The 121896-nt window shown below is 58.1% G+C and overlaps 2 protein-coding genes across 5 annotated transcripts; one reads left to right on the top strand and one right to left on the bottom strand.

Annotated features, from left to right (window-relative positions):
• The first annotated feature begins 498 nt into the window (after positions 1-498).
• LOC145713293 (uncharacterized) lies at positions 499-41038 on the top strand. 3 transcript variants are annotated; one of them, XM_081791665.1, is made up of 4 exons: positions 499-704; positions 1460-1605; positions 35609-35692; positions 36438-41038. In XM_081791665.1, exons 1-4 carry the CDS (start codon positions 594-596, stop codon positions 36616-36618), a joined length of 522 nt encoding a protein of 173 aa, XP_081647791.1. In that variant the 5' UTR covers positions 499-593; the 3' UTR covers positions 36619-41038. The 3 variants fall into 3 exon arrangements, 2 of the variants coding, with proteins under 2 accessions (XP_081647791.1, XP_081647792.1); XM_081791666.1 differs by having other exon boundaries at positions 36407-41038; XR_014136326.1 differs by lacking the exon at positions 499-704 and having other exon boundaries at positions 1305-1605; positions 36438-37260; positions 38810-41038.
• ELFN1 (extracellular leucine rich repeat and fibronectin type III domain containing 1) lies at positions 30520-97038 on the bottom strand. Of its 2 annotated transcripts, none has more exons than XM_081791663.1 (3): positions 94829-97038; positions 56925-57078; positions 30520-33402 (listed from the first exon to the last, which is right to left on the bottom strand). In XM_081791663.1, exon 3 carries the CDS (start codon positions 33105-33107, stop codon positions 30636-30638), a length of 2472 nt encoding a protein of 823 aa, XP_081647789.1. In that variant the 5' UTR covers positions 33108-33402; positions 56925-57078; positions 94829-97038; the 3' UTR covers positions 30520-30635. The 2 variants fall into 2 exon arrangements, with proteins under 2 accessions (XP_081647789.1, XP_081647790.1); XM_081791664.1 differs by lacking the exon at positions 94829-97038 and adding an exon at positions 71503-71805.
• Between the last annotated feature and the right edge of the window lie 24858 nt (positions 97039-121896).

Genomic DNA, 121896 nt, shown 5'->3' with positions numbered 1-121896 from the left:
GCCTGGAGCCTGCTTCGGATTCTGTGTCTCCCTCTCTCTCTGCCCCTCCCCTGCTGGTACTCTCTCAAAAATAAAGAAAACATAAAAAATATAGTAAAATAAAACAGAAAGCACCTGCGAAGCTTCCCGGCCACGGCCGCAGGCGGGTCACAGGTAGACCCTTCTCCACCGTGAGGCCGGCCATCCTATCCCCGCTCCGGAGCGTTTTCACTGAAGCATGAAAACATGAAAAAAGATGCACAAATCCCAGCGCAGCTCGGTGACCCCTCCAGGCGCTCAGCCCCCAACATGGAACATTGTCTGAACACCAGACACTATGGCCTCCTTCCGACCCTGACAGGCCCTGCCGGTGACCTCTCGCCCCCGGAGAGGCCCGGCCCACTTGTGGACTTTACACGAACAAAATCAGACAGGAAACAAACACACACCCCTGCCCTCGAATTAATATTTCACTACGTTTGCCCCATCCCACGTCTGTGCACGTCTCCACGTCTCCGGAGGGGTCAGGCCACCTCCGATCCACAGACAGCGAGCGTCCTGGTGACCACGTCCCCAGGGACGCGTGGCGTCTGCCCTCCTTCCCAGCAGCCCTCATGAGCGCTATCCCAGCCGGCTTTAATTTGGGCTTCCCCGGCCAGACGCTGCCGCCCTGCGCGGTGCCCGCCGCTCCTGCCGGAAGGAAGGCCCGCCCCGCGGCCGGCCGGGTGGGCTCCAGCTAACTGGCCGCTCCTGGGCGAGCCTGCCGCGGCCTGTTTCCCACGGGCCCCGCCCTCCACCCGCAGACCCGTGGGCCCCGCCCTCCACCCGCGGGCCCTTCCCTCCACCCACAGAACCCATGGGCCCTTCCCTCCACCTGCAGAACCCGTGGGCCTTTCCCTCCACCTGCGGGCCCCGCCCTCCACCCGCAGGCCCCCGTGGGCCCCGCCCTCCACCCGCGGGCCCTTCCCTCCACCCACAGACCCGTGGGCCCCGCCCTCCACCCACAGAACGCGTGGGCCCTTCCCTACACCCGCGGGCCCCGCCCTCCACCCGCAGAACCCGTGGGCCTTTCCCTCCAGCCGCGGGCCCCGCCCTCCACCCGCAGACCCGTGGGCCCCGCCCTCCACCCACAGAACGCGTGGGCCCTTCCCTCCACCCGCGGGCCCCGCCCTCCACCCGCAGACCCCGCGGGCCCCGCCCTCCACCCACAGAACGCGCGGGCCCTTCCCTCCACCCGCGGGCCCCGCCCTCCATCCGCAGAACCCGTGGGCCCCGCCCTCCACCTGCAGACCCCGCGGGCCCCGCCCTCCACCGCAGACCCGTGGGCCCCGCCCTCCACCCGCAGACCCCGCGGGCCCCGCCCTCCACCCACAGAACCCATGGGCCCTTCCCTCCACCTGCAGAACCCGTGGGCCCTTCCCTCCACCCACAGACCCGTGGGCCTTTCCCTCCACCTGCGGGCCCCGCCCTCCACCCGCAGAATCCGTGGGCCCCGCCCTCCATCCGCAAAACCCCACGGGGACACGAGGCTCTCACGGGCGTGCGGCCCCCAGGGCGGGGCCCCCCCTGGCCTCTCCACGCCGCCCACCCCCCCCCGCGCGCTGAGGACCTGCCCGGGGCGCCCCGGTGAGTTGTGCTCGTCCGTCTCCCGAGGGGGCCTTGGTCTCCCCCGGAAGCTCGCTTCCCTGCGGGATCTGAGAGCTGCCGGCCTCCGGTTCGCTCAGCTTTGCGGCTGCGGGGGGGACGGGGTGGGCCTCGGAGCCCCTTGCGCGCGGCCAGGCGTGGGAAGCGGGGCTTGGCCTGTTGCCCCCCTCGCTGACTGGTAAGAGCCCCTGCTGCACTGCGGGCGCGAAGCTTCTGCCGCTAGCCGTCCCGGCCGTCGGCGCTCCGGCCGCAGGCCTCCCTCTGGTCGTGCTCCTTCCCGCGCCCACAAGTGCCTCGTTCCCTGCAGCGCTTAGCGCTTCGCGAGGGATCCGAGAAGCCTTGCGCGCCCAGCTCTGAGCACCTTCTAGCTTCTTCCCGGAGACCGCGCGTTAGCTTTCGCGCGGAGAGCCGGGCCCACCCCAAATTGAGGTCACGTGTGGGCGAGGGGAAGGCTCCTTGTTCCCTCCGTGGGATCCAGTGGCTCCTCGACCACTGGCCGATGGGGAAGGTGGTCCCGTGACACTGCCCGCGACGTGTCACGGGGCGGAGGGGGAGGCCCGGTTCTGGGCCCGCGGATTCCGCCCTCTAACACCTCAGCTTTACCTTGGGGCTCGGAGGTGGCACTTAGGTTTGCTGAATTTGTTATTCCAACGGCTTGTAGATTCTTCTGGATTCACTGTGCTCGCAAGTCGTGTCCGCAAATCAAGACGGCGCTTCTCCTCCCTTCGTTCACGGCTGGGACCCGCCGCACGTGTGACCCGGGGGGAGGGGAGGGGGAGGCGGTGTCCCCCTGCTGTTTGCAAGAGGAGGGAGCTGGCCTGTCCTCACCCGCGATGGTCCCGGTTGTTCTGAACCCCGAGTCTGACTCACCTTCCCCTCAGTCCGTAATTTGCAGCTTCTGTTATGAACATTTGTGCTTTCTCTGCACCTGGGGAGCTAATCCGGGGGTTTTTCTACTTGGTGGACATGGCCAATTACGTCGCTGTTGTTGTTGTTGTTGTTGTTTTTAACGTTGAACCAACCTTTTTATTCCTGGAATAAACCCCACCCCGTCCCGATAGACCGTCCTTTCTAGACGTTTCCGGATTCTGTTTGCTACTTTTTAAAGAAGGTTTTGGGTCTGTGTGAACTGCAATTTCCATCTCTCTGTAGCCTCTTTGCCTGATTTGGCATCAGTCACGCTGGCCTCACAAGCTGAGCGCCGCCTGTCCCGAGCTTCCGAGGCTGCCGGTGTCCCGTCTTCCTTAAATACCCGGTGTCATGCACCGGGGCGGCCATCGGGCCTGGAGGCTCGGTTCTTTACTCCGTGTCCGACCGTCCAGCCTGTCTCTGCACCTGCTGCGTGAGCGCCGGGGGCCGGGCCCCACGAGGAACGTGGAATGTGTGAGCACGAGGCTGTCTGTGACCCCTAGACGGCCCCTTGTCTCATTTATGACGTTGGTAATGTATCATTTCCCCCTCCTCCTCGGGCTGAGGATGTATTGATGTTATTGACCTTTCAAAGATCCGGGTTTTGGTTTCACGACTTCTCTGTTGTCCTTCCCTGCACCTCATACGTTCTCCGTCCTGCGACTTGCTGTGGGGCCCACTTGGTCTCATTTTTCAAGTTGTGATCTGGGTCCAGTCAGAGAGAAATCACACGGCATTTTAAGGGGGGGGGGGGGGGCGGGCGGGGAAGTGTGCAGGGAGGGCAGAGGGGTGCTCCCCCGGGACGCGGGGCACCGGGAGGGGGCCGCGAACACGCTGGGGGACACGGTCGGGGTGGGGGCGGGAGAGGCTCAGGGGGCAGCAGCCCAGTGCACCCCCACCCCCGTGTGGCCTCCTCTCTGGACGCCCCCCAGGCCCTCTCGGCTGCCCCCGCCTGTGCGGCGATCTGGAAACTTCCGGGCACTGAGCTGGGGACACAGCAGGACTCACTCGAGGAGGCAAAGGTAAGAAAACGTAGGGGAACCTGAGCGCGGTAGTTATCAGGATTTACTCAAGAGACACATACATGCCAATTACTTTTCATTCAAGCAGAGAACTCGCCCGATGTGACGTTTAGAAAGATTGGCAATATATCGAAACACACACACAAATCGATGCTTACGATGCCAGATCCCGACACCGAAGCGTGGCTTGTAATTAATACGCATTTTATGATTAGACTTTTATTTTTTTAAACGTCTGTTTTTTTAAGTTTTATTCATTTTGAGAGAGAGCAGGAGAGGGGGAGAGAGAGAGAGCATGAGCAGGGGACGGACAGAAAGAGGGAGAGAGAATCCCAAGCAGGCTCCCTGCTGTCAGCACAGAGCTCGACACGGGGCTTGAGCTCACGACCTGAGCCAAAACCGAGAATCAGACGCTTCACCGACTGAGCCCCCCGGGCGCCCCCTCATTTTAGGATTAGACTTGTAAAGTAGTCTCCTACACAAGTTTTGAGCCAAAGAGGAAGTGAGAAACCACACTGAAACTCTGTACGGCCGGAGACAATGCGACACGTTTATACACTTCGGGATTCAGCTGAGACCGCCAGAAGGAGCGCAGGACCGGACGTTCCCGTTGTTTAACAAGAAATAATAAAGGCGAGAATGTACACATCAGACACACCCAAAAGGATCATAGGAAGAAGGAATAAATGGAAGACAGAACTTAAAGACCACGTAATCAGTGAGCCGCGTGGACTGGAGAGCTGGCTCCGTGGCACCAAGAGTGATGCGGACGGCGAGCAGAGCGTCTGTCTCCACGAGCCACCCAGATGGTCCTCGCGCCCAAGTTCGCATGTCACCCCTGAGGCAGGGGCGTGGGCCTCATGCGGAACCACGGATTTGGCGGTCCCCATGTGCGTGACCGGGTGCTCACCCACCTCTGGGGTGGCCCCCGGCCCCCCAGCACCCGCCACACCGCGGGCCACCCCGGGAGATACTGACGAGAGCCAGAATGTGAGAGGTGCTGGACCGAACACCCTGGGGCCACCCCCCTGCCAGAGGACGGCCCGCAGACCCTGCCCAGGAGGGCCGAGCCTGAGTCTTGGGTACAAAGTCCAATGGGAGTCCAGGAGGTGGGGGGGGGGGGCGGGGGCGGTACTGAACTTGTGTCCCCCAGGGCGACAGGCGGTCTGTTGTGCCCAGAGGGGCCCAGGTAGGGGTGGGGCAGAGACCCCCAGCCTGACAGCGGGACTCAGGACGGGCCTCACCCTCCGTGAGTCACTGAAGCAGAAAACGTTCCCATCCTTCTCTAGGAAACTGTCTCAACTTCAGTCCTGGAAAAATTGGTGTTTTCTTAAAATCCCTGGGGAATTCGTGGCACTGGTCAGCCCTGGGGAGGGTTTGCGGCCTGAATTTTAGACTCTCTGTGTGACCCCGAGAATGGCAAGGTCAGAATTCTAATTTAACATGAGCCCATCGGGCGCCACGGGTCTGCCTGAGGCAAACGGGTTTCTCTGAAGGAGCACATCTCAGCCCAGGCCTCAGAGAGCTCCAAGGTCAAGGTCAAACCTAGTTATTTAGGGATTTGTATGAAACACATACACATCAGAAATGTTTTTCAAATCTCAGAAGCTCTAAGAGGGGCGCCTGGGGGCCTTGGTCGGTTGAGCATCCGACTTTGGCTCAGGTCACGATTTCGGGGTTCACGGATTCGAGCCCCGCGTCGGGCTCTGTGCGGACAGCTCAGACCCTGGAGCCTGCTTCGGATTCTGTGTCTCCCTCTCTCTCTGCCCCTCCCCGGCTCACACTGTCTCTCGCTCTCTCAAAAATAAATGTTTTTTAAAAATTAAAATAAAAACACCTACAAGAGTCGGGCAACATGCTGACGAGGCGGACACGACACTAGAAACTAGGTCTGTCCAGACTCCGGATGTGACTTAGCAGAAGCAGGGGGTAAGACAAACGTGTTTAAAGACACAAAATAGGGGCACGAAAGCATAACGCAGGAGAATGGAAAGACTGGACAAGAAAGGCACAAACTAGGACGGATACGAGCAGGAACAAACCTTGAAATCCTTGGAAAGACTGAATGAACCGCAGGTAGACGCAGCTGAACGGGAAGTGAGAAAGCTGGGGGAGGAGACAGGCCTGAGGAAGGCGCCCAGCGGGCAGAGCAGGGGCGGGGCGGGCTGGGCAGGCGGCTGCAGGGGAAGCCGGTCCGAGGCTGGAGGAGGCTGCACGGAGGCGCAGGCAGGAAGCCCGGCCGTGGCCGTGGCCGTGGCCGAGTAAGCAGGAAGGCCCGGAGGGCGTCGGGTCAGGGCGGTGGACAGAAGCTGTGTGAGGCTCTGTGCTGACGGCAGGGAGCTTGCTCGGGATTTTCTCTCTCTCTCCTTCTCTTCTCTCTGCCCCTCCTCTGCGCGCGCGCGCTCTCTCTCTCTCTCTCTCTCTCTCTCATAATAAATAAACTTAAAATCATTAAAAAAAACTGTAGATAAAAACAACAAGGTAATTCCCAAGAAAACGGGGGAAACGGACACCTAGGTGGCTCAGTCGGTTAAAGACCCGACTCTTAATTTCGGCTCAGGTCGTGATCTGAGGTCATGACCTCACAGTTCGTGAGATCGAGCCCTGCATCAGGCTCTGTGCTGGTGATGCAGAGCTCGCTTGGGATTCTCTCTCGCCTTCTCTCTCTACCCCTCCCCTGCTCATGCTCGCTTGCTCGCTCTCAAAAAAAATAAGCTAAATCGGGGCGCCTGGGTGGCTCAGTCGGTTGAGCATCCGACTTCAGCTCAGGTCACGATCTCGCGGTCCGTGAGTTCGAGCCCCGCGTCGGGCTCTGGGCTGACGGCTCAGAGCCTGGAGCCGGTTTCGGATTCTGTGTCTCCCTCTCTGTCTGACCCTCCCCTGTTCATGCTCTGTCTCTCTCTGTCCCAAGAATAAATAAATGTTAAAAAAAATTAAAAAAAAAATAAGCTAAAAAAGAAAGAGAGAAATGGAGGGGAAACGACGAAATGGGAATGTATGAAGTGGAAAATGAAGGTACAGGAGAGGAAGGACAAAAATAAGGCTGGTTTGGGGGGAAGACTAATGTAGTTCACAAGCCTCTGGCAAGACCGATGGATTAAAATCATCATTGGAATAAAAGAGCTAGGACTGGAACAGAGGACACAGCTTCAGATGGCAGGACAGAGTCGAAGTTAACGAGGCAGGATCGCGAATATCTTTTTGCCCACAAGTTCGAAAATGCAGATGAAACCGGTTCCCGGGAAAACGCAAGAGCCACAACCTGAATGGTGTGATAACAACAGCAAAACTCTCCTGTGTTTTAGAAACCTTCCCACCATGTGAAAACTAGCCTCAGCCTTTTTTACGGGAAGGCTCTAGCTAAACGTATTCAAGGCACAGGTGATGCCAATCTTATTCAAAGTCTTTCGGAAAAGAGAACAAAAAAGAACATTCCCTAGCCGTTTCTGTGAGGGTTAAAAAATCTTCATGCCCGTCGACAAGGACGGCAAGAAAAAGCACACTTAGCTGCAACCCCCGATGAATATACATGCAAAATCCTAAAAATACGTATTTAGCAAACCGTCTGAGCAGCACTAAAAACCTGTGTCGCACACTATCACCCCATTTGGTTTAACCCCGGATTGAAAGCCTGCTTTACCATGGATGTATTTATGCATTTCTCCATGGTTACAGGATAAAGGATTAAAAAAAAATCTTTGGTCATCTCGACAGGTGAAGGAAAAGCATTTAAGGGAAAAAGTAGCATCCGTCCTTAACACAAATGCCCAGAAAACTGAATTGTCCTCGAGCCTCAGCAACGCTACCGGGCGGTGACTCACTAGCCGTGCCCACAGGATTTTCGTGGGACTGGACACGCTGACCCCAGAACTCGCATGAAGACCGAAGGGCCCGGAACGGCCGAAGCAGTTCTTGAAGTACTGGACGGGGGGGACTTGGCCTCCCCGCGAACAGGACACGGGGCAAGCCGCTAGTCGGGTACTGGAATAGGACAGACACCGTTCTGGATGACCAGAGCAGGACCGTGAGCGGAGCAGACGTGACCTGTGTAAAGGCGGTTCTATCCGAGAGCCCGGGACCTGAGCCACCACCCAAACCCCAGACCGATCCCCCCACGGCACCCGAGCCAGGTAGACCCCACCGATGCAGGGAAGGCTCTGGAAACTGAGCAGATTTTGGAACCGCCACCCACAGAAGGAGCCAGAACCTGCGGTCTGGACCTAACCAGGTTGACCACAGCCACGTTCTCTAGAACATTAGGTGGGATTGAGAGTCTCAAAATGTCCAGGATGTGGTCCAGAATTACCAGACTCAGAAGAGACACGAGAGGGGCGCCTGGGCGGCTCAGTTGGATAAGTGTTCGACTCTTGATTTCAGGTCACGTCGTGATCTCACGATTCGGGGGATCGAGCCCTGAGTTGGGCTCTACGCTGCCAGCCTAGAGCCTGCTTGGGATCCTCTCTCTCCCCACCACCCCCCGCCTCTGCCCCTCCTCCGCTGGTTCCTGCTCACTAAATAAATAAATACATACATACATACATACATACATACATACATACATACATAAATATTAAAAAGAGAGAGGAAAGAAAAGAAACGAAAATCTGACCAGTACACAGGGAAGAAGATAGCCAGCAGACCCCAATCCCGAGACTGTCTAGCCGTTGCGATCGTCTGATGACAATGAAAAAAAGGGTTTTTTAAATATTTATTTTTGAGACAGAGAGCACAAGCAGGGGAGGGGCAGAGAGACAGGGAGACACAGAATCCGAAACAGGCTCCAGGCTCTGAGCTGTCAGCACAGAGCCCGACACGGGGCTTGAACTCACGGACCGCGAGATCGTGACCTGAGCCGAAGTCGGCCGCCTAACCGACTGAGCCACCCAGGCGCCCCAAAGCTGTGATTATTTTGAATGGGTTCTTTTCCCACGTGGTTCTGGTGGTTATTGCTAATACACCGAAGCAGGATTTGTCTTGGAAGATATCTTTTCCTTTTCAAGCTTATGTTTTAGCTCACATGCAGTAAAATTCACTTTTTCTGGCATAGGATTGTACGAATTTGGCAAATGCACGGAGTCACGTCGCCACGCCCAAAGTCAACCTGCTAACCCCCGGGCGTCAGCCCTTTGTACCGAGGCTTCCTCTGCCCTGCACCCCGGCACCCGCCTGGCTCCCCATTCCCAGAGGCAGCCACCCGGCATCATTCCATCGCGGGGCCCCGCGTGCAGCCTGGAGGTCCGGCTTTTCTCAGTGCAACGCCTTTGAGAGCGACTCTGGGAGCGGGTTTGTGGGGGGGGGGGGGTGTCCTCCCTGTGACCGGGCAGGCTCCCTGGAGCGGGTGTACCACATCGGTTCACCTGCTCGCCAGCTGAAGGACGTTTGGGTTTTCTGGGTTTGGGGAATGGAGAGTAAAGCCACGATAAGCTTTCAGGTACAGATTTTTGTGTCATTTTTATTTGTGTAATTAGTGTGTAATTGCATAACTTTTCGGCTTTCTCGGGTCGGTGCCCACGGTAGGATCACCGTCTTCCGGGGCCGTTGCGCGTTTCTGACATGCTGACGCTGCGGTTGGGAGTGGAGGCGCCGTTTTGCACCAACGGTCACCTTGACTGCGTCTCCCAAAGGGCTGATGCGCTCGTTTGCCCCCCGCCCAGCCTCTTTGCAAACACGCGTGTTGAGAGATTTCCCACGGCCGGGCCTTGAGCGCTCTTTGTTCGGGACCCAAGTTGGCTGTGTCTGCGAGTGGCCCGTCCCCTCCCAGACTGTGGGCTCCTGTCCTTCCCCTGACAGTTTCATCCCCAGGGTTCATCCGAGTCACCAGCCCTTTCCCGTGTGGACTGTGCTTTTGCACGTAATTCTGAGCTCCCAAAGACCCTCTGGTGTGTTTTCTTCTCAAAGTCTTTGCTCTTGGTTTGACATCCGGGTCTGCGATTTCGATTTACGATGGGAGGACAGATCCAGGCTCTGTGAACTTACGTTTTTCTCCAGATTTGAGGAGTTTGGGGTGTGGTTTCTTCAAGCATTATTTCCTGTGCTGCTTTCTCCTCACCGTTTGGGGACCCCGCCCACAGAACGCCACACTCTGGCGTCGCCTCTCAAGTGCTGGAGACCCCGTCGTGGTTCCCGTCTGTGTTCCGTCCGCCCTTCGGAGCCTGGGATTGCTCTGGATCCTTCTTCCGGTTTCCCGGCCCTGCCCCTCTCATCCCCGCGCTGCTCCTGAGACCATCCCGTGAGTGCGTGGTTTCATTTGGGTATTTTCTGGCTTCTCTTTCTCTGCAGAGAAATAATATCCTCCTGTCCAATTCAAGACTCTTCATATTAAGCTCAGGAAGGATGATCAGAAAAGCTGCATTAAAATCGTCATCGGGGGGCACCCGGGTGGCTCAGCCGGTTAAGTGTCCGACTTTGGCTCAGGCCGTGATCTTACGGTTGGTGGGTTCGAGCCCCACGTTGGGCTCTGTGCTCATGCCTCAGAGCCTGGAGCCTGCTTCGGATTCTGTGTCTCCCCCTCTCTCTGCCCCTTCCCCACTCACGCACTGTCTCTCTCTCTCAAAAATAGGCATTTTAAAAAATGACAAAATAATAACGGCACAAAATTAGAAATGCGTAAGATCTCAGGGGAAAAAATTATAGAACTCCAGAGTCAGTGTTCATGAGGGCTTGTGGGCCTCTCGTTGGAGGTAACAGGGTCCCAGCTGAAGTGACGTGGGGAAGCCAGGGGACCGGCTTGCGCACGGCCGGGTCCCACTGGGGGCAGATCCTCCCTGCCCGGCTCCTCTTGCCCCGGGTGACCCATTCACTCTCTCCGGGAAGCAGCAGGAGAAGGCTGGAGCCACGGCCCCAGCCACGGGGGTGGACAGACCCACCCACCGCTAGACACACCCGGGGAAGCTCCCCCCACGGACGTCGCTCGTCCGTGCAGCAGTCACTGTGGCTGGGACGTGGTGGCCCACCAGGGGCAGCACCAGGATGTCTGGGGGGAGGTGAGATCTGCTGAGGATTTAAAATCCATGATAAAGTTCATAAGCAGTCCCCGTGGTTCTTAATCCCCCAGCCCCTCCATTTCTTCCCAGGGCCCCCGGCACACATCCTTCCCAGGAAACGTCCTTCCAGCGGTCAGTGTTACTGTTGTACTGAGACGTGTGTGTTATGGGTTGAATCGTGCCCACCCCAACGAAGGATGTTGGAGCCCTAACCCCCGGTGTCTGTGAAGGTGGCCTGGTTTAGGACGGAACCAGGTCAAGGCGAGGTTGTTGGGGAGGCCCTGACCCTGTCTGACCGGTGTCCTTACAAGAGGAGGACAGACGCACAGGGGGACGCCGTGGGAGGGTGACGGCAGAGACTGGAGTGTCTAACGGCCCAGGAGCCCCGAAGACTGCCCACAAACCACCTGCAGCCGGAGGGGAGGCAGCCTGGAGCGGGGTCTCCCCAGAACCTCCAGGAGCGAACCCGCGCCCTGGGCTCTTCCTGCATCTGGAGAGCCCCCCGCCCTCGGGCCCCGGCTGGGCGCCAGCCTCCACCCTCAGAGCAGCAACAAGGGGGAGCCTCCGTCGCCATCTGACCCGCTTCCGTGGCCAGGTTCTCTGGCCGCAGCAGGAGGCCGTCCCGCTTTTAAGGATCTGCGTGGCCACACTGAGCCCACCTGGGTCATCCAGAACGCTCTCCCCAGCTCACATCTGCAGAGTCCCCTTTGCCACCGAGGGCGCCTCACCGCGGACAGTCTAGCGCCGTGCCTTGCTAAAGAGCAGATCTGAGTTCCTCGACGAAATATTTTCCTGACTCTGATTTTTGAAAATTGAAATTACTCCTTTTTTGTTGCCCGTTTCTGTTTTAAAACTGAAGAACAGAAGATGTGGTCTGTACATACAACGGAATACTCCTCGGCAATGAGGAAGAGCGAAATCGTGCCATTTGCGGCAACGTGGACGCTGAGTGAAGCCAGTCAGTCAGAGAAGGACGGATATGATATGTGTTCACTCATGTGGATCTTGAGAAACTTCACCGAAGACCTTGGGGGAGGGGAAGGGGAGAAAATAGTTACAAATGGAGAGGGTGGCAGGCAAACCAGAAGAGACCCTTAAACAGAGAACGCACTGAGGGCGGATGGGGGCGGGGGAGAGGGGAAAGCGGGTGACGGGCACTGAGGAGGGCACCTGTTGGGATGAGCACTGGGTGTTGTATGTGAGCGAAGAATCACGGGAATCGACCCCAAAACCAAGAGCACGCTGTATACGCTGTTAGTTAACTGGACGCTCAATTATATCAAAAAATAAAAACTGAAAAGCACATCAAGAAAATGTAGAAGTCACCTAAATTGTACGTCTTTTTTTTTTTTTTTTTTTTTTTTAACGTTTTGTTTATTTTTTGGGAGCGAGAGACAGAGTGTGAGCGGGGAAGGGGCAGAGAGAGAGGGAGACACAGAATCCGAAGCAGGCTCCACGCTCCGAGCTGTCAGCACAGAGCCGGACGTGGGGCTCGAACCCACAAACCGTGAGATCCTGACCTCAGCCAAAGTCGGACACTCAACTGACGAGCCACCCAGGCGCCCCTAAATTGCACATCTTGATGATACCTTGGTTGTCGGAAATATGGAATTCAATAAAACAATTTTCTCAGCCGTATTTCATAGAAGAGATGACAGAAATGACCCTCGTGGGTGTCCCATGCTGGACGCAGCACCACCGGCAGAATGGAATGTTCTGGCCGGCCAAGCCCGGTCACTGGCCCACCTGAAACACAAGGAGAGTTTCACGCGGGGTGGAGGGGGGTGGTGCGGGACGGGAAGGTGAACCTCATCGGTCCCCTCCCTGGGGCCGCGGGCACCGCCTTGTCACTCAGCCTCAGGCCGCCACCCGGACCCCCGCGGGATGAATCGCTGTCTCCAGCCCGAGCAGAAGCTGGGAGGCCGGGTGGGCAGAGCATCCAGGCCAGGAGAGCCAGCTTCCCCTCCCCCAAGGCCGAGAGCACCCGAGAGCTCCAGGCTCTGTGCCCAAGGGACGTGTCCCGCTGGTGACGAGGGACAGTCCCCCCAACTTCCTGCACGGAATGAGGGTGGCTGTCTTCCCGGCTGGGCGTGGGGCTCACTGCACCCCCCACCACCCCTTGGGGTGTCCTTCCTGACATCTCACTCCCAGACCACTTTCCGGATTGAGAAGGGGATCCGGGCCCCGCCCCTGGCCCGCCGTGTGACCCAGGACAAGGTCTAAACCCCTCTGTGGCTGTGCTCGTTGCCTCGTATGCGGAGTGGGAGGGGTGGTGGGGCCTGCCTTCAGAGCGGAAATGCAGGCTGCACACGCCAGTGTGGGTGTGAACGTCGGGGTCCGACAGGGGCTGAGCGTCGGACGATCGTGGGGCGTGCCGGAGTGCGTTCTGGAGAATTGGGGGAACCGCGCCCGGCACGCGGAAAGTGCTCAAGAAACGGTGGTCCTTTGCCGTTTAGTTTCTCAGACTCCACAGGCCCAACCCCTCTTTCCGGTGGGGGGTGACCCCGGAGAAGAGGAAGCCCTTTCTTTCCTGGAATCCACGCGTGAAGTCTCACGAGGGACCCGCGGATCTTGTCTGAGCCGTGAGGCCATCACTGGCAGGGGACTGGATTCGTCCACGGCCTCACCCCTTTGGTGGGGATCGTACCCCTGGGAACGTCTCTCTCCCCGGAAGAGGGGCTCCAGCAGGAAGGGGTGCCGGGCCCGTCGCACACGCTCGCACACGTGCACCTTCCACCCCAGGGCAGAGAGAAGCCTTCGAATGGAAGGGGAGGGCCGTGTGTCGCTGCGTCGGAGGGCCTGATACTGTAAAGACGCACTTGTCCCCCGAGTTAGTCTGTAGATTTAAAGCCATCCCCTACAAGTCCCGGCCGGCCCTCTGGAGTAGGAGCAGCGATTCTAACGTTCATCGAAAAATACAGGTGTGAGCACCACCAAGGAAAAATTGAAAATATAAAGGAATAACGAAGGGGGCTTACCCAGCAGATCCTAAACCGCATCACCGTCTAAGCTAACGAACACAGCACGAGTTTGGGGAGGGACAGACAGGCCGCTGAACGAAGGACTCGGGACCCAGAGGCCGCTGCGGGCGCAGATCAGGGTTTCGGGCTGGCGGGACGGCGTGTCGAGTCTGCGGACGCAGGATGGATTGCTCCGGAATGCTGTTGAACATCTGGTCCGCCACCGGGAAGGAATGTTCCAGGGTCCCTACTTTACGCGCCCGAGCAGCAGAAGTTCCGGAGTATTAAAACTGTAACATGAACGTTCGAAGCTGACGGGAAACTCGTGGCAGGGGCGAGCGACACCCGGAGCTGGTCCGGGTCGGCGGCCCGGGCTCCCTTGCGGCTGGCAGCCGCCGTGCACTGCCGTGGGGCTCGCGCCTCCCCAGCCATGGACAGTGTCCAGTGTTCCAGAAGATTCACAGGACCGTCCAGTGGGTCCACTTTGGGTTGTCGTGAGTAATCTTGTAATAATAATAGACTCTTCAGGGGCGCCTGGGGGGCTCAGTCGATCGAGCATCCGACTTCGGCTCAGGGCACGATCTCACGGTTCGTGGGTTCGAGCCCCACGTCGGGCTCTGTGCCGACAGCTCAGAGCCTGGATCCTGCTTGCGATTCTGGGTCTCCCTCTCTTCCTGCCCCTCCCCCGCTCATGCTCTGTCTCTCTTAAAAACAAATAAACGTTAAAAAAAAATAGAATCTATAAAGAAAAAGGACTGCTGTATTTTGCTAAATAAGCATTCAAAGACTTCTAAGTCAAACCCATGCCCTGGGTCATGGAAGTTGGTGCAGCGGGCACACGGGCGGGCGGGGCAGGCGCTCTAGGAGCCCGTTCGGACCCCTTGGGTCCTGTCTGCCCACAGCTGCAGGTCACCGTGCCAAGGGTCACACCTGCCACCCTCTTCGCAGCCCACCCACCCCCCCCCCCCCGCCGCCCGGGGCAGTCGGGGCTGACGCTCAGCCTCCCGGCGCCCTCACCACCGGGCCGGACGGCTCCCGTGACGTTTGTGAGGCAGAGCTCCCCCTCCCCCCCCAACAACCAGGCAGGGACTGCCCTTTGGGGGAAACCACGCCCTCACTTAACGTCAGGCTCCTCCCGGGAGCACCCCCTATGCGGCTGGCCAGGGATTCCTGCCGCGGACTCTGTGTGGAGAGAGCCCAGACCACATCACCTCGTGGTAGATGGTGGCGGGGGGCGGTGGGGGCGGTGGGGGGGGGCCCTGCTGACTCTCAGGACCAGACGCTGAACTCAGGTCCGGCAGGCGGCAGGCAGGAGCCCTCCCTGGGAGCAAGTGGGGCGGCAGGGCGTCCACAAGGCTGCGCAAGTGCAGCCCAGGGGGCAGAGGGAGGAGGCGGCCGGGCCGGGCACTCGTCCGGTGTTGGAGAAGCACAGTGGTCTGTGGACGGGGCCAGAGGGCCAGCTGTGGCGGGGCGGTGGGGGGGGGTTGGGGGTCAGGCAAGGGGCGGGAGGGCACTGTGGTGCCAGACGAGAAGGTCTTCCGTCCGCAGCCCTGTCCGGCCTCCGACACAAAAGTCAGGGTCGAGGCCCGGGGCAGGGACGTCTAGTGGATGGACTGGGGAACTTTGAACCTCCAGGTTCCCTGGGAGCCTCGCTGTCGGTGGGGGGTGGGGGGGAGCAGCCCCTCGCTCGGAGACCACACAGAAGTCCCGAGAGAAGCAGGCTTCTCGTGGGACGGTGCCTGTCCCCCGGCTCTGCCCCCGCCTCACCCCGCCCAGGATCGAGGGGCAGGGGCAGGCCTGGCCTGTCCGGGACAGGGCTGGGTCTGCCCACGTGAGGGGGGTGCCTCACACCGCAGGAGCCACAGGAACGGCCTGCGGGATGGCCCTCGGGATGATTTCCGCTGCCTGTCGTGGAGGTGCTTGAAGATCGTGCCCCGTCTCCACGGGGCAGCCCGTGGCCAAGGCCGAGTGTCACAGGGTCACGAACGCTCGCTCCCTTGTCACAAGACAGGACAAACGCTATGCGGCCTTTCTCAGCCAAAGGTGCGGGAAAGAATGAAATCCCACAGAAGGTGATTTGCGTGGCTGTTTTCTCAAGTCTCTGAAGGACGGTTCACACTGCACGGGACGTGCGGGGTCCCCGGGGCACCGGAGAGGAGAGAATCCCTCATCACACACGGTACAAATCTGCGGGCTGACGGTCCAAAGGGTGCACGGACTGTATTGGTTTAAGAAGGAAAGCCACCGGGTGACTTCCTTGTTCAGAAATTTCGTCCCCGGAGAGGAAGATCCACAGAGACCTTGGGCTCAGGGACACCAGGCGCTGATGAGGGCTGGACACAGAGCACCAGAGCTGGAAAGCGGCAGTCGCACTCCGGCCTCTCCTCTCCCTTGGCTCCCAGATGTGGGCGCTCGGCACGTTACGGGATAACTTTTGGAGAAACCGGCCCAAGATGAAAGATCTATGTGTCGTCGGTTGGGGTCTCCCAACAAAATGCCCTTCCAGCTCACCCTCCTTGCTGCCCGGATTAGCAAACTCTGTCCAGGTGCGAAAGAGCGTCAGGAGCTTGTTAAACTGTCACTCTGAACTACAAAGAGTGCTGAGACCCACCAGAAATCTGAGCCGTGTGTCTGATGGCAAAAACCAAGGTAAACAGGAAAAAGGACCCATTTATAGTTAAAATTCTAGTTCGAGGCTCCTGGGTGACTCAGTCAGGTTAGCGTCCAACTCTTGATTTCGGCTCAGGTCATGAGCTCACGGTTCGTGAGTTGAATCCCCGTGTCGGGCTCTGTGGTGACAGTGTGGAGCCTGCTTGGGATCCTCTGTCTCCCTCTCTCTCTGCCCCACATGTGCACGCTCTCTCTCTCCCTCTCCAAAATAAATAAACTTAAGAAAATAATTTAAAAAGGGGCGCCTGGGTGGCTCTGTCGGTTAAGTGTCCAATTTCGGCTGAGGTCATGACCTCACAGTTCATGGGTTTGAGCCGTGCACCAGGCTCTGTGCTTCAGATTCTGTGTCTCCCTATCTCTCTGCCCCTCCCCTACTCTCATTCTGTCTCGGTTTCTCAAAAATAAGATAACATTAAAACATTTTTTAATAATGAAAAAATAAAATTATAGCTCATTTTTTCAGAGAGTTCAGGAAGATATTTTTCTAGTGCTGCTCATTAGGCTATATGAACTCTTGTGGACAGGCTGGTTGTATATAGTCCTTATCCATGCTGGCTTTTTGTTTTGTTTTGTTTTTTTGTTTTTTTACCATTGGTGGGTTCTATGTGTATTCCGGTCACGAAGGAGTCTGAACATCACTGCTCTTTCTATGCTTAAAAACAAAGAGAGAAACTTTTAAAGAGCAACAATGGTGCGCGCACAATAAAACCCACTCATCATCCCCAGAACCAGAACAACCATAAAGAATGTTTCAACAAGTAATTACAAACACTCTTGAAACATATGAAAAAGAAAGATATAAAAAGATATAAAAAATAAAATGGAAATTATAGAACTGAAAAATTCAAGCATCAAAACTAAAAATTTACTGGACAAATTGAATAGTCATTTGGAGACAACAGAAAAAAATCCATAAACTTGAAGACCTATTATAGAAATGTCCCTATCTGAACAACAGAGAGAAAACAGACTGGAAATAAATGAAAAGACTTCTGGGAATCTGTGAACAACAACAAAAGATCTAACACTTGTGCCAGAAGAGGAGAAGGAAGAATGTAGACTGAAAATATTTTTTTTAAACTGAGATGTAATTGACATATATTAGTCTCAGATGTGGCACATGATGGTTCAGTATTTGTAGATCGTCTGTGAGACGATTCCCTCTGTAAGTCTAGTTAACATCCATCACAACACATAGTTACAAAAATTGTTTCTGGTGATGAGGACTTTTAAGATCAGCTGTCTGAGCAACTTCCAAATATGTTACATGGTATATTAACTATAGTCATCACACATGTTACATGGTGCATATTACATCCCAGGACTTACTTATTTTATAATTGAAAGTTTGTATGTTTTGACCCCCTGCACCCATTTTGGCCACCCCCAACCCCCACCTCTGGCAACCACCAATCTTTTCTCTGTATGAGCATATGGTTTTGTTTTCTTTTTTGATTCCACATAGAAATGAGAGCATACACTGTCTGTTTTTCTCTTATTTCGTGTAGCATCATGCCCTTGAGGCCCAGCTATGTTGTCACAAATGGCAAGATTTCCTTTTTTGAGGCTGATATTCTGGAGTGTGTCTATGCCACGTTTTCTGCTTCCTGTATCCACTCATCCATTTATGGAAACTTGACTACTTCTGTGTTTTGTCCCTTGTAAATAATGTCGCAGTGAACATGGGGGTGCAGATATGTCTTCAAGTTAGTGTTTTTCTTTCCTTTGGGTAAATATCCAGAAGTGAAATTGCTGAACATAGGGTAATTCTATGTCTAATTTTGTGAGGACCCTCCATACTGTCTTCCAGAGTGGCTGTACCAGTCTGCATTCCCACCAACAGTGCACAGGGGTTCCTTTTTCTCCACATCCTCGCCAACATCTCTTATTTCTTTGTCGTTGGTTTAGCCATTCTGTCAGGCGTGAGGTGGCCTCTCACTGTGGTCCTGATTGGCATTTCCCTGATGATCGATAACTGCTGTTGAGCACCTTTTTCTGTACCTGTTTGCCACCTGGATGTCTTCTTTGAAAATACCTGCTCTGCGTCTTCTACTCGTTTTTAAATGGGATTGTTGGTTTTTGTTTTTGTTTTTGTTTTTGTTTTGCTGTTGAGTTGTAGGAGTTCTTTATATATTTTGGACATTAGCCCCCTCTCAGAGATCTGATTTGAAAATATTTTCTCCCATTCCAACGGGTTGTCTTTTCATTTTGTGGATGGTTTTCTGTGCCGGGCAGAAGCTTTGCAGGTGGATGCTGTCCCACTGCTTTGTTTTTGCTTGTATTGCCTTTGCTTCTGACGTTTAAAAAAAAAAAACACAGCAGCAGGACTGATGTCAAGAAGCTTACCGCCTGTGTTTTCTTCTAGGAGTTTTATGGTTTCAAGTCTTAACATTCAAGTCTTCAGTCCATTTTGCATTGATCTGTGTGTGTGTGGTGGGAGAAAGTGGACCCGTTTCTTTTGCGTGTGACTTGTTTTCCCATCACCATTTATTGAAGAGACTGCCCCTCTCCTATCATATGTTCTTGGCTCCTTTATTGTAAATTAATTGACCCTATATGCATGGGTTTATTTCTGGCTTTTCTAATCTGTTCCACTGATCTATGTGTCTGGTTTTTTTGTGCCGGTACCATACCGTTTTGATTCCTGTAACTTTATAATATAGTTTGAAATCAGGGGACGTGATGCCTCCAGCTTTGTTCTTCTTTCTGGAGATTGATTTGTTTGGTATTTGAGATCTTTTGTGGTTCCATACAAATTTTAGGATTGCTTGTTCTATTTCCGTGAAAAAATGGAATTCTGTGGAATGTCTTTAGGGATTGCATTGAATCTGTAGGTTGCTTTGTGTAGTATGGACATTTTGAGCACATTGGTTCCTCCAGTCCATGAGCACGGACCGTCTTCCCGTCTGTGTGTCTTGTTTCTTCCTTCGATGTCGTAGTGTTCAGTGTACAGGTCTTTCACCACCCTGGTTAAATTTATTCCTAGGTATTTTATTCCTTTTCATGCAGTTGTAAAGGGGACTGTCTTCTTAATTTCTCTTTCTAAGAGTTTATTGTTGGCGTATAGAAATGCAGCCGATTTTGTACTTTAATTTTGTATGCTGTGAGTTTACTGAAGTAACTGATCGGTTCTGATGGTTTTTTGGTGGCGTCTTCATGGTTTTCTCTACATAATATCGTGTCGTCTACACACAGTGACACTTCTTTCTTTCTGATTTGGGCACATTTTCTTTTCCTTGCCTAACTGCCGTGGCTAGGACTTCCCACACTGTGTTGAATAAAAGTGGTGACAGCAGACATCCTTGTCTTGTTCCTGATCTTAGAGGAAGAGCTTTCAGCTTTTAACCATTGAGTGTGACGCTAGATGTGGGCTTCTCATCTACAGTCTTTATTATGTCAAGAAAGGTCCCCTCTATTTGCACTTTGTTGAAAGTTTTTTTTTTTTTTTTGAATCATAGATGGTGACTTTTGTCAAATGCTTTTTCATTGAGATGATCAAAATATTTTTATCCTTCCTTGTTAATGTGCATCACGTTGACCGATGTGGATGTTGAACCATCCTTGCACCCCTGGAATAAATCCCCCATGACAATGGTGTATGATCCTTCTAATGTATTGTCGAATTCGTTCTGCCAGCAGTTTTTTGAGGAGTTTTGCATGCATGTCCGTCAGGGATATTGGCCTGTAGTTCTCTTTTCTTGTGGTGTCCTTGTCTGGTTTTGGCATCAGAGTTGTATACTGGTCTCGTACAATGAGTTTGGAAGTGTTCTCCCCTCTTATGTTTTTTTTTTTTTTTTTTTTTTTGAAGAGTGTGAGAAGAATTGGTATTAATTTTTTTTTACCATTTCATAGAATTGACCAGTGAGGCCATATGGTCCTGGACTTTTGCTTGTTGGAAAGCTTTGGATTACGGATTCTACCTCCTTACTAGTAGTAATCAGTCTGTTCAGATTTTCTATTTCTCCATGATTTAGTCTTGGTAGGTTGTACATTTCTAGGAGTTTATCCATTTCTTCTAGGTTGTGTAATGTGTTGGCATATAATTTTTCTTAGTAGTGTCTTATGAGCCTTTGTATTTGTGTATAAGGTGTAACATCTTTTATTTCTGATTTTATTTATTTGAGTCCTCTCTTTTTTTCTTGGTGAGTTTAGCTAAAGGTTTGACACTTTTGTTTACCTTTTAACAAAACAGCTGTTAGTTTCACTGACCTTTTCTATTGTCTTTTTAGTCTCTATTTCATTTATTTCCCCTCTGATTATGATTATTTCCTCCCTTTTACTAACTTGGGGTTTTGTTTGTTCTTCTTTTCTAGTTCTTTGAGGTGCAGAGTTAGGTTGTTTATTTGAGTTTTTTCATTTCTTGAAGTCAGCATTTATCACCGGAATTTCTTAGATCTGCTTTTGCTGCATCCTGTAAATTCTGGGATGTTCTATTTCCATTTTCATTCATCTCAACGCATTTTTCATTTCTTGTTTGATCTCTTCTTTGACCCATTCACTGTTCAGTAAAATGTTGTCTAATCTCCATGGATTTGTGAATTTTCCAGTTTTCTTATAATTGATTTCTAGTTTCCTACCACTATGGTCAGAAGCTTCTTGATTTGATTTAAGTTTTCTTCAACTTATTAAGACTTGTTTTGTGGCCCAACAGGTGATTTATCTTGGAAAATGTTGCATGTGTGCTTGAGAAGAATGTGTATTCCATAGCTTTCGGGTAGAATGTTCTGTACGTATCTATCAAGTCCATCTGGTCTAACATGTCAGCCCAACATTTCCTGGCCAGTGTTTCTCTATTGATTTTTCTGTCTGGATGATCTAGCCATTGATGTAAGTGTATTAAAGTCCCCTACTATTATTGTATTCTATCTATTTCTCTCTTTTGATCTGTTAGTACTTCTTTTATATACTTCTGTGCTCCTCCTATGTTGGGTGCATAACATTTACAATTGTTACATCCTCTTGTTGGATTGACCTTTTTATCATTATGTAGTGCCCTTCTTTGTCTTTTATTACAGTCTTTTTTTTAATGTTTATTTTTGAGAGAGAGAGAGAGAGAGAGAGAGAGAGAGAGAGATAAAGAGTATGAGCAGGGGAGGGGCAGAGAGAGAGAAGGAGGCACAGGATCTGAAGCAGGCTCCAGTCTCCGAGCTGTCAGCACAGAGCCCAATGCAGGGCTCGAACTCACGAGCTGTGAGATCATGACATGAGCCAGTCAGCCACCCAAGTGACTGAGCTACTCAGGCACCCCTACAGTCTTTGTTTTAAAGTCTATTTGTCTGATATGAGTTGTAGCTACCCCAGCTTTCTTTTTGTTTCCATTGCATGGAATATCTTTTTCCATTCCTTCACTTTTAGTCTCTATGTGTCCTTACATCTGAAGTGAGTCTTCTGTAGGCAGTGCGTAGATGGGTCCTGTTGTTGTTGTTGTTGTTGTTGTTGTTGTTGTTGTTAAATCCATTCAGCTACTCTGTGACTTTTTATTGGAAAATTTAGTCCATTGACATTTAAAGTAAGTACTGATAGGTGTGTACTTATTGGTATTTTGTTAATTGTTTTCTGGCTGTTTTGTAGTTCCTCTGTTCCTATCTTCTCTTGCTCTCTCCCTTTGTGATCTGATGATTTTTTGTAGTTTCATGCTTACATCCCTTTTTCTTTTCCTTTTGTGAATCTACTATAGGTTTTTGCTCTGTGGTTACCATGAGGAATACATAAAATGACATATTTATAGCAGTCTATTTTAAGTCGATAACAACGTAAGTGTGAATGCATTCTACAGCCCTACATTTTTACTTGCCCCAATATTTTTATGTGTTTGATATCACAATTTACATCTTTTTATATTGTGTATCCCTTAATAAATTATTGTGTGTATCCTTTACTTTTGTCTTTTACCCTTCATACCAGTTTTATAAGTGATTAACCCACTACCTTTGCAAAATTAGATTAATTCTGGGGCACCTGGGTGGCTCAGTCAGTTAAGCATCTGACTTTAGCTCAGGTCATGATCTCGCAGTTCATGAGTTCGAGCCCCACGTTGGGCTCTGTGCTGACAGCTCCGAGCCTGGAGCCTGCTTCGGATGCTGTGTCTCCCTCTCTCTGCCCCTCCCCTGCTCATGCTCTTAGTCTCTCTCTCAAAAGAAAATAAACATTAAAAAAAATTTTTTTTAATTAGATTAATTCTGAATTTTGAGATTTGTACTTTCATGTTTTCCTGTTAGTAATTAACACTCTCTTGTTTCAGTTTTTAAAAGCCCCTCAACATTTCTTGTAAGACTGGTCTGCTGGTGATGAATTCTTTTAGCTTTTGCTTGCCTGGAAAACTCTTTTTCTCCTTCAATTCTGAATGACAACTTTGCTGAATAGAATATTCTTGGGTAGAGGCTTTTTTCGTTTCAGTACTTTGAATATATGATGCCACTCCCTTCTGGCCTGAAGAGTTTCTGCTGAAGACTCCTTCCTACATAGAAGTTGTCTTTCTGTTGCGGCTTTAAAGATTCTCTCCTTGTTTTTAACTTCTGACACCTTGACTATATAATGTGTCTTGATGTGGGCCTCTTTGGTCCATCTTGTTTTAAACTTTTTCAGACTCTTCAATCTGATGTCTGTTTCCTTACCTGGCTTAGGATGTTTTCAGCCATTATTTCTGCCCCCTTTTTCTCTCTCTTCTCCGTCTGGGAGCACCCTAATGGGAATGTGGGACCACTTGCTGTTGCAGAGAAATAATACTTGGAATAACAGCAGATTTCTCATCTAAAACCAGGAAGGCCAGAAGGTAGCATTTTTCCAATGTTGAAAGAAAGTGTGCCACCTCTGAATTCCATGTCCAGCAAAAATGTCTTTCAGGAATTCAGAGGAAATAAAGACATTCTCAGATGAAGGAACACCAGGATAATTTGTCACTAGCAGACTTACCTTTGAGTAGCTGCTAAGGAAGTTCTCCAAACAGAAAGGAATTTATAACAGAAGGAGGCTTGAAACTTCAGGAAGTTAGAAAAAATAATACAGTGATACAGTGCTTAATGTTTGTAGAGGAAATACCTAAGACAATTATACTTTAAAAGAAGAGGGTAGATAAAGGGCCTAGATGAAAGTAAGTTTTCTACACTTCACTGGAAGTGATAGGATATTGTTACCAGGAGACTGTGGTAAGTTACATCAGTGTATTGTAATATGGAGAGTTAGAGTGTTAGCTACCACTGAAAGAACTATATAGTGAGATACACTCAAAAACACTATAGGTTGAAAAAATAAAATTATAAAGGTTAAAGTAACCCACAGGTGGGCGAGACACAGGAAACAGGAAAAAAAAACAAAAAAATAAAGAATAATCAGAAGATAAATAATAAAATGTCAGCCTTAAGCCCTAACACATCTATAATTACTTTAAAGGTAAATGGATTTAATAAATCAATTGAAAGATAGAGATTGAAAGAGTGGATTAAAACACACACACACACACACACACACACACACACACACACACTACTCAACTACCTAACTACCCAACTATATGCTACCTACAGGAAACCCACTTCAAACGTAGCTATACGGATACGTTGAAAGTGAAAGAATGATAAAAGATATACCATGCACCCATTAACTTTCAACATGAAGGCATGGGTATATTAATACTATATAATGTAGGCTTTAGAGAAAAGAAAAATTATCAGACCCCAAAAGAGACAATACTGAAAGTTGAAGTCAGCAAAGTTGCAATGAACAAGGTGAACACAAAAATCAATCACATCACTACATAGCGATGAACGCGTGGAAGCTGAAATTTAAAACACAGCACCATTCATAATTTCTAAAAAGGTATACATCCAACAATACGTGTGCAGAATCTGTATGCTGAAAATTACAAAATAATGATAAAAAAAAAACAAAAAACTAAAGGGTATTCAAAGAATTGGAACGGCATACCATGTTCATGAATTGGGAGAGTCAACATAAGAGTGATGTCCATTCTCCCTGAATTTATAGGTTTCTCTCAATTTCTATTAAAATCCCAGTAAGATTTTTTATAGATTTAAATAAGCTTATTCGAAAATTTATATGGAAAGGCAAAGAAATTAGAAGAGCTAAAACAATTTTGGAAAAGGGAGTGAAGTGGGAGGAGTCACTGTATTCAGTGTCAAGATTTACTATACACCTGCAGCAATTGAGACAGGGTGGTGCCGGTGGAGGGATAAACACGTTCATCAACAGGATAGAATGGAGAACCCACAAAGAGACCTACACAGTACACCTGCGTAATTTTTATTAAGGGGCCAAAGCCATCTGAAGGAAGCATGATGGTCTTTCCAACAAATAGCATGAGAGCACTTGGACGTCCATAGACAAAAAAGCAACAACAAAGTATCTTATGTAACTTAATTCAAAATAGGCTGTGGGTTTAAATGTAAAAAGTGAAACTATAAATCCTCTAAAAGAAAACGTAGAGAACATTTTCAGGACTAGGGCCAGGCAAGAATTCTTAAATATGACATAAAAAAAAAGATTAATAAATGACACTTCAACGAATTTAAAATTTTTGCATTATGGAAGACCTTGTTAAGGAAAACACTCACTATAGATGGGGAGAAAATGTTTGCAAACCACATATTTGACAAAGGTCTTGTATCTAGAAAGTGTAAAGAACTCTCCAAATTCGACAGTCAAAATAAAAAATTCATAAAACGGGTAGAAGTTGAAGTATTTCTTCAAAGAAGAGATACTGCTGGCAAACAAGTATGTGAGAAGATGTTTATAAATAAAAACTACAGTGAGATCTCACTATACACTGTTACAACAACCAAAATAAAAAATTGGCAATAACACTAACTGTTGGCGAGGATGTGGAGAAATTGTATCTTGGGCATCTAAAAGGGGAATGTAAAATGGTACAGCCACTCTGGAAACAGGTGAGCAGTTCCTTACAGGAACCATGCACGTGACCACACACAGCCTGGCAATTGCACTCCCGAGCATTTATGCCAGAGAAATGAAAATTTCACTTCACACCAAAACCCGTGTGCAGATTTTCACAGCAGCTTTATTTGTAGCAGCCTCAAATTGGAAACAACCCAAATGTCCTTCAGTAGGTGAATGGTCAAACAAATGTTGCAGATCATCTATACAGTGGAATACTACTCAGCAATAAAAAGGAACATAACAAATACATACATGAGCCAGGACGGATCTCAAAAGCCTTCGCTCAGTGAAAGAACCAATATCCAAAGGTTACATAGTGCATGATCCCACTTACATAACATTCTAAAAGTGACAGAGGTGAACAGATTAGCGTTTCCAGGGGACAGGGACAGAGTTGGAGGCACGGGAGACAGCTGCAGGAGTCGTTCTGTATCTTGACTGTGGTGGTGAGAACACAGATCCACACCCATGGGATACATTTACAGACCACACCCGCGCACGAGGGCATGTGAAAGCTGGTGGGGGGCTGAACGAGGTCTGTAGCCCTGTGACCATACCTGGACCCATGGACACAACATCTTCCTGGTCTCGATGCTGTACTACAGTCAGGTCTTAGCACCGAGTGGGTGGCTTGGGGAGCTGGGCAGCTACGTACTATTTCCTGTGACCCTATAATTATTTCAAATTTTAAAAATTGGAAATCAAAAAACCTCCCGAAGAGTAGAACGAATAGGCAGTGCCGTGGGGTGAGAAGAGGTGCTGAGAAGGGTGTGGTGATCAAGGAGAACTCCCTCGAGCCCCCCACCCCCAGTCCCGTATTTTGCCTCTGTACCTGCCTCATTCCCAGACGCTGTCCTCTCTCCCTGGCAGGTGGGTGAACTGTCCGTTGTACTAGCGAAAACCGTCCGCCCCCTCAAGCAACAAACCTTAACCCTTCTTCCCCGACCATGTTCTGGCGACCCCCCTCTCCCTCCCATGCATCATCAGTCTTCTCCACTGGATCCCACAAACAGTCTGTCATGGCTCCCATCTCTATGCATCACATCCTTTACCCCCGCAGGGAGAACAGAGGCTCCAGAGGGAGGTACGTTGCTACAGAAAACAAGGAGATTCTTTGCACAATTGACGATAGCCTATAAGCCCCGAGCCTGCTGCGTTTGTAGAGAAGAGGGACTAGAAAGGCAGATACCAAAATGTTAACCATGGCTTTTCCTGGGGTGGTGAGATGGAATGATGGCTCTTTTCTTCTTTACGATGAACTGTTTTCTAAAGTTTATGTAACGAAAGGATTACTTTCGAGATAAGAAAAGGATCAACACAGGTTGTTATTCTATCAAATGCCACCAACGGTCCCCCACTGCCCACAGCCTGACTCTAATCGCTTTAAGGCCGTAAGGTGGGTCACCAGAGCCTGGCTTAGCTGACCTCATTGGTCCCTCATTGGTCCCGGCAGCCCCCAGCCCCACACTGCCCCAGCTTCTGACCTCCAGCTGCACCTACGTGCCCCTCGGGGCGGGGTCCCTTTCCTCCCACCTTCTGTTTGTCCTTGCAGGTTTTGACCTTCCTGAGAAGTCTCCCCCATCGCGAGGGCAGTGATAGTCCCCTTCCCTGTGCTCCCCTGGCGTCTTATCACTGCACACTGGACTGCGTCTGGACTGGTGGGTCAGTGGCCACCTCTCCCTTGGCCCCCCTCCTTCCCCACGTCTCTGCTATACTCTCCTTTCCCTGCTCCCTCCATGGGCTGACGTGTATGGACTTTGTCCCTGGGCTCTCTGCATCGGGTTTTCTGGCCATTCAGCCGAGGAGGAGCCCCGCAGGGGAAGGGAGGAGTGTGGGGTCGGCACACGTGCCCCAGCTCCCTCCTATGGAGTCACCTCAGGCTGGAGGTCCCTCCACTGGAGGCCCCTCTCCAGACCCTGGCGGGTGTCTGTACAGCCCCTCCTCATCCCAGGGGCCACCATGTGTTGCCAGCTTTGCTGTCCCTTGTGGGTCCTTACACCCTCTCTTGGAAATGGCCCCTTTGTAGGCACGCCCCTTGGATTACTCTATTTTGGGGCGTCGCCTCTTCCCTGTTGGGACTGCGAATGACTCATTCTCCAAGGAGGGGACACGTCTCGATGTCTCTGGCGTGTCGGTACACAGTAGGTGCTCCGTAATTGCATACTGAAGGGAAGAATGAATGAAGCCTCAGGATCACCTGTCCTGGACGGGCTGCTCTCTGTGCCGCGTGGCCGTGCACTTGGCCTCTATTCTCAGATGGGCCTAATTCTTCACGCCTCCCCGTGTCCATATCACCTGCCACCCTGTCCCCACCAGCCACCCCCAGACGCGCGGGTGGGCTGACCGGGATCGGCAGAGCCACCTTGCCGGCCACCCAGGTGTGTGAGCAATAGCGCGACGTGGCCGTTGGCGATGCAGCGTTATCGTGCCAATGGCGCGATGGCCCCACGTGCCATTTGACCTTCCCGGTGACCCAGTGTCGGCACCCCACTGAGACACAGAGAGGTCACCTACTTGCTGTGGTCACAGGGTCGTGAGGGGCAGAAGCTGGGTGTGAGCCGACGCTCTTGGCCTTCGCGCCCCATCACCCGATGGGCACTGCCCTTCGAGGCCGCCTCCGGGAGCCTGAGCACTGACCCTGGCCACGGGGCAGGGCTTACCTTGCACGTCTTCATCCCGGGCTCGGAGCTCAGTCCTGAGCCCACGAGGATGCTGACCTCTTGACTTCGGAGCCTCCACCCCCTCCTCACTGTGGTTCCCTTATCCAGGCCAAAATCACCCCTTCCAGGCAGCCTTCCAGGTTCTTCCCATGCGGGGTCCCCATCCTCCCTTGGGCCTCCTGGGCTGGGCTGGGCCACCTGCCTCCAAGTCGGGTGCCCTGACGGCCGTGAGCTCCTCAAGGGTGGGGGCAGTGTTGGATCTGTCTCTGGGCTCCGATGGTGCGAGAGTGCCGCCCGCACACGTTAGGTGCCTAATCAGTGTGTCTTCTCCTGTGCTGTCTACCCTCGTCAACTCCGCTATGACCTCTTTCAAGCGAGGGCATGGTGACCCACGCACCTGCGTTTTGGGACTGGCCTGGCGTCGGGCACGGAGCCACCTCTGTCCAGCCCTGGCTGTTCCTGGGAGGGTCGGGGCTTCTGGAACATTCTTGGCTGCACGGGATGCCCCGCCCCCCTCCACCATTGTGTGTTCCTCTCCAGGTCCCTCCCCTCCCCTTGGACCCCTGCTTTGGTGGCAGCGCCCCTGGCGGTGACGCGTCCCTCTCACACACCCGGCCTGCCTACCCAGGGCAGGCGCCTCTGTCCTGTGTCTGTTGTCCTCTGATTTCCTATAAATAGCCAATTTTATCTCCTCAGTGACAGGGAGCAGCGGGCTGAGGAGCCTGGCCCCACTTCTGTCCCCTGGCCAGGACTGCCCTGTGTTACTGTGTCCCCTCTCTGGGTACCCCCCCTTCCTGCCCCTGCTGCCTCTCTCGCCGGTCACCAGGCTTCCCCCGTGCTGTCCTCCCAGGACCCCACGGCAGACAGCAAGGAGATGACCGACTTGGGAGGGGCTCAGTCGGGGGAGGGCAGTCAAAGCCCACCCAGGTTGCCCCATGCGGAGCCTCCTACCCAGAACCTTCATGTAGTCGGGGGAGCACAGAGGTGAGGCCTGGTGGGGGGGGGGGGGCACAGAGGTGAGGACTAGTTGGGGGCAGACCGGCCCTGTGCACAGCGCTGCGAGGCTGCCGGGGCCTGGGAGTCAGCTGGGCCCTGGGGGCCGGCACTGGCTTCCCCGCCGTCTCAGGGAGGTGCCTAAAGCTGGAAACAGCTCCTGAGGAAGGGGTGAGCTCCCTGTCACTGGAGGTGCTCAAGCAGAGGCTACTGGTCTTAGGGCTGTGCCCAGCCCTGAGCCCTTTCCTGCTGACCTACCGGATCCCGAAAACCTGCCTCCGTCACTCTGCTCTCTGGGATCCAGTCCCAGCACCTCCCCCGCCCCCGCCAGTGTCTTACTGGGTCTTTGTCAGAAATACAGACGGGGAACAGGTTTGCCCCGGGCGTCGGGTGTGGGCCATAGGGAGGAGGGCCTGGGGTGGCAGGCCAGCGGTGGTGGGGACACGTGCGTGCGTGTGCAGGAGGACCGGCCCCGGGGCTGTGAGAGGGAGGGAGGGGCCAGAGCAAGACGCCCCTTCCCCGCAGCGCCCCGGGCCCCCCCGGTTCCCCTGGGAGAAGGTGGCTTTGCTGGACCCCGGCTGGTGCTGGGCGCAAGGGCCCAGATGTGGCAAGGGGGAGCCTGCGACCTTGTGGTAAGGATACTTGCACCAGCCACGGGGAGGGGCTTTCTGGGGGCGGGGCGTCAGGATCCAGTCTTCTCTGGAGAGTGCGAACCGCGCGGTTCACACACGCAAAGTGCTCCCTGGCTCCGAATGTGGGAGCACAGCAGGGTGAGCAAGGTACCCGTCCGTGCGTCCGGCTGCGGGGCTCCGAGGCTGGCTCGCCTCGACTCCGACTCACCCGCAAACCCACACAGGCCCCTGTCCCTGGCTGCCCACTCACACCCACGCGGCTTGCGGCCTGTGCGCACTTGGGTGCACGCACCGGACACAAGCCACCGTTCACCCGCCTCTGCACGTCCTCCAGCCCGGGGTGGACTGCTCACCTCTCCCAGGGTTCTTGTGAGCCCCCCCACCCATGCTCACGACAGCCCGCTCCTGCTGTCCTGGGAAGAGGGCTCCGTGGTGACCCTACCTGTAAATAACCCCAGCCCCAACCCAACCCGATAAAACCACCCTAAATAGCACATTAAAAAACCCCCAGATCCCTCCCTAAGTCCCATAGTAAAAACCCAGTACAAGTATTTGGGTTTTCCCTTTGTAGAATTTTTTTTTTTTTTTTTTAGTAGATATAGTCTCTTTCTCGATTTACAGCAAACATTGCAAATATAGAAGTATTTTTCTGAACAACGGGATGACAGCATACAGGGGGGACGGGCCACGCCCCTTCCAGCCACCCCCGACAGCCGTCCCCCGGACAAGGCCCTCCCCACAGCCTCCCCTGCAGGGCTCCGGGCGGGGGTCCTGGAGGCCACCCGGCCGCCTGCGTTGGCTCTGCCTCTCTCTGGTGGCCTCCGGAGTCAGCAGCCAAGAGACAGGCCGAGGAGAGAATGCACAGCAAACCACAGACAGAGGCAATCGTGGGGGGGGAGCCGGGAGGCCACGCCGGCCACACCCCCACGTCTGGTGTTTTAGGTCTTTTTAAGAGAACTTTACTTTTATTATCTTTTCTTAAAAAAGGAAGAAAATAAAGACAGAGAGGAAGATCGAGGCGGCAGAGAAGAATCCAAGAGGAAAGATAATGAAAAAAGATTCCCCTCCCCCACCCCCACGCCCAGACACAGTTTTCGGAAGTCCCTCGTGTGCGTGCCTCTGTGTGTGTGTGTGTGTGTGTGCGCGCGCGCGTGTGTGGCGTTTCGTGGCAGTCTCTGAGTTACAAGTGGCTGCGGTGGGTCCTGGGTCCTTTTTGGTCCCCTGGGCGTCGCGCGTTCCGGGGCGGGGGCGGGGCGGGGCGGCCGCGGGCTCAGGACTTGTGCTGGGCCGACACGCCCTTCCAGTAGTCCAAGATGTCGTGCAGATCCTCGTCTTTGGCGAACTGAACCTTCTTGCGCAGGGCGTGGCCGGCCGCCACGAACTCCTCGTGGTCCTTGTGGCGCCGGCGGCTGAGTCTGAAGCGCTCCCAGATGCTCTGGGAGGCCCTGCAGGCGTACTCGGGGCTGGAGGAGTAGCTCAGGTTGTGGTACTGCGGGGACAGCTGCGAGTAGGCCAGGTCGCGGGGCCGCGGCCGGGTCAGCGGCTCCAGGATGGACGCCTTGCGGCCGCCCAGGCTCTCGTGCGGCGGGGGCGCGGGGGGCGCGGGCGGCTCGGCGGGGTGGGAGCCGGGGTACGAGTGCCGGTGCTCGCCGTAGTGGCGGCCCTTCTCGGCCTCGGCCCGCAGCACGGCGGCCCCGGGCGTCACAGTGAGGATGGTGTCGGGCGCGGGGGCGCTCTTCTCGATGTACTTGGCCTCGGCGGCCGCGGCCTTGTGCCCGCCGGGGGCCTCGGCGCGGAAGGCCCGCGGGCTGCGCGCGGGGCCGCCGGACGAGGGCCCGGCGCGCGGGGGCCCGGGGGCCGCCTCCACGCTGTGGTGCCGCTGCAGGCCGTGGCCGAAGGCGTCCTTGTAGACGGGGGACAGGAAGCCGTGCTTGGCGGCCAGGGGCTCGGACAGCAGCATCAGCTGCGGCTCGGCGGCCGGCGTGGCCCCGGACTTGCCGCCCTGGAAGGAGGTGGCCTCGGACTTGAGCGCGTCGATGCAGTTGTTGATGATCTGGTTGACCTTGTCCACCTCCTTGGCGATGGTGGAGATCTCGGCCACGGAGCTCTGGCTGTCGGGGCCGGGCCGGCCCAGCTCGCCGTCCCTGCGCTCGGCCTGTTCGCCCGCGCGCACCTCCATGTAGTTGCCCTTGCCGGCCTTGGGCGTGCCGCCGCCCTCTGCCAGCTCGTACTGCTCCACCTCGCTGGCGGCCGCCGGTAGGTACGGGATGCGGGTCACGGCCTCGGGGCCCAGCAGCGGGCCCTGGGACAGCGGGGCCAGGCCGGGCGCCTCCATCTCGGGCCCGTACTTGAGCTCGATGATGGTCTTCTTGAGGCCGCCGGCCGCGGCCGCCTTCTTGTGCTTCTCCTCCTGCCGCCTCCGCCTGCGCAGGCAGTAGTAGACGGCGCCGAGCACCAGCACCATGCCGAACAGGCAGCCCAGGATGGTCACGATGTGGTGCGTGGCCGCGGACGGGCTGGGCACGGGGCCCGGCGGGCCGGGCGGCCTGGGCAGGCAGATGGTGAGGCAGGTGTGGTTGTGGTGCAGGCCCGAACTGGTGGACACCACGCAGTAGGTGTAGTTGGTGAGCGTGTACAGGTTGGTCAGGCGGATCTCCTCCCGGGGCTTGGTCAGCCTGGACACGGTGGACGAGCGGCTGTTGTTGAAGTGCTCCAGCGTGTACATGCGGGTGAACGGGCTGGGCAGCTGCACCGTGATGGTGGCCGAGTTCTGCGTCAGCTGCTTGACCTTCATGAGGGGCCGGCCCTCGGCCTGGGGGGCCAGCGTGGGCAGGGCCACCGGCGGCGTGGTGCCGTCGCCGGAGAAGCACTCGTCGTCGGCGCACGGGGCCTCGCTGGGCTCCGGGGGCGGCGGGGGCGGCGGGGGCGGGGAGCGGCCGGGCGGCGGCCGGCCCGGCGGCGGGTGCGGCTCGGCCACGTAGGAGCCGTCGGTGCACACGGACTGCAGCTTGCCGAGGATGCTGCGGTGGCCGTGGCGGCCCTGGCCCAGGAGGAAGTAGCCGGCGTAGAGCGGCGGCGACTCGCACTGCATGCGGTCGTAGGCGTGCGTGGCGTTGGCGAAGGCCGCCAGCCAGCGCAGGAAGCCCAGGAGCTCGCACGAGCAGTAGAAGGGGTTGCTGTACAGCTCGCACACGGACAGCTTGGCCAGGCCCGCGAAGGTGGCGCCGTGCAGCCGCTGGATGCGGTTCATGGACAGGTCGATGTTGACGATGTTGGGGCACTCCCAGAAGGCGCTGGGCGTGACCACCTCGATGAGGTTGGCCTGCAGGTACAGGTACTCGAGCTTGCCCAGGCCGCGCAGCACGCCCTCCGTCAGGTTGCGCAGGCGGTTGTAGCCCAGCTGCAGCACCTGCAGGTTGAACTGGCCCGAGAAGGCGCCGTCCTCGATGTAGGCGATCTCGTTCTTGGTCAGGTTGAGGTACGTGAGGTTGCCGAAGCGGCTCAGCGAGGCGTACTGCACGCTGCGGATGCGGTTCTCGTTCAGCCGCAGGTCCACGATGGTGTTGTTGATCTGCTGCGGGATGGCCTCGTACGGCGGCTGGTTCTGGCTGCAGATGGCCAGCCACACGAAGCCCTTGTCGCCCTCGATCAGCCAGCAGTCGCCGTGGGCCAGCCCGCCCGCGTGCAGCAGGGTGGCGGCCGCCACGCACGCCCACAGCGCGCCCCACCGGCACCCGGCCATGGGGACCGCCGCCGCGGGAGCCCCCCCGCTCTGCCTGCCGGGTTGGGGGGGGGGGGGGACCGGGTGGGAGGCTGGGTGCCGGCCCCTGGGGGGGGGGGGGGGGGGCGGGGGCGGGGGGAGGCTGCCTGCGTTCTCAGGGGCGTCCTGTCCCAGACGGCATGGTGGCGCAGTGGGCGTGCTCCCTCACTGCCGGACGCCCCGGGTCATCCGCCCGCGTCCCGCCGAGGCCGTGGCCGCCTCCCCCATCGGCCTGGGCGTCCCGACGGCTCCACCCTTCGCCTCCAGCTCCGTGGTCCTGCGGCAAGACAAGAGAAGAGAGGGCAGTCAGGAGACGCGGCGGCCGCGGGAGGCCCGGGGGTCAGGTGTGGCCCCGTGCCAGGCTCAGCTGAGCCGCCCGACAAAACAAGGAGGCGCATTCGGGGAGCCCGAGGACGACGCAGGGTGACAGGAAGTGCTCAGTACACGCTGTCTTGAGGGCGGGGAGCAAGCCAAAGGGAGCCCCAGTTCGGAGCTTCCCACCCTCCCCGGCCCCGCTGCACCTGCTCGGTCGGGCTCAAAGTTAGGGTCGCCCCGGAGAATCAGGAACCGTGTGTGCCTGGCTCAGTGCCTCCCTCGTGACAGAGGGAAGACAGGGACGTCCTCTCCGGGGAGGGCACTCACAGCACTCACAGCCGCCTGCAGAGGGTGCTTTGAGCCCTGGCCCAAGGGTCCGCAGCTGGCAGGGCGCAAATCCTGCCAGGGCCCACAGGTCCCCTCCGGCTCCTCTCCGGGGAAGGGGCTGGGAGGCCGCAGCCGGCACCATCCAGGCACCGCGCACAGCTAGGTTCTGGGCCGGAGCTCTCCTGGGCTGGGCCCGGGCTCCTCCGTCTCGCCCAGTTAGCCAGCTGGATGGTCCCCGAGGCTTTGCACCTGGCTCCGGGGCCCTGGAGGGTGTCACCACTCTGTGTGGGTAGATCCCGGCAGAAAGGCCCGGAAGGCAGGGGTGGCTCTGCGAAGACTCCCCCAGGCCCCCCACGCCCCCTCCCCAGACCCAGGCAAGGGCCGAGCCCTCCCGGCTCCGCCAACGACGCCCAAGACACGATGTGACGTGATGGTGGCCGCTGTCCCTCCAGACCCCGCGCTTCCCCAGGACGGGGCCGTCCCCCCCCCACCCGTGGGAGGATGTCCGGTCTGCGGGACGCCCCCTCCGCCCCCCGTATTTCTCCCTCAGGACAGACGAATGGGGATGTGTTTCCTTGTTAATGCTTGGATTTACAGCCGGCCTCTGTAACCGCTCTGTGGCCTGGCGGGTGGCCAGCTGAGTGTATTTCACGGATATTGACGTCTGCAACTAGTCTGCACTGAGGCGGTTTAAATTAGGAGAAAAAAATATAACGATGCGAAATGGATTTTCCTTCCCTTTGGAAACTTCATAAAGAACAGTTTTGATCTGGCTCCTGGGGAAGAGTCTCTTTCTGATCGGCAGAGCGGGGAGAGATCGGACAGGTGGGACCCGAGGAGGAACCCACCCCTGGCCCGGCCCCGGGTGCAAACCACCGGGCCCTCTCTGGGCCCGATCGGAAGTGGCTGCAGGGTCCTGGCGGGGCACGCTTGGGTGTCCGTCCCCAAAGGAGGGAGACTGCCAGGGGTCGCCGGGGTCCCTGCACGGTCTGGCCCGTGACCTCCAAGGTGCCGTCCCCTGGGGAGCCCCTGGAGCGCATCCCCGTCGCTGTCACTCGGTGGCCACCTGCCTGTTCCCCGGGCGGGCTGCCCCTCCCCCAGGGGGCCTCGCCCCAGTGCACTGAGGCGCAGGGCGGCAGTGGGCCGGGGCCTGGCTCCCGCCCCCGGAAGCAGGTACTCGAGCAGGCCTGTCTAGGAAACCTGGAGCCTCAGCAGTGCTGATTGTAATCACCTTTAATCTCTCGCTCAAAATAACCCAAAGTCAAGTTAAGGAGGATTACAGGGCCTGAAGAAGCCTTATCACGGGCAGGCGCCGGGAGGAGGGACAGGGGCCCCCAGGCTACCAGCCTCTCCCCGCCCCCCCTCCCAGGGGCGCCTGGGGGCGTGGGTCTGTGTGTGCGTGCGGCTTGCACACGGCAGGTTCCCACACGTTTGTGCCGGGCTCGGTCGTGTGTCTGGGTGTGCACGTGTGAGGGTCAGTATACACACACACACACACGTTGGGACCCACGTTCGGGCATGTGCACGTGGTGTGCCACCACCCGGGAGCCCCCCACCCCAGTGCCACAGCCTAGAGATGGCCACCTTGTGAGTGGCAGGTGGTTCTGGGGACCAGTCTCGCCTCCCCTGTGCAGCCCCACACGCTGAAGCCTCCGCCGTCGGGCTGGCCCGTGTGATGAGGGAGGCAGGGCCCTGAGGATGGGGTACGTCCCCAGTCCAGGGGCTCCCTCTGGAGGCTGTGGGGGATGGGAAGTCCTGTCTCACCCCACCTGGCCTCGGGTGCTGGGATATAGGAGTGGGCGTGTGACCCTGGTGGCTGGTCCCTTCTGCCCCTTTTATAGCCCCCAAGACCTGGCCTCGGAGGACCCAGGGATCTTGCCGCACGACTCACTCTACAGATGGGAAACTGAGGCCAAGGCCACGCGGTGAGTGGCCCCATCCTCCTCCTGTGGGGCTGGGGGCTGGGCGTCAGCTCCAGCAAGTGCCGGGTCCCCCCGGGAGGCCCCTCGGCTGCAGGGACTGAGCACCCCGAGTAGGAGTTAACCCCAGGGTAAGGGGGACAGGACGGCACCCCATGGGAAGTAGCCCGAGTCAGCTTTCTAGAAAGGTCCTGCTGGGATCACGCACCATCCCCGGGACTGCCCTTTCCTCCCGGGGCTCACCGGTTCCTCCGTTAACCATCTGTAGCTGGCTCCGTCACCGCCCCCACCCCGTTCACCCCTGTCCTCCTCGCCCGGCAAGTGACTCGTTAAATAAACGTACCCAGGACACCTGCCGAGAGCCTGCCCGGCCGGCGGGATGTGCAGAACTGTGTCACACCAGCCCCCTGGCCCCAGACATGCAGGTGCCCGCCCCCCTGCACCCCTGCAGCTCTGGGATCCTCTGCTGGTCCCCCTCCCTCCCTGCCAGCTCGCCGTGCCACCGAACTCCCTCTCTGTGTCCTGCCGGGAGGCCCTGGCCACACATGGCTGCTGAGTGTTAGAAATGTGACTAGTGGCTGTCGTACTGGGCAGCATAGTTCTAGAACCTCCCATAGACACAACTCGACCTGAGTACCCGCTAGCCACTGCCCCATCTCCTTCCCCTCCGGGGCGCCGCCAGCGGTTTCCAGCCCCCTCCCGCACGTGTGCTTCCCCCAGATCGTTCCCTTCCCCCGCTTTCTCGGGCTAGTGCGTGGGAGCCGTCCCCGCCCTGTGCCGCGGCCTGCGTCACTGGGGCCACACTGCCGGAGCCTCCTAGAGCCGCTCGTTCTGACCCGTCCTGCGGGGCCACGGATACATGCGTGTTCGATGCCATCACTTTACAAAACTCCAGCCTGAGTGCCCAGCGGTTTTCCCGTATGCACACCTGACCCAGACAGACGGACGCCCTGAGCACACTGCCCCGGCCGCTTGCTGGACCCCAGGCTCGGTGCCGGCACCCCGGACTCCTCAGGACGTCCCCTCGGAGGCCCCGTGACTACGACCCCACACCGCCAAGAGGCGGGCAGGGGCACTCACACGGGAGCCGGTGGGCGGAGGGCAGGGGGCCTGTCCCGGGTGGGAAAGGCACCTGGTGGGGCATGAAAAGGACCCTGGGTAGGAAACCAAGCATCCCGCCCAGACGGGCGGAGGGCCGGTCTCTCGGCAGCTCTGAGTGGGGCCCAAACCCCACACACTGTGGAAGATACTCAGGCACGAGCACAGGGCTGGCGTGCACACACACACACACACACACGTCTGGTCTACCCCCTGCCTTGCCGGTTGAGTCCGGGCGGCAGGAGAGCCCTGGTGGCCACGTCCTCGTCCACGTGCCCGCTCCTGTCTTCCACGGCAGGTGGACGTGCCGGGCACGGGGCATTTAGGAACAGTCAGGGCCCCGAGGCATCCACGAGCCAGTGGGGCACCAGCAGGGGACGAGACAGAGGCCTGAGTGGTGCCGGGAAGGTGCCGCGAAATTGTGGGCAATCGGGCAAGGCTTCCACAACAAGATGCTGTTTGACGGGTCCTAGCAGGTGAGTAGGAGTTTGTTAGGCAAAGAAGGGCAGTAACGGGTGTCCGAGGCAGAGAGGGTGGAGGCTCAGAGAACAGCCTCCCTCCGGGGAAGTGGGCGGTGACGGGTGGGCGATGCCATGGCAGGAGACGGGGTGGCAGGGGTCCCCGGGACCGGCGTGGAAGGGCCGAGCGGCGGGAGACCCCCACACGCGCTCCCTCTGCGGGAGCGTGTCTGCCGCGCAGGGGGCGACGGAGACGGGGCCCGGGAGGCTGGCACCATGTCTGTTCTGTCACATCAGCCCTGCGGCCGCGTTGCCACTAATGAACTAAAGAAATACGGCGGTTCCAGGCTTTTAAACTTCTTACGACCGGATTTGCATAATCGCCACGGCCACGCTGGGACGGGAACACATCTGTCTAAAGATACCGTTCCCCTCCTCAATCACGGAGCCCCGACGTGAGGCCAGCACGGGGCCGGGGCTGGGGCTGCTGCTGAAGCAGTGGACTGTCCACATCCAGAGGGAAACGGGCCGAGGGCCAGGCGCACAGGGAGGCGGGGAGATGGGGGGAAAGCTATCGATCGATACGTTTTTACCGCTCCAATGTTTGGCCGATAGATCATGTTCACTGCTAATGTTTGTCTGCCTCTGCAGCTTGGCCCTGCTGCAGAGCCCCCGGGGCCGTGACGGGCACATCGGGCCGGTGCAGCCACAGGCCGACGACACGGCCTGGGCCAGCAGAGCCCGTGCGGGGCGGGGCCTGCCCGCCGCAGGCTTCGGATTCCTAGGCCAGGGCACGAACGTTGGGTCTGCCACGCTTTGGCTGTGTGACCTTGGGCAAGTCGCTTAACGTCTCTGGGCCCGCTTCCTCCTCCGTCAAACGGAGATCACCTGGGGAGCTCCCTTCGCGGTGTTACAGCAAGGATGACGTGACCAGATTATCTGAACCTTCCAGCATGTTCCCTGGTACAGGCACGCTCTGAAATGCGCACTCCCTTCGCTGGAGAGGCCCCTTGGCCTCAGGGGAAGGGGGTGGGGGGAAACGCACATTTCGGGCAGTGCGGGTGGACCCAGCAGGCCAGCTAGACGGGCCTCGTGGGTGCTTTCACTTCAGCAAGCCCCCCGCCCTCGTGCCCACGCCGCGGCAGTGCCGTGAAGGCCGTCTCCAGGCTCGTCGCCCACGTCAAGCCCGCCCTCCCCACGCCGGCTTCCCATTTGCCCGAGGAGGCTGGCACGGGCTCCCGAGGCGGGCGGTCCAGCAGTGCTGACTCAGCAGGGCCGGATCCTCAGGACTTGGCCACAGGGTCGGTCTGGCAAGCCCCCGACCTCAGCTGGCCCTGGCCTTGTCCTCTGGGAGGCAGGCCGGGAGACGGCCGCCTGCGCCACGCGTCCTCCCCGCGAGATGGCGGAGGGCGCTGGCGAAGGTCGAGGGACGGGGCCTGGGAAGAGTGTGGAGCGCCCGACGTGGGCGGTCCACGGGAGCCCTGAGCCCAGGGGCCTCGCCCTGCCTGGCCAGAGTCTGGGACGAGCAGGAAGTGTGCAAACAGAGGCGATCTCTTATTTCCTCCAGGACCCCGTGTGAAGCGAGTGCCTCCTGTATACGGAGCCACCTCTCTGACATCCAGAGACACAGGGGTCGGTGTCACCCCGATAAGACGTAAGATGGATATGGAAACAGGCCCCAAAAGGGAAAGCCAGCAGCCGAGATCTTCCCGGAGGAAGGACAGTGGATGGCCCAGCAGCGCCCATCACGCCGCTTGCTAAAAATGCAGATTCTGGCCCCAACTCCTGCCGAGGTGCTGGCCCGGGACGGCGGGCTACAGGTGCCTGGTCCAGCAGACACGGCGGGAAGGGCTCCGGGCAGGGCTGGGGGCTGGATGACGCCGGGCTCGCACCGTCCCTCCTCCAGCAGGCCCCGCAGCTCCAGGCTGCTCCGGAGTTAATTAGGGACCCCAACATTTAATGGTCTGTTATGCTTCCACTGGGCATCTTTTTAAATTAAAAAACATGATGTATGGCACTATTGGAAGGAGAAATCACTTTGCGATGGTTTCCTGCTCTGGCTCTGGCAGGGATCGGGGAGGAGGGTGGCTGGCCGGCCTCCAGGAACCATGGGCACATGACCCTCTCCAGGAACACCGGTCCACCCCCGGCCGTCAGGAAGCATGTCACTGACTCCAGGCAAGGGTCTGGGTGTCCAAAGGACACTGGCACTGTTCCCCATCACACCCTCCTAACCCTGGCAGCCAGGAAGTTCTATCTTTAGTCTGACCTGAATCTCTCCAGTTGTTTTGAGGGATGGCTGGTTTGAGACGGACCTCAGAGACTTGCCGCTTCTGCTTTCCCCGGTGCAACCGAGACCTCCAAAGGCCCTGAACTCTGGGAGCCCTCTCAGAGCCGGGGAGTCCTGTCCCTGTCCGAGCTCCGGCGGAAGGCGGGACGTCCACACAGAACGCCGGCTCCCTCTCCCCACAAGCCACCGGCCGGGCCACGCCCGCAGACCCGATGACCACGGCCAAGCCCGCTCACCCGCCTGGCCTCTGCACGGACAGGTCCTGCCCGAGTCTCCGTTCCTATGATTCTTTCATCAGAGCACATTTCCTGGCCGCTGTTAATTGTACTCAAGATTTGGGGCCTGGTTTCCAAGCAGAGGTTATAAATTAGCAATTAACCCTCAAATGTTACAATGAGGGTAATCAGATACCAAGCAAAGACCAGCGTCAGAAGTATCAGTGACAGCGACACGGGCTGGGGCGGACAGGACACATCCGCGGCACCAGGGCCGACCACGATGCCGGCTGAGCCCCGGTGGGCGCCACGCTGGGGGGAAACGGCCGCTCTGGCGAGGGGCGCTCGGGGAGACTCCCAGGCAAGGTGCAGAACAGCCAGCACGGCCCCCTCGGCGGCCGGGGTGTTCCCACACCGGAAACGGGGCTCTCTCCCCTACGTTTCTGGAAAGTTCCATCACAACACCTGGGATCCCGACAAAAGACTTCCAGGTGATCACCGTCAAGCTCGCGTCCCAGGAAAGAAGCTTCTGGAAGGGAAGCCGGCAGCACGGGCAGGCCCGGGCCCCCAGACTCTTATCTTTCCTTTGTGCGTCATCAAACCTGCACACGTGCACTCGCACGGCTTCCTCTGCTCTGCAGCTGAGGGAACTCTGAGCCACCCTAGGAGCAGACGTCACCTCTATCTGCTAACGTCCTTACGGTCTGAATTCTTACCGTTTCACTTTCAATCCACCTGGAAGGTATTTGACTTGGGTGAAGAAGACGTAAAATCAATCCCCCGCCCCCACCAATAGGCAACAAATTTGTCCTGCCAGCACGTATTGAATAATCTGTCCCCTCAGCTGACTCGTGAGGCCCCATCCCCCAGCCCAACGGCAGCGTGCTTCCCACAGCGCAAGTCTGGTCAAGCCTGTCCTCCCTCTTCAACCCCGCGTGGCTCCCCAGCTCCCTCAAGAGAGTCCACGTTGCGGTGACGGTCCCTGCCTGGCCTGCCTCTCACTGCCCCCACCTTGCCCTAGAAGGCGACGGTCGGCCTGCCTCTCTCACATTTTCTCTAAGGCGCTGTTTCCCCGCCAGGGACGTAACCCCTCCCTGCACATCACCAGTCCACCCCCACGTGCTCTGTGTTCAGACCCCTGACTGGGGCTGCGGTCCCCCCTTGTAATCCCAAAGCTGCCCCACTATGCCCCTGTGCCGCAAAGCTCTGACTTCCCGTCTGTCCCTCCCCATCAGTCAGACCGTGGGCTGAAGGCTCTGGGATGTCCTTTCCCAGAGGGAAAGGGGGCCTGTGAAGACATTCAGGCCACAATCACCTGTGAAGGAGCCCAGCCACGCGCGTGGCTTTCCAGGGATCATCTCCCATTTATGCCTGTTGCTCTGGTGCAGTTATTAACGGATGCTCTTTCACTCGCCAAGCATTCCTGCTAGGTTGTAAGGCCACCAAGGAGGTCTCTGTCTGGAGACTATTCTGTACCATCGGTGGCCCCCGGCCCCTCTCGTGACACCTTAGCAGCCCCGTTAAATCCTTGCAACTCTGTAACAGGCTTCCGTATCTAGGGCGAAACCCATCCGTTCTCACTCCCCGCATTCCAGATTCCTTGCTCTGGGTGGGTATCCTTCCGGGTGAACTTTCAGAATGACTTCAAACCACGTTGCCAAGGCGCGGACGGCAGTGCACTGAGCCTACAAATTAATTTCGGAAGAGCCTTAGGGATCGTAACATTCCAGCTCAGCCTACCCCACTACGCCTGCTTTCCCTTTGGTCTCTCGGGAAAACTTTACAGCCTCCTTCATAATGATCTCAAATTTTTCTTGTAAATTTATTCCTGGGAATCCCGTGGGGTTTTCTGTTGTTCCGTTGTGAGTGGGGACCATTTATTTCATTATGTTTTCTGACTAGCGGCTGCTGGTGCAGACGAGAATCATTGATTTGTGTATGTTTGCCTTATACCCAGCCCTGTACCTCTGCCGAGTTCTCAAATTATCGCTTCAGTTGGTTCTCGTGGCTTCCTTGGGTCTCAAATCTGACTGTCTGCAAATAACTGCCATCCTTTCCCACAGACATCCCGTTTAATTCGGTTTCGTGTCTTATTGCTATGTCTAGCGTTTCTGGACAGTGATAAAGGGCCCTGTTGGGTTTTTTTAATAAAAGTTTCTGAACAGGAATCATGAAAAAAATCTCATCTTTTAGAACGAGGGTGGCCAGGGAGTGACATCTACTCTTTGATGAAAAAGTACCCTTTCCGTTCTGGTTTTAGCAGTTAACTTAAAACCAGAAACTAGCGCTAGGTTTTTTCAGAGACCTCCCTCCCATCGTTTATGAAGATGGCATCCTGGCCAACCTGTTGATGCTCTGTATTATATTAATAGATTTCTTTAATATTAAGCCATCTTTGAGTTCTTTTGACAAATCCGACATAATCATGGCAGATTATCTCTCTGATGTTCTGGGGAATTGGGTCTGCTTGTGTCTTATTGAGGATTTCTGATCCAGTCTTTACGGGCAAGATCCGCGTGGGGTCTCATTTTCCATACCGCCTCTGCCTCCTGGGGTTCGGGGCCGTTCTCGCTTCTGCCGGGGGAGATCTCCTGCAGACGGTGGCAGCCGGCTCAGTCAAGAGATGCCTTTGATGGGGGACCTCCCGGGCCCATGAGCTCAGGGCCCCTCCGTGGCAGAGGGGCTCCCGGAAGCCGTGTAGGCAAATACCGCGAACCACGTTGTCAAGTGAATGGTCGTTTTCTCAAGTGAATGTCACCCCTGGTTCATCTTCTGTGCATTCTAGATTCTCCTGATCCGCGGTTGGCCCAGAGAAGTCTCTGCTGGCAAAGCTTGCACCAGCCTGGCAGGCATCAGAGTTGGTGAATTCCACGCGGGCCTCTGGGAGACCCCAGCGCCCAAGGACATTAGGATCGTGAGGGCACCCTTGAGGGGAGTCTGGACCTACATTCGTCGTCGCCCACATGTGGACAGGTGGACATCGGTCAGGCATCAGGGGCACAGGGGAGGACAAAACCAGCAGAGGCCCCTCTCAGAACGTCCACTCTGATGGAGGAGCAAAGTGGAACCCACTGTGACAGGAAGGATGTTCCCGAAAGACGGTGCCTGCCGCTCGCCGTGCCGGGGCCTCGACCTTCCCCTGCCCGGGACAGGGTCTGTCTCCACGCCCCTCGAGTCTGGGTGGCCCTAACACCACGCAGGCTGACCATGCTGTCTGTCCCGGACACGGCCCTCAGCCGCCCTGGGGGCAATACTTCCGTGTCTCGGATGCAGCCGCCACCGACGAGAAGCCGCTTCCCCGACACCGCCTGCTGCAGAAGCCTGAGATGTGTGGGAGGGTCTCGGGGTGGCTTCTAGAAAGAGCACCCGGCTGGGGCATGAAGACAAGCCACCCAGCCCAGCCCTCCGTGGATGCCTGCTCCACAAAGCCACGAGGTCAGGGTGGCTCGTTACGTGGCCACGGGTAACAACCTGATGTCAGGGGTCGGGTGAGCCCCGTGTCCCCACCCCGAGCCTCGCCTGCCCCGCCTGTCACAGGCAGCTCCTCGCCCTCAGAATCCGGGGTGTTTGCGAGCATGCTGGCCGGGCGGGACCCCTCACCAGAGGCGGGAAGTGTGGGGCGTGACCCTTCCGCTACCAAGTCACTTAGACTTTCTCAGCCTATGTCTTCTCTCCTCTGGGAAGTGGCAACAATCAAGTGACCTCCTGGTTCACCGAGGTATCTGCACACGAGAAACACGTCCCGTGTGCACCACTCTGTGCTCCGCGGGGGCCCTGTGGGGCTCCGGCCGTCTCCAGGGTCTGGGGACAGACGGACAGGGCAGGGTTTGTGCAAAGTCCGGGCGGTGCAGCCAGGCCCCGGGAGCCTGAGCGTTGGGGTGGCACCGTTCCCAGGGGGCGTGGGCTGCAGCCAGCCCCCAGCTGCCCCTCCACTCCCCCCGCCAGCTCTCAGAGTCCATAAAAAATCAATCTAATGACACAGCACACATTAATTATAGCTGCAAGACCAGGAACGGGATTGATCTGGAAGGGGCTGGCTCTGCCGTTACCCAGATGCTCTGCCAGAGAGCAGACCGGAGCCTGTCCCCCAACATGGGGCTGGGGGGACAGAAGGTGGAGGCCGCTGGGAGGGCAGCCTGGGGGCAGGACACTGGGGCGTGGGTCTGTCCCCGCCTCCCTCTGGTTTTCTGACCCTAAACCGAGACTGCAAAGGGGTGGGGCTCCCTCCAGACAGCTGTGGGTGGGCAGGACCCAGCCAGACCCCTCTCATCTCCCTCCCCTACAAATAGCACGGAGGGAAGGCCCGTCCTGGGCGCTCCCAAGTCCAAGGGGTTGAGAATGAGTATTCCTGGGCACGGCCGGAGCCCCAGCCAGACGGCATGACGGAAGGAAAGGAAGCCCCGTCAGGAGCTGGGGAGCCAGCCCGGGAGGGACACGGATGTGCTCTAAGAATGTCCCGTGTCCCCTTAGGATGGGGCACCGTGGCCGGCCTGAGGGCCCATCGCCACGCACAGGTGTGGCCGGGTTCGTGGTCCGTCCCAGTCTGCTCTGGCGGCCGGCCCCCGCTTCTCGGTGGGGAGCAGAGGCTCCGTTCCCCTCGATGCCATCCCCCCAACTGGTCTGTATTCTGGAGGCGCTCGGGGACCCTCCCTGGGCAGCCCTGGGGCTAGAAGTGACTGTAGGTCCCCTCGGACGGCAGCCGCACCCCAAGTCCCTGAGATCCAGGGGTGCTGGGGTCCCCCACGTGGGCCCGGGGACGGCTCCGGGCGGGCCTTCCCCTGTGTGTGCAGGGGGCGGGGGGCTGGGGCTGCGTTTGGCTGTGCCGCGCTTCCCGCTTATGTCTGAGCTGGGAGATCCAGCGTGGTCCGTATGCCGCGGTTATAAATAGAGCTCCTCAGGGGGGCTTCGAAGGGCCAAGGTGAGAAAAAACCGGAAGCATCATGGGCGGGGGGGGGGGGGGGGGGGGGGGGGTGGCTGGCAGGACAGCAGCTTGCGCCTGACACCTGCGGGGGAGGGGTGTCCCCGGAGTGCGCCCCTCGGCCGCGGCCTCCCCCCGCCCCCGCCGCACTTCACGCGCACACAGCAGCCTCGCACACGAGCGTCTAATTACCGCCTCACGGCGGGCAGGAGTCCCGCCACCGGGGCAGCTGGAGGTCACCCGATCCTCTGCGTAAGTGACACCGCTGGAAGCCACCCAAGCGAGGTGTGAGGACGCGCTCCCCTCCGCGGGTCTACCCTCCAGCCCCGGGCGCGTCAAAGAGACAGCAGAGCTGCTGGGGCTCACGCCGCCTCCTCCCCCACACCGCCTGCCGCCTCGCCCCGGGCTCGGAGCCTCCGTCTGTCTGCGGGCCGTCTGTCCGTCTGTCACCCGCGTCCTACCGCCCACCGGCCTCCGGGAGTCTGCAGGAAGGGGACACATGCTGGAGGCCAGGACCAGGAGCCCGGCATTCCCTCCAGCTGGAATAACAGGTCACATCCACCTTGACGGAGCACACGGGACAAAAACGCGCCAGGAAGGGGTCCGCAGAGAAGCAGGGCTCCACGCCACCCCCAGGGGAGAGAATGAGGCAAACGCAGCTTGAGCCAATAGATGTGGCCACCTAAGAAGGTAACCGTGGCTGACTTAACAGAGATCGAGCAGGTAGAATAGCGGAGGTGACAGTCCACCTCTCGGCAGCACCGCTCAGCCTGTATTCAGAGAGGGTTCAGACTTTAAGGAAGACAAGCAGAGCTCACAGTCCGAGAGCACCTACTAGGAGTCATGAACTTGGCTGAGTCTCCACAGCCGCTCGACGGGGCGGGATTCAAACCCAGGCACTTCGGCCCCGGGGCCCCCGCGCGTCGCCGCACGTCAGGCGGCCAACAGGTCCGCGTGGGCGAGGCGAGGGAGCCGGCAGCGAGGGGACGATGCAAAGGCAGGTGTCCGAGGAAAGGCGAGAGGGAGAGGCGGCGTCTGCGAGGGGCAGGGCCTCGGTGCTCCTGTACCCGCACAGCAGGCGCCCCCAGGCCCTGCGGGTGGACGCCCACCCTCCCGACGTAAACCGCGCGGCCCTGCTGGAAGGCCGAGGCGCACGGAGCGCGGGAGCCGAATGCCCGTGCCGGGCGCGTACCTGGCGCGGCCGTGAGAGGCGTCCACGGGTGCACGGATCAGGGTGCGGCGCGGCAGCGAAGAGGGGCGAGCCGCGAACCGCGCACTCGGCACGATGCCCCCACAGGAGCGCCGCCGAGCCCCCGGGTGAGCCTTGCGAGCCCCTGGCGCGCCAGCCGCGTCGCGGAAGCGCTCAACGGCGCCAGACGGCGGGTTCGCAGGGGGGGCTCCGCCAGTGGAGGGAAGCGTAAAAGCTGGTGTGAGAATCACCATCGCAAACTTCCGCAAAGGCCCCACTGCCTCACGAGGCGGGGGCGCGGGGCGCAGCCGGTCCGGAGACGCTCGGGGGGGGGGGGGGGGGGGGGGGGGAGGGGCGGCTGCGGGAAACCGTGTACCTAACGCCACCGAGCCGCACGCTTACAAACGGGGAAGGTGGCGAGTTTCGCGTGGTGTGTGTTTTACCACGGTGAGAAGTGGAGAAAGAAAGAGGGCGGAGAGGGTCGGAGAAGGGCACGCGGGGGGCTTCGGGGCACTGGGACACAGGCCTCCTCGCTCCCTCCAGCGCTTCCCTGGGCCACCGGCAGCGCGTGGGGATTAATATGAAGCCAGAAGGGGCGGCGTTCAGGTATTCATGGTGTTATTCTTCGCACCTTTAGCTGTATTAAATATTTTATAATTAGTGAAATATTTATCAGGATTTCTTAAATACTTGAGACATCTTAAATACTTTATAATGGATTTTTACATGTTTTGGAAGGAGCGGGCTGCTGTGTATGACTGAGCTCCCCGTCGCCAGAGGTGTGCAAGGAGAGGCAGGGTGTCGGAGAGGGCACCGCCCCTGGCAAGGGGTTCCCCAAAACCGGGAGAGCTGTCAGATTCACCCGTGAGCTTTCACAAAACAGAAACTTCCACAACCCAGCTCTACCCCTGGTTCAGGTTTAGGGTCGGGCCCAGGCGTCTGCATTCGTTTAAAGTGCCCTCTTCCCTGGCTGGGACCCCTTTCTGGTTCCGGCTTTGTTTTCTCTGGTCCTGAGGACCAGGCCCAGGCCACTCGGGCCCCCACCAGCTGGGCCGATCCCCAGGGCTGAGGGTCACAGCCACTGTGCAGAGGGTGAGAGGCACCAGCCCCTGGAGCTGCGGGCCCGGGGCCTCTGATGAGTCCTGCAGGGGCTCTCGTTGCACAGATGGGAGCACTGAGGACCAGAGCCGGTAAGGAATGGCCTCAGGATCCCAGAGGAATCTAGGACGGAGGGGAGACCGGGCTTCTCATTTCTGACCTAGGACTTCCCTGCGTCACACGCTTCACCCCTCCTGGTCGTCCGAGCTCTAATACTGACCCGCAGTGGCCGGGGGGAAGTGCCCCCTCCGAGTGCCCTCTTCTGCCCTGGGCCCCGCCTGGCTTTGACCACGCATGGAGGCAAGGTTTGACGGACCCAACTTGGCCGACGTGACGTGGTGCCCTGCAAGCTGACTGGTGGCCTGGTGCTCTGGCCCCTCCTCATTGGGTGGACCCCTGTGTGCCAGCCCCCTGCCAGGGCAAGGCGGGGGCACACGGTGGCTGTCCAGCAAGGGACCTGAGGAGCCACGTCAACAGAACCCCCCAACTTTGGCCTCGACCTTGTAAGGCCTTACGCTCGGGCCCAGAGAAGGAAAGGAACTTCCCCCGGGTCACACAGCAGGGTCGCGGTACAACCAGGGCGAGGACCTTGTTCTCCTGACCCGTCTCCAAAAGGCTCCCTCGTACCCACCCTGAGGCCCTGGGGCTGTGCCTTAGCCGGGGTGAGGGGCGGGAGGGGGCTGATGACTGCCCTGGGGCTGCTTCCCTCCTACCCCTCCACTGCCCAGGGGCCGAGGGCTTGGGATACACAGACAGAGATGCCATCTGCCCAGTGCCGGCCCTGGTCAAGTCGCTAAATCCGTGTTTCTGCTTCCTCGCCCGTGGGCCTGGGGCTCAGGTACCCTCAGGCCAGCTTTCTGCTACCAAAAGTCTGGTTTTACAGGTGCCAACGCACATTTATTTAAATGCGGTCAGACACAGGAAGGAGCAGCTAATTGCATGCTGGACTTCGTTCGGTAGATGAGGAAACGGAGGGCAGGCTGGCGCCTCGACCCAGGAGAGCAGCTGTGGGCAGCCTCCGGGCCACTGGAGGAAGCGAGGTTCCGAATCTGGTCGTAGCCCCACTTGCTATGGCAATGAATCGACAGTCACAGCACATGACAAAACAGTACCCAAGCAGCCTATCCTGTGGAAGAGAGACCCACGGGGAGGGAGGCTCAGGAGAGGAGGGGATCCGGCCGGGAAGGGAGATGTGGTCTCAAGGGCCCACAAGACCCTGGAGCAGGAAGGGGCCTTTACAAGCCTCGGGACCACAGCCCCAGGCTGCGGAGGCCCCCACCCCCCACCCCCCACCCCGCCCATGATGCTGGGACAAAGGGCCATCTGGTCTACCACCTGCCCCCACCCCGGGTAGGGCTGGGCTGCTGCACTCGGCTGCCGGCTCCTTCCCGCCATAAACCCGAACGCTCCGGCCCCTAGGGAGCTCTCTGCCCAGCCCGGCCCGGGGCCGAGGCAGGCTGGGGACTGGGCCTGGTGCCCCTGCAGGAAGCTGGACAGACCTCCCGCCGCCTGGACCTGACGTAAGCTGGAAGGCCTCTGGGGAAACCAAAAGCGGGGGTGGGGGAAGAAGCCCGTGGCCCAAGTGGGAGAATCTGGCCCTCCTGCCTGGTCCCGCCTTCCTCGTCCCAACAGAGGTGACGGGCAGAGTCCTGGGCTCTGTCCGGGCCGGGCCAGGGTCCGAGGATGTGGGCTTCCTCCTGATGAGGAAAGCAGGTGTGGGGTGGGTTGAGAAGGATCGGGGTCCACCCGTGACGGGCTCACGGGGAAACACGTGCTGCTGGGGCACTGTCAGCTGGGCTGGACAACAGGAGCCCAGGGACACGGGGCAGGGTCCAGGGCAGGGGCGCCCAGGGCCTGCAGGGCGAGGCCGCTGGAGCCACAGGCCTCCCCAGGGGTCCGTTCCTTGCCCGACCACAGTGCTTGTCAGGCCACCAATCAGAGCCGAGTCCTTTGGGCCCTGCCACGTCCTTGGTTTTCTAGAAGACTCTGCAGATGTGTCAGCCGCTCTAGGAAGAGCAAAGTCCTCACGGGCTCCGTGACGTCAGCGGCCCTGCATTCTGCTGGCCCACGTGGCGACTTCGAGCCTGCCACTCTGTGACTCCTGCCCTCTCTCCCACATGGCGGGGACTGCAGCTCTGCCCTGCCCCCTTGAGGGCCACAAACAGCAGCTGGGCCCCTGCCACGTGCCAGATGCTGGGCTAAGGGATGCAGACAACCAAACTCAACCAGTACGGGTGTCAGCCGGGGACTCAACCTGGTCTGTGGGTTCAGGAGGGCTCCCCGAGAGGCGACATTTCTGCAGAGACTTGAACAAAGAGAGAGACTTAACCATGCAAAGGCACCTGGTGAGCGGAGTGGGGGCAGATGGGGCATACAAGGGACCAAGGAGGCCAGGGGAGCTGGAGCCTGCAGGGGGGTGGGTGACAAGACCCCAGGAGGTGCAGGACTGCTGGGAGCCTTTATCTTACCCCAGAGTGTCTGCCGAAGACAAGATCTTGCCTGAAGGGCAATAAGGAGCCACCGAATGTTTAGTAGAGAGGAGCTACGATCACCCTGGCTGTTGCAGGACAACAGTGGGTATGCGGGAAATCAAGAGGAGGCGTCCACAGTCAGGGCAGGAGAGATGGCAGAGTGTTCTGGACCAGACGGCGGGGGAGGGGAGGAGGGAGGGACGTGGATGGAGCCAGGAGACGTGGACTACATCCAGTGACACGCATACGAATGTGCCCGGGAAGTCTGGAATGTTCCCAGAAGCACCAGTCACGAGAGCCCCGAACATTACCCAAACGCCCACCGACAAGCGGACGGACGATCCCCAGGGGAACACCCACGACGGAAAGCTGTCGTGTGGCAATAAAGATGACTGAACCGTAACGACGCGGCAAGGGGATGAACATCGCAAACAACAGCGCACGAACTGTTTGCACCGAGTCCCAAAATGCGCAGAAACAATGTGGTTCAAAGGCTAGCGGTCACCCCTGGGGGCAGCGACTTGGAAGGGGACGTGAGGGGCCTCCGCAGAGCCGGTGATGCCCTGTGGGTTGGCCTGGGTGCTGAGGACATGGGTGTGTCCACTGGACAAAAACTCACTGAGCTGAGGATGCCTCCGGGGTGTGTCCCCTCCTGTCTGTGTGCCATACTCCAGGAAGAGATTCAAAGGAGAAAGGAGGGACTCGGGAGATCAGACCAACGTAACTGGTGATTTTCTGTGTGACGGTGACGGGAACAGTGGGGAGGCGGCTTGGCGAATGCAAAGGTGGAGGCGTGATGGGCCAGCGTGGTCACAGCCATGCCGATTTTAGGGTGCGTGTGTTGGGGACAAGGGGAGAGGCCCCAAGGCCTGCACCGGGCAGAGGGCTGAGCACAGGACAAGCTAGCCCCAGGGCAAGGCAGTGGACACCGTGTGCGGAGAGGGGCAGGAATGTTAGAGGCACCCGAGGAGAGGAGTGTCCAGAGGTAGGAGGAGCTCGGATGCCAAGAGCAGAGAGAGAAAGTGGGGTCGGTGACCCTGAGCCCTGTGTCCGTGGGAGCCCTCTGAGATAAGGAAGCTGTAGTGATTGTGGGATCTTACAGGTGGGTGAGATCACGGTGAATTCTCGTCTGTATCAGACAGGCCTCTGTTGCACTGGCAGCAGCTGTAACACACAGAGCTTGGCTGCAGAGGGCTCAGAAAGCACTAAGGGGGATGGGTGGGGGGCAAGAGAGGCAGGTGCAGAGACCAGGTGCCACCCCCGAGATTGCACAGAGCAGGGGCTGGCGGGGCCTGGGGAAGGGAGCCATCTCTGAGCGATGGGAATCTTCATGGACATGTGTGTCCAAGTTGGACCCTGGATGTGGAAGGGGGCACCAGAGGGGGGTCAGGGCTGCCTGACCCAGACCTGGCCTTGTTGGTGGGGAGGGCGCCCCCTAGGGTGTGGAGAGGAGGACCGGGCAGCATCCAGCGGGCTGACGCTGTGCAGGAGGTCAGGACCCTGGACAGCTCTGGGCCTTCCCACCGTCAGAGCCTCTGAAACCCAGCCTCACAGGGGCTGAAATGCTCAGAACGAGAAAGAACGAGGCCCTGCTTGCTGTCCAGGGAGAGGCTGTGTCACTCATGTGTCCAGGGCCCTTGGTGTCCCCAGCCAGAAAACGGGCGAGATGGGGAATGGGGAGGGCTCCTCTCTGCCCCTCCAGGAAGCCCCTCTGCTCCTTCTCTGAGCCCTGCATGCATTCACAGTCCTGCCCGGGAGCCTAGGCTTACGAGGGCTCCCCAACTCCCCTGCAACCCCCCCGCTCTGCAGGGAGCACACAGTAGGACTGCAGCAGTGCTCCCCTCCCCTCCCCCCCAGGAGTCTCAGAGCATCAGCTGGTGATCCTGGAAGAGCCGCCAGCTGACGTGCACACGGCATTTCAGGGCCTTGCACCAAGCAGCCAGGCTGGGGACACCGCATGTGCAGGGCGAGGGCCAGCCCGGAGCAGCTCGGGCAGAGCCAGGCAGACTCCCTGCAGGCGGCCCCAAGTACCCTCCCCTCCATCAGAGAGCAGTGACACTTCTGCAAGTGTGAGTCAGACCCCGTGTCCACCTGCAGACCCTGGGCAGTCACTCGGGGTTCTTGTACCAGATGGTCCAGTAGTGCTGGTGTATGGAAAACAGTCCTCCTGGCTCCCAGGCCCCACGCCGGCCACCTTCTCCCAGCCTGCTCCTACTCTCCCGGCAGCTCCCTCCTCTCCCCTCCGCCCCACAGCTGTACCTCCCCGCACACCCCCGACCCACTTCCCAGGCTGGATTCGCAGTTCACCGGGTGGGGCTGAGTGTGTGGAGGGGAGGGAAGGGCAGGGCAGGACAACCACACACACAGGGGCCCCCAGGGTCATGGGGACACATGCGCAGAGATGCCCACAAAGCAGGTGCGGGGGGGGGGGGGGGGAGGAGGGAGGGCGGGAGAGGCACAAGTGGGGAGCCGCCTTGGTGCCTCTTGCTTACTTGATCAGAGAGCCCCACAAGCAGCTGCTACTGCCCCCACGGAACAAAGACACAGACAGGTTAAGTGACTTGCCCCTGACTGCACAGCCGCTTAGCAATGGAACCCAAATTTAAACGTGGGTCTGTAGTGGGTCCCTGCATTGGTGGCAAAAAGAGGGGTCAGAGCCCAGAGGCAGGAGTAAGATCTCTGAGGGAGGAGGCGAGAAGATCAGGCCAAAAGCCCTGCCTGTGTGGCAGGGACGGGGACAGTGGGACAGGAGGCATGAGCCAGGAGCCCTGGACTGCAGGAGGAGGGGTCCCCAGGGCCCACAAGCCAGAGAGAGGCCAGAGGCAGGAGGCACCCAAGGCCTCCCCTCTCCTGCTAATTTGGATACGCGTTCCACGGGGAAACGAGAAGACCAATTCAGACCCACACCAGCTGAGGAGACAGAAAAGCCAAAGAGGGGCTTTGGGAAGGCCAGATGGGAGAACAGGGCTCCGGGGCCCCCCGAGAGGGCTACGAGGGAGGGAAAGGGCTGCCCCCCATTTCCAAGCAGCCTGGAGGTAGGCAGCTTGAACCTGGACCCCCACCCATCCCCCGCAGGTGGTGAGGGCAGCCTGGGTCTTCTGGGAGGGGCAGGGTCCCTCCCTGTGCTGGGCTCACTGCAGGCAGCCAGAGCCAGGTGTGGGGGCAAGGAGGAGGGGAGGCCCCAGGCAGGGTGTCCGGGCACAGGGTTGTGACTCTCCCCACAGATGCCAGCACGTGACCTCACGAACACCACAAGGGCAGGGGTCTACTGCCTGGGAAACAGTAGGCACCAAGTAAACATGTGGCAAACAGGCAAACCATCTGGTGAGAACATCCACAAGGCAGCAGGGGACATAGTGGGCAAGAACCCAGGCTCAAGTGCCCACAAGGATCTCCCTGATAACAAGGAACCGACTTAGCCGCCATATTCCTTTTCCTCCACCACAACCCCTTTTCCTGCCTGGGATGCACATACAATGGCTGGGGGTGCTGCCGCCATCTTGAGGCCATGAGGACAAATGCTAAGAATGGCAGAGAAGGCGGCTGCATAGAGCCTAGATGACTGACGTCTTCCTTGGGCACTGCACCACCCCCCAGCGCCACCCTATTTACATGAGAAAAAACGAGCCCCCTGGTGGGGTTCAATCAGATGATAGGTCTCTGTCTTGTGTAGCCAGACTGAATTCCTCGCTGATACAGCAAAAAAAATAGTGCTGAATACTTTCATTAAAAAGTTACTTTCAATTTAATTCTTTTCAGTGCTTCTGATTACATCAAAAGGCAGGTCTCAGATCGGGGCTGGTAAGTCTTGAACACCTCTGCACACTTGCCTTTCTCCCTTTTTAATAAAGCAATAGCAGGCCTTGGGCTCCGAGCCTCCCCTGGGCTACAGCATCCAACTAGAATTTAATAACATTGTTTTGTTTCCACTGAATTTATTTTTATGATTATGAATTCTATTTATGGCAAAGGAGGCTTGTTTTCCATTTGTAGTAGTGCTATAAAATCTCCCTTTTAAATAAATGTATTTAAGTTTTTTAAAAGTGAATTTACTTAAAGAGAAACGGTAAGAGCACACTCACAGGGAATGTGGGGGTATGTGGGTGGCTACTGCCCAGCCCTGCGCGCTTTGCCCTTCCGCTGCTGGGGACAGTGTGCCCCCCCACCCCCGGCACGGTGGGGGAGGCCGGGAAGGTTAGGGCCAGCCCTCCGATGCCGGATGGGGGCTGAGTGTGTCATCTGTCCAGCCCGGGGCAGCGAGTGGGTGGCTGGACCGACCCCCCGGCGCCAGGAATCTCTAGGCGAAGCCTCAGAGTCGTGGGCTGGGCAATCAGGCGACGAGCAGTGGGCAGCAGTTTGAAGCTGTCCTGGTAACCAAGCCACTAACTCAAAGTCCCGGGCTCCTTCCAGCCCGCCTTGTGAGGGCCAACTTCAAAAGCAGGGGCTCCAGCAGCTGGAGTGACCTTTTGCTAATTAGCTCGGGCTGTTTGCTCTGCCGCGCCAGCTGATCTCTGGACAGCAGCTCTAACTCCAGTCACTGCCGCCTGTCACCATCAGGCAGATAAATAACTCTGCTCCGGGAGAGGTGGGGGAGGGGCGCCTGGTGAGGGAGCTGCTGGAAGGCCGGGGGAGGGGCGGGATGCGCAGGAGGGGAAGGTCGGTGGCCTTGGGCAAGTCACAGGTAGGTCCTGCCGGCCCCACTGGGAAGAGTATCACCCCCACTCCCCAGGGAAGACAACTGAGGCCTGGGGAGGGGAGGGGCCTTACAGAGGGGGCTGGGCTCCCGCTCTGCCGACCCCCAGACCCCTGTCTCCCCGACAGGCCTCCCGCTGCGCCCACAGGCCCAGCGAGGCCGGCTGTGGCTCTGTCCCCGGTGCTGAACCCAGGACAGGCCAAGGGCTGGGCCGGGGCCAGCGGGCCACCTGGGGTCATCAGAGCACATAGAAGGTTCCTTCTGGCCTCTTAGTCATTGCTTCAGTAAAAGCAACTTCTAGGGACGAGGCCTTAGGACCAGGAAACGGAGGAGGAGGGAGGCAGGAATAGAACTGGAAAGTTCAACTCGCTGCATGACAAAATGTTCTGTCTGTAAGGGATCTCGGGAACAATGCGCCCCGCACCCACGTTCCTGGAGAACCAGTGTGGTGTCCGGGCTCCTCTGCCAGACCCTGCAGGAGCCCCAGGCCATCTGCTCTGCCACCTGCCTTCTGAGGTGGCCCGGGCTGGGAAACATCGACCCATTCGTTCATCCAGCATCTGCAACCTGCCAGGCCCGGGAGGCTGACGGAGCGGAACACGCAGCCTGGAGTGAGCGCGAGACAAGACGGAGACGTGTGGGTCTCGGGGCGGCTCGGGGGCCGAGGCCTCAGGGGTCCCGCCAGGCCGCGGGGAGCCTGGACCGGTTTGGGTGAGCCTGAGCTCGGCGTGGGCTGCGAAGGGCGGGTGCCTCTGGCAGGAGGGAAAGAACTAGCATTCATAGGATGTGATGAACCAGAGACCCTCCGTCCCATATACTCAGAAGGGGGCAACACCCAGCACCGTTTCTTGAGCGCCTGCTGTATACGAATAATTCGCACATCCCAGTGAAGGCTCCCCTCACAGAAGAGGTTACCGCCTCCACTTTACAGATGATAAACAGGGGGTCGGAGATGGTAAGTGACTTTTCCAAGATGTTACATCCAAACATCAGCAGAATGAGGTCTGGCGGGCACCAAAGTCACCCCCAGGACAGACGGACTGGGGAGACGGTGTTCCACACAAGGGCTGAGGTGGGAAGGCACAAGGCCGTTGCCAGGGGTCTCGGCCAAAGGCCTGCTCTGGCTGGCCCGTGCCATCTCCGGCCCCCACGGCCACGGCCCGGGTCTGAGATCAGCGCGGCCAAGCATCTCCAGGTACTGGTGTGGTTAGAGCGGACCCTGACCCCAGACCACCCACCCCGCCCTCTCAGCAACCTTTCGCCACAGGGGACACGCGTCAGGACGGTCCTTGGGGACACGCTCATGTTTCAGACAGGGAAACTGAGGTCTACGGAGGGGCAGGTGCTGGGCACTGTCCCCTGGAGTGAATGGTGGTGACAGGGTCAGAACTCGCCCCCCACCCCAGACTTTCTTCAGGTCAGCTGGAGGGACGCGGCCGTGGCTGGGAATGGACACACATCCTCACACCCTACCCTCCTTCTAGACTTGGCGTTCCCAGAGGGACGGTGCCCAGGCCTGGCAAACAGCAGGCACTCAATGGACGGCTGGAGGAACAGTGAGCAGGCGGCCCAACCCGCCTGGTGGCCCCACTCAGCCCTCTCGCCCCGCCTCCCACACGCCCCCTGCTTGTGGCCACACCCTCTGGCCCTGAACCTTACCGGGGCTTGCCCCACCTCAGGGCTCCCTCCCCCGCTGCTCGCCCTGCCCTTTTTCTCGAGGTGGACCCCCTCCACGGTCCCCTCCCAGAAGCCTCGGAGAAGGCTGGGGAGCCACGCGACCACCAGCAGGAAAGGGCATGCCTTTGGAGGTTCTAGAAGGAGTCTCTGCTCCTTCATTCAATGAAGGCCCGGATGCCTCCTCTCGTGGTCTGTTAGAACCCGCAGAGCCTAAGCACCAAAGTCACTTTAAATAAACCCAATCCACAGAATTCCTCAATGCCGGAACACAGCAGGCGAGCGATGTATTGCAGAACCCGAGACCCCGAAGCCCACTTTTCAGTGTCCGGAGTCCTCACCCGCTGCTGGTCACGTGAGACAGGACAAGCCACGTCCACGGGCCGGGCCACCTCCGAGGCACCAGCACCAGCGCTGGAAAACCCGCACATCAGTCCCAGGACTGCGCGACCTGCCCACGGCCTGGCGAACCCCGAGGCGCAGGGGGTATCTGGTGTCTGACAGCGCCGAGGAAGCCAAGCCCCCAGCGGACGCAGCACAGCCGGGTCAGCGGGACGGCCACGGTGCCACTGGGGCAGCAGCCTCAAAGCCCTAGGCATTCGATTCAGCATCTTGGACCATTTTCCCAGGTAAGAGCCCGTTTTGGGGAGCACCTGGGGTGGGGGGCTCAGTCGGCTAAGCCTCCGACTCTTGATTTCCGCTCAGGTCATGATCTCACTATTCTTGGGGTCGAGCCCCGCGTCAGGATCTGGGCTGACAGCGTGGAGCCTGCTTGGGATTCTCTCCCCACCCCCGCCTCTCAAAAATAAACATTAAAAAAGGAACCTGTTTTCAAATACACGGTATCCGTCGGTATTCACACGCTGCACAACGCAAACACACTGTAACGCGCCCGTTCCCGTAAAATGGCGGGAGAGCACCGGACGCATCCGGGGAGCACGGCGGGCAGGCCCCGAGCCCCAAGCCCCCAGCTCCTCTGCTCCAACCCGGAGGCGGCCCAGGCCTCCTCTGCCCACGCTCTCCGGCCGAGGGGCGGCACCTGCGACCAGCGACGTCTGCTTCCGGCAGATCTGACCCTGTCTGTCTCCAGGCCACCGTGCGCTGGCCCTCCCCCGTGCTGAGAGCACCCCTTACCTTCGGGTCAGGGCCCGCCCGTGACCTGGCGCGTCCCAGTGCAGGCTGGCGGGGTCCTTCCCGCGGGGCTCATGCGGACCTCCTCCTCATTCCACAGCCGGGGGGACGATATGGGTCCAGACGAAGTGTAGGACAGTCACCAGGGCAGCTGCCACTGCATCGAGACAGAACGGGGACGGTGGTGAGCAGGTACAGGAGCCACGGGGACACCATCCCTGTGTGCTGACTGCACAGACCTCCACGGGAGGCCGGGACTCCCCCATACACGATGAGGCCACACCAGTGAGGGGAGAAGAACCCGCAGGCAGAGCACGGATGGACAGATGGACGACGGACGGACGGAGGGTGGGGGCGGGGGCCGGCTGGGTCACAGCCGCCCCCCACCCCGTGGCCCAGGTGTTGGGGGAGACTGGCTCTGATTCCCTTGACCGCCCCGACGGAGGCAGGCTGAGCAAAGACCCCCGGGCACGTCCAGTGCTCCCTCCCAGGCAGGCCTCTCCCTGCAGACCCCCACCTCCACCCCAGAGCATCCCTGCTGGGAGCGGAGGGCAGGGAGTCCAGACCAGGCCACCACTCAGGAGGGACCAGCCGGGAAGCACACCCGCGCTGTGACTGCCATAATGGGCCATCTGCCCACAGCCGGGCCTCCTCACCTGCCCCCGGGGCTGGATCACTCATTCATTCCTGCCTTCCGTCACCCGATCAACCCCAGTGACAGTGAGCAGGGTGCTTGCTGAGCAACTGGATGCACCACCCCATTCGCCCACACTCTCCACTCATTTGGTCCCCGTTTTGCAGACAGGGAAACCGAGGCTGAGAGGGTATCTTCTTGCCAGGACGCACACAAAGGTGCGGCGTTGGGGCAAAGCCTGGGGCCACGATGCCACCACGCTCCACGTGTGTTAAAGAAGGCTCGTAGTCCAGCTGGGGAGGGGGACATCGCTAGGGGGCACGGAGGGGGGCGCCACTAGGGGGCACAGAGGGGGGTGTCACTAGGGGGCACGGAAGGGGGGCGCCACTAGGGGGCACAGAGAGGGGGCCGCCACTAGGGGGCACGGGGGGGCGCCACTAGGGGGCACAGAGGGGAGTGTCACTAGGGGGCACGGAAGGGGGGCGCCACTAGGGGGCACAGAGAGGGGGCCGCCACTAGGGGGCACGGAGGGGGGCCCAGAGGCAACGGCACCTTCCGGACGAGGGGGTTCTAGAAGCAAGCTAGCGCACGCGGAGGCCCTACAGGCTGAGCGGTGACCCTCAGGAGGGCCTGGGCAGGAGCCAGGGTGGTTCCCCCCCACCCCCGCCCCCGGTCTGCACACACCCCCAAAACCCCCCAGGCTCCTGGGCCAGGAGCGGGATTGAAAAGCGAGAAGGAACCTGTCGACCGAGGGAGTGAGGGAGCGTGTGTGTAAGCGGATGAGTGAGTGGCACGTAATTACCTGAAATTGTGGCTTAGAAGCGGATGTAAATAACCAAAAAATACGTGGGGAGGTGGGGGAATGCTCATCCATTAGAGCTAATTACCTAACAGCTAATTGAAATAATAATGGGCTGCATTTGAATATGCTAACAAGGCCAAACCTGTCTTGGAAAAGGTAATTGGGATAAAAAGGAGCTCAGAAGCTCGCACCCGCCCACGGGCCCTGGAGGAAGCTTCCAGGCTGAACCCACAGCCCAGGGGCCAGGACGCCTCCTTCCCACCCCACCCCCGGCCTCTGTGCATGCTGGCCGCCTCCTGGAGCGTCCACTGGCCAGCGCCTGCTGTCCTCTCCAGGGTCCTCCAGCCCCAGCTACGCAGCCCAGTGCCTCACCTAGCGAAGCCCCAGAGAAGCGAGAATGCGTGCTCACTGAGTGCCCACTGTATACCCAGCCCCGCTCTGCAGAGTCCCAAGTCACACAGGAAACAGCCTCAGAACCACGGGGCGGGCTGCAGTCTCTGCCAGCCCCGGGCAGGGCCAGGGCCTGGGTTCAGCAAGGCCGTCCAGAGGGGGAATGTGAGCCCGAGCCACCGTGCACGCGAGCAGAACCCAGGCCACCCCACGGGGAGCTCCCAGGTCCCTCTCAGCCTGTGAGTGGTCTGTGTTCTCGGACCTGAGTGCCAGGTGCCTGGCCTGGAGCTTTCACTGCCACCAGCATGCCCTGCGGACCCACAGCTCACACGTGCATGCTCACACACACGTACACGCGCATGCACGCCTGTGCACGCACACACACTCTCCTCACAGGCACACCGGCCTCAGGCATCCGCACGTCCGCTCTGCCTGGACCTGAGCTGCAACCCAGCACCCAGCACCCAGCATGCTGCCCCGCAGCCGCCCGCACAGGGCCCGGAAGGGGCCGAGCCGCACGGGGGCCTCCAGGCTGGTATGCAGCCCCTGCACCCTGACCCGCCTGCCTCAGGATCCCACCTCCGCTTGCCCCAAGCTGCCCACCAGAGCATCTCTCTGGTGCCAGTCCTGGCACCAGCCACGAGCTCCCGTCGGCCCGCAGGGCCTGGCAAGAGGCCTCGGGCTGAGTTCTTACAGGAAGCGAGCTGGTTGCAGAGCATTAGCACTGGCACTGCTTCTGGAAATCCACGGGTGCGAACACCTCACCCACAGGGGATCCGTGGCTTCTGCGGCAGCTGGGGTTCAGGAGACACACGGGGAGACCCCGGCCCTGGGGGCTGTCAGGTGCAGGTGGGTTAGGGGAGGTTCTGGGTGGCGCAGGCTGCAGGAGGCCAGAGAGGAGGAGCCCTGGAAGGCCGCGCCTCAGTTTCCCCTCTGCAGAATCGGGAGGATGGTGAGCACCTCGCGCTGGGTCACAGCCCAGGCTTGTCTGAACCCACAGGCCTTGGGGACCCAAAACCTCAGAGACCACCTGAGCTGGAGGGGCCAAAGGCGAGGACCCACCCCGCAAAATGCACACACACACCTTGCATCTGGGGGTGCACTAGGGCCCCCCCAAAACCCTCCGGGAGCCGTAAGTCCCCAGGTTTTAGACGGGCGCATACCCACGCAGGAATCTGTGGATGGAAAACTGAGGCCCAAACCCATCAGTCGAACTGCGTCAGGGCCAGAGTGGATCCCATTACAAAGACAGGTAAACCGAGGTTCCGACACGCCAAGCAGAACCGGCCCCAGATCACGCAGCGGGGAAGGAGTGGATACGAGGCCTCCCTCCCCTGTGCGCCGTCAGGGAGGGGTCCCGGCAGCCCCCCAACACACACCCGGGGCCCCTGAGGATGCAGAGGCAGCGGCCTCTGGAGGAGGTGGGAGGGGTGCCCCACATCCTCCTCCGCCTTCCAGGGCTCGGCCTCAGCGTAGACTTGCGAACGTCAGGGTGAGGGGTGGGGAAAGCGACTGGGCCCAAACTTGACATTTGCATTTCAAACACTTATATCAGCAAAACAAATAACAGTAATTATACCATTTGCATATTTTGGGCAATGATTGTTTAGCGAGGTGAGGAGGAGGGGCTCCTGCTGATGTCAGCAGCCTGGCCTCCCCACAGCTGTGCCTGCCCTACCCGCGGGGTCCCCAGTCCCCATCCCGCCCGCCCACCCACCGCCCACCGGAGCTGAGCAGGGGAGGACCCCGGGCAGGACGAGGCTGTCCTCGGTCTGCCTTTCCCCACTACCTGGCCCGGCCTCCCCTCTAAGGAGCCAGGCCCCCACCTGGGAATTGGGGGTGCTGCTGGGTGCCCTGGGGCACTGCAGATGCCCCCCTACGCTCCTCCAGGCTTTGTTTCTCCAACACATTCCCCGCCCCCCCCCCCCCAGCATGTGGCCACCTCAGGACCTTTGCATAGGTATCTCCTTGCATGGAAGGCTTCCTCCCAGATCTACCCACGACTAGATCCTTACCATTTGTGGCCCAAGCCCAATGTCACCTCCCAAACACCCTGATGGGACAGGCATGCCTGCCCTTGCTGGGGCCAAGAATTCCAGCAGGCCCGGGCTGACCTTGAGCCTTGGAGGGCACAGCCAGTCTTCTTCCCTCGGTGGCAGAGCCCACGGCCTGGCGCACGTGGGCCCTCAGCAATCGGGATGCACCCGCTCGAGTCCCCTGTCTACTCAGCAGCATTAGTCAGGCGCCTACCGTGAGCCCGGGGGGCCAGCACTGACCCCACGGAGGAGGAATGGGTGGCTGGGACTCGTCCAACTCAGAGCGGAGCCAGAACCGGGTGGCAAGTGGAGGTCGGCAGGCAGGCAGGCCAAGCCACCCCAAGGTGCGCAGGGGTCTTGCTTAGAATCCCAAGCAGACCCCTCCGCGGGTTCTATGGCGGATGGAGTCTTCCTGGGGCAACCTGAGGGCGTGCGGGCCCCACATCAGGTTCTGAGCTCACCTCTGCCCCCCAGTGACCTTGCTGCGGCCCTCCCACCCCCCACCTCTCCCCTCTGCCCACGGGGTGGTGGGGAGGCGTCAGGGTAAGCTCCATGCCAAAGGGTCTTGACTGTGGCTGCTGGACCCCTCCTCGGCCAGCCCTCGCAAGGCTCCAGGTGGCAGGTCCCATGCTGGTCCCAGGCCTGCGTGACACCCGTGAACATGTGCGGACCACATGGAGGGGGCTGGACGGGCTCTAGCCGCCTCTGGGGTGCATAAGTTGTGTGGCCTAGGATCTCGCTCCGCCCCTGGTCACAGCCCTGCCAGGCGGGTCCAAACAAAGAGAATGCCCAGCGGGGAGGGGGTGTGGCCTAGGGTCGCTCCGCCCCAGGTGGCGGGAGCTGGGGGGCCAGGCCAGACAGGTGCTGGGCCAGGGCAGGTGAGACCCACAGGTGTGGGAGCCGCTCAGACAGGCTGGGAGGGGCTGCGGGGGGGGGGGGGGGGGGCGGGTGCTGAGATGTAGGGGGAGGGCAGGAGAGCCGAAGACCAGCTGTGGCTTGGCACACAGCTCTGCCAGTTGGATGCGTGCGTGGCGCGTGTGCGCGCGTGCGTGTGTGCGCGCGCGCGCCGGGTCTATTGTCTCTGCGTGTCGGTGTTGATGGTGCATTAGACCGTGTGTGTTTCTGACTCACGGGTCCGTGTGTGCCTGACCATACGTGCTGGGTCCACGTGTGCCTGTTTCTGGGTGTGTGTTTGTGTATCTGAGTGCGTGTCTAGTGTTGCGTGTGTCTGTGATCCGTGCACGTGGCTGGCTGTGTGTGACTGAGTGTGCACGGTGGGCGCTGTGTCTGTGGGCGCTGCTGGGGGGCTGGGGGGAGGGGCGCGCCCCCCACCCCCTCAGGCTGGGAGAAGGAGGTGGCCCCACATGCCATTCCGTTCCTGTCCCGCTCTCCTTCCCACATCCCAGCTGGGCCAGGACCCGACCCGGAGACCACACAGGCGCCCCCTCCTCACGGAGAAACTGAGGTTCAGAGAAGTGACGTCATCTGCCCCAGGTCACACAGAGAAGCCAGGGTCCGTGCGGGCTGTGTCTGACCTCTTGCTGTTTGCAGGGTGGGCTCCAATGCGTGACTTGACAGGTGTCGTGAGTAACCCCATTTTGCAGATGAGGAAACTGAGTCCCAAATGCCTTCGGAGACTTGCCCTAGGATATTGCTAAACTGGGCTAACAGCGTCTGCTTTTGCCTGAAAGTCGGGCAGCGGCAGCTAACAGGACTGTCCCGGTGGTGATTACGGCTTCGCTTCGCAATCCCAGTGCCGGCTGCACACGGTTCCTCTTCCCTCCTCCCTTTAATCTCTTCCCACTCAGCCTCCAGGACGACGTGGGAAAGCCAGAGCCCTGAGACTTGGAAGTGCAAATGAGGCCCCTTCCCCCGGTAAACTGTGAGGAGCAATTAACTCCTAGCTTCACACCCCACAGCCCCACAAATTCCAGATGGAGTAAACAGTTAAATATGAAATATTAAGCCATAAAAAAAAAAGCTAGATGAAAACAGAATTCAATACTTATCAGTCCTCAGGAGGGAGACAAGCTTTCCAGGCTCCAGAGGAATAGAATAAATTGTAAAAGAAAAGAAGCAGGTTTGACCATATAAAAATAAGGAAAAGGAGCATAAGAAAACAACAAAAATTAAAAGATATACAACGTACAGGGGGAAATATTTGTAGCAAACGTGACAGGGAAATGATACCTGTCTTCATTATGTAAAGAACGCATTCCAATTAATTAGGGAACCACCAACAATGTATAAACAAATGGATAGAGGAACAGACACACAGGAGAAAATACAGGTGGTTAACAAATACGTGGGGCAATGCTCAGCCTCTTGCATAATCAGGGAAATGCAAATTAAAAAAATGCAGTCAGACACCATTTAGGCTCATTAAAGAAACAACTATCTAAAAACAAAAACACCCCCCCCAAAAAACAAACAAACAAACAAACAAACAAACAAAAAAACCCTCTAAAGATAATACCCAGTGCTGGCAAGGTCATGGTGAAACTGGCAGAGTTCTTTTGGAAAGTCCTTTGGCAATACGGATCAAAAGCTCTTAAAATGAGCATAGCTTGCAGCAGACAGCTCGCCAAATGGTAAACTAGAACTTTGCCTTCGAGATCGGGAACAGCACAGGGTGCCAGTTACCATCACCTCAGTTCAACACTCCCCTAGTGGTCTCAGCCATTAGTAAGGCAGGGAAAAGAAATAAAAATGATACACTTCAGAAAGGAGGAAACAAAACTGTAGTTATTCACAGGTGGTATAATTGTGCACATAAAAAAAAAAAAAATCCCAAAGAACGCATAAATACAGTAATGGGTAAGAGAGCTTCCTTAGAGTGCTGAATATGAAATCCATACACAAACATGGACGGGATTTGTATACATCTGCAGTAAGTAGAAAATAAACATTTATTAAAAAGTCAACACTGCAAATTGATCTATAGATTCCCTGCAATTGCAATCAAAATCCCAGCAGATTTTTTTCTTTGCACGGAACTTGAGAAGCTGACTCTGAGTTATGGCCGTAAATAACCAGCCTGAGTGGGGGGTTTACTCTCTCCGATAGTTATAATTTATTATGCAGCTGCAGTAACTGAGCCAGTGTGGTCTCACTACGAGATCGAACAAATGAACCCAGGGATCAAAACAGAAAACTCAGAAACTGACCTAGGAATCAGCCCTTGATAGGACAAAGGAGGCAAGGGAAGGAATGCGGAATTGGCCGAGAAGTTGGATTTGCATACGGGGAGGGGGTGGAGCCCCTACCCCAACCCCTACCTCACGCCACACACAAAATGGATTCCAGGTTGATTACGGACCTCACTGGGAAAAGAAGAACTTGCATATTTTAGAAGGATAGCATAAAAAAATATATTGATGCCCTGGACGCAGGGAAGGGTTGTTTCCCACTCACCTGAGAACATGTTGATAAACCGTACTATGTAAAAGAATTTCTGCTCTTAAAACTATACTATAAAAGAATAAGAATGCAAGCTACGAATGTTGAAAGGTGGACATCTTTCTACTTGCAGAGAACGCTGTCTCACCAGGAACCCGTGAACTCCTACCAGTTCACGCAGACGGGAGATGCCTCGATAATAAAACGGGGAGAGGTCCTGAAAAGGCATTTCACAAACGAGGGCATCCTAACGACCGGGAACCCAAACCACAAGGGATGCTCAGCTTCTCATGGAGGAAAGCTTCAAAAGTGGAACGGCACCTTGTGTTAGGGAAGGTGTCACTATCGTCCTCTGCTCTGGCGTGAGGTTTACCACCGCGCTGGGACACGACGCGGTGCGAAGCCGCACGCACCGCCAGGGGCGAACCTTACACTCTGGCACACGCACACCAGAAGGGATCCGGACAGGTGCATCCCAGCCCCACCCCGGAAACGACCCTGATCCAGTTCTGGGACCGAGCGAAGATGTGCCAGGAGCACCTGATGACGGTAGACAGACCCTCCCCAAACGGCGTCGGTCGACAGCACGAGGCCAGAGGAGACGACGTCTGCAGTGGCCGAGTACATTTCTGTGAAGGTCAAACACAGGCTGACCCAGGATCAGTTGTCTGGGGATGCGAGCTGCCTCGCTCGGGAAGGAAAACAGGGCTGTGATCAGGGAGGAGAACCCGTGCAGGCTCCCTGGACCATGTCTTAACCTCGACCGTGGTCACTCATTCGTCCGCTCGATGGTTTCTTCCTTCCGTTCCTCATCCATGGTTTTTCTGTATTGCCCTGCACGTACCGTGAGTTCCGTCTCACAACCGTACAAAATCACGGGGGCGTGGGAGGAAAGCCCGTGACCTTGAGCCAGGAGTCTTCCTCCCAAGAACCAATCATAAGGAAATAACCCCAAAGAGGAGAACAGATATATGGCCAAAGATCTCCACAGCCACTTAATACAGAAGAGAACACGAAGGGAGAGAATGACTACATCAATTATAGCACACCCTCACGGAATACTGCACCGTCATTTTGGTGATGTTGATGAATACTCTGCAACTTGGAAATCGCTCAAGATCAGCGAGCGATCGGACCCAGCAAGTCCGTTCCCAGACGGAGACACAAACACAAATCCAGTAAACACACGGTCGAGGGTGCTCTTAACAACACAGTTCAGAGCAGCCCAAACTCACGCGGCCTGGAGGTCTAGCAGCGGGAGAAGGGGGGCGCGGACGGGGTGTCTCCATAGCAGGAATGGCATTCGGCGGTGAGGACAGGAAAACTGTCACGTCCAACACCAAGGGCAAGCGAATCTCACAAGCAAAATGTTCAGCACGAGAGGCCAGACATAAAGAGCGTGTGACCTATGAGTCCACTTAACCGAGCGTGCAAAGGTGGACAGACCCACAGCGACAGAAGGGTCCACACTGACTGCTCTGGGAGGGGACTGGCCCAGGCAGGCCTGAGAAGGCCCCGGGGCGCCGTCCTGCCTCCTCTGGACCCCGGTACTGGCCAGACCACGTCAGAAACGCACCGAGCGGTAACCTGGGGTTTCCAGACTTTTCTGTATGTAGGCTACACGTCAATTTCTTACAAGCTTTTTTTTTTTTTTTTGAGCATAACTGATACCAACTCTGTAGCCAACTCTCCTCTCAGAGGGAACAAAGACCAGAAGGAAATTCTCTAAGGAGCCGACGCGCTCAGCTCTGGGTGGCGATCCATGGCCTCCTCCTGCCCCCGGCAGCCTCTCCGTACCTTCTTCGGTGAAGACATCCGGAGACAGCTTTCAAAATCAAAAATCAGCAACAGGCCATTATACAGGCTTAAATGCCTGGCCAGAAGGGAAATCCACGCATGTGCGCTGGCTGGCACACTGTGGTCCAGCACGGCGGGCGGACCCCCGCCCGGCTCTGCAGCCCGGCCTTCCTCCCGACAGGACCCCTCGTGCCAATCTGCTGAGCAGAGTCAGACAGGGCTCGGGGGTGCAGCCGGGGAGGCGGGGGGACTGCGGCAAAATGGAGGCAGGGATCTCCAGGAGGCATTCACCTCACGAGGGGGATGTAAGAGCCGTACATCTGATACGTGCTTATTAGAAATAAGAAAATGAGGCTTGGGATCAGCTTGTGTGCTGAAATGAGGCTGAGGTTCCCTCGGACTCTAATTAGCTAAACTTCGGTGAGATGTTGCATCGCGGGCGTGACAGAAAAAGGCACACGGACAGACGTGAGACATCCAGAAGAGCCAGGGACAGCTGTACGGGGTGCCCTGGAAAATACCGGTCAGAGGCAGGTTCCGAAGGCAGCCGTGTCCCCTCGCTGCCTCCTGCTCCTTCCTAAAGGCCATCCAGGCGGGTGCTTGCGGGAAGCCTGGCCCCCAGCCCGCGTCCAACCAGCCTGGGTGCCTGTGTCTCTTCCCACTGCCTCGAACTGACCTCCGGTGCCGACGGCGATGAGGGGAGTTGTCTGTGAGCTCATGGGGCCCTGACTACCTTCCAGGCCTTACTTCTCTAGGAGGTGAGGCCTGTTTTTAGACCCACTCTACAGGTGTGGAAACCGAGGAGCAGCGGACAGCTCGCTGCGATCCCCACTGGTCACCCTGCCCAGCAGCCCCCATTAGGCAGGCCGCCTCCCTGCGGGACGTGGCACCTGGTGGGGAGGCCCACGGGTTGCTTCCGGCACCCCCTTCCCATTCCCAGATCCACAGGTGATCTGCTGGGCATAAACACCGCACGAACATGCTCCCAGAAGAACGGGTGGGGGTGGGAGACACCCCTGAAAAGGGCCCGAGGTCACGGGGGAAGAGAGCGAACTTGGCAGATGCCGATCACACACACGTCCTGGGGTCCACCGGCCGTCCTTTCTCGCCGTGAACCCTCTTGACAGATGAGAAAACGGTCCCCCGAGAAGCCGGAAGGCCGGGCGGAGGGCAGCGGGGACAGGAACGGTCACCCCAGGCCCACCTTGGGGCCGCATTCCAGCTCGTGGAAGGCAGCAGGGGCTCTGTCCTACACGCCCCGCCCCAGCCCAGCAGCCGGGCCACGGTCTCAGGCTCATCTGCCTTCTGCGCGTGGCAATATGGGCATGCGACCCTGCCCCTGCCCCCTCTGGAGTCTGGCTGGGCACCATCTTTCCTGCCAAGAACGGTGGGGGCTCCTCTCCTCTGTGCCCCGGGAGGAGGGCCATCCCTAGCTTCCAGCGCATTCTCCCCACCCCTGCCGGCGAGCCCAGGTCACAGAGAGCAGTGGTTCCCCAGGGTCTCCAACTGAGTGGCAGGGGGCTCAGCCTTGAACACCGGCCTGGACCAGTCAGCTCAATGCCACCTCTTCCAAGAAGCCTTCCCAGGCTGTCCTACCTAAGGAAGCCACCCAATGGTTATAAGCAGATCCCCCGCCCGGGCTCCCTCTTCTGTGCTCCCTCACATCACCCCCACTGACTGTCAACTCCCTACGGATGGGAATCACATCCGTCTCCCCCACGGCTGCGCCCCAGGGTCCGTGCCAGCACAGGCCTTAGCACACAGAAGTTCAGTAAGTGCACACTTCACCAGGGCACGGCCTTTGCCATGCAGGCCCCTGGGCCTGGCACGGGGGCGCCCAGCAAGATTTGCCGAGGGGATGTTTGTGGGTGAATGACTGGGGATCAGCAGCCACGACCAGGCCAGGTCTACAAGCCGGGGCCATGAGCAGGGGTCTGTGTCCACTCCTCTGCCTCTGGGCAGGGTCTGGCACGAGCCTGTGTCAGTGAGCTCGCTCCTGCCTGCCGCGTGGGCCCCTGACCCTTGCGGGGGCAGCCCAAAGGGGGAGGGGCGGCCTGGCATTGGGAGGGGGCTGGACAGGGCTGCTCCGGGGCTCCTACCCCGGACCAGAGTAGGAGCAAAGGCTCCCAGCACCTGAGTCAGCAGGAGGGTGCGAGTGGACCCAGTAAGCAAGAGGACAATGGTCACAGCCCTGGCCTGGCTGGGACACGGGAGGACAGTCCCTCCGTGTGCGTGCCAGGCGCACACATGGGACTCGCGGCTTTCACGGCGCTGTGCACCTACAACGCCTCGGGATGTGAAACGAGAGCTACGGGGCACGGAGGCACAACCAGCTCCTACGGCACTTTACTCTCCCCTGCAAACCAGCTTCCATGGTCCTTGGCTCTCTCCTGGGCACCGGGGGCCACGCAGTGGACAGCAGCCACACCCCGGCTTGCAGACGGCCGGGGTCGGGGAGACAGGAGTCTGACGGAAAGGGTTTGTTTGTTTTTTTTTTTTTTCCAGGAATGAATCTGGAGCCAGTGCCAATGAGGCCGGTTCCAAAGCCCCCAGCACTACAGGGGCAGCCGCGAAGTCACAGGACCCCAACGGGGGAGAGGTGTGGCCAGTGGCCCTCGACGCTGGTGTAAGCTTGCCAAGGACCAGCCGGCCGATGGTGGTGACCGTGCTCACTCCACAAGGGTCCCTGTCTCTGGGCAGGCGGGTGCACCTGTGGGTGGGGGGTGCGGGGTGGGGGCCTGGCTTCCCGGCTCCGGGCGGCTGGAGGACACCCAGGACCCACTTACAGGGTCACAGCCCAGGCCTGTGGGTGACTGAGAAGCCAGGAATCCCACCCCCTCCGGCCCACCCCCCCTGCATCCTCCCGGCCTCTGTGACGCACCACTGTTGCCATGGGAACCCTGCCAGCCGAGCTCATGACTTCAGGGCAGATGGGGAGGAGCTGGGCCTAGCAGCCTGGTCCTGCAGCAAAGGTCTCGGACAATTAGCGAATGGCAGAGGAAACGGGGAAGTCGTCTGGCAGGGGCGGCACCCTGCTCTAAGACAAGGGGAGGTCCGAGACCCCGGGGGGGGGGGGGGGGGGGGGGCGGAGGGGCGTGTGGGCGGAGCCCCACGCCTTCCAGATGGGGGTGGGCGGGGCCCGCGTCGGCCTGGGCTGGCGGTTGGAGCCTCAGTTTCCCTCTCCCCAAAGCAGGATCGACCACAAACAGCCTGTGTGTGTGTCACCAGCATCTGCTGGGAACAGGGGTACAACTTCACATCTTCCTGGAGCCTCTGCCCAGGGGCCCTGATTGGCTGGGCCGCCTCTGGGGAGCCTGTCACGTGGGCCCCACCTGTCAGCACCAATTGGGGTCTCCCAGACACCTGCTCTGCGCCCGGGGTTGCCATGGGGACGGGCCGGCGGGGCGCGTGTGGGCACACCTGTCTGTCTGTGTCGGCGTGGGGCTGTGGCCGCGGCTGAGCTGTCCACACGAGCACGGAGGCCCTGACCGCTGTCCCCTCCCGCACTGGGAGAGGAAGGAGGCCTTCTTTTGCTCTCCTCCAATTCCACACCTCCGGGATAGGGATTCAGGAAGCTTCCCCCAATTTCCAGTAAAAGACACAGAGGCCCGGAGAAAGGAGTTCACTTGCGTAAGGTCGCCGGGCCCTCGGAAAGTTCCAGAGCTGGTGAGGGTTGGGGTGGGGGCGGAAGGGCTTCAAGAGTCCAGAAGACACCCTTGCCCGGCGGAGCCCTGGCCCTCTACCCTCCACCCAGCCAGGGGCAGGTGCAGGCTCCGCATCAGATGTATACGATGAGAAGACAGTGCAACCTGGCTGCCCCAGTTTGGAGCATTACGGCCGTCGGCGCTGCTGATCGGCTCTGGCGTCTCCTGGCTGCCTCCTCCTCAGCTCCACTCAGACACACCCCCAGCCCCCACCCCTCCCCAGCCCCCGCCCCACCGCACCCCTGCCTGCAGGCCACAGGCCCTCCCGCCCAGCAGAGAAGAGAGAAGCATGGCCACCCGGCCCCCAGGATGGATGGTGAGCCGACAGGAGGACAGAGGGAGGGGCCTCAGCCCTTCTCAACACAGCAGCCACGAGCCCAGTCCTGGCCAGAACAGTCCGGGCCCCGGGGACCGGCTCTGCCAATTAGAAGGTGGGTGTCGCGGGGGGTGGGTGCCCGCAGCCCCCGTGCCTCCAGGACAAAGGCTCCCGTCCCCTCGGGGGGCTGCGGTGCCCCCTGCCTGTCCCTCACGGGCAGCCTCCGCTTTCACCCTGTCTCCCACGTGGCACACCAGCCACAGTGCGGGTGGGGAAACTGAGGCCTAGAGTCAGAAATGGCTTGTCCAAGGTCACGGAGCCAGGAAACGGCAGACGCCAGGAGGGTCTGACCCGGGACTGGGTCACCACGTGCAGTGGAGGACGGCGGGCGGCCCTGGGCACCCGTGCACCAGCCTGTCCCGGGGCCCAGCACTGCCGGGCTCGGCAAGCAGACGCTGCCGGTCAGGAATGCAGAATTGGCCTTTAAATACTTCAGTGATTTCATGCCGTGGCGTCTCCCTCTTCCCCAGCCGCCCGAGGCGCCGGGCCGCGCCGCTGAGGCCTAATGAGCTGTGAAGGTCCATTTTTCAAAGTTAAACATTTCCCGGGCTCCCTGGCCCAGGCTTTAGCTGCAGCCTGGAAACATCCTGGGTGCGGGGCCCACACGGCCACCGGGGAGGCTGCTGCCCACACGGGTTTCCAGAACCCCCTCCGCTCTGCTCTCGCTGCCCGCCGGTGCCCGCGGACAACCAACCCAGCAGCCTGCTTATGGAAACAGAGCTGGGATGGACACGGCCTGGGGGGCTGGGGGGGCCTAGCCCAGTGCAACCTTCAGACGCGTGGGCCCTAAACCCGCCCCTTTACAGCTGAGAACACTGAGGAGGGCTGGAGACCCCCTCATGCCATGTCTTACCCAACTCTGTTTCCCTCGGGGTGCAACATGGGGCCAGGCACACAGCAGGTACAGAATAAATGCTTGCTGCCAGGAGTAACTCACCCGAGGCCGCAGTTAGTGGCAGCCATGGATGGAGACCCCCAACCCCGGGACCTCGGCTCCTGGATCCGCTGCGTGGGCCTGGCAGGGCTCAGACCGCCCCGTCTACCCGGTCACGAGAGGTGACCTGACCCCCCGGTCGACACCCTGCCTCTCTGGGGTGACTGGTGGAAGGAAACCTGAACCTGTACTCAGGCGGGTGGGGTCAAGCCTCAGTTCTGCTGCTGCCCGGTTCCATGCACTTGGGCAAGCCACCTCTCTGGGCCTTAGGGTCCCCATAGGCCATTTGAGGACATCAATCTCTCGAGCTGGGCCTTCCTGTTCCCGTTTCTTCCAAGCCCCGTCCACACGGCCACTCTCTTCCAATCCCTGTGGCTGCACCTGTCCGTCACCCGCACCATCACTCACGCATCCAGCTTTCAGCCACTCACGTATCTACTCATCCATCACCCATCTTTCTACCATCCGTCCATCCACCCATCCACACACCCACCGCCTTACCTACCCACCCGTCCGTTTACGGCCGTACGAAGAATGCAGCAAGCCTGCAACATGCCCGTTCTGGGCCAGGGCGAGAGCCCGGGTCCCCAAATCCTGACCCATGACCTTCCAGGATGCCAGGTACTTAAAGAGCTCGGGAGTACCCGTTCTATCGCTGGCCGTGGCCTGCTCGGGCAAGAGCTCCTGTCCCCGACTCTAGATCCCGCGGAGACAACCAAAAGCTAAGGGACCAGCAAAGCTCCCCAGCCCCCCGTGATCCTGCCTCAAGACCGTGTGAACCTGGCCAAGAACGTCAGACTCTCTGCCTGTAACTGGCACATGACTGCAGAGGCTTTGGACCGGGCCACACCAGGGAAACTGGCTGGCTCAGAGAGCTGTGAACGGACAGCTGGTTAGGGGATTCAACAAAACGACGACACATAGAGGGACAAGATATTTTTCGCTTGCTACCAACCCCACGGCTTCTCAAGGGTCTGTGGGCACCAGGTTCTCGCCACCAGCAAGGGCGGGACTGGCCCTGCCCAGATGAGCCCCCCCGCAGATCACAGGGCAGCGGGTTCAACTTGCAATCCCCAAATTATACCAAACACCCAGAAATACATGCATGGTTCCTTGGCAACCCCTGGCTGTGGGGACTGAGCTGGGAGTCTGTGTTTTCCCCATGTGTCCGTCTACCCTTTGGTCCACCTGTACACTCAGTCCCCGGGCACGTTATATCACTGGAACCATGACTAGGAGCCTGTGGAGCCTTGAAATTGTACTCACTCCCTAGTACACACATACAGTGTGCCATGTAGAGAGGCTGGGTTAAAAAATAATATTGGGTTGGGGCGCCTGGGTGGCTCAGTGGGTGGAGCGTCCGACTTCAGCTCAGGTCATGATTTCGCGGTTTGTGGGTTCGAGCCCCACGTCGGGCTCTGTGCTGACAGCTCGGAGCCCGGAGCCTGCTTCGGATTCTGTGTCTCCCTCTCTCTCTGACCCTCCCCCGTTCAAGCTCTGTCTCTCTCTCCTTCAAAAATAAACCTTAAAATAATAATAATAATACTGGGACTATTGATAAAAACAATAACAACAACTTGGATCAATCTCCAGGGAGTTTTGTTGAAAACAAATCCAGTCCCCCAAGTTATGTACTGTATGATTCCATTTTTATAGCATACTTGAAAAGACAAAATTATAGAACTGGAGAACCAAGGAGGGGTTACCAGGTCCAGAGATGGGGTTGAGGGGAGGGAGCTGAGTGTGGCTCTTCTGGGGCAACAAGAGGGAACCTGGGGAGATGGAAATGTTCTGCATCCAGACGTATCACTGTCAATGTCCTAGCTGTCACTATACCGTAGTTGTGCGAGGTGGCATCACAGCGAGGAACCAGATAAAGACTACGTGGGATCTCTCCGAATTATTTCTCACAACTGCATGGGACTCTACAGCAACCTCAAAAATCAACCAAAGCCAAGTTTAAATAATGCCATCAAAAAAGGTTGGCTTTTTTAATAAAACATGGCAGGTCAGCTGGCTCAACACAGGGAAAGACCTGAAACTCAATCCCTACCTCACACCATAGGTAAAAAACTCATTCCAGTTGGACAGAAAACCTAAATGTCAAATGTAAAACAGCCTTTAGAAGATCGCATGGAGAAGCGTCTTCAAGGACTTGAGATGAGAAATCATTTTGTTATAAACTAACAAAAAGCACTAACCACGAAGGACGACTTGGACTGCACCAAGATCAAGCACTTCTTCTCTTTTAAAGACCTAACTAGAAGAGTAAAAACATACGGAGCAGGAGAAGATATTTACAACCTACATAATCAAGAATGGAAGTGTTTATAGATATATCAAGAATTTCTCCAGGGGCGCCTGGGTGGCTCAGTCGGTTGAATGTCCGACTTCAGCTCAGGCCATGGTCTCGCAGTTTGTGAGTTTGGGCCCCGCATCAGGCTCTGTGCTGACAGCTCAGAGCCTGGAGCCTGCTTTGGATTCTGTCTCCTCTCTCTGCCCCTCCTCACTTGTGCTCTGTCTCTCAAAAATAAATAAATGAAAAAAAATTTAACCTTCAAAAAAAGAACTTCTACAAATGTATAAGAAAAAGACCTTTCAGTAGAAAAAAAAAATGGGTAAAGGTTTTGAGCAGATACATTAGAAAAGAGAATATCCAAATGGCCAATCTACTTATGAAAAGATGCTCGCCAATAGGGCGAAAAGGTGGGGCACGCTCCCGTCAAAATCAGTACAGCCACTTTGGACAACTGTTTGGTGTTCTCTACTAAAACCACACACAGGAACATCCCTGCTGGGGATCCGTCCGACAGAAATGAGTGCATGTGTCCACCAAAAGGCATGTACAAGAATGTTCACAACAGCACTACCCATAAGCCCTGAGGTCTGGAAACACCCAAATGTCCATCAGTGGTAGAAAAGACCAACAGATACTCTAATCAACGTTTAACATAAACTACTTGTATAGCACCAACACTGAGGGACCTCACACATATTTTGTTGAACAAAAGAAGCCAGCCCCAAGAGAACACCTATGGTGTGGTTCCACTCACATAAAGCACAGAAATAGGAAAAAAACATCTATGGAACTGAAAATCAGGAAAGTGTTTCCCTCTGAGGAGGAAAGAGGAACGGTGATAACAGAGGCGGCAGAAGGGCTTGTGAGAGGCAGGTAACGTCTCACTTCTTGACCTGGATGGTCCTTCCGTGAGTTCCACCCTGTGACAACTCACGGAGTTTTTCGGAGTTTTCTTTTCAGAGGATAATACCACAAGGTATTCTGGCATGCCACAGTAAAGAGGTCACCAAATCCTGTCACTGAAACAACTATAAAACTAGTCAAAATGATTAAAAATAACCATTTCGACATCCTCGAAACTGGCCAAAGGCACGTACGCATGAAAAACTGGTGAACTTTGAATAATGCAGAGTAAAGGTGGTGGTGTTGCCCGAAACTGCTCCCATCGCCCCACTCCCAGCTCAGCTGGTGCATCATCGTAACAGGGCAGCACAGGGCAGGGCAGGCCACGAAAACTAGCAGCTTCACTGCCAGAGGCTGACATGATTCAGAGCAGAAGACACAAAACTCACGATCAGCAGCAGCGGTGTCCGTAAGAAGTGGCAATCTCCATGGCAAGTGAACGGGGAAAGCCAGACATTCTACCGGGCAGAGGCTGTGATCCTGGCTCGGGCAGCAACAGACCAGGGAATCAGCTGGAAATGTGACAGAGACATGAAACGTGACGGCCATCGTGATGGGCTATAAGCTCTCCACGTGTGGCCAGCTGATGGGCAGCACGCGTGCACGTGGCAGGGCAGAGAGGGTCCAAGAAATTCACACATCTCTGGCTTACTGAGAGCCTGTGGACATACACAGAGGAGACATGAGAGGTTCTGGCAGGAAGTAAATGCCAGGCAGGCTTGAAAACCGCCTGGCCTTAAAATGTGCTCCTGAGCCCGATGTGCAGATTCATCGGCAGACGGTAGAAGCCTGACAGGCTCCAGGTGTGTGCACACAACCTCTGACCAATCAATGCCTGACCACTAAGCTAAGCAGACACAGAGATGATCCTCAGGAAGCCAAAATTAAATATAAAAGCAGGGATTTCAAAAGGGAAGGGGGACAAAACAGAAACATCAACAGTGACACATCAGAGGAAAATGGATTTCAACATTTCAGCCCAGAAGAGTTACTCAAAAACCAGCAAAAATAACAACTTGAGGGCAGGGGGTGGGAGATTAGAATCCAGAGCTGTTTTAAAATATTATCTACAATATCCATTTTCAACCTCAAATTGCAAAACATACAGAGAAATACGAAAGGGTAACTTGTACTCAGAATAAAAAGCGGTCGATAAAAATTGTCAATGAATGTCACAAGATGTTGCATACAGCAGACCAAGACTCCGAGGCAGTGATCATAAATGTGTTTTTAAAAAAGACAATTGTGTTTAATGAATTAAAGTATGACGACAATGACTCAAAACTAGAGAAACTCAAGGAAGGGAGAGAGTATTTTTAAAATGGAAATTCTGGAATTCAGAAGTATAATAACTGAAGTGAAAAATTCATGAGAGGGGCTCAACAACAGATTTGAGACAGCAGAAGAAAGATTTAACGACTCAAGCAGATCAAATGGAATTGTCCAACTTAAAGACAGAAAGAAAACGTAAGGAAGAAAAACGAATCAAAAATGAGACAACATCACATCTGATGTGAGACAACATCAGAGACACCAACATCCATGTGATGGGAGAGGAAAGAGACAGGGACAGAGAGAGAGAGAATATTTGAAGAAATAATGGCTGAAAATTTCCCAAATTCGATGCAAAGCATGACTCTAACAAATGCAAGATCAGTGAAAACAAAATTCTCACATTTAGACACATCGTAATCAAACTGTTGAAAGACAAAGAGAAAATGGGAAAAAGGGATTCATCACGTGCAGGGTGAAGGCAGTGTGATTAATGGCTGACTTCTCATCTGAAATTATGAAGGTGAGAAGGCAGTGGGACAGCATTTTCAAAGGGCTGAAAGAAGAAATGTCAGCCAAGAATTCCATGTCCCATGAAACTACCCCTCAGAACCGAAGGCAAACTAAAGACATTCAAAGATAAACAAAGACTGGGAGAATGTGGTGAACCTCCTTCAGAAGACATACTAAAGGAAACCTTGTAGGCTCAAAGGAAACAATGCCTGAGGAACTTCAAATCCACAGAAAGAAAGGAAGAGCACAGAAATGTTAAGTGTGGGGGCAGACATAAAAGTCTATAAGGGGCACCTGGCTGGCTCAGTTGGAAAAGTGTGTGGCTCTTGATTTCAGGGTGGTTGAGTCAAGGCTTACATTGTGCATAGAGATTACTTAAATAAATAAAAAAAGAGAGTCTATGAAGGTGCTTTTTTCCCTTAACTTCTTTTAAAAACATAAGATTATATGAAGCAATAACTGTAACACTAGACTCTTGGGGTTTAGCATATAGTAATGTAATACATATAACAATAGCATAAGGACAGAGGAGATAATGGGACTATATTGGAGTAAAATTTCCATATTTCACTATACATTAGTATTAATCTAAAATTATTTGCAATGAGTTAAGATGCATATTGCTACTCCCACACAACCACTAAGAAAACAAAGGAATATGGTTTAAAAAATTAACAAAGGAATCAACATCATACACTGAAAGTATTTACCCAACACAAAAGAAGGCAACAAAGGAGAAAGAAGGAAAAAGAAAAGATGAGACATGTAGAAAACAAGTAAGAAAATAGTAACCATATCAAATTTTTAAAATACATTAAATGTAAATGGACTACACAGCCCAATCAAGAGGCAGAGATTGTTAGAATGGGTTAAAAGAACAAGATCCAAATATATATTACCTAAAAGTGATGCACTTTGGCTTCAAGCATACAACTATGTTGAAAGCTAAAAGATGGGGAAATACATTCAAACAGTAACCTTACAGAGCTGGAACAGGTAAATTAACATTCGACAAAACAGACTTTAAGAAATATTGCCAGGGGTGCCTGGGTGGCTCAGTCGGTTGAGCGTCCGACTTCGGCCCGGGTCACGATCTCGCGGTCCGTGAGTTCGAGCCCCGCGTCAGGCTCTGGGCTGATGGCTCAGAGCCTGGAGCCTGCTTCCGATTCTGTGTCTCCCTCTCTCTCTGCCCTTCCCCCGTTCATGCTCTGTCTCTCTCTGTCTCAAAAATAAATAAACATTAAAAAAAAATTTTTTTTAAATAAAAAAAAAAGAAATATTGCCAGGGGGCACCTGGGTGGCTCAGTTGGTTGGGCGTCCAACTTCAGCTCAGGTCATGATCTCGTGGTCTGTGAGTTTGAGCCCCGCTTCGGGCTCTGTGCTGACAGCTCTCAGCCTGAAGCCTGCTTTGGATTCTGTGTCTCCCTCTCTCTCTGCCCCTCCCATGCTCATGCTCTGTCTCTGTCTCTCAATAATAAATATTAAAAAATAAAAATAAAAAATAAATAAATATTGCCAAAGCAAAGAGTGACATTTCATAATGATAGGCCCATATCTCAGGAAGATATAACAATTACACATGGATACACCCATAACAAAAGGGCCCCAAGCTACATTAAGCAAAAATCGACAGAATTAAAAGGAGAAATAGACAATTCGTCAATAGCTGGAGATTTCAATACTCCAGTCTCAATAAGTGACAGAACTAGACAGGAAACAAGCAAAGATACAGAAGATGAACAGCACTGTCACCAACTTGACCAAACTGACATTTATAAAATATTCCATCCGGCAGAATAGACATTCTTTTTAAACACACATGGTTCATTCTCCAGGGCAGACATGTGCCAGGCTATGAGGCGAACCTCAGTAAACTTAAAATGAATGAAATCGTAGAAAGCATAGTCATCAATCACAACAGAATTGAAGAGAAATCAACAAAAGAAATAAATCTTGAGAAATGCCTCAAATATTTGGAAAGGAAACAACAGAGTTTTAAATAGGCCATGAGTCAAAAAAAAAAAAAAAAAAAAAAAAGGAAATCAGAAAACGTCTTTACTTAAAACAAAACCAGAATGTATCAAACTCTATGAGATGCAGTTAAAAGCAGGGCTTCGTTTGAAATTTATAGCTTTCAATGCATATCAGAAAAGAAGACAAATCTTAGTAACCTAAGTTCTCACCTTAAGAAGCTAGAAAAGGAGATCAAACTCAACCCAAAGCAAGTAAAATAAAGAAAATAATAAAGATTACAGCTGTGGGGTGCCTGGGTGGTTCAGTTGGTTGAGTGTCTGACTTCAGCTCAGGTCATGATCTCATGGTTCAGTTCATGAGTTCGAGCCCTGCATCGGGTTCTGTGCTGACAGCTCAGAGCCTGGAGCCTGTTTTGGATTCTGTGTCTCTCTCTCTCTCTCTGCCCCTTCTCCACTCGTGCTCTGTCTCTCAAAAATAAACATTTAAAAAAATGCTTAAAAGATTAGAGCTGAGATTGGTGGAATAAACAACAGGAAAAAATAGAGAAAATCAATGAAACAAAAATTCAGTTATTTGAGAAAATCAACAAAAATGATAAACTTTTAGCTTGACTGACCAAGAACACAAAGGGAGAGAAGACACAAATTACTAAAATCAGTTATTGAAGAGGAAACACCACTACCAATCCTACAGAGATTAAAGGGAGTATAAGGGAATATTACGAACAACGTGATTCCAACAAATGAGACAATTTAGATGAAATACACATCTTCCTAGAAAGACACAAATGATCAAAACTGATTCAAGAAAATCTGAATAGACTTACACCATTTTTAAATGAATAATTGAACGTATCCCCACAGAGAAGAGCCCAGGTCCAGATGGCTTTCGTGGTAAATTCTGTCAAATATTTAAAGAAACAATACTGACATTTTACAAACTCTTTCAGAAAAGGAAGAGGAGAAAAACTTCCTTACTCATTGTATGAGATGAGTACTTCTTCCCTGATGCCAAAACCAAAGACATCATTAGACAATAACAGACCAAGATCCCTCATGGACACAGGTGCAAAAATCCTTCACAAACTTAAGAAACCAAATCCAGTCACATCCAAAGAGGATTATACAAGTGGCACTTATCCCAGGAATACGCATTCGTGATAAAAACGCATAACAAATCAGGAGGACAAGGGGCCTTCTCAACCCAAAAAGGCCATCTATGAAAACCACAGCTAACATCATACTTAACCGTGAGTGAAAAGACTGAATGTTTTCCCTCTACAGCCAGGAGCAAAGTGGCCTCTGCCATTCAGCATTATTCTGGAAGCTCTGGTAAGTGCAGTAAGGCAAAAACAAACAAACAAACAAACAAACAAACAAAAAGTAATAAAAGGAAACTAGTTTGAAAGGAAAGATGCGAATAAAACTCTCCTATTTGCAGATGACATGATCCTGTATGTAGAAAATCTAAGGAGTCCACAAAAGTCTACTGGAACTAGCTAATAATTAAATTTAGCAAGATTGTGGGATAAAAGATCAATACACCAAACTCAATTTTATTCCTGTGTACTAGTAACAATCTGAAAATGAAATTAAGAAAATTATTCCATTCCCAATAGCATCAAAAACCATCCAGGAATAGATTTAACAAAAGAAATTTAATTAGCAAGACTTGCACATAGAAAACAAAACAAAACAAAAAAAATGCTAAGAGAAATTACAGACCTAAATTCGTGGAGAGATATTCCATGTTCATGGATTGGAATACTTAAGATTCCCAAACTGATCCATAAATTAAACACAAGCCCATCAAAATCCCAGCAGGTTTTCTTTTTTCTTTTTTTTTTAAGACACTGACCAGCTGATCCTAAAATTTACATGGAAGTGCAAAGGAGTTAGAATAGCCAAAACAATTTTTCAAGAAGAAAAACAAATTTGGAGGACTTACGCCACACACTTTAAAAACTTAGCACAATTGGGGCGCCTGGGTGGCTCAGTTGGTTGGGCATCCGACTTCGGCTCAGGTCACGGGCTCTGTGCTGACAGCTCAGAGCCTGGAGCCTGCTTCAGATTCTGTGTCTCCCTCTCTCTCTCTGCCCCTCCCCCGCTCATATTCTGCCTCTCTGTGTCTCTCGGAAATGAATATATGTTAAAAAAAATTTTTTAACTTAGTGCAATGCTGCAGTAATCAAGACAGTATGGTTCAACAGACAAGTACATCGGTGGAATAGAAGTGAGAGCCCACAAATAAACCCTTACCCTTCTGGTCCCCAGAAAACTTAACACAGAGAAGGCAATATTCAAAATATGGTACAGGGACAATTAGGTATCCATACACCAAGAACTGAACTTAGACCCTTATATGCTGTGCCCAAACATCAGCTTAAAAACAGACCCAAATGCAAGTAAGACTATAACACGTCTCAAAAAAGGCACAGAGGAAAATCTTTGTGACCTCGGCTTAAGCAAAAAATCCTTAAACACCAAAAACGTAAAAGAAACACCATAAAGGAAAAACAATGCACAAACCAGACTCTATTATAAATAAAAACTCCTGTGCTCTAAAAAACACCTTTAAAAAAATGAAAGACAAGCTATAGACAGACTAGCGTAAGGTATTTGCAAATCATATTTCTGATAAATGACTTGTATCCAGAACGTATAAAGAATTCCCCCAGTAATTCTGAATAGTTTTGAAACTCGGGAAGACAAATGAACCCCTGAACACGGTCAAAAGATTTGAATAGAAATTTTCATCGAAAAAGGAATATGAATGCCTAACGAACGCACAAAGAAATGTTCAACTTCATCGATCATCAGGCCAGTTGAAACCACAGTGAGATACGCCCGCCTGAATGTCCACAATGGAAAGACCACCACGACCCTCACGCATCGCTGTAGGAACGTGACACGGGGCAGGCACTTTAGAAAATTCTTAAATTGCTAGCAATTTAAATATGAACTTACCGGACGACCACTGCGAGGACCCCGCCCAAGAGAAACGAACGCACGCGTCCACACAAAGGCTCTACGCCGAAGTTCACGGCAGCCCCAAACCGTACCCCATCCAAATGCCCGCGATTGGCGTCCGGGTACATACAACTCGGTTCGGCGAAGAACGGAATCGTATCCAGCCACAAAAGTAAGCAAGCTACCATCTCGGGCCACGGGATGCAGATGCTCGGAGGCGTTCTGCTGAGTGGAAGAAGCCACGCACAGGAAACCACGCGGGAAAGACCCAGAGAAGGTGCGTCTCTAGAGAGAGCCCGTGGGTCGGTGCCGGGGGCAGGCGCACAGGCGGACCGGGGTCCTCTGGGGTGACGCGCACGTTCGACACTGGCTTGTCACCGGGTCCACAACTCCATAAACGCAGGGCAACCACTCAAGAGCACCCCCCGGGGGCACGTGGACGTGTAATGGGCGTGCACACCTCCAACGTCACGGTAGGTGAATTCCCTCCGGGTCAAGCTGTCGTGGAACAGGGGAGGTGGGGAGGCGCGCTTTGCACAACCCACCGCACCTCCGCTGGTCACACCCTCTTTGCCACCTTGTTCTGAGAACAGCCTTCAGAATAACTTACAAGCCCCCAAGGCCATGGCCTCGCCACTGTCACCCCTAGGACTCCACACCCCACATGACCTAGGGATCATTTCCTTAGGACCTTGGGTACTCCCCCACAACCGAACTCCACGGCTGCCTCCCTCCCTGACTCCTGCTGACCATGCAGGACAAAGAACCCTGGGCAGGGGCAGACAGGGAGTGGCCTGGGCCCCACGAGCCCCTCACTCTCCACCCAAGCCAGGCAGGCTCCTCCCTCGGCCCCTCGTCCAGGGCAGACCCTGGTGCCTCTGCATCGAGGGCCAGCCCAGGTTGGCGACAGCCAGTGACACGCTCTCCCTCCTCAGGAAGGCTCAGCTCACCCATCTGTAAAATGGGCAGAGGGCTGCCTGGGGTGGGAGGGGCACCTGTCTGTGACAGGCAGATCCGGGCTCTGGCACTTGTAAGCGGTGAGCCCACACCGTCACGTCTCCGTGTCTCGGTCTGCTCGTCTGTGAAATGGGCACACGCACCTCGCTCACGGGCTGTGCGAGGATTCCACACAGGAAGCAGGAATTATCTGAGCCCGGAGGAGTGCGAGGTCCTGTGGTTCCAGCAGGCCCCCTGGGACGGAGGTCGGGGCAGGCGGACGGGACAGGAGCCTAGGGCTGCCCTCCAAGCCCGTTGCCCCTTCTGGAAGAGCACAGCTGCAACAGCCCCGAAGCTCTGATTCTGAAGCTCGGCCCGGCTTCCTTCTTCCCAAGAAGCACCCATGCCTCCCATCATGTGTCCCCCAAAACGGCGCTTTCTCCCTGAATGTAGAATTTCCAGACATTCCGCTCCCCGCCCCCCCCCAGAGGAGGGTGGGAGCTGGAAGGGCTGAATTGGATCCTGTCACCTCCTGGCTGTGTGACCACTGAGGTTCAGGATCCCCCTCCCAGCCCCCCACCTTCTGCAGAGGTAAACAGGAGAGACCTCGAGCCCTCCGTGGATGGCGTGCCCCCCTCCAGAACAACCAGGCCCTCTGCCTGCACACCGTCCACCTGTGTGCCCGAGGGACCCCCGTGTGCCCGGAAGGGAAGCCCTCCTCCCCTCGGCTTCCCGAGGACCCTGTGAGGGCACAGCCGGGTGTGTGACCCCCGGGTCCGTGCAGCGGCTGGCACCGTGAAGGTGACCCCACAATGGAGCAAGCCCCCCACCCCAGCCAGAAAGGAGGCTCCCACACAGGCGGCCCACAGGAGCCCTCCGCCAGCCCCCTGCCCGTCAGCACACGGGACACGACTGGGCGCGTGCACCTGCTGAAGCACTCGCACAGGGGCGCACGAGGACACATCGAAGCACAAGCACCGTGTTCGACTGCGCCAGTGCGCGTGGCAGATGACGCGGCCGTGTGTGGCCGGACGTGTTCTCGAGGACATCAGAGCGCGTGCGGACGTGCAGAGATTCATCCAGGGGTCGGGCGTGACGTGTGTGTGTCACTTTAGAGTGCCGGGGCACAATGCCGGCTGGCGTGTTCGCACGTGTGCCTCAAAGAGGAGAGCGTGTGCTGTGCGTGCACAGGTATGACGGATGCCACGGGTGCACGAGTGCGTGTGGGAGGCTGCACGGGCGCGTCCTGCAGGGGGCTGTTCGTCAGTGTGTGTGTGTGTGTGTGTGTGTGTGTGTGTGCATGCACTGGGGCCTGCCAGCATGGCCGTCTTCCTGTCCTGGGCACAGCTGCCCGGTTCAGCCCCGACTCGCGTGGATTAAGGCCGGTGGAAACACTGGGTTTCTGGTGAGCTGTTTTTTCTAAAAAGCCGTCTCTGGCGAATCACATTCCTTCAGACCTAGCATGTTCTTGCTCTGTGGGGACAGCATAATGAGGACACCAGAATAAGCCCGCGTCTGTCAGACGGCAGACGCCTCCCCGGCCCACGTCTCGCCCGCCGTCCCCCCCCACCCCGGGCCCGTGGGGCTCACGCAGTCCAAACGGGGGGCCTCCCGGAGCCCCTGGGAGCGTTCACACACCCTTCATTCTACAGCCTCGGTCTGCTCTACTGAATTTGCAAAAAACAAAAGAAAAAAGCAGACGACACGTTCATTTCATAGGAACGAAACACTCAGACAGAGGCCTCCGAGGTCGGAAGGTGCCCTTCGTCGGGGCCGCAGCCGGTGCGCACTCCCGCCTCCGAGGGGGGAGGGCGGGGGCGCACGCGTACACGTATGTGGCACACGCACACACGTGCACACATCCGCTCACTCCCAAGCTCAGACCCGAGCGGTGCGTCTCCCAGGGGAAGCCTGCCCGCCACCTGCCACGGATTCCCCGGGGCCCCACCTCCACCCAAGCACCCGAGGGCTCGGCGTGCCATGTGCACCGGGCTTCGTCACGGTCCCTTCTGGGGGGTTCCGGACATTTCTGAGACGCTAACGGGTGTCAAGGCGGAAACAGGACTTGCTCCCCACGACCCTGTTCTCTGCACAAACGCCTGCCTCGTTTCATCACGGACACAAGCGGAGGACAGGGTTCGCTTTGCACAACAGTTTTCTCTATAGGAAGGAAGCTCCAGGCGTTTGGGCAGCGTCAGAACAGATGCAGCCTGTCGGTCCATCACCGGCGCCGTCAGCCTGATTCGGGCCGCCCCCTCCCGCCCCGACGTCAGCCGAGACTCCCAGCCGGGTGCCCCATTCCCACTCACACCCCCCCAAACCCGGCGTTCACCCCAAACACAGGGATCCTTTAAACACACCAGCCAACCTCGTCACTCACGGCTCAAACCCCCCCAAAAAAGCTCCCCGAAGCAAAGAGAGTGAGATCTGGCTCTTCCCAAGCACGCTGCCACCCCCCCCCCCACACACACACACACCTGTCCGCCACCTCTCCCGCTGACCCCTCGCCCCCGGTGGCCGGCCACACTGGCCCCTTCGCCAGCACCCCCTGTCCCTGCCTCTGAGCACACAGGGCCTCCCGAGGAAGCCAGGGCTGAGGGGCTAAGTGAGCCCCAGGCCACAGAACGGACAGCCCTGGGGACTCCACCAGACCGGCGACGGCTTTGTCGTCTACAGAACCTGCGTCCGTTCGGACTCGACCACGGCTGGCCAGCTACCCTGGCCCCCACTCCCGTTACAGAGAAACACCAGGCTCAGTGAAGGGAAGAAACCCGCCCCTCCGTCGGGGCCTCCTGACCGGGACCTGTGGCACCCAGACCCGGCTCCCAGCCCCAACACCCCAGGATAGGGCTGCGCTTTGGGCCCATCTGGCAGATGAAAGCACTGAGGTTCTGACCCTCAGCCAGGCCCTTCCCTGACCCTCAGCCAGGCCCTTCCGGAAGCTTCCACAGGGCTCTCGGACTCAGGGGACACCCCTCAGTGCAAACTGTGGAGGCCAAGAACAGGCTCCGGAGACACTTCTGGAGGCTCCCCGGCCCCTTGGGCTTCAGGGGCGGCGGAGGAGGGTGGGATGGTGGACGTGGCCTTCAGGGAGGAGCGGGGAACGCGGCGTCCGTGCTTACGGGCGCTGCCAGGGCGCTGGGCCAACACCCCCAGCCGCTGCTCGGGGCTCTGTGTTGCCGGCACAGGACAGGCACGGGGCTCCCTGACCCCCGTCCCCTGGCCACGCAGCACAGCCCCCTCTCCGAGGCGTGCACTGTGTGCCCAGGGGCCTGGAAAGCCCCCTTCCTAGACACGGTCCTCTGCCTGCCGGGGCCAGCGGGGCCCTCCTCAGGCTGGAGTGGGGGGCAGTGCGCGGCCACCTGCATTTGTGTCTCTGCACTTATTAAATGAAAGGGAGCTGATGACAAGGAGGCGCCTGAGTTTGATCCTGCTAGAAATAAACCCAGAATCTGCCAGTATACACGAGAGGGCCTCCAGGATGCTGCTCATCCTCCAGGACCCCCACCCACGGGAGGACCCCCACCTGCGGGAAGACCGCCGCCCCATGGGAGGACCCTCACCCCATGGGAGGACCCCCGCCCGCGAGAGGACCCCCCACCCCACAGGAGGACCGCCACCCCACGGGAGGACCTCCACCCCACGGGAGGACCACCACCCCACGGGAGGACTGCCGCCCACGGGAGGACCCTCACCCCATGGGAGGACCCCCGCCTGCGAGAGGACCCCCCACCCCACAGGAGGACTGCCACCCCACGGGAGGACCTCCACCCCATGGGAGGACCACCACCCCACGGGAGGACTGCCGCCCACGGGAGGACCCTCACCCCATGGGAGGACCCCCGCCCACGAGAGGACCCCCCACCCCACAGGAGGACTGCCACACCACAGGAGGACCCCCACCCACTGGAGGACCGCCGCCCCATGGGAGGACCCCCGCCCACGAGAGGACCCCCCACCCCACAGGAGGACCGCCACACCATGGGAGGACCCTCCACCCCACAGGAGGACCACCACCCCACGGGAGGACTGCCACCCCACGGGAGGACTGCCGCCCACGGGAGGACCCTCACCCCACGGGAGGACTGCCACCCCACGAGAGGACCGCCGCCCACGGGAGGACCCCCACCCACGGGAGGACCGCCGCCCCATGGGAGGACCCCCACCCCACGGAGGACCGCCACCCACAGGAGGACCCCCACCCATGGGAGGACTGCCACCCATGGTTGGACCGCCACCCCGTGGGAGGACCGCCACCCCACGGGAGAACCCCCACCCCACGGGAGGACCCCCGCCTGAGAGAGGACCCCCACCCCACGGGAGGATCACCGCCCACGGGAGGACCACCACCCCACGAAAGGGTCTCACCCGCGAGAGGACCTCCACACACAGGAGGACCCCCACCCGCAAAAGGACTCCCATCCCACAGGAGGACCCCCACCCCGTGGGAGGACTGCCGCCCACGGGAGGACCCCCGCCTGCGAGAGAATCCCCACCCCACAGGAGGACCCCCGCCTGCGAGAGGACCCCCACCCCATGGGAGGACCACCACCCCGTGGGAGGACCCCCCCGCGAGAGGACCCCCGCACACAGGAGGACCCCCACCCGCAAGAGGACTCCCATCCCATGGGAGGACTCCCACCGGACCCAGCAGGCCCCGTGCACATCCCCTGGGCAGGCACGGACCACCTGCCACCCGTGCCCGTCTGCAATGCCGTGGACGGCTGTCAGCCACCAGGGCTTCGTGAACACCCTTCCACACGCAGCCCCTGGAGGGGCAGATGGCAGAGACGTGAGCTTCTGGGGGGCCTCACGGGGGGGCAGGCAGGAGGGGCAGGGCATGGCTTGTGGGTCAGGCCGCTGTGCACACACCCTCCCCCCCACACCCAGGCTGCGGGCAGGGCCTTGGGGGCCCGTCTGTGAGGCAAGGAAGCTCCGCTCCCTCCAGAGCGGAGCAGGAGGCGGGGTGCAGGCCACGAGCACAGGAGCAGGGCCGCGCCTGGATGCCCCGCCAGCTCTGACGCTGGCTTGCCACACTATCTGGGCCTCAGTCTCCCCATCTGTTAAATGGAGGGGCTGAACCAGGGACCCTGTGGACTGCAATGGATGCCTACTGATGGCCGGCAGCCAAACAGTCCTCAGGCTATGCCCCCCACCCTCTTTGTCCTTCGCATGGACGCCCAGACCGGACTCTCTCTACACCCCAACCTGGTCTGGGGATGCTGAGGCATTACAGATGCAGAGGCCAACCCCTGAATCTGTGGGAGGCTGTCCCCAGGCCACAAGGGGGGGTCCTACCCTTAATGCCCGGCTGCCTGTCGAAGCCCCTCTCCCAGCCCTGCCCACCGCTCCCCCCAAAGGCCTCTGAGCCTAAACGCCCGCCCCTTCCTTCTGGATCATCCAAACACTGCCCACCCTTTAAGGACTGGCCCGACCCCTCCTCTGGGAGCCCCCCGACCTGGGGCAGAACAGCCCCCCAAGGAGGAGCTGGGGGCCAGCTCCTGGAAGAGGAAAACCCTGAAGGCAGGATTGGCCATAAATCCTGAGAAACTAAGACTCATTGTCAGGCAGGAAGGGAGGCGACCGGACAGGGCTGAGTCAGAGACAGCACCACGGAACAGCCCCAGGGTCGCGGGGGCCGCCAATGAAAGGCCTGAGTGTGGCCTCGGTCCCAGTGCTCAGATGCTGGGCCAGCCTCTGTGACTCAGTCTCCCCACTGCTCCTTATCCCCCAGAGCAGGGAGCCAAGGTTTGGCCTGTTTTTGACCCTAAGAAGGCTGTCAACCCTCCTGGGCCCCTGCTGCCCTGGGCCTCCGTTCTTGCTTTGCCTCCAAGCCTGAGGCCAGCCTGGAGAAGGCAAGAACCTGTTTCCAGCTCCCAGGAGGCTCCAGCTGTGCTCCACCACCCCACGTGACCTTTGGCTGTGGTTCTGTTTCTCGTCTGTGCCCCCACCCACTGGACACAAGCTCCACCAATGCCAGAGCCTCATCGCAATCTTGTCCCAAGGCTCTGGGCAGAGCGCGCAGTAGGTCCTCGATATGCTCGCTGAATACACCTTCAGGCATTCTTCCAGCTCAAATGGCCAGAGGTCTTGGTTCCTGCCCCCATATGGCCACTGGGTCCCCAGGATGGTCCCTCTAACCCCTCCTCTCCCCCAGGAGAGCTTGGCAAAGCCAGCCAGACTCCGGCAGGTGGTGTGGAGGGTGGTGGACAGTAAGGCCCAGGGAAAGGAGCCGAGTGCCCATAGCTTCCTGCTCCCCTCCAGGGCCACCGGCTGGTGCAAGGTGCGTGGGGGTGGGGGTGCACAGGGAACAGGTGCCCCAGCAGCAGACGTGGTGCCTGCCTGGTAGGACTTGAACCAACGCACAGGTGCAGGACCCCCTTGCCCCCTCTCTGCCCCCACTCACTGTGCACCCTCAGACAAGCCTGCCCTCAGTCTCCCCAAATGCACAGCAGGTGCTGGGAGGGAGGACAGCACAGCCCCTTCCATATCAGGGCTCCGGTCCCCCGCGTGGGCGGCACCATCGGCCACGGACCGAGGCCAGTCGACACCGGAGCCCCTGTTGGAAGCAATCGGAATCCACGACAGACAACAAGATGGGAAGGGCGCTGTGGGGGGCGCGGCGGGGACCGCGGAGATGACGAATGTATCCAATGTCCGCGGCAACGCCACCATCGGCTCCAGGTTCACGCCCGGAAATTTATGGCCCCGTCACCTGGCCCTGGAGATCTATGTGCTGTATGTCACTCACAGGCATCCTTCCTCCCTCGCCCTCCCTCCACACGTATCACCCGCCAGCCACCCACCCACCCACCCGCGGGGCGTCGACAGGGTCTGCCTGTTTGTTTCCTGCCGGGATATGCGAACGCCCCACGTCCAAGCACCTCCGCTCACAAATTTCCCTGCTGCTACGGCATCCTCAGAAACAGGGTCTCTGCTCGTGGGCACTGGGCGCCTGAGGAGGAAGGGACGGCTAGGTGGGGGGTGGGGGCTCTGACCCAGGAGGATTTGAGGAAGAGGGCTTCCGGAGTGTTTAGAAAATCCCACTGAAATCTAGAACGGTACGTGTGTGTGTACATGTGTGTGTGGTGTGTGTGCTAAGGACACGCAGATGTGGGACCCAGGCAGACGCTCCCTTTTTACTCCATCTGAGCCACAGAGTCTCGGCCTCACTAATTTTTCTCTCCCAAAACAGGTGATGCCGACAAGGAGGCACCCGGGGTCCAAGGATTCCAATCCCAGAGTCTAAGAGAACGGCTGCCAGTCTAAGCTCCGGCCCCGGGCTCTGCTGAGAACCCCGGCCGCCTGTGTCTCAGGGGGACGTACGTGGGGGGTGAGGGAGTGGAGCTTCCCCTGGAGAGGGTCCTCCCATGCGGGGAGGGCATGGCTCCCAACCTGTCTGACCTGGAGGTCGTCTGCCCACCGGGAGGCGTTCAGACCTCCCCCTGCACGTGCCCAGGAAGATGAGGGACTAAAGTGGGGGCTGGGGTCCTGGCCCGTTTCCAGACCCCTAAATGCAGAAGAAAGGTGGGCATTTCCTCCTGCCAAACCCCACCGTCTGGAGTTTGTGCTTCCAGCTCTGGGTGGTCCTCTTGCGACAAAGTGGGGCACGAACCTGGCGTGGGGCTTGTGATTCTGTCCCCCCAGGGCTGTTCAGCTAAAAGCTGAACGCTGCCCGGACCCAGGGCTGGGGAGGCCAGGGGGCTGGCCAGGTGGTGAGAATCTCTGAGGCTCCGAACAACGCGGCCCCATTTTCTCCTTTCCTCTCAGGGCTGGGCAGAGGCTAGGGGTCTTTTTGGAGACGGCCCCTGTGAAAGGCAGTGGAGAGGTTTGCCGATCATAAGTCCCTGCACTCTGCACACTTCGAAGGCTCCTATTCCTGAGGCTCATAGGATCTAAGATCCTGGGAATACTTTCTGCACCGCCTCCAGCCCGATAAAGCAGGCATAAGGCAGACACAGCTGTATCCAAGCAAGGGCTCCATGATGCAAGCGCCCAGAGAAGACGCTCACACCTGAGGCTTTGCCGGGCGGTGCAAACCTGGCTGGGTCTTCCAGGCCCGGAGGAAAGGCCTCCAGGGGCCCCCCAGGGCTAAGCCTTCACCGTGGTGTTTCCTCCATAAAGTATATATTATCATCATGCCCCCATTTTACAGATGTTAAAACTGAGGATCGGGAGGTTATCTGCCCCGAGATCGCGCAGCTGATGCCAGAGGCGGTCGGTCCGTGTCCGAGGAGACCTGCAGGAGAACCCACCCTGGGCTGCAAGCAGGCGCCAGGCGTATGTTAAAGGATTCCAAGGGGACTCCTGTCTTTGCAGGCGGATTGGGGCAAGGAGGCTCAGCACCACTCCCCCAAAAGACGCGGCTATGAAAACGGGTCCAAGGTCGGGGGTCCACCAAGTTCAGAGCAAAGGCCCCCACCCGCACGCCAGGGCTTCAACTCCCCGGCCCCTCCCCCGAGTGTGGCCGGACCGTCCCGGAGCAGAACGCGGAGGCGCGCGACGCCGGCCCGGGAGGGCAGACGGGGCAGGGACGGTGCCGCGGGCACGGACGGGGGGTCTCAGAGGGGCGGCCGCTGCGAGCAGCGGCTCTGGGGCGCAGGACCCGGCGCCGACCGAGAAGGGGACCGCCGAGGGGAGGGAGGGCTGTGGAAGGGGCGAGGCCACGCAAGCGAGCAGGGGTGCGACGGGCAGAGCGAGCGGGGACGGCGGCCGGACCCCGACCCGGACCCCCGCCCCGCCGCGCGCCCGCGCCGCCGAGTTCCTCCAACTTTGCCCGCCGCGTCCCGAGGGCGCACGGGGCCGAAGGCGCAGGGGCAGCGCGCGGGGTCCGGCGGGGTCCCGCGCCCCCCAGGCTGGGCGCGCGCCGTGCTCGGCCTCGGGCTCCGGGGCGCCGCGCTTACCTGCCGCCGGGCTGCGCCCGCCGCCGCCGCCGCCGCGGTCCTCCAGGCTCTAACTTCGCTCCGGGGATTGAGATTCCTCCCCAGCTTCGCCCATCGATCCGCGCGCGGCCCCGCCCCGCGCTCCCCCCGCCCCGCCCGCGCCCGACGCGAGTCCGGCTCCGAGCCCGCGCCCGCCCCGCTCCCCTCCCTCCCTCCCGGCCGCCGGGAGGGGGGCGGGGGACGGGAGAGGCGGGAGGGCTGCTTTCCTCGCCGTCCCCTCCTGCCCTTCCTCCCACATCCAGGTGCGGGTGGGGGCGGGGGGCGGCGCTCGGGTCAGGGGGGCGCGCGGAAGCCGGTGCCTGCCCGAGCCACCCGCGACCCCCACCACACGAAGCAAAGCCCGGGTGTTCTCAGGACCCGGGTGGGCCCGTCGGTCCGGCCCTCGTCGAGGAGGCGGACCTGGAGGCACAGAACACGGCGCGGGGGGGGGCGGAAGGGACAGGTAGGGCCGCCCCCCCTCCTCCCCAGCCCTGGCTCCCCTTCCTTCCCTTACTCACCCCCACCTCTGGGATGACTCCGGGGTTCTCGCACTCTCTTCCCGTTTAGTTTGACCCTCACAACCTGCGTGTGTTAGACCCTCTTCCTGCAGATCACAGGCAGGGAAACTGAGTCAAGAGAAGCACGGACGTTTGCCCCATGCCTCACAGCCCATCCAGAGCAGGGGCCGAGGGGCACTCTCGATCCCCAGGATGGAGCCTCCTGACCCCTGCCGGCTCCTCGCTCGAGCCGGGCAGGCCTGGGCATAACCCCTCGACCAGCCGGGTTCCCGGGTTCCCAGCTCAGGGCCTTGCTCGCGTCCCCGCACAGCCTGGTCGGTCCCCACCCCCCACACACACACCGCAGGCGCCCGCGCCCCCTCCCCGCTTCCTGTCCCCCGCCCGCCTCTGATTCCCGGCCTCAGTACCCCCGGCACGCTCTCCGCTCCCCGCCAGCAGCTGGGCAATTCACCGAGCATACAAAAGAGTTGACTCAATTCAAAGGCAGCAAATCAAGATAAATCCTATAGTGTGTGGGGACCGGAGAGAGAATGTGAATGAACGTCCACAGCACAAGCAAGTCCTATATGGACTGGCCAGCCCCCAGCCCCCAGCCCCCAGCCCCCAGCCCCGCCCGGGCACAGAAGGCTGACCGGGAAGCACAGGGAGGGTTCTGAGTTGCCCTCCCCCTGCCAGGCTGGAATTTAGGAAAATTTAGGAATTTCGTGCTTTGTGGCCCTCTCTTGCCTGTCTGCTGGGGCTCCTTTGAGGGTGCGGTGCAGGGCGAGAGCTGGTGTGCCCCCCACGGTTATCTACAAGACACAGACAGCTTCAGGGTCAGGGGTGAGGCCCAGGGAAGAAGGCTGTTGGGCCATCTGGGGCATCTGAGCTGTACGTGGCCTTGCTCTGGGGCAGCCCCCTACCCACACCCCTGTCCCAGCCAGTGCAGGCCAAGGTGTATCACCATGTAGGTACTCCAAGCCTCAGATACGCCAGGCCTGGGCACAGGGGACAGACCGGATGGTGACAAGTCTCCCCTCGCCTTCAGAAGGCCTCCAGCTGCAGCTTGGAATGGGGCAAGACCGGTCCTCTCTCAGAGGCGACTCTGGTCACTCTTGGTAGGTCCCAGAAAGCCACCTTCCAGCCTCTGGCCTCGCTCTGCACGGAAAATGCTCAGTAGTGACCGAGATCCCCGTGCGGCTTTTCCTAGGCAACCCCCTGCCAGAGGTGACTGGCTCCCTCCCTTTCTGACTTCCCCCAGACCCTTGCTGGCAGACCACCTCCGCCCTGGAAGGATCCTGTGGATGCCCGTCTCCAGCGCGCCAGGGACCGTGCTAGGTGCCTGCCCACAGTTAGATCCCGACTTTGTCACCACTCGCCTGTTCCAAGGGATGTGAGCCCATTTCTGCAGCATGTAAGCCGAGGCCAGAGGCCGCAGCACGCCCTGTACCTGCACTGGCCAACCCCGAGGCAGGTATCTGGCCTCCCAGGGTAGGGGCTCTGCGGAGGGGCTCAGAGGTCAACTGCGGGGGGCGGGGTAGAAGTCCTCGAGGGAAGGTCCCCGCAATCGGAGGATCCGTGGGCAGGCGCAGGGATCCAAGCGCAGAGTTGGGGGGAGCAGGGGATTGGAGACGGAGCCGAAGGGCCGGCTTCGGGGTCCTTGTTATCGCGCCCCGCCCCCCAGCAGCCCGAGCAGAGGCTGCGCCTTCCGGCTGCGACCTGTCCTCGAGTCTCGGCTGGGTCGCCCCTCCCCCGTGGCCGCGCCGCTAGGCGGTCTGCGTGTAAGTCATTAAATCTGTTTCAGAGAGACGCCGGCGCCGCCGCGAGGACATCTGTCGGGGACCCAGTGCTGCGATCCACGCCCCCTGCCCCACCCCCAGACCCAGAGCAGGGAAAAGGATGCGACACCTCGCTCAACAGAGCTGTGAGACTGCTTGAGCGCAGCACGCGAGAGCGCTGGAAGGCGTTGGGGTCCCCGAGTTAAGGGAGGGGGCGGGGCGGCGGCCAGCCCTGGGGGACAAAGACCCCCAAGCCGCTTGGGAGCTGGGCTCCGCAGATGCGCAGACGGGAAGAAGTATTCCGTGTTCCCCGCCCCCCAGACCCTCAAATGCACTCAAGCTTGGATCCCAGTGTTGGGATAAGGTGGGAGGAGGAAACGGAATCCTCCTGGGCCTTGGGGTTGCGTGAAGGCGACTCTGGAAGGGAGGCCACCAGGACATCGCACAGGCGGTTGTAGCTACGCCCCAAAACCCTCGCCGGAGCTCCGCGAGTCCCCTCGGCTCCACATCTCCCCAGGGTTGCCGGCGGCGGCCCCTCACTCGGGGTGGCGACCTGCCCGCGGCGGTGGGCGAGGGTGTTGCGCGCTTGTGTGCGTGCTTTGGGAGGAAGAGACGCGGACGGGAGGAAATCCCCGCTCATCCCTGGCAGGCTGGCCCCAGGAACCCCACACCCGTTCAGCGGAGGAGGACTCGCTTGGGGAATGTGCGCCCATCGCGCCAATCTGGCCCCGGCCCCCCCCCCCCCCGGACTGACAGGGCGGCCACAGGCCACACCGTGCAGTTTGGGACGAGAAAAAGTTGGGGGGGGGGCGACACCCCGAGGCCGGGATGGAAAGAGTGGGAGGAGAGCGGGGAGGGGGGCGTGGAGGGTAGAGCGACAGGATAGGGACGCCGAGAGCTGGGAAGGGAGCCAGTTCGGGGCCTGGGGTCCCGCCCCACCCCGCAGCCAAGCCCAGCTTCGCAGCTCCCCGGGCCTGGAAAGGTTCGGGTCACAGGAGCCTATTAATAGCCGCGAACCGGGTCCTTCCCGCGGGCTCGGCATCTACGGGCAGGGCCAGGCGAACGGAGTGTGTGTCGGGGGTGGGGGGGGTCCTGCAACACCCCTTCCAGGGCTCCAGAGGCGCAGGGCGCAGCGCTGCTTCCCCATCCTGCCTGCGCGGAGGCTAGGCGCCCTCCGTCTACTCCTTGCCCGCCCTCTACTCTAAGATGGGGCTCCAGGTTGGGGGGGGCAGTCCCCGGGCCAACTTGGGGCGCCCCGGCTACCACCACGCACTCGCAGGCGAGACCACTCCGTCCCCCCCTCCTCCCTGCCCAGCCCGCCCTTCGCTCTCACAGCGCTCAGGAAAGTTTCGGGGTCCCCGAGGCGCCTCCTAGCCCGAGGGGTCCGGAGTCCCGGGCCTTCGGGCCGCGGCGTCGGGGAGGGAAGTTTGTCCGGCCGGCGCCCGGCGACCGCTAACTTCGGGTGCGCCCGACTCGGAGCCCTGGGTGTGGGGGGTGCCCCGAAACCGCGGACTCAACGCGCCGCAACCGAAGCCACACGGGCGGGGGGGAGTCGGCCCCGGCGCGGACGCCCCGGACAGGGCGCGGGGGGCCGGAGCGGCCAGGGCGCTGAGAGCCGCGGGGGGACCCCGCGCCCGCCCCCACCGCCGCCGGGGAGAGCCTCCTCCCCGCCTGCCCCAGGGGCGGGGACCCGCCAGCTCCGCGGCTGCGGCAGAGGGGACCCCCGCCCCCGCAGCCCCCGCGCAGCTCCCTCCCCCACCGGCCCCCTCCTACCTGGGCCCGTGTGCCGGCCGGGGGCTGGCGCCACCGTCGCGGGCGAGCGGAGCGCGCGCGCCCAGATCCCCGGAGCGCGGCGGTGGCGGCGGCGGCGGCGGCGGCGGCGGCGGCGGCTTCCCCTCCTTCCTCCTCCTCTTCCTCCGCCGGGCTCGCTGGCTCCAGACAGATCTCCTCCCCCTCGCGCCCTGCCCGCCCCTCCCGGAGCCCGCCGGGCTGGGCTCGGCCTGCGACCGGGAGCGGAGCGGAGCCGGCGGGAGCCGGGCTGCGGCGCTCACTGCGTCAAGCGCGGGGCGAGCGCGGGGCGGCGGCGGGGACCGCGCGCTGCGAGCCCGGGGCCGGCCGGGCAGGCGGGGCGGCTCGGGCTCGGGCTCGGGCTCGGGCTCCGGCTCCGGCTCCGGCTCGGGCGCGGTGTCGGCGGCCGCGGCAGCGCCGAGGTTGTAGCACATTCTTTCTGAGCGTGATCGAAGGTTTCCTGTAGGAGCCGGAGCGGGGAGGGCTGGAGGAGGGGCGGGGGACGCGGGCGGGGGCGACCGGAGGGCGGGCGGCGGCCTGGCTCCGCACGTCGGTGGACGGGGGGGTGTCCGGAGGTGGCCTCGGGAGGGGAAGTTGGACCGCGGGGGCGGCGAGGGGAGCCGGGAGGCAGCCTCGCCCGCTCCTCGGGGTCCGCCCCGCGCGCCCCCGCCGCCGCCCCAGGCCACCGTTTGGAGCAGAAGCCCCCGAGGTCTAGGAGACGAGACTTTGGGAGGCGACGGGAGGTGGGCACCTGAGGCGGGGGTGTGCACGCGCGTGCGGACACGGCCGTGTGCACACACACCCGCGAGCCGCGTGAAAGTTGACCTGAAGTCAGACCGTGTGTGGGCGCGCGCGTCCGCGAGTGCAAATGCACAGCCCTCAGGGGCGCGCGTATCCGGGGACGAGGAGGGCTCGGCACGTGGGGGGCGGGGGTGAGGGGGGTGGTCCGGCCCTGGGGCACTCGCCCTCCCCCAGATCGTTGACACCCCCACCCCCACCCCTTGCTCGCCACCCCTTCGGCTGCGGAGAGGGTGGGGGCGTGGGATCAGCCAGGCCCCTTCCGATTCCCCGAGCGTTCCGTTTGGCGGACTCCCCTCCCACCGATCCCCCTTCCCCTTCCTTCGTCTCCCGAATCCCCGGGGATCCGAAATCCCTCGGCCGGCCTCTACAACGGGTTCTAAAGCCGCAGCGCCCTAGACGCCCCGCACCCGCACCCAGCGGCCACACCGCCCGCCGGCGGCTCCCACTGCCCACCGCCCCTGCCCCCGGCATGCGGCTGGCGCGGTGGGTAAAAATCCCAAACCAGGCTCAAGAGCGCCCCCGCCCGGCACGGCCTGCGCGCCGCTTTCCGAGCCGCCGCGTTGGAACTGCGGAGTGGGTGCCCGGGCGGGCGCGGGGCGCGACCCCCCGATCCCGCCCCCGGCGCTGCGCCCCTGCCGCCGGGTCCTGCCCCCGCCAGCGAAGGGAGGCCGAGGCGGCTGGGTGGGCTGCGCACCTGGGAGCGCGCGCGCCGCAAAGGGGAGGGGGCTGCAGGAGGGCGAGGGAGTTTGCCCTGGGGTGCCCTTCCCTCCCGGAGGAGGCCCCGGGCTGGCGGAAGTGGCGCGTGAGGCTTCGAGCCGCCGAACCGAAGGCTGTCCCGCCCGAGGAAGGGCGCTGCGCTCAGGTCCCCGGTCCGGTCCGGCGGCCTCTCCGCAGCCCATAAACTCCATCCAGCCCGCGGCGCCCAGCGCCCACCCTCCGCGCTCCTCCCAACCCTCCCTCCCCGCTCCCCGCCAAATTTGGTGTCCCTGCAGGCGAGCGGGGGAACCGATACACCAAAGGGGGACGGTGGTGGAGGAGATGACACCACCTTTCCCCTGGACTCCTGGGCCAGAGGAGGACGGTCAGGGACGGAGACGCTGTCTGGGACTGTGCCGTCCTTGAGTCCGTGCGCAGGGGCACTCAGACCTTCTGGGGACGGGAGGTGGGGCAGAGGCTGGCCTCGGGGTCTCTCTCGCCCGGGGCCTTAATGCAGGTGCGCGGCCCCTTTGTAGCCTAGGCCGGCCTGGAGCCCCCTTTCCCGTGACCTCTCTCCCCAGCACGCCAGGGCCTTGAAAGTCCCGGACCTGCTTCCCCAGGGGCAGCCCTCCTGCGGAACTTTGAGGCCTTTGCTGCGTTTCACCCCTAACTCCCTCCCCAGCTCGGGAGATGCTGAAGTAGGCCCTCGTTTTTTTCTGAGAGGGCAGAGCTGGGCTGCTGCAACCCCCCAACCACCAGAAGTTGCCCAGCTTCCACTGCTGCTGTAGCCAGTTGTAAGGGTGTCCTGCCCCCCATGCCCCCAGATCAAAGGCACGCCAGGGCCACACCGCGCCCTCACACATGCGGGCACACCCGCGTGCAATTGTAAAATTCACCTCCACGTGTCAAGCATGTGCTCACTGCGTGCCTCAATGCAGTCCCCGCAGCCACCTTACAAGCGAGTCCCATTAACAGCTCCCATTTGCCGGGAGACCAGGAACTGGGTCAACAAGATTCTTTTGGTTAAAACAAAGCAGCCACCATCTCAAGATTCAGCCCAGTGCTCTTTGGGGTGGAGGCAGGCTGGGCCGAGAGGGCCCTGGGGCTCTGGGGCTACTGGGCTCTGTGCCCGGGCCCCGGGTTGCCCTGGGACGCCCCAGCCAAGTCGTGGCCGCTCCTGAATCTTCCACCGTGCTGTGAGCTAGCTCGGGGGCGGGGGGGGGGGGGGGGGGGGGCAGGACAGTGTGACTCACCTATGGGTCCCGGTGCCACACGCCGGACCAGCACAGAGGGGGTGACCGAGCACGTTTCCAGAATAAAGGAGGACCCGCCACAGGTCTCTGCACCCCTGTGGTTGACTCTTCTCTCCTCTAAGGATGGCCCGGCTGGAAGTAACTGACCCAGGCTGGTCAGTCAGTCACCTGAGGGTGTGCCTGGACGTGGGGGAGGGGCACAAGTATCTGGAATTCATGCGGATGAGACCCCTCCCCAAACAGACCCTGAAAAATGGTACTCAGAGAAAAACAGTGACAATCTCTTCCCGTGCCCAGAATTTCACAGTAACAACAAACGCCCAGAGAATCTATAAAAGGAGGAACATCCCAGCTTCCAACCTGAGCAAACAGCCAATATCCCCATATATAAAGAGCTCTTACAAATCAAGAAAAATACCCGAGGGGAGAAACTGGACAGAGGTTATGACAGACGTGCCCAGGTGAGCCCCAGCCGTCCGATGCCATCTCCAGGTATGTTTCTAGGGGGAAGAAACAAGGGACAGATCAGCACACAGTACTTTTGGGTTTTTTTTTTACATGTGTGTACAAAAGGGTTATAACAAAATATTTCCTTTGTCCGTGTGTGCCTAGACCAAACTGAAGTAAAAAACAACCGTGCCTCCTGTAGGGTAACTGGGGGGCTGGGAGACACAGAGAGGAAGGAGGGAAGGGCTTTATTTGAAGTAGTTGTTAATGTATTCTTTGTTGACAGTGAAATCCCCCGTTCTTAAGGGGTTGGTTCTATGAGTTTTTGGCAAGGGTACACATCTGTGAAATCACTCCCCCTATCGAGATATTGAACGTTTCCATCACCCCAGAAAACGAGAGTGGCGTTTCACCGTGCACTCATTTGAATTTTGTACAATGCGCATGTACATTGCCTTTCGCCATAAATGTAAATATGAACGTTACAATGAAAAATGGCTTCATTTCTGTCATCTCATCTGGTCCCCACAGTGCCAAAGGAAGGCAAATCGTCCCGCCCCGTTTTACAGACAAGACTGAATGTCGTGAGCTGGCCGAGACTTGACCAAGGAGTCCCCGGAGGGCACGTCGGGACTTGGACACAAGGCTTTTTTCCTGAACACCTTTATTGGGGTATAATTTACATACTGTACAATTTACCCATTTACAACGTAGGATTCGACAGGTTGTAACATAATACATCAGAGAGTTGTGCGACCATCGCTGTTCACGTTTAGAACATTTCACCCCCAAAGGCACCCCCCTGTCCCCTTGAGCAGTTCCTACCCCCTCCCCACCGCCACCCTGGGCAACCGCTAGCCTACTTTCTGTCTCTATGGACCTGACTGTTCCATATCTTTCATACCAATGGAATCATATAATATGTGGCCTTTTGTGAGTGGCTTAGTTCACTCAACATTCTAATTTTTGAGATTCTCTATACACTGGAGCACATATCACGATTTCATTCCTTTATTTATTTATTTATTTTTTAGTTTATTTGTTTTTTGAGAGAGAGAGGGAGAGAGAGAGCAGGAGGGGGCAGATAGAGAGGAGAGCAAGGATCCCAAGCAGGCTCCGCACTGTTGGCACAGAGCCCGACGTTGGGCTCGAACTCACCAACCATGAGATCATGACGGGAGCCGAAATCAAGAGCCGGACTCTTAACCCACTGAGCCACCCAGGCGCCCCTCGATTTCGTTCCTTTTAATTGCCTACGAATATGCCGTTTCATGGATAAATCACCTTTCATCGTCCATTTACCAGTGCATGAACATTTGGGGTGTTCCCCCTTCTGTGACATTAAAGCGTGTTGCTCCAAACGTTCGCAAACAGGTTTCTGTGTGAACTTATGTTTGCGTTTCTCCTGGGAACGGACCTACGAGTGCCACCGTCGGACCATGTGCTGTCTGTCTGTGTCACATCTTGGAGAACTCCCCAGCTGTTCTCCAAAGTGGAGGCCACTCTGTATACTCCCATCGGCACGGCACGCAAGTTTCCATATTTCTGCATCCTCACCAACATTTGTTATTATCTGTCTGATTCTAGCCATCCTGGTGGGCGGGAAGCAGTGCCTCTCCTTGTCTTCATTTGCATTTCCTCAATGGCTAATAACGTTGAGCACTTTTCATGGGCTTTTTTGGAGAAATGCCTATTCAGGTCCTTTGCCCGTTTTAGAAATGGGACTATTCATCTTTTTATTGTTGAGTTTTAAGAGTTCTTTATATATTCTAGACACGCATCCCTAATTAGATATATAATTTGCAAAGATTGTCTCCCTTCGTATGAGTTGTTTTTTTCACTTTCCTGTTGGAATTGTTTGCAGACAAAAGGTTTTAATTTTGACGAAGACCAATTTTTTTCCTTTGTTGCTTGTGCTCTCGGTATCCCATCCAAAAAGACGTTTCCTAAGATCGAGCTTTGCTCCTATGTTTTCTTCGAAGAGTTTTATCGTTTTAGCTCTTATATGTAGGTCTCTGATCCACTGAGCTGACTGTGTTAGATGGTGTGAGGTAGGGGTCCAGTCTTCCCAGCGCCATCTGCTGGAGAGACTGTTCTTTCCCTCACTGAATTGTCTTGGCGTCTTTGTTGAAAAGAAAGTGACCATAAGAAAAGTGGGTTTTTTTTCCCTGCAGCCTCAGTTCTACCCCACTGACGTACATATAGGTCTATCCTTCCACCCCTCTGTCCACCCAGTACCACTCTGTCCTGATTACCAGAGGAAGTTTCGACCGTGGGACATGAGTCCTCCGGCTTTGTTCTTCTTTTTCTTAGATATTTTTTAATTATCAAAAAAATTTGTTTAATGTTTATTTATTTTTGAGAGAGACAGAGTGCGAGTGGGGGAGGAGCAGAGAGAGAGGGAGACACAGAATCCGAAGCAGCATCAGGCTCCGAGCTGTCGGCACAGAGCCCGACACGGGGCTCGAACTCACGAACCGTGAGATCGTGACCTGAGCCGAAGTCGGACACCTGACTGACTGAGCCCCCCCAGGCGCCCCTAGCCTTGTTTTTCAGAATTGCTTTGGCTCCTCCAGGACGCTATGCAAACCCCAGCTTGTGCCTCAGCCTCCCCCATCAGCTGCAGCAGCACATGTGGCCTCCCTGATGACTCAAGGGCTGAGGGACATTACCAGCAAAGTGCACACTTATTAAGCACCTACTGTGTGCCGGCACTTACTGCGTGTTAATTCTTTCACACCACGGCACACTACCGTCTGGCAGTCTGGCGGCCTGAAGTCGGAAATCAGGCTGTGGGCAGGGCTGTGCTCCACTGAGGGCTCCAGGGGAGGACCCCCCGCTCCTGGCGGCCGCGGGCAGTTCTCCGCATTCCATGGCCCGTGCCGGCCTCTCCTCCCGCCGCCACTCCGTCTTCCTTCTGTGCGGGCCGGTCTCTGCGGCCAAATGCGGCCCCCCCCCCTGCCCTTTGTTTAAGGACATCGGTCACATTGGATGAGGGCCCACCCTCGTGACCTCACCTCCACTCGACCATCTGCAAAGACCCTGCTTCCAAACAAGGTCATGCTCTGAGACGCTGGGGGTTAGGACCCCAATACATCTTTTGGGAGGGGACCCAATTCGACCATAACAATCTCCATCCGGGTCACTCCAGCAGCCCGGAGACTCAACCTCGTTAGTCCCATTTTATAAAGGAAGCTCAGACACGTCAAGCCCTTTGCCCAAGATCACACAGCCCGGGCACTAACATTCCCTGCACAAGCTGGTGCTGCGCACGTCAGGAGGTTAACTCTGTCCCAGGTACCCGGGGTGGCCTCCAGGAGGAGGTGGCAATTGACTGGGCACAAAGGCACTGAGAGTCAAGTTATAGGGAAAAGCCCTGCCCCCGACCTTGGGGCACCCCCCTCGGCTGTTCCTCCTCTCTCTTGAGCAGGACTTCCTGGTGCCCCAGGGCAAGGCCGTGCGGTTGCCCAGGGACCCCTGCCCCCTGCAGACCCCAGGCTTCGTGTCCCCTCTCATTTCTGAGACTACAAGGGGGCCCCTCGTCTCATGTAATGCCACTGTCCCTGCCCCACAGGTTTCCTGTCCTCCGGCCCCCTGGCCGGTTCCGGGACCATGAACTGACCTCTCCGTTCCGTCCACCTCAGCCCTGAATGTCTCCCCCTGATATGTACACTCGAGCCCAGAGACGTGAACTCGCACTCCCTTCACTGTTTAGGACGGATCTGATATTTCAGTTCACGGCGCGTGGCTCCTGACCCCAGGCCGGTACCTCCGAGGAAACCGTTCCCACCCCTGACCTGCGGCCCCCTCCCCGAGAGATTGGTCACCACATGAACAGCAGCAGCTCCGAAGAGTGGGCTGTGGGTCTGTGTGCTGGTCCTGTGCGGCCTGGAGACGCAAGACACATAGATCCAGCCGCGCCTGAGGCAGGTTCTAGAGAACCACGGGGCAAAAGTGGAGGCAGGGCCGCCAGTGCGCCCAGGACATCGGCTGCCTGGGCCCATCACTAGCAGGGCAGGAGGGATGCTCTGGGCCTCCCCAGCTACCCACCGATCGAGCCTCCCTCATGCCGTGGCCGGGGTGAGCCTTCCAAAACCTCCTCACCGTTCTCAGAAGCAGCCCAAGCTCCTGGAAGGCCCACCGCGAGCATCCCCTGCCCCGCTGCAGAGACAATCCTCCTGCACCTCGGCCCTCTGCTCCCGCTGGGGCCTCTGTTTCGCCCCAGTTTGACCAGCTTGTCCCGCCCCTTTGTCCTCAGGACAAGCTTTGTGTCCTGAGCTGGTCCCGGTGCCCACGTGTGGCCCATCCCCTGGGCTGTGACTGTGGGGTCAGGGAGGGCCTTGCTGGAGCCCCCCTGGGGTCCCCGTCCAGGGAAGGATGGACCGGGAGCCTGGGGTGGGGGTGGGCAAGCGGGTCCAGGGAGCAGGGGCCTTTCCCAGAGAAGGGGCCACCCCCCCCCCCCACCACACCCCACCTCTTGCTCCCAGGTCGGCTGTCCTTTCCCAGAGTGCCCCTCCCCTGCCCCGAAGGAAAGGCCACTTACTTGGAGCCCCCATCGTGATGGAAAGCCGGGCACAAGCAGGAAATCCTGGCCAGGCCAGCGCCTCCCTCCTCCCTGGCTGAGCCCCTCCTCTGGCCCCATCTGCGGGGCAGAAGCACAGGAACAAGAGTCCAGGCGGTGGCCGACATCCACGGCCGCCCCCATCCCCGCACAGGCTCGGCTCAGGGCACCCGGGCCCTGAGAGCCGCCTCCTGGTCGTGGGGCAGCGTTCAGACTACGGGGCTGGGATCTCTCCGGCCGCAAGCCTCTGACCCTGCCCGGAAGCGACTCTTGGAGAGATCACTTCCTGCCGGGCAGCTCTCGGACCCGAGTCCACGGCCTGGCCAGCAGTGCCATCCGGCCCCTGGGCCTCGGTTAAGGCACCAATTAGTGCGAGACGCAGGATGGCTGTTGGGGGTCCACCCCGGGACCCCAGAGGTCATCTTGTCCACTGTTCCCTTCCAGGGCTTGTACCGCCCATAATTGCTTCTGGTAAAAATACTCTCCTCGTGATGCTGGCCTCTCTACTCCTCCTGCTCAAGCCTCCTCGCCCAGGGGGCATCAGGGCTTGCTTGATCTCCTTCGGTGTCGGGGAGCTCACCCCTGCCTCTCCCCGGCAGCTCCTGGCTGTGTGCAGGTACCACCAGCTCTGTCTTGGGAAAGCTTGAGGCCCCTCCTGCCCCACATAGGGCGGCCCCTCCCGGCCCCCAGCCCGTCTCAGACACCGAGCCTCACGCCTCCTGGGGCGTGTCCTAGCCCTGGCCGCCCCCCTTCCACGTGCCCCCTCCCCGCCCCTTAGATCCCGGCAAAGGTCACACGGCCACCAGGAGCTCCTGGAGCTGACTTCTTTGGTGTCCCGTCTCCTCGGGCTCCACGGATGACAGCCTAAGGGCCAGGACCCAGCTGTATGACAGATCGTCATGTGGGCAGCAGACAAAGCACCTAGCCTGTGTGACACAAGCGAGATATCAAACGCCTCCCGGCGCCTCTTTATTGACTAGAAATGTTGTGCTTCGTGCCCCACCGTCTCCCGCCTAACGGGCCGGACGCAGAGCTGGAGGGCAGGCGGACGGCTCTCAGGCGGCCCAGCGAGCTCTAGGCCAGGGGCCCGACGTGGCCTGGGGGGTCCTGCTTCTCCCCAGTGCCAGCGGCCCCTGGACCCACCTGACGGGGGGAGTGTCCCTGTCCCCTGTCCTCCTGGCCCACTTTCCCTTCCCCTCCCGTTGTGGGTCCAGCAGGACACGATTACTCCTCGCAGAGGCCACAGGCAGAGAGGGACTTGCTGAAGGCCGAAATAGGGATGGGAGCGCCCGGCCGGGTCCCCCAACCTGAGGAAGGCTGTGGACCTCGACCCGGACGGACGCACGGGCGCACAGGCTCGCTGCAGCCACAGGGGTGTGGGGGCCCCGTGGCAGGAAGACACCCCGCCTCCCAGAGGCCAGCGGAGAGCGAGCATCCTGAGGGGGGGCTTCCGGGCGGGGTCCCCGGGGGCCCCAGCGTCTGCCGCCTCCCCACGCCCTGGGCCGGGGACACCAGGGCCCCTGTGTCTGTCCCTGTACCGGGCCCTCGGCAGCTGTCCGCTGGCTTCTCCTCGGCTGGCCTGGTACCCCAGGGACCGCACTGAGCCAGAAACGTCTGGTCTCAAAGGAAGCTGGGAGGAAACGCACGTTAAGCTAAATGAAGGGCCGTTTCTTCTTCCAGAATAGCTGGGGCCGCGCGCGGCCGACAAGCCTGGGGCTTGGGAGCCAGTCGAGGCACGCGCAGACGGTAATTAATAAAAATGGGTAATGATAGACCATCTGTCCCAGCCTGTGCTCCGTGGTGGGGCCACGCCGAGCCCTCATTAGGCATTCCTCTGCTGTGTCCCCACAGATGTCGGCGGTGGCCGTGTGGGTCCCGTGGGAAGACGAGGCTGGACAAATTTAGGCAAACAGCATGGAGTGGGCTGGGCCTCCGCTACGGAGCTCACGCAGGGTCAGCCTGAGCAAGACCCACAGACAAGGGACCTCCATCTGTCCTCCACCCGGGAAGGGCAGACCGCGGCGAGGCGGGCCTGGTCCCCGCTTGCTGCCCGGGTGACCTTGGACAAGCCTGAAATGCTCCTTTGCTCCCCTTGCACCCGATGCGGTCAGGGCACAGCCCCAAGGACAGGGGTCAGGGTGTGCACTTGGCAGCACAGGAATGAGGGTTCAGGTCTCCCCGAGACTTGAATGTGCTCACGCGCAAGGCCTCACGTGCAAGGTCTCGGGCACATCGCAGAGGCCGCGGCTCACGGAGCCCCCGGAGTTGGAGACGCAGGCGAAGCCCCCAGGACAAAGTCCGCACGCAGCTGGATGGACCTGCCGAGGGAGCCCCGGGTCCCGGAACTTTCCAGAAGGTGCTGGGCAGGGTCCGTCCTCCCTGACGATTCCGGACACCCTATCTGCTCCTGCCACAGCCCCCTCCAGATGAGGCCTGCAGCCCAGAACTGCCCGTGGCCCCAGAGGAGGGTCCATCCAGGGGGCAGACGGGGCTGCACCCCCAGAGAGGCATGGGGACCCCACATGCCCACAGCTGACGGCCCGGTGGGAGCCAGGTAAGCAAAGAAGGAGACACGGGGAAACGGGGTTTGGCACAGGCAGAGGAAGAGCCCTGGGGGCCTGGAGCCGGCGGTGGGCTTGATCTCGGGCACTTTGAGGGCACAGGGCAGGGGGCTGGCTGGAGACGCCCACAGCAGCGCTCGGCCTGCCCGGCTCCCCCAGCCGGGGCCGCTCCGGACGACCGGCCAAGAGCCTTCAGAGTGGCGCTCTCTTGCTCGGGCCCGGGTGGCTCAGCCTTGAACGCGGTGGGCAGGCGTGCACAGAGAGGGACACTGAGGCACAGAGCTGAGCGGCCTGCTCAAGGTCATGCGGCATGAGGAGCAGAGTCCGGGTCCCTGCAGGCAGTCCTGGCCTGGAGAGGGAAGGTCCCAGCTCGCCCTACTCCCTCCCTCCCACGGCTGCATTCCCTCCCCGGCCGCACCTGCAGCCTCCCCGTGAGGGCCCCAGGCCCACCCCCATCTTGCCTGTCCCGAGGGACCCCCAGCTGAGCAGGACCTGGCTGCAGGTGTGCAGGGCAGCGGGGACACCTGACCCCAGGCCTCTCTGGTTACAGGGAACCCAAGACTGGCCTGGTCCGCCCTCCGGGAACCTGAGCCTCCAGGTTTCTCTCCACACAAAGGAGCTCTCAGGACATGGAATCAGAGAAATTGTTTGCTCCTGGGGCGGTGATCCTGGCTGAACCCTCTCGGGGCCAGAAGGGCCCTGGAGGTCAGAAGGGAAACTGAGGCCCAGGGAGGGGCTAGCCCTCACACGGGGGCGGGGGTTGAGGCCAGCGCGGAGATGGGAGCCTGGCTCTCCTGACCACACCAGGGATCCTTTCCACGCGGGGGTCTCCTTGGACCAGAGGCCCCCGTCAGGCGGCCAGACGATCCCTGTCAGTGGAGAGACGGGCCGTGGGGAGTCTGGGAAAGCGACAGAGGGCCCAAGGTCAAGGGGATAGAGAGGAGGTACCTCATTATCACCGTGAATATTCATGTGAGTATATGAATATTCTCTGCTACCACTGGTTTGGGGGAAGCTGAGGGGTGGGGCAGACCCCCCCTCTCACCCCTCAGATCAACCTCGGAACCCGCGACGGTGGCCCTGGGCTTTGGAGCCCGTCCACCAGCCGACCCAGCGGGGCCCCCTCTCCAAGGATCACCAGGGAGCAGGGGCCAGTGTGGCAGGGACACGTTGCCTCTCCCTGCCGCGAACTTGGGCTCCAGAGCCCAGCTGGTCACAGACACCTGAAGACAGGTCTGGCCTCTCCAGGTGACTGGCAAGCAGCCGGGAGGAACTGGGGAGAGGCCGACGCTGCTTGAAACAGGCTCCCCTGGGGGCCCACGGGGAAGGGACATGTCCCACCTGCGGTGGAGGGAACCCAGAGAAGGAAATGGAGGAAGGCTCAGAGAGGGTCAATGACTCACCGAAGCCACACAGCAAAATCAGAGGGAAGCCCAGGGCTGCATCCTGGGGCGGGGAGAGGGGGGTGGGCTGGTGTGCAGGAAGGTGACCTATGAGCTGGCTCCTACCCCAGAACAGGCACGTAGCTCTTGTCAGCAGACCCACAATCGGTGTTTGTTGAATGAAAAGCTGATCTACAATCCTGTCTATGTTTGTCTCTATTTAAAGATGGGGAACCAGGGTGTCAGGAGTTGGGGGGCTCAGCTGGCTGAGGTTCAAGCTCTTGATTTCAGCTTGGGTCACGACCTCATGGTTCGTGGGTCTGAGTCCCTCTGCACCATCAGTTCGGAGCCTCCTTGGGACCCTCTCTCTCCCTCTCTCTCTACCTCTCCCCTGCACATGCTCTCTCTCTCTCTTTCAAAATATATACATAAAACTTTTTAAAAAATAAACAAGTAAAGATGGGGAAACTGAGAGTCAGCAATGAAGGGACCCGCCCAGGTACCACTGGTAGGGTGTGGGGGACCAGCAGCCTTTGCTTTGTGGGGAAACGTGTGCAGGCCGGACAGGGGTCTGTGCAGCCTGCCTCCTCTGTGACCTCGGTCCCCCATGAAGCAGAGCTCAGCAGAAGCCCGGGGCCTGGGGAGCGGAGGGGACGGGGGAGGGGAGGGCCCGGACCTTGGCCCCGAAGCCACCCTCCAGCCCAAGTGCGCGCACACACACGCACCCCGGTCCGAGTGGGTGACAAGGCAGGCGGGAAGCCGCGTAGATAAGAAATGAAATGAGAAGGCTGACAGTCAGTGGGAAAGAAAAATAATCATAAATGATGGTTTTTATTAAAAAAAAAACTTCACCGGGAAAATGTATGCTCCTTCCAGCAGCCCAGAAAGAGCCCAAAATGTAATAAGGGGGAAGAGAGGAGAAGGAGAACGGAAAATTAAAATCATGAAAGTAGCCCGAGAAGATCTCCTGATTTCTGCTGGGAGCGCACGCACAGAGGGAGCGGGGAGGAGCGCAGGAAGGACAGAGGGAGGAGGGGGAGGGTGCCAGTGTTGTGTGAAGGGATAAACATTATTCTGCAACCAAAATAGCAAGAGCAGCGGCAGGAGGAGGGACAGATAATCTATCACGGAGCAGTGATGGATGTCCCTGCTGCAGCCAGAGGCCGGCGGAGCCCGGGGTCCGAGAGGGTGGGTGGGCGGGCAGGGGGCTGCCTCTGACGGCCCAGGGCAGAGGCCGCAGCCCAGCTGGAGAGATAGTGTCTGTACCAGAAGGGACCTTGAGGGCGTGTGGAGTCCGATCAGAAGGAGAGAAGGGAAACAGGCCCAGAGAGGGGAGGCCGGCCCCGAAGCCACCCAGCAAGCTAGTGTCAGGGTGAGGCAGCAGCCGGTCCTGCCCCGTCGCCGCGTCCTGTCCTGCGTGGGGAAGCGGCACCCCGGCCCTCAGGGGGGCAGGGCCGCGGATCCAGGCTGGGATTGCTTCCGAGTCTGGAATCGGCCCCCCGAGGGGGCTGCGTCACCTCACAGCCCGGAGCGGAAGGGGTGTGTGTGCGGAGGGCCTGGCCGGGGGTGGGGGTGGGGGGCATGTGTGGCGACGGGAGTTGGGAGGGGCTCCAGCTGGGCTCCCTCCATGTCCCGCGGGAGAAGAGGACCCCCGGATCTGGACCCCGTGCATCTCCAGCACCGGCGGGCACCTGCCCCGTGTCTGGCCCAGAAACCAACGTCCAGGTCCAGCTGAGCTCGCAGGGTGGCGGGAGGGCCAGGGTGTTCGGGGACCAGGGACTCTGGGCCTCTCCTCACCCTCCCGGGACCTCGGGGGGGGGGCTGTGGCTGCAGCATCACCACCCTCCCCGACGGGCGCTGTGGGGGCACCGGCCAGCTCCCTGCACCCTGCTCTCTGCCCTGCTCAGCGGCACACCTGAGACCCCATGCGGAACAGGTGGACAAGGAGGGGGCAGCTAGACAGGCCCCCTCTAGAGAGCTCTAAAGCGAATCAAGAGACAGAGAAACCGGACAGAGTAATGAGACCAAGAGAGAGAGATCCCCCCAGAACCCCCAGCTGTCCAGGACCCCCCCCTTCCTGGGGCTCCTTCCCCTTGCCGCCTTGGGGCCCCACATCTACACGGGCCCCCCACCTCCCAAGATTTCTAACCCCCTACCCCTAAGAAGCCCAAATCTTGCCTTCCCAGGACCAACATTTTCTAGGATCCCCATCTCCAAACTCCCCAAGACTTGCCCTGTCCCAAGACCCCACCTCCTGAGGACCCCACCTCCCCAGACCCTACCTCCCCAGACCCCGCCTCCCAGACCCCACCTCCCAGACCCCACCTCCCCAGAACTTACCTCCCCCGGAACCCCATCTCCCCAGAACCCCATCTCCCTAGGACCCCTGCTCTCCCAGACCCCCTCCATGCACCTCTGTCCTCCCACCCTGGGGCTCCCTGCCTCCCTGGACCCCTCCCACCCCTCCCAGTGCACCCTTCCCACCCCTACCGTCAAGGGCGGGACCTGTGGGGCCCTTTCCCTGCAAAGCCCCTATGCCTCCTACCTCCTTTGCTCTGAAATTAAAGGTGATCTCAACCCCCTTCAGGAAGGTTCGGTAGCAAACACTTGGCCTTCTTGTCGCTTCGACCAGAGCCGGGAGACTTTGCTTTCTGCACAGCAGGGGAGTGGCCGCAGCAGCTTTCGAGCTCTGGGCGCTGGACACGGCCCCGCCCCGGGTCCCCTCTGTCTGCAGCAAGAGAAAGGACATGGGGTTGGGGTCCCAGCGCTTGCTACACCGGAGAAACGGGGAGCAGAACGGGCCTCTTGGGTGGTCATGGGGTCAGCACCCACCTGCCTGGGGGAGCCATGACCATGTTCAGCCCTGGGGAAGGAAGATCTACCCTACACACCCCACTGTGGCCATCCTGGGTGTACGTGACCCCCTGACAGGGGGGTGCAGGGCAGCACCCCACCTCCCCAGCCGCCTGTGGGACGGGGGCTGGGGGGGTCACGAGGCACTTCATTCCTTCAGGCCCATGAGGCTGCCCATGAGACCCCGTGGGGTCTGCAGGCAGCTGGGCGCTAGGAACCGGGAAGGGCCTGCTTGTCCGAGGAGCTTTGCAGGGGAGGGGGGCAGGAGAAGGGGGCTGAGGGGTTCAGAGTGGAGGTTTGGGCTTCCCGAAGGTGGATTTCTATGCTGCTGAGTTTTGCCTCTGAAATTGGCAAAGGCTTTCTTGGTCCCAGGGGACCGGAAGGGAAGGAGGGAAGGGATGGGAGCCAGGCCAGAAAGGGGGGAAAGGGGGGGCGGGGCGCCTGGCCCCGAGGGGCTGAGGGCTCTCTCGGGCCCAGCTGGCCCGACTCCAGGGGTCCCCTGCACCCAGGACACCAGGGAGAACCCGGTGATCAGGCCAGCGGCTAGGAGGGCCTCTGCTCCCAGGCTCCTGAGCTTTGAGCTCTGCTCCTCTGAGGGATTTTTCATCAGATGCAAATGATTTCCTGCAGGGGAGGCAGCAAAGCCTCCTTCCACCCGAGCACCCCTGGCCCCAGGTCTCCAACTGCCCCCAGGGCTCTACGGAGCCAGCCCCAGATTGGGGGCCACCCCGGGGCCAGCCCCCACCCGGGGCCCCATTGGGAGGAGGGGTGGCGATGATGGAGGGCAGACAGGGAAGCTGGCCTGAGGTGGGGAAGGGCTTCCTTCCTGATCAGAGGGGGGACAGCCCTCGGCCGCCCCCACCCCGGCCCCAGGGCCCCTCCCTGTGACACCAAGCCCCCCCATCCCTCACATCCCCGAGGGTCGATTAAGATGTCTGGAGTTGATTAGATTCTGACACTGATGAAATCCAGAGGTAATTAGCAGAGGAAAAAAAGTTTTGATTAGTCCTCAGCATAATTCCCTGCAATTATTCAAAGTTCATGCCTGCAGGGGGTGGAATATCTCCAGGAATATTTATTTATATCAGGATTTTTTTCATCAACTTTGTGAAGCTAGTTAATCACCAGGCCTGAACTTGTTAACTCGGAGGCTTGATGGGGCCGAGCTGGGCCGGGGGGCCCCCGGGGCCCCCGTCACCCTCGGAAGAGAGAGTGGGGACCCCCCCCAGCACATGGCTTGGGGCACGCCTGCCAGCTTGCTGGGTTTGTTGTCACCATCTCACTCACACGGGGTCTCGGCCATCGGATCCACGTGACCAGCTCTGGAGCCACCGTTGCCCCAGCGCACACACAGACCCCACCACGGGGCCCTTGCCCGGGCCGTGTGTCCCCCAGGTGGTCAAGGAGACCCTTACCTGTGGCGGAAAGCCCAGGCCAGGCAAGGCTTCGTAGGCCCTGCTGCCGGACTAGAGGTGAAGGGTGACGTCTGAGGCCCTGCTTCCTGCCCTGGGCCCTGGAGCCACCTCGCAGGGCACCGTGGACCTGGAAGACAGATGTCTCAGGAAAGCCCCGGGGCAGGTTCGGGGACATCCTCTGGGGCTCCGGCTGGCCAGCTCACAGCCACATTCAGCGACTGTGAGCTCAGAGCGACGGCTTGGGTACTGGTCCACGTCACTGTTTCCCGGATCACCCGGCTGGGACCTCCCGAAAGGACAATCGTGGAGGAGGTGAAGGAGGGAGGGAGGGAGTCTGGTAACGACCCGGAAACCCAACGTTGAAGGAAAAGGGGTTTGACTGTCAGAAAAGCGCCTCAGCCTCCGATGAAGGGGAATGAGGCCAGGGCCGCCCCCCACCCCGCTCCCAGGCAGCCATGGGGCCGCCCCCCGCCCCCCACTCCTCAAGTCCACGAGCTCAGGCCTTCTCTATGTCCGGTCGCCTCGGGAACCGCAGCACGTGGAAAGCTAACACGGGGTGTCTCAGTCCCATCTGTCTGCAGAGGCTGGAGGGCAGAGCCCCGGGCAGGGCTGGTCCCCTTGGGGAGCTGTGGGCTGGGTGAATCCGGGGTCCTTTCTGCCGCAGAGCCCAGGGTCCACGCGTGTGCCGACCGTGGTTCTAAAAAAGGCCACAACGCCACTTTCCCGTCCAGCCAGGCCTTCCAGAACCCGGCCACTGCCCCGCTGAGAGGCGGAGTCTGTCCCCGCCTGCGTTTGGGGGCATCTGCCACGTGGCATGGCCACGACAGGCTCTGTGATTTCTGAGGCTGGGTCACACAGGCCGACACAATTGCCACCTGGCTGTCTCGGGGACACCTGCTGCGGGAACCCTGATGCTTATTCTTTGGAAGCCCAGGCCCCGCGGAGAGGCCCACGGGCAGCCCAGCCTGAGTGCGTCCCGGGGAACCTGCCCCATCCCGTGCCTTCCGGCTGGTGCCCAGCCCTGCCGGCGTGGCAGATTCGAGAGCGGAATGAACCATGGTTTCAAGCCACCAAGTCTGGGCCGTCAGCACGTGGACCCCGCTGGCAGCCACCCTGCCCCCCCCCCCCCCCCCCCACACACACACACACAGCCCGGCCAGAGCGGCTCTGGGGAGGACGCAAGGCCACGACCGCTCTGCCTCCTTTCGGGCAGCAGAGACTTCTGTCCTCACTGAGAACTGAGCGCCAGCCCTCCCTCCTCACCCCTGTCAAGGCTGCCTGGAAGACATGGGCCTCAGCGTCAGGTGACTCTCTTTTCGGATTAATTTAGCCCGAACCAGCACGAGCTCTCAGGCAGACGCTGCCAGCTAGGTTCTAATGCTGAGCTTTATTAGCTGGGTGGTTCGGGGAGGGGCATCTGTGACCAGTCTGCCCGGTTAACGCTGCCCTAATCCAGCCAAGAGGGAAGCTTGGAAACTCCCCCTCTTTCCCCGAGAAGGCGGTTCAGCAGCAAAGTGTGGGCTCCTCCGAGAAGGGGGGGAGCACAACAGAAGGAGGCACCGGGCGCCCGGCAGGGGCATTGAGAGGCCTGGCTTGTTGGGTCCAGCGTGGACAGGCCGAGCGAGGCTGACCTCCCCAGGGGCCTTCTCAGGCCTGGCCCTGCCTGGCCCTCAGAGCCTCAACCTCTCCCAGGCAGGCCTCCCGCCTCCAGGACTCCCCTAGACGCCTCCCCCAGACAGGCTGGCCGCACAGCAGCACAAAAGGTCAGTGGACATGGTCTCTGTTTCCCGCTCCGCCACCAGGCCCGGCCCTGAATTGCACAGACGCTCTGGGGGCTGAGTCCTGGGCCGGGTGCTGGTACGCAGAGTCGGGGGGAACACATGGGGACGTGGCACCTGCAGGCGGATGTCTTGCGGGCCAGGCTTCCCAGACCCTCCGTAACAGGTGTCGCTGCATTTTCGAGTCCTCTGCACACCTTGCTCCTGGCTGACCCAGAAGTGACCCCCTTCATTCTTGGCTCTGGCCTTACTCTTTGGGGCTGGGGTTGGACCTCTCTTCCGGGAGGCCTTCCTGGGCCCCACCAGCCCCGGAGGCCCAGCTCAGGGCATAACAATGACCACAGTGACTCACAAAGCCCCCACCTCAGCCCCTTTGCGGGGAAAACGGGAACGTCTCAGGAGCCCATGAGCTAAATGTGTGCAAAACTCTGCCGTAGACGGAAGTTCTTTGGAAATGCCAAAGTGCGTTGAGATCCAGAAAGCACGTCACTAACCACGGCAGCCAACCTCCAAGATGGCCTCCAGAGACGCTCCCTGCTGGTATTTACGACCTCATACGGCCTCTTCCGACTCCAAGTAGCCTGGGCGATGACAGGATAGTGTGGAAAAGGCAGAGGGTGACTTCCCAGCGAGGCCACAAGAGGCAGGGACTTCCTCCTTGTGCCCGTGGGCCACCCATCCTGACATGGAGATGCTCAAGCAGCCCATGGACACGGCCAGGTGAGAGGAGCTGGGGCCCAGCCAGCAGTGGCTGGTACTGATGCATGGGCCGCCTTGGAGGAGGGGATCCTCTGCCCCAGGTGAGCCTTCAGATGACACAGCCTCCCGAGAGACCCTGAGGGACCACCCAGCTCAGCCACTACCAACTAACTGGCCCCAGAAATTATGTGAGGTAACACATGCCGTACTAACTCACTAAATTGTGGGGTGATTTGTTACACGGCCGTAGCTAACTAGCACACAAGCCGATCGCTTTGTAAACCAAAAATAACGCTAATAGCAATGGTGACGTGTCCTTGTAGGAGCCGTGGCTGGGGGCGCCTCCCGTGGGGGCCACCGTGATGGTGTCAGGTGGGGGCTTCCCTATGAACACAGGGCGCCAGCCCGGGTCTCAAGCACCAGCAGCCCCCAAACTTACTTGGATTTCCCATCAGCCGCCTTCCCAGAGCAGGGGCCAGATGAGGGGCTCGGAAGCCCCCTCCCTGCCTCCCCCCGATCCAATCATTGCCCCTGTTTGGACAGGGAAAAGGCCCTCACTGGTTTTCCCCAGTCCGCAGCTTATACCAATAAAGTCTGTGTTCTCACTCAAAAACCCTTTCTTTCTCAGAAAGCTCTGCTCTCGCAAAAGAAATCCTCTACGCTTTCAGAATATTGCCTCTGTTGTGAGTTTTTAAAAATTCATCCAGAAAGTCAATTGATTTCTTTGTTCTAGCTGTGTCTGCCTCCCCCGCGAGGCAGCTGGGGCCCAGATTCAATGGGCAGAGGCCACAGAGCAACAAGAAAACTGTGGAAAAGATAAAAACGTCTGTTATTAACTCCAAACTCTATCGTGCTCCGGCAGTACCCAGGCTGCTCCGGAGGTCAGGGCCAACCCCAGGAATCCCAGTGCTGGTGGAGCCGGGGCGGACGGGGCTCCCGCCCCCGCTTCACCTCCAGCTCAGAGGCCACCCTCTGGGATATCAGCCCCACCCAGCGACACACTGTGTGCAGCCCAACTGGGGGCACGGGTGTGGGCTGTAAACAGCCCCCGGGGTGTACAGGTGAGGTGGGAGGTCCAGGCAGAGCTCCAACAGCAGTGGCCAGAGCAGGGCATCAGGTCTGATGAGGATGTCAACTCAGGGGCTTCCACACCATGGGCCTCTGCCCTGCCCCACCCAGGGAAAGATAAGCCTCAGGCTTCTGGAGACGCCTTCCCTGCCCCCAGGGCATGAGTGGCCCCCACTTCTTCCTCGGGGTCCTGCAGATCCAGAGGTCAGCAGGAGACTCCCACTACATAGAAAGTGAGGGACACCCTCTGGATGCCATGTTAATGTCGCTACGGTCAATAGAGGCCGTCTCTGGAATGTCCACTGTACTTGCCCTGTGATAGGGATCTCAGTTCCTGGGATCCGGCTCAAACAGGGGCAAGTGGCAATCTGTGTCTATCCCAGAGTCAATGGGCATGAGACCCTGTCTCTGACTTGGCCCTTGTGAAACCAGTATAACCCTGTCAGCCTAAAGTTTTGGTTGTCCTTGCATAGAAGTCAAGCAAAACCAGAGTGTAAAGGGCCCTAGGAGAGCAATTCATTCAAAAGTCTCATTTAAACACAGGGAAACTTGGGTTCTATAAGGCATTCCTGTACCTCAGTGTCCAGCATGGTTTGTGATCAGAAGGGGATGGGTAGATGGATGGGAAGATGGGCAGGAGATGGAAGGATGTAGGTGGATGGATGGATAGATGATGAATGGACGGATGGATGGAAGGTGGGTGGATGGATGGATGGATGGATAAATGGATGGATGGATGGATGGATGGATGGATAAATGGATGGATGGATGAATGGATGGGTGGAAGATGGATGATGAATGGGTGGATGGATGGAAGGTGGATGGATGATGAATGGATGGATGGATGGAAGGTGGATGGATGATGAGTGGACAGATGGATGGAAGGTGGATGGATGATGAGTGGACAGATGGATGGAAGGTGGATGGATAAATGGATGGATAGATGATGAATGGATGGATGGATGGAAGGTGGGTGGATGGATGGATGGATGGATGGATAAATGGATGGTTGGATGGATGGGTGGGTGGATGGATGGATGGATAGGTGGAAGTTGGATGGATGGATGGATGGATGGATGAATGGATGGGTGGAAGATGGATGATGATGGGTAGATGGATGGAAGGTGGATGGATGATGAATGGATGGATGGATGGAAGGTGGATGGATGATGAGTGGATAGACGGATGGAAGGTGGATGGATGGATGGATGGATGGATGGATGGATGGAAGGTGGTTGGATAAATGGATGGATGGATGGATGGAAGGTGGTTAGATGGATGGATGGGTAGAAGGTGGATGGATGAATGGATGGATGGATGGGTGGAAGGTTTATAGATGGATGGATGGATGGGTGGATGGAAGGTTTATGGATGGATAGATGGATAGAAGGTGGATGGAAGGTGGATGGATGGATGGATGGATGGATGGAAGGTGGATGGATGGGTGGATGGATAGATAGAAGGTGGATGGAAGGTGGATGGATGGATGGATGGATGGAGGGTGGATGGATGGATGGATGGGTGGATGGATGGATGGGTGGATGGATGGGTGGATGGATGGATGGAAGGTGGTTGGATAAATGGATGGATGGATGGATGGATGGAAGATTTATGGATGGATGGATGGATGGAAGGTTTATGGATGGATGGATGGATAGAAGGTGGATGGATGGATGGATGGATGAATGGATGGATGAATGGATGGGAACTCATAGCATTAGACATCTCCACTAACATCCTGATTTTAGTCCAAAATACAAAGGACTTCTGGGGCACCTGGTGGGCTCAGTCGGTTAAGCGTCTGACTTCAGCTCGGGTCATGATCTCACCGTTTGTGGATTCAAGCCCCATGTCGGGCTCTGTGCTGAAAGTTCGGAGCCTGGAGCCTACTTCAGATTCTGTGTCTCCCTCTCTCTCTCTGCCCCTTCCCCACTCATGCTCTGTCTCTCTCTCAAAACTAAATAAACATTTAAAAATTTCAATAAAAAAATATACAATGGGCTTATATGGAAATACAATCAAAGCCTGAGGGAAAGCTCTTCCATGCACCTGACCCAGCTGAGCTCTTTGTGGACTGCAGAGAAAAAGCGATGGCCCCCAGTTCCAAGACACCCGGTGGGTAATGCAACGAGCCCAGTGTCTCTGTTTGGGGGAAGACGAATGTGAGTGAACAGGTCAGACAGTGGACATGGCAGTGGAGGGATCACCTCAGGGAAATGCAGGAGAAGCTCCTGGAAAGATCAGCATGCCAGAGAGGACAGAATCAACTGCCAACTATTGCAGATCGGAGCAAGACTGTGCCAGATTTTGCTGTGCCAAAAATGGTTGAAAAAGAACAGAGGTGGAGCATAACAGGATGTGATTACCAGACCAATTATAAAACTGTGGGAATCAAGACCGTGTGGTATCGGCATGTATACAGACAAACAGATGAATGGGACAGAACAGAGTCCGGAAAAAGATGCACACAAAAAGGGACAACAAATTTTTGACAAGAGGCAAAGGCAATTTGGTGGAGAAAAGATGGTCTTTTCATCCGATGGTGGTGGAACACTTTGGCTATCCATATGTCAGAAAAACGAGCTTTGATCCATAACTTACATTCTATACAAAATGTAATTCAAAATCGTTCATAGACCTAGCGGCACCTGGGTGGCTCAGTTGGTTGACCATCCAACTCTTGATTTCAGCTCAGCTCATGATCCCAGGGTCATGAGATTGAGCCACGCGTTGGGCTCTATGCTGAGTGTGGAGCCTGCTTCAGAGTCTCTTTCTCCCTCCCTCTGTCCCTTTCCCCGACTCGTTCTCTCTCTCTCTCAATATATATATATACATATGTATATGTATGTATATATATATATATATATATATATACACACAAAAATAAATAAATAAACAAAATGACTCATAGATCTAACTGTAAAAATCCAGAATTATAAAAGTTCTAGCAGAAAACATAGGAGAAAATCTTTGTCTTTGCTTAGATGAAATTGTTTAGCCACAACATCAAAAGAACAATCCATAAAATAAACATAAATAAACATTAATAAGCTGGACATCGTCAAATGAGAGCTTCCTGCTCTCTAAAAGTCTCAGACAAGGAGAAAATATTTCCAAACCATATATGTGACAAAGGATTTGACAAAATATGTCAAAAACATTCAATGTTCCACAGTAAGAAAACAAACAGCTCAGTTGAAAAAAATGGACAAAAGATATGAACAGATATGTCACAAAAGAAGATACACAAATGGCAAATAAGGACCTAAAAAGGTGCCCAAGGTCGATAGTCCTGGAGAAATACAAATCAAAACCACAATGAGATACTTCTAAGCACTTATTAGAATGGCTAAAAGTTACAAGACCAACCATATCCAGTACTGCTGAAGGTTTAGACCAACCAGAACCTTTAAATGCTGCTGTTGGAAATACAAAATGTTTTAACCACTTCAGAAAATCATTTGTTAAAAATAATTTCTTAACAGTTGGAAGTTTAAGGGATGCCTGGGTGGCTCAGTCGGTTAAGCATCCGACTTTGGCTCAGGTCATGATCTTGCAGTTTGTGGGTTCGAGCCCCATGTCAGGCTCTGTGCTAACAGCTCAGAGCCTGGAGCCTGCTTCGGATTCAGTGCCCCTCCCCAACTGCTCGGTCTCTCTCTCTCTCTGTGTGTCTCTCTCTCTGGGTAAATGGACATATAATAGTGACATATCCATTCAACGGAATAACACTCAGCAACAAAAAGGAATAAGCTATCAATATGCACGACATCATGAATGAATCTCAAGATTCAAAGATGCTAAGTAGACCTATCTGTGTTCCAAGTGACACGACCTCGTACACAGAAAATCCTAAGGAATCCATACACACAGAATGCATGTTAGAGCCAATAAAAAAGTTCAGCAAAGTTGCAGGACACAGGATCAACACACAAAAATCAGCTGTATGTCTATACACTAACCACGAGCAGTCTGAAAAGGAAATTAAGAAAACAATTCCAAATAAAGAATCAAGAATAAAATACCTAAGGATGAACTGAACCAAGGTGGTACAGACAGGTGCACTGAAATCCACAAAGCATTGCTCCAGGGAAGTAAAGGAGTCCTGAGCAGGTACAGATACAGCCACATGCACGGGTCGGAGAACTTGCTAATATTATGATAGTAATCTCCAAACAAACTCAATGCAGCTCCCATCAACACTCCAATTGCCTTTTTGCAGAAATGGATGGCAAATCCTCAGATTCGCACGGAATTGTGAAGGGACCCTAAATAGCCAAAACAGTCTTGAAAAAGAACAAAGTTAGGGGGACTCGACTCATACCTGTCAGTCTCAAAACTTACTCCAAAGCTACAGTCATCAAACAGTGTGGCACTGATCTAAAGAGAGACAATGATCGGGGCGCCTGGGTGGCTCAGTCGGTTAAGCGTCCGACTTCGGCTCAGGTCATGATCTCACGGTCTGTGAGTTTGAGCCCTGCGTCAGGCTCTGTGCTGACAGCTCAGAGCCTGGAGCCTGTTTCAGATTCTGTGTCTCCCTCTCTCTCTGCCCCTCCCCTGTTCACGCTCTGTCTCTCTCTGTCTCGAAAATAAATAAACGTTAAAAAAAAAAATTAAAAAAAAAAAAGAGAGACAATGATCAGCGAGACTGGGAAAAACCCATATGTCTGAGGCCAACTGATCTTCTAGAAGCAAGCCAGGACTACTCCGTGGGGAATAAATATTCTCTTCTACAAAAGGCACCAGGACAACGAAAGTCAAGCTGGATCCCTACCTCACGCCATATAAAAAATTAACTCAAAATAAACTTATAAAAGCTAAATAGAACAGCTAAAACTTTAAAGCTCTCAGAAGAAGAGACAGAGGCAAATTTTTATGATCTCGGGTTCGACAACGGTTTCTTCCATCCGACACCAAGACAGCAAACAACAAAAGGAAAAATACATACATTGGCCCTCGTCACACTGTAAAAACTTTTGTGCATCAGAGGACCCCAACCAGGACAGTGAAAAGACAACCCACAGGCTGGGAGAAAATAGTTGCAAAACATGTGTCCGGTAAGGGTCTAGCACCCAGAACATATAGAGAACTCTCCCAGCTCAAGAACAAAAAGACAGCTTGATTTTGACCTTGACAACACGATGCTGAATGTAAGAAGCCACACGTGGAAGGCTACGTAATGGTAAGAGCCCATTTACATGAAATATAAATTTGCCTAAAATCCTGAAAAGACTTCAAAGGCTACACCGTACAGGATCCCCCTTACATGATGTCCTAGGAAAGGCAGAACTATTAACACGCGGGACGGGTCCCTGACTACAGGGGCTGGAGGGACAGCAGGAGGGACCTTGGCTGCGTTTGTCAAACTCAGAGGAATCTACACGCTGCACGAGAGCTCAGACACCTGGGGGGTCGCAGGCAGGAGGGGCCCCGGCAGGTGGCCGCCCATCTACACTCCAGGGGCTCATCGAGCATCACGGAGGCCAAGACTAGTTTCTAAAAGTGGCCCCAGCATGACTTCTGGTCTCACGTGGTCTTCTGGATGAGTGTCCTTCCCCCCGAGAAGTGTGTCCACGCCGGTCCTGTGGAATCTGCCGGCAGAGTGCAGGGACACAGCCCACGGACCCCCACCCCCACCCCGGCTAGGGGCAGGCAAAGACGCGCCCCCATGGGCAAGCGGTAGAAAGGGACCCGGGCAGGGAAAAGAGACACGGAAAGTGGAGGCCAGCTGTCCAGGGACAGCCTCTCGGGGAAGGTGATGGAGGGTGACGGCTTCACGGGGCGTGAGGCTGGGGACCGGCTGCAACAGGGGCTCCAGGTGCAGGCAGCAGGGGGCAGCCCTGAGCCGGGAGCAGGGCCAGGGGCAGCAGACGGGCCAGCGGGGGGCTCGGGGGGCTGCATGCGAGGCACCTGCAGTGTTTGAGCAGGACCTGAAAGGAGCCAGGGTCCCCAGGGCCTCGGGTTTCTGTTTCCTAAAAAAAACTAGAAATGGGGCATCTGGGGGCTCAGTCAGTTCAGCGTCCGACTTCGGCTCAGGTCATGGTCTCGAGGTTTGTGGGTTCGAGTCCCATGTCGGGCTCTGTGCTGACAGCTCGGAGCCTGGAGCCTGCTTGGGATTCTGTGTCTCCCTCTCTCCCTGCCCCTCCCCCTCTCACGCTCTGTCTCTCTGTCTCTCTCTCTCAAAAATAAACAGTAAAAAAAAAAAAAAAAAAAAATTTTTTTAAAGCTAGAAATGAGATTTTAATGTATAATGTCTCCCATTTTTAATCTTGGCAGTTAATTCTAATTTAAAAACAAAAGTGTGCTTTTCAAACAAAGGGCACGTCTGGGCACCGTTTGGGAGCTCTGGTGACCTCAGCAGCCTCCCCCCACCCGAGCCCACATCAAATCCTCTCAAGGTCAGAAGGAGACGCCTAATGCCCAGGGGCTCAGCAGGCTGGCCTCTCACCTAATCTCCGGGGAGGCTGAGAGGGACGCGCCAGGCCCACGCTGAGCCCAGCGCAGGCCACACACGGGGCCCTTCTGTGCTCGGCGCCCTGCTGGCCCCCGGGGAGGGGCTGCTGTTCACCTCTCCCCACCCAGGCTCAACACCCCCAACACACACACACAAGCCGCCCCGGGATCCCGTTATCCATTATCCCCCTGCCCCCCCCACCCCCAGCCCTGGGCCAAGGCTCTCGGGCTTCAGATCCACTCACAGGCCCAGGAGAGAGCAGGTGGGGAGACAGGCTGGGCAGGGCCCCCCCCCCCTTCCCAGGCGCCACATGCTGGACCGGCCTGAAGCCTACCTACCCTTCCTTCCCGCCTCGGAGGGGACTGGTCTTTCCTGGAGACTTAAGCCCAAGCTCTGGACAAAACGAGAAGACCCAGGAGAAGCAAAAGATGGACGCTGTGCAGAGCCACCTCTGGCCCCCGAGCTGAGGACAATTTCTGATTCCCTGTGACCCTGCTGCCGGGAGGCCCCGGGACACCCCTTCCCCCGGGGGGGGCGGGAACGTGGCCTCAGTCCGCCTGAGCCCCTCGCTTCTCCTTACAGACTTGGGTCTGAGTTCTCAAATGTGCGCGTGTGAGTGGCTGGCTCTCCGTGCCACCTGCCAGGGGACATCGTGCTGCTGGCCCTTGGGCGTGGTCCCCAGTCCTCAAAGGCCCCCCAAGGCCTCCTCGTGCCTGTGGCCACATGGCCTCCAGTGGCTCTCTCTGCTCCTTCTCCTCCACTTGCCGGCTGGGGACAGCGGGCCAGCCCCCACTGTGCCGGCAGGAGGGACCCCAGGCGGTGCCCCAACCCCCACTGGCCTGCACCTCCCCCCGCGCCTCCCCCCTCCAGACCCGCATCACCCCGTGCACTGTGCACGTGCTCCCCCAGCCCCAGAGCCCCCCCCCCCCCGGGGCTCAGAGCAGGTGACGGGGGCCCAGCCCTCTCTGCTCCAGACCCACCACCCTTACACTCCACCCCCACATTACTCCTCCCTGCACCCCGCCCCCCAGGGCTGAGCTGTGTCCTCCCCGAGTTCGCAGGTTGAGTCCCAGCCCCAGTGTCTCAGC

The sequence above is a fragment of the Panthera onca genome, chromosome E3 (assembly GCF_046562875.1).
Source record: "Panthera onca isolate mPanOnc1 chromosome E3, mPanOnc1 haplotype 2, whole genome shotgun sequence".
Taxonomy (NCBI): domain Eukaryota; kingdom Metazoa; phylum Chordata; class Mammalia; order Carnivora; family Felidae; genus Panthera; species Panthera onca.
The sequence above is the reverse complement of the archived record's forward strand: the minus strand, read 5'-3'. Positions and strand labels throughout refer to the sequence as shown.

Excerpts from the sequence above, each read along its gene's own strand:
- LOC145713293 (XM_081791665.1), top strand. The coding sequence starts at position 594 with ATGAGCGCTATCCCAGCCGGCTTTAATTTGGGCTTCCCCGGCCAGACG. Across the intron at positions 705-1,459 it reads CCCGCCCCGCGGCCGGCCGG|AATCCGTGGGCCCCGCCCTC; the intron begins GTGGGCTCCAGC and ends CTCCACCCGCAG. Across the intron at positions 35,693-36,437 it reads ACTGAGGCCAAGGCCACGCG|TGCGTGGGAGCCGTCCCCGC; the intron begins GTGAGTGGCCCC and ends TTCTCGGGCTAG.
- ELFN1 (XM_081791663.1), bottom strand. The coding sequence starts at position 33,107 with ATGGCCGGGTGCCGGTGGGGCGCGCTGTGGGCGTGCGTGGCGGCCGCC.